Below are 144,179 nucleotides of genomic sequence, written 5' to 3'. Positions count from 1 at the left end.
ACTTAAGACAACAATGAAAGTTGACTTGTGGTAAACTACTACAAAATATATAACTTAGCACAACAATGAAAGTTGAATGGTGGTAAACTGCTACAAAATATATAACTTAAGACAACAATGAAAGTTGACTTGTGGTAAACTACTACAAAATATATAACTTAACACAACAATGAAAGTTGAATGGTGGTAAACTGCTACAAAATGTATAAAATAAGACAACAATGAAAGTTGAATGGTTAGTAGACCGCTATACATTGTTTATTTGTAACTTACGAAAATAATTATTAGTGGCAAACTAACTACTTACTAGAACAATGTAGTTTTACAGGAGGCAGACAAAGTTCTTTAGCAATATCTGTATTCTTTATCCCCTTTGCTTCATCAACCTGCAATAAAATTGATTGAGTTTGTTCACTTGTAACTTGGAAGAGTCATACAAATCATCTGTATGATTATCAGTTTATTTTTAGCCGTTTTGTCCTTTATGTCTACAAAGTTCAAAGTTCTTGTTTTACATTAACAAGAAGTAGTGTGCAACTGCTAAGTGATTGATGGGAAATGATGGATTCTTAATGCTCATGTCGCCTCGTCTCTTATTTTACTTTCCTATCTTTACTATGCTTCATTCAGCGAAAGACTGTCAAGTATCATTGGACTTTTTTGACGATTGTGTTTTCTTCAAATAATCCAACAGGTTAAATCTACTGAACCATTAAATAATCTGAATTGTAATGTACTTCTTAAGTTCATAAAAATAGTTAATTTGAAATTGATCAAATGTTTTTCAATGTCTGTGAAATAATCGCCTCTTCTCTTTTGACTACAGTACTTATGAATCAAGAAAACTACCAATTTGTATTATGTAAGACATACAAATGTGAATGCTCATATTCAGAAATTTGTGTTTGTATTCAGAATGGCACATTTTGAGTATCTTTATTCAGGTGTTAAAACAACAAAAAAGAAAAACAAACATGTACATGTACAATACAATTTAGATCTTCAGCTAATATATAAAGTTAACATTGTTAGTAAACTTGTACTTAGACTTACTGATTTGCCTTTGATCCATTCTGTTGCTAGGGAACTTGAAGCAATGGCTGATCCACAACCAAAAGTTTTGAATTTAGCATCAACAATTTTCCCATTGTCATCAACTTTTATCTGCAATATAGAATTTGAAATTGTAAATATTATCCAAACATACAAGTAGTTCTTTTAAGAAAATACTGTAAGATGTACATTGTAAAAGCAAAAACAATCTCTAATGATTATCATCATGAGCATTGTAATTTAACACATGTTGCAGGGTAAATTTAGTTTTATGAGAACTACATGTATATCGGAACTCTTTCAGAATAACAACAAGAACAAGAGCTGTTCAATATAACACAGTTAACAAAATAATTGTACAGTATAGGTGATACAGATGACAACACCAAAGGTAACCAGATGCTCCACAGGGCGCAGCTTTATATGACCGCAGAGGTTGAACCCTGAACGATTGGGGCAAGTATGGACACAACATTCAAGCTGGATTCAGCTCTAAATTTGGATTGTGATTAAATAGTTGACACAGCATAGGTTTCTGACACAGAATGAATGTGGTCTAATGAACTTAAAAAAGTTTTTTTGCCTTTGAGCAATTCACTATGCTGTTGAATATTAATCCTCTCAAAAAAATGTTTGAAGAAATTTTCTTTTTATTTAAGAAATCTGAAATGAAAAAAATTGAACCCCCCCAATTTTTTTTTCACATCCCCCTTTCCCTTATTCCAAAACTGATCTCAATTCAAATTTCTAATGGAGTTTGCAACAATAACTACTCATTTAAATACATATCAAAATGTAAACAAGAGTGCACACGCTGAAATGTCTCGCCTTCTATACTAATCATTGATATTATGTTGATAGTCCTAAGTATAAAGCTAAGTTTTATTACAACTGTCACATAAACTTAACATTAACCAAGATAACTAAACAAAGACCAATGAACCTTGAAAATGAGGTCAAGGTCAGATGAACCATGCCAGGCAGACAAGAACAGCTAACAATGCTACTATACAACATATATAGTTGACCCATTACTGATAGTTTAAGAAAAATAGACCAAAACACAAAAACTTAACACTGTGCAATGAACCGTGAAAATGAGGTCACGGTAAAAAAAACCTTGCACGACTGACATAAAGATCATAAAATAATTCCATACACCAAATATAGTTGACCTATGGCATATAGTATAATTAGATGAAAAGACCAAAACTCAAAATCTTAACTTTGACCACTGAACCATGAAAATGAGGTCACGGTCACATGACATCTGCCCGCTAGACATGTATAGCTTACAATCATTCCATACAACAAATATAGTAGACCTATTGCATATAGTATGAGAAAAACAGACCAAAACACAAAAATTTAACTATAACCACTGAACCATGAAAATGAGGTCAAGGTCAGATGACACCTGCCAGTTGGACATGTACACCTTACAGTCCTTCCATAGACTGAATATGCTAGCCCTATTGCTTATAGTATCTGAGATATGAACTTGACCACCAAAACTTAACCTTGTTCACTGATCCATGAAATGAGGTCGAGGTCAAGTGAAAACTGTCTGACAGACATGAGGACCTTGCAAGGTACGCACATATCAAATATAGTTATCCTATTACTTATAATAAGAGAGAATTCAACATTACAAAAAATTTGAACTTTTTTTTCAAGTAGTCACTGAACTATGAAAATGAGGTCAAGGTTATTGGACATGTGACTGACAGAAACTTCGTAACATGAAGCATCTATATACAAAGTATGAAGCATCCAGGTCTTCCACCTTCTAAAATATAAAGCTTTTAAGAAGTGAGCTAACACCGCCGCCGCCGTAGCCGCCGCCGCCGTAGCCGCCGCCGGATCACTATCCCTATGTCGAGCTTTCTGCAACAAAAGTTGCAGGATCGACAAAAAGTGCTTGTTATCACTGAATGGTAAAGATTGTTTTAATTTATCAGTTGGTAGTAAAAGTGAATATATACATTGTATATTGTATAAAACAATGATTTAAGTTGATTCAACTACTATTCTGGACAAAGAAAGATAACTCCAATTGAAAATTTTGGACCCTTTGACCTTAATGTAGACCAATTTGAAAACGGGACCAAAAATTAAGAATCTACATACACAGTTACATTTGGCATATATCAAAGAACCCCAATTATTCATTTTTTGATGAAATCAAACAAAATTTAATTTTGGACCCCGATTTGGACCAACTTGAAAACTGGGTCAATAATCAAAAATCTAAGTACATTTTATAGATTCAGCATATCAAAGAACCCCAATTATTCAATTTTTGTTAAAATCAAACTTAGTTTAATTTTGGACCCTTTGGGCCCCTTATTCCTAAACTGTTTGGACCAAAACTTCCAAAATCAATCCCAACCTTCCTTTTGTGGTCATAAACCTTGTGTTTAAATTTCATTGATTTCTATTCACTTATACTAAAGTTAGTGTGCGAAAACCAAGAAAAATTCTTATTTGGCCCCTAATTCCTAAACTGTTAGAACCAAAACTCCCAAAATCAATCCCAACCTTTCTTTTGTGGTCATAAACCTTGTGTCAAAATTTCATAGATTTCGATTAACTTAAACTTAAGTTATAGTGCGAAAACCAAGAAAATGCTTATTTGGGCCCTTTTTGGCTCCTAATTTCTTAAATGTTGGGACCAAAACTTCCAAAATCAATCCCAACCTTTCTTTTGTGGTCATAAACCTTGTGTTAAAATTTCATAGATTTCTATTCACTTTTACTAAAGTTAGAGTGCGAAAACTAAAAGTATTCGGACGACGACGACGCCAACGTGATACCAATATACATGTACGACCAAAAAATTTTCAACTTTTGCGGTCGTATAAAAACTAGATGTTTCAAGATCAGCTGATATAACCAAAAGCATTTCAAATGGTAATTAAGGGTACCCTCCCAACCCCATCCCACACCAAAAAATAAATAAAGGGGGAATGTGACCATGGGACACAAATGGAAGATGATCCCCACTTGCATATTATGTTATATAGGGACATAACTCAAGAACAGTAAAAATGAAGCTACCCAAGTACAACTTGAGTTATGAGGTAGTAAGCAATCTGTACATAATAAGTTTCATAACACTTGCTTGAGTCAAACTAAAGTTAGGAATAAATATAAAATCCTTTTCGAAAGAAAAACTATATAAAAGCTTAGTTTGGACATTTTTATAGTAATTCAAAATAAAACATTTTACCTTTAGTATGGTAATGGCTATAATATAACTATACAGCTTGATAGACAAATTTAGTAATAACATCATTAAAGTGGAGTTAAAGTCTTATAGGATTGTAAGTATATTTTATTTTATCACCTTGTACTTTCACATTTTGACTGAACAATTTGTTCAATATTCTGACCAGTTGAACAATTTGATTTTATAAAACAAATTGCGATTTGGTCAAAATTTTGAATGAGTTGCAATTGGTGGATAGCAACACTAACAGTCAAGTCACTGTAGTATGATTGTTTTTAGTTAAGATTTTTAATAGAGTAGAAATCGTTTTTTATTAATTGCACTTATATTTTTGGAAGTTTTATTTTTATCGTTAACTTTCAATAGAATTATGTTGAAATAAAACTACATTGTCCTCTGCTAAGATTAGTTAAAGATAACAGTATTTTCCAAAGAATTTATTACAGTGTAGAAAGTTAATTGTTAATCTTAACAGGATTCCTAAATTTTATGACACCTTCAGTGGGTCAGTCTTAGTCATTTAGAGCTCAAATAATAGTCGTCTGCAAATGCAGCTGTGGCGATTTAATTACTTTGTTTTGATCATCTCTGGGAATCAGGTTTAAGTAGTGTAAAATTGTATGTCAAATGGTCAGACTTAAACAGATCATGTCTTTATCATGTGATAAGTTAACACGAAACAATGTTGTGAAATTGTAATATGAAATGATTTTAAATATTGGATTAAAAAGCAGTTATTAACAAACATTCGAGTTAGTTATATGTAATGGATATAATAATTCTATTTGTTTGACCCTTTCACCGATGAGTCCTGGTTTACCGAGATTCACGCTTCAGACAGCTGACGATGAGTCCTGTTTTACCGGGATCGGAATACCTCTTTTATTTATATTTCCCGCTCAAAACAGTGCAAACACGAGTTATCTTTCTTTGTTGAATACCCTGATGAAAGTGTAAACATGGCGCTTCCGTTTGTTGAAAACCGTGTCAAAATCAATGGAAATTTACAAGAATTAAAAATTTAGGAACATTTTTGTAAAAAGAATATGGAAGAATTGAAGCCAAACTAGTAAACTGAAAATGTCGTTTTATGTACACAACACTTGGAATGGACATCGTTGAGTGTAAGGAATTTGTACAGCCTCATTTCATTTTTCAAAATTTTGCCGTTTTGGGTTAAAAATAATGATTTTGGGTCAAAGAATAGATCTTTCAGAATTTCAACTAGATCATGCCGAAAATTTGAAAATTTTATGAAGAAAAAAATATCAAACATGAACAAAACTGTGAACATGGTGTTAGTGAATGAAATAAAGACACAAATAACTACAGACTAGTTTTTATTGACATTTATTATGAAGATCTCCCTCTTGAGTAATAGTAGCCAGGGAAGCCATCGTCTCAGACAGAGTAGCTTCTGTCTGGGCAGCTATCGGTGAAAGGGTTAACATTATTGTCGAACTCCCAAATCGTCAAACTTTATATGAACAATTTATTCCACTTTCAAATCGTCTCCCCAACAATTGATGATGATGGTGGTTACCATTACAGTCTGGAAACTGTATATATATAATGTATAATGTTATCATACCTGTAATTTCATGACGTCACCACAAGCAGGAGCACCAACCAATCCCGTTCCCACATCTTTGTCGTTTTTATTCATAGATCCAACATTTCTGGGATTCTCATAATGATCAATTACCTGTTATTCAAATAAAAATAATAAAAGTTGAATAATTTTTTGTTTGAGTATTTGAATAGAATATGCGATTCATTCTATTTGTCATGTTTTACTACAATAATTTAATTTGAATAGAATATGTGATTCATTCTATCTGTCATGTTTTACTACAATAATTTAATTTGACTGAAAATCATCAAGGGAGACAACTTTTTAACTCTTTGGCAACAACTCAAATTTCTGTCTGCAAAATCATGAAAATGTCATGTCAGAAATAAAGGCAGAATTTATTTGTAACTGTTTATATGGTTCACAAAAAAATGCCTATTCCAAAACAACTAATCTGATATCATAATCGAATAAATGAGTGTATAATAATGTAAACTTTCGATGAAGGACTTGGCATTGCATAACTTTTATGTAAAACTAAGACAACATCTACAATTTGTACAAGCAATCTTTATTGACAAATAAACGTGTTCAGATACATTTAAATATATATTCTTACATTTTTGTGATAAAGTGCAACTAACGACGTAGTTCGACTTTCTGTTACTGATCGAAGAAGTTGTCCTCCAACTCGAAATAAAGCCATGATGTTGTTTTGCATGTGGTCTGATCACTACTTCCACGTGACATCATCCGCCAATATAGTTTTTATATTTTAACATCTATAGATAAAATTTGATTGTCCATTAACATTCATTAATAACCGTATAACTTTCAAACACTATTTAAATTGTTTGATGTCCGCTTATAATTACATTTGTAGCTGTTTAATCAGGTATAATTATGCGTAGTAATATAGATATCTACTTTCACTTCTGAATTCTGACCTGAAATTGAAAGTAGGTGACATTGCTTTCAGATGACAAACATTGTAATAAATGTAAAATACAATGTTTCTTCGTCTTTTACAATCGAAGTAGATACTGACTGGAATGTATGGAAAGTGAAAAGAGAAATTTCCAAAAGAATTAAACTACCACCTGAAGAAATACAGTTGATATTTACAGGCTGTGTATTGAAAAATGATGCTATTTTAAAGGTGATAAAGGTTTATGATCACTACAAACTTTTTTTGGTATCAAGTACCCCACCCTTTTCATATATTTTGTTTATCAAAAATATGTACCTTGTCATATATGAGGGGGGATAGGAGAGGTCTTGATCCCGAAATCCCGGACTTGAAAAAACGAAATCCCGAGGTCCTTTCGGGATCTGGGAATTTAAATAAAGCAAATCCCGACATCACGAAATCCGAAAAAAAGATTCACGGATCCCAAAAGGGTCAATCCCGAAATCCCGAGCTTAAAAACACCCGATCCCGGAGTCCCGATAAAGGTCCTATCCCCCCTCATATATATCAATTAACAAAAAACAGACCTATAGATATATTTGAATATTTTTCATTTTCTGGTACATTAGTATATAGATTCTTATTTTACTTTCACTTTCTCTTTCTATTTATATCTATAACGTCGTCATAACAACCTCTATTGTTCAGCGAACCACACAACCGCCAAATTTGTACTTCACTGTTTGATTTCATGTATAATATTGTCCTGAAGACACCACCCTTGTTGGCGAAACATGTCGACCATAATAAACTCTTACCATGCCGTAATTGATCGGTGTTGTTGTCTTTGTTATTGTTTTATGTTTAATATTAATTAAAAACTGATAAAAGTTACAATGCCGTTCCCTCTTACAATGGAATTTCTGTAAATAATTGTTTAATGTTTTATGTATACAAACCCTTGAATGTTAATTACAGAGGCGGATTTAGGGGGGGGGGGGGCCCTTTTTGGGAAAAAATTTGGTTGCTTATATAGGGAATCACTGAAGAGTGACTGGAGCGGGCCCCCTCTTAGGTCAGTCAGTGGGCCCCCACATATGAAAATTTCTGGATCCGCCACTGAATTAGGTGCAAATGTCAAAATGGTCGGATTTATTGCATCTATCACTGGCATCAGTGGAAAAACCACATCAGAATAAGTAGAGTTTAATTGGTTTGACAAATAAGTGATGCATTTACAACTGTGGTTTAACGCATCAAAAATAAATACGAACATCTGATTAGTTTTAGATACTTATGATATAATCAAGCAAGTGATAATATCAACCTATTGATATATTTAATTCTGAATTTCTTACCCTTTTCATATATCATAGAGCATGAAAAAGTGACCTATTGCAGCGGCTCATCCCTACCACTAATTATATAGTAAGTGACACCCCCCGAGCTTTTTTTTTAAAAGGAATTTGATGAAAATAAAACCAAGTTTTTTGTAGAAAATCCACAGAATTTTTTGTTATAAGATTTTTAAAACACATTACTCTCTGGTTTTTCTATGATGTGCTAGTATTTATTATTTACAAAAAGTCCTGAACAACAAGGCCGTAACTAGGCATTTTATTTTAGTGAGGCAAAATAATTGAGCGGAGCGAAGCGAGGCGAAAATTTTTTTTTGAGGGTATGAAATGAATGGTGTAAAATCCTGCATTCTAGGCATTTTTAGAGAGTTTGATAATGTTTTGAATTTGAACACTTTATATAAATTTTTCATATTTTAAGACTTTTACTAACACCAACAACTTTATTTAAATTTATATGTAAGATAATCATCCAAATATCACTGATTTGAGTCTGCTGCCAGAACATAGAACAAACATCGATTCAGTAGAGTTTGCCAAATTTTTCTATTGCCGGTTCAGTCAAATCGTTTCAGAATCATAATTTGGTCTACTGGTATCCTTATCGCGATGAACATGGAGCATGGCAAGACCGCACAATCTCTCGCCACTCATGCATGCTCTTTTCCAAGTTTTCAGTCGTTTCAGGGCAGTCTGTGTTTCTAAAGGTAGCACATTGTCATCAACACAATGATCAATGTCTTCTTCCAATTCCTTCTCCATCAGCAATTCGGTAGCAGCATCGGTAGTAACAGTTTTGTTTGCAAAAGGGAATTAAGCTTTCCTGTAAGAACCATCATACAGTCGCAGTTTCAAAATATTCAACTCGCTTTTATGCTGACAAAGAGTAGACAAACTAGGGATAGAATGAGATAAGATACAGGTATATGATTCTATCTATAGAGTAAGTATATCTGGTATGGGTACAGGGGAAATTGGACTGGAGTTTTTGACGTTTACATGTAGGTCTGTAATTTCCAATTATTTCTGGAAATAGTTGGTGGTATTTTAGTTCCAGAATCTATAAATTTAGGGGTTAGGGTCTGGGGTGTCCGATTCCGAAACCCAGAATATAAAGAAACGAAATACCGTAGTCCCGAATAAGTAAAGACAAAATCCTGTGTTAAAGGTTCTACCATTCGATCCTCAATAATATCAAATTGGAATATGGGATATTCTTTCAATTTTTAAGGTTAAAGAAACATGGATAACAAGAATGTGTCCAAAGTACACGGATGCCCCACTCGCACTATCATTTTCCATGTTTTATGGACTTTGAAATTGGGTAAATATCTAATTTGGCATTAAAATTAGAAAGATTAAATTATAGGGAACATGTGTACTAAGTTTCAAGTTGATTGGACTTCAATTTCATCAAAAACTACCTTGACCAAAAACTTTAACCTGAAGCGGGACGAACGAACGAACGGACGGACGGACGGACGAACGAACGAACGGAGCCACAGACCAGAAAACATAATGCCCCTCTACTATCGTAGGTGGGGCATAAAAACTAATCCATGGATGTTTCATATTATTTATATTTTATTTATTTGTAAAGAGAAAGATTAAAGTTCGTGAAATGAATACACAGACAGGACTGCTCCCTTGCGATGCCCAGTACTTGATTTGTCAAAGTTGGTGAAACGGAGAAATGAATACGCAGACAGGACTGCCCCTTTCCGAAGACCAGTACTTCATTTGTTAGTCTAGTTATCGTTTTTGGATTGCACTAATGAAGTTATATGCAATACTCAGACTCTGTTCACCAAAAAAACTAGTTTACTAGAATTATTCCTTATTTACCTTCAGTGTCGCTTTTCCTTTTTCTGCAAGAGCCTGTTTTTAACTAGAGATCCATTATGATTATCGTTACTAGGTTAATGTAATCGAGAAACATCACCCGTTGAGATGCTGAGTTATATCCAGGAAGAATAGTTTAAAAGGAATGATGACAAGTTATAGAAATCAAGGTTGAGACAGAACAACAAACGACTATTATATTTATATATTATATATGTATAAAAAAAAATCAGTGTCATTTTAGTGAGGCAATTGCCTCACTTGCCTCAAGGGTAGTTACGGCCTTGAACAACCTTTAAATTCTAAAACACCTGGTGCTGAGTCACTAAAGTCGAGCGCACCCTAGAAGGTGTACTTGAATTGGTCTGTATTTATATTTGATTTAACCAATATCTTAATTTATAAAACTAGGTTTTCCAAAAAAACAATAATCCCATTCTCTGTCACCTGTTGGACAAATGTTAAAACATTGCATAGAAAACTTAATCCATGCATTTTGCCATACTAGGATTCAAAATCAAATGATCATGCAATGCTCACAGAACTATTGTTAAAATGCATGTATAAATACCAGAGGGATTTTACTCTATAGCTTGGGATTCAGAGGCAATGATTGAACAGATTGAACCAAAGAATATATTTTTCCCCTCAACCAGTTAGGCTCCTTTATATACCAACAGCACCATAGCCTCGTCAATAGTATAGACGATCTTTTTTTAGCTGGATCAGTTAAAGAGTTATTAATTGTATTCATATCTTGATGTGGTGCTATAGTATATCCATGAAATCTTTCTACCATGCTCAACTCAAAATCACAATAACTATCTTGAATTAACAGATTTAAGGGAATAATCTCTTCTTGATTTTTCTAGTATAGAATATTTATATCTGTTGAATTCAAGTAAGTTAAGTTATAATGTACTATATACATATACATGTATAGATTAATCTTTTGATAAATACATAAATGCATAGAAATTTATTCAGTACAACCAAATCTGCTACCTCAGAATATTATGACATCAAATTTCAAATCAGTAGATAACTTAAAAAAATAAGTGAACTGAAATTAATAGGGTTATTAAAATTTTATTTTTGAATATCAAATTTTTCTTTGTGTAATTCTTTACAAAATGGATAACAATGATTTATTAATAGTAAAGCCACACCAATTTGATTTATAGTTCTTTGGACAAAAGCTAAAAAAAAATATGAGGCGAGTGAGTGAAATTTTTTTTTATTGTAACAAATTCTTGAAAATGAGTTTTCTTGAGGCGGGTGCTCTACAAGTGGAGCGAGCGGTATAATTTTTTTTTTAATTGTGCAAATTAGAAATTTATGTACATGTTAGAACTGGGTAACTTCAAAGAAAAAGAAAGAGAAGCATGCTCTTATGCACATAATTTGATATATTTGTGCCTGTAGTACAATCTATACCATTCCCAACTTTCTGGTTCGCTAAAATTTTGACTATTTTTTGTCAAATCAGCTTTAACTGCATGATTTTTTATTTAAATTCACACATGTGTATATCTTAAGGAGGCAAATCAGACAATGTTTAGCAAGAGGAATTATGTTAGTTAAGTAAATATATTGTATGGAATAAAATAAATTAAGATATGTGTATATATTAAAAAAAATTGCCCTTGAAAAATATTAAATATCTTTGATATTATGGATGTATGGTTTTCATATATGGTAGTGACTGTTTATTGGCTGCTCAATGGCATCTAGTTGGAACTATTTATCCATAATAGGATCAACATAATGAGTGATGTGAATATTTCAAAAACATCTTGAGTAAAATAGTTATATTTCTATGCATGTCAATGAAACATTCCCTTAAAATATTTTTTTTTTATTGAAAAGTCAGTTTCTCCAAAACAGGAGCGGGAAAATCCAAAGAACTATTAATCAAATTGGGGTGCCTTAACTGTAATATTTTATTTTTGTTTGTTGAGTTCATGAATGATGATGTTTTCTTTGAGTGTCAGTATTATCAGCAAATTAGGATTTTGAATCCCCTGAGTCCCTGACTAAACTTTAGAGTGTATATGAAAAATCAAAATAACTTTTTCAGACGACAGCAGCAATGCTCACCACTATAAACATAGATATTTAGACGCAGATTATGAGAATATTTACACAACACAGCTATTGACATGACTGAGACCAAATATTATTCTTGGAGTCAAAACTTGTATTGTTTCATTTCAGGATGTATCTATCTATAATTGTACAGTAATCCATGCTTTTCAACAAAAACCCCTTGATGTGACAGCAAAGTGTACTACAGTTGACAGTCAGGGTTTAAAATGTGGAAAAGTTAATAGTAAGTATTTATAGTGCACAGCTAACAGTAAAGCAAAATTACTGTAATCTTTTTTTCATGTAATAATGAAAATGTGACAATAATGTTATACTGTTGTATATATCAAAGTCAGGGGACTGTGGCCTTGACTTTGACCCTAGCAAGTGAAATGTTCAGTGCTTGACTCACAGAAAAATAAAGCAGTTACAGCCCTTAGTATTAAACTTTATAGCTTAACCTTGTAATAACTATATTAAGGTTATCAGGTTAACTGCACATTGATATTATAAAATATCAGCGTTGAGTCATAATGTGAATAGAACTGAAAGTGAGTGCAGTGAAGGAGCAAAATGCTTTACATTGTGTCAAATGGCTGAAAGATATATAATTTATTTGAACGATATCTATATGCAGAAAACTTATAATCTGTGTGTCAAACATTTTCTGGTCTTTTTCCTCACTTCTGAGATATATTCTTGGTTATCCTAGCAAAGTAACTTTGATAAGTTTAGCTGTCACATTTTGATGGGGCTAATAACTCCTCACAAACTGTGACATCACTGAAGGTTCTGCTCACTTCTCATAGCTGTGATGTAAAAATTACAGAACGACTTAGCAAGGAGTAGTTAGTGCAGAGAAATACAATAAATGGACTAGTCAATTAACTGAAAAGGAACAGCAATAAACTTAAATTAGTCATCTGCTTCTGACATGCTTATTACTTATGTGATTATAAACATGTAAATTTGTTGTTGATGTAGTCAGGTACAAAAAATGTTTTTTTATGTTTTACAGAAGATGTTCACCATTTCTTTGTATATTGTAAGGAACAGTGCCAAAGTCTGTGTCCAGGAAAGTTGAGAGTGAAATGTGGCAACTGCTATGAAGGTCATATTGTGTTACAAAGGGTAAGTCTTACGTTCAGTCTTACTTTAAGATGAAAGATCGTTCTGTTTATTGGGTGTTTATCCCCCTGTTCATTCGAATTTCTATAATGAAGCTAGAAGTTTAGATACTTCAAAGTACATACTGATTCAGCTTAAGATAGTAATATTTACAAAGTATAAAAAAGTATGCTAACAAACAAGTTTGAATTTAAATTCAAGACAAAACAATTTGCAGTAAGGAGAAGTGCCATGAAGGTGTAATACTTCACATCCGGTTGTATACGAAAATAGGTCGAAAAAAAATATTCTCTTGACAGTTGTTGGTAATTAATCCTACATTTTATTGCAGTAAAACATTTCTGTTTTATAAACATATGTCTTGGGTATTTCAAATCACTTTTATTTTTTTTATTTGGGGTTTCTAATATTTTCTATAGAATATTTGGTAAACTTGAGGTTACAATTGGTTCCTAAACCTTGTACACAGGTTAGATAAGGGGAGAAATTTGATTGGTTAACTTCCAGTGATGGTTATTTTATTGTATGCAATGAAATGTTATCATGGTTATGTGAAATTTTGTCTATAGTACTGGACATGATAGAACTTTACTCATGCCATGTATTTCTTTATTTGAAACAAAGATAACTTCTGCACATTTTTGGGAAAAGCGCAAATTTAACAAAGACTAAAAGGGGAAAATCAATAGCAAATTTAACAAAGACTAAAAGGGGAAAATCAATAATAACACCTGAAGAAAAATTGAGAACAAAAAATGGATCTCATTTTCAAGATATTTGATTTTAAAAAAAATGGCAAAAAAGGCTAAACCTTATATTTAGCTTTGGCATTATTTGGGTCTCAAGTCATAAAGAAGATGAATATAAAATCTGCTTCTATTTTTGTAATGACCTTTTTATGAGCTGTTGAAATATTCTGTGAAAAGAAAAGTGGGTGATATCAGGCAAAAGATTTTAACCCTATAGGAAAAAAAACCAAGCAGTCTAAACATCAGACAAAATTTTTAAAGATTTAAACCTGACCTTACTACATCCTTAAGCTATCTTCTTGTTTGCAATTTTCCTCAAAGGTATTAACATAAATTTATGTATTATTAGGAACCAGAAAACTTTGATGATGTGATGAAGTCTGGTACGATACAATGTGAATGTAAGAGTGAAGGTTGTCAGGGGAATCTACAAACTGCTGTAAGTTTAAACATGCATGTTTTTTTTTTAATCGAATAAAACTTCTTCAACAGAAAACAAACACATATATATGTATAATATGATAAATGCAATGTAAAGTATGAATTTTGAACAGTCTCAACATTGCAAATTTAAATCCTTCTAAATAATACATTTTGTACTGCAATCTTCACTGGTGTTAAACTGATAACCGTAACTGGAATTATGAAGATCTCAATATGGCGACGGCAGAAATAGGTAAAATCTTTTCAGTCATTTTTAGCTCACCTGAAGGGCCAAGTGAGCTTTTCTCATCACTTTGCGTCCGTCGTCCGTCGTCGTTAACTTTTACAAAAGTCTTCTCCTCTGAAACTACTGGGCCAAATTAAACCAAACTTGGCCACAATCATCATTAGGGTATCTAGTATAAAAAATGTGTCTGGTGACCCGGTCAACCATCCAAGATAGCTGCCATGGCTAAAAATAGAACATAGGGGTAAAATGCAGTTTTTGGCTTATAACTCAAAAAACAAAGCATTTAAAGCAGAACTGACATGGTGGTAAAATTGTTTATCAGGTCAAGATCTATCTGCCCTGAAATTTTCAGATGAATCGGACAACCCATTGCTGCCCCTGAATTGGTAATTTTAAAGAAATTTTGCTGTTTTTGGTTATTATCTTGAATATTATTATAGATAGAGATAAACTGTGAACAGCAATAATGTTCAGCAAAGTAAGAATACAAATAAGTCAACATGACTGAAATGGTCAATTGACCCCTTTAGGAGTTATTGCCATTTATAGTCAATTTTTAACCATTTTTCGTAAATCTTAGTCATCTTTTAGAAAAATCTTCTCCTCTGAAACTACTGGGCCAAATTAAACCAAACATGGCCACAATCATTATTGGGGTATCTAGTTTTCAAAATGTGTCTGGTGACCCGGTCAACCAACCAAAATGGCCGCCATGGCTAAAAATAGAACATAGGGGTAAAATGCAGTTTTTGGCTTATAACTCAAAAAACAAAGCATTTAAAGCAGAACTGACATGGTGGTAAAATTGTTTATCAGGTCAAGATCTATCTGCCCTGAAATTTTCAGATGAATCGGACAACCTGCTGTTGGGTTGCTGCCCCTGAATTGGTAATTTTAAGGAAATTTTACTGTTTTTGGTTATTATCTTGAATATTATTATAGATAGATATAAACTGTAAACAGCAATAATGTTCAGCAAAGTAAGATTTACAAATAAGTCAACATGACTGAAATGGTCAATTGACCCCTTTAGGAGTTATTGCCATTTATAGTCAATTTTTAACCATTTTTCGTAAATCTTAGTCATCTTTTAGAAAAATCTTCTCCTCTGAAACTACTGGGCCAAATTAAACCAAACATGGCCACAATCATTATTGGGGTATCTAGTTTTCAAAATGTGTCTGGTGACCCGGTCAACCAACCAAAATGGCCGCCATGGCTAAAAATAGAACATAGGGGTAAAATGCCGTTTTTGGCTTATAACTCAAAAACCAAAGCATTTAGAGCAAATCTGTCATGGGTGTAAAATTGTTCATCAGGTCAAAATCTATCTGCCCTGAAATTTTCAGATGAATCGGACAACCTGCTGTTGGGTTGCTGCCCCTGAATTGGTAATTTTAAAGAAATTTTACTGTTTTTGGTTATTATCTTGAATATTATTATAGATAGATATAAACTGTAAACAGCAATAATGTTCAGCAAAGTAAGATTTACAAATAAGTCAACAAGACCGAAATGGTCAGTTGACCCCTTTAGGAGTTATTGTCCTTTATAGTCAATTTTTAACCATTTTTCGTAAATCTTAGTAATCTTTTACAAAAATCTTCTCCTCTGAAACTACTGGGCCAAATTAATCCAGACTTGGCCACAATCATCATTGGGGTATGTAGTTTAAAAAATGTGTCCAGTGACCCGGCCAACTAACCAAGATGGCTGCCACGCCTAAAAATAGAACATAGGGGTAAAATGCAATTTTTGGCTTATAACTCTAAAACCAAAGCATTTAGAGCAAATCTGACATGGGTAAAAAATTTTATCAGGTCAACATCTATCTGCCCTGAAATTTTCAAATGAATCAGACAACATGTTGTTGGGTTGCTGCCCCTGAATTGGTAATTTTAAGGAAATTTTGCTGTTTTTGGTTATTATCTTGAATATTATTATAGATAGCGATAAACTGTAAACAGCAATAATGTACAGCAAAGTTGTTTTTGACATGTTCCTTGTATAAATGGTTAATGTATATTCATATTGAAATATCAAAATCATATTTGAATGAACTATTTTATTTACTCTATAAAATTGAGAATGGAAATGGGGAATGTGTCAAAGAGACAACCCGACCAAATAAAAAACAACAGCAGAGGGTCACCAACAGGTCTTCAATGTAGCGAGAAATTCCTGCACCCGGAGGCGTCCTTCAGCTGGCCCCTAAAAACAAATATATACTAGTCCAGTGATAATGAACGCCATACAAATTTCCAAATTGTACACAAGAAACTAAAATTAAAATATACAAGACTAACAAAGGCCAGAGGCTCCTGACTTGGGACAGGCGCAAAAATGCGGCGAGGTTAAACATGTTTGTGAGATCTCAACCCTCCCCCTATACCTCTAACCAATGTAGAAAAGTAAACGCGTAACAATACGCACATTAAAATTCAGTTCAAGAGAAGTCCGAGTCTGATGTCAGAAGATGTAACCAAAAAAAAAAAAAAAAATGACAATAATACATAAATAACAACCGACTACTAGCAGTTAACTGACATGCCAGCTCCAGACTTCAATTAAACTGACTGAAAGATTATGATTTCATCATATGAACATCAGGCACAATCCTTCCCGTTAGGGGTTTAGTATCATACCATCATAACATAAATGAGAAGAACATAACCTGTGTCATGCCAACAACTGTTTTTAGAATAAATGTGTTTAGTTCCGATGCAAAGACCTTATCAGTGACTCAATATTAACGCCAAAATATGCAATCTTTAATGACTTGACAACTGTATCGTAATTATATCCCTTCTTAATAAGTCTATTCAAAGGTTTTGTAAGTTTCTGAGGTGAATACTGACACCTTTGTGCTTTATAAAGAATATTTCCATAAAAAATTGGATGTGCAATACCTGAACGTATTAGAAGTCTGCATGTTGAGCTATATTTACGAATGATGTATTTATACCGATGATAAAATTTAGTAAATGTTTTGACTAGTTTGTGATATCGAAAACCCTGGTGTAATAATTTTTCAGTAATACATAAATTTCTCTCGTTAAAATCTAAAACATTGTTACATACACAAGTGTATTTTTCATCTCATCCAGTATTCCATTTTCTTTATCTGAAATAGTTTATAACATTTTTCTAATTTTATGAACATGATGAAAGTTTTTGAATATTTGTTCATGCTTTTGACTATATAACTAGATTTTCTCTCTTTATCAATATTCTGTTAAATTTCCCATGATATATATATCCCTAAAAACAGGTACAGAATTTTGCAATATTTGATTATTTCCATTATCACATTTAAAATGAGTATCTCACTTTACAAATATTTTGGATAAGTTTATTCATACATGTATATTTTCACCAAATCACTTGATTTTATTATATCCACAGTATTGAGTTTTTATTTCAATTACATGTATATATTCCTATTAAACAATATTAGATCCAGAACTTTATAATGATTATTTCCAATTTCACATTCATATTATCCGAATTTTCTTCAGTAAACACAGCATTTTTTCCACAAAAATCCTCTTATAATAAATTTCAAAGAAAGCACTGCAAATATCATAATCCAAAATGAAAATCTTGAAAGGACATTATAAAGAAATGCACAACATATAATCCATCTGAAAATTGAAACTGAAATCACCTGGATAGCTCTTTCGTGTGTCACTGACAAATGGACAATACTATGTATGAGGGTTACAAATTTAAAGAATCATTTATTTTCATACATATTAATATGCAGTTAACAAAATATTTTACTGATTAAGATTTTATGGTAAATTTTAGAAATATTATCAATACTGGGGATTTTAAACAATGAAAACTGAAAAAAAATTCGACCCTTTCAATTTTTTGATAGAATAATCCTAGGTCAAGAAAAATTTCAGGAAAAAAGCATGCTGAAATTTTGGGTTAGGTGAATAAATTTTTTTACAGGTAGCATCAAGGTAGATTTTAGTCTTACAAAACCAACTGATCAATTTAAATGTCCCTATTGTATTGTCAATGTTTAAATCTGGTTGAACAATAGCTACAGGTAAACGGTAACACCCATAGTCAACTCACTGTAACTACATGACAGGTATATAGTCTTGCGAAGCATTTGAAGGCTTAAAAAAACACAAATATATATTATATATAACATGTATGTGTATTGATAAATTACCTGGGAAGGCAAAATGTGCAAAGACTTTACTGTGCCTAACCGATCACCTTTGGGGTATTATAATACCTACAGTGTTACCTGGATAAAAAATTGTCAACACAATTTGTCCATTTAAACTGTACAATAGGTTTTGTGAGAGATTATCAATAGGTGGTCATTTAACTACCTGTAGATTTTACCTGGTTGTTTTTTGCCCTAAATTTTTTTTTCATTGACAGAGTTTTGTGTTAAATTTACATAACCCAAAGTTATGTAATGATGTTATAAATCTGCTGGAAACAAAATTATCACAATTGAATACTGAATAAGTTTAATGACTTTAATTTAAAACAACAGTTTTGAACCTCTATCTTTGTTACTGTGGGTATCCAATCACCTTTGTGGTAGTGAATTACCTATTGCCTGACCAGTTAAAAAAATTGCCAATACAATTTGTCCATTTAAATTGTACAATAGGTATTGTGAGAGCTATTATCAACAGGTGGTCATTTAACTACCTGTAGATTTACCTGGTTTGTTTTTAACAGAGCTAATTTAAATGAATGATAGCTAGCTTGCTTTCCTCGTGTCCAATGTCCTGAATGGACTATTCTATTTAGGTATGGGACATTTTACATTTGATACACTATTTGTTCTTTCTAACAAAGATAATTATTGTAAATTTTTTTTTTTGCTAACAATCACAAATAAATCATTGCTGGTAAATCCCACTTTTATAATGAAGAATAAAGCACTGAAATTTCTATTCACTAAGCCATTTGTACTTTTTTGATATATTGAAAATAAATTTTTCACAGTAATTCCGATTGAAGAAGATCCTGAATATTAAATGAAACTTTGATACACTATTTGTTCTTTCTAACAAAGATAATTATTGTAAATTTTTTTTTTTGATAACAATCACAAATAAATCATTGCTGGTAAATCCCACTTTCATAATGAAGAATAAAGCACTGAAATTTCTATTCACTAAGCCATTTGTACTTTTTTGATATATTGAAAATAAATTTTTCACAGTAATTCCGATTGAAGAAGATCCTGAATATTAAATGAAACTTAGCATTACTACTATTCCATTTCAGGAATCGTAATATAACATGAAAATATATCCCATTATAAAACACCAAGCCACACATAATTCATCTTGTAGAATTATTCACAATTAGATGGGCTATCCAAAAAAATCCATTTCACAAACACTCTAATTCCATATCAGGAATCAGAAACTTAAAATATATCCCACATTAAAACACCATGAAGCAAACATATATCTCCTTTTTTTATAAACTAAATTCACTGATTGAATTTCCATCTTCACTGTAAAGAGACACAAAAAGAAATGGCCTAAAATGCCCCATCTCTAAATAGAATAGTCTATTCAGGACATTGGTCATGATACATGAGGAAAGCAAGCTATCTATCAGTCATTTAAATTTTACCTTTTAGTGATTTTTTTTTACTGGGTAGTTAAATGACCACCTGTTGATGACCTCTCACAATACCTATCATACAATTTAAATGGACAAATTGTGTTGACAATTTTTTATACTGGTCAGGCAATAGGTATTTAAATACCACAAAGGGGATTGTGGAATGACAGTAATACAAGAGAAATATGCCAATATGTTCAGTTCCATAAATTCTGTTATTGGGTAACTATTTCAATGATGCATTATGCCACATCTCCTTTTATTCATAGTTTATCATAAAAAAGATAATGACTTAATTTCTCATCCAGGGATATAACTCCATTGTAAATTAAAGTAACCAGTATATTGTGCACAATGTTTCTATATAAGATTTTTTTTTATTAGTTATGCATATTTGCAGTTACTTAACATGAACAGGTTATAAATCCATGAATATGTATTTGTGGTCACAAATTCTAAACCAGTGAGGCTAAGTATATCCACAATGATGAAAAATGTTTTCAGAAATTGTTCTATTGATGTTGTTAACATACAACAGAGTTACAAATAGCCAGTTCCATATGCTCTTCATAATAATGGTTTTCCCTTTTTATGCCATCTTTTATAAGTTTTAATGAGGGGGGGGGGGGGGGGGCAAGGGGTTTAACTGTTATGCTGTTATGGGGCAATTTAATTCTTTGTTATCGGTTATTTTGAAAATATATTTGCTGTTAGCTGTTATTGTCTTATTCTTTGTTAGCTGTTATTGGGCTTTTAGTTTTTTTGTTATCTGTTATTGTGATAATGTGTTTGCTGTTAACTGTTATTGAAAATTGGAATGTTAGCATTTTTTTTGACAGTCAATATTTAATATAAATTGAAGATCATTGGCCATTGGGGTCTACCACTACTAATATGTTTGTCCCGTATTCAGAGAAGGATTCCATTAACATATACCCATCACAGAAGTGAGGTCCAGGACAATTCAAGTATATCTTATGATTATCCTTTGTAATAAATTCCATTTTTTTTTATGAATGTGTATTTAGAATTTTTTGTATGAGAATAATGTTCCTTGTTTTCCGTACGAACATATTAAATTAAAACAATTCTTAATATGACAAAAAACATATGGCCAGGAATATCTGACAAGGATCCCAATTAAGGACTAGGTCCTAACAACCACTTAACCTTTTATATAATATGGTACATAGACTCAGCTCTGTAATTCTTTTCAAAGCAGAACCAAATGCATTGTACAATGAAAGTTCCAACCATGTACTTGGGTCTGAAGCTGCACATAACTCATTACAAACAAAGATTTATTTCGTTTCAAGCCATTGTTTCCCTACTAAACTATGTATTCTACTTACTAGTACACTTGGTACAATCAAAAACCTCAGCTGATAAAAAAATTGTTCAAATAAGGCCTTTGAAAATAGTGGAATAAATTGCTTTTAGAGTGTCAAAATTCGTTCGAAGTACTTGATAAATTGCATGCTTAAATGGTGCTTTTGATTTTATTAACCTATACACCTCTTTGCCTCATAGTTTTATTAAGAAAAATTCACACACCTCATTAAATGGTCATTTAGAAAAAGTCAGAATATCAAACTCTTTTAGGTCACTTTTTTTTATTAGCAACAAAGGGAGCTTTAGTCAATATATATAAACAATACACCAACGTTTCATGAAAACTGATGAACACATTTTTGTGTTAATGTCTGAAAACTGGAAAATCACCCCTTTTTAGTTAATAAAACCCGTTAACTCGGAAACGTAAAATCGAAAATTTATAAAAATTGAAAGTAACCTCATGTTAATAGATATAAACAATTCACCAAAATTCCTTGCTTTGTGAAAGCATTTTGAGATATTATCAGAAAAATGAAAAAAAAAACACCAATTTTATTGAATAAAAACCCATTACCCAGAAACTTAAAATCTAAAATTTATAAAAAAAAAAAAAATGGGAGCTCACGTCAATAGATATAAACAATTTCCCAAAGTTTAATGCAAATGGTTAAAGAGTTTTTGAGTTAATGTCCGACATGTTGACAACAGACGGACAACAGTATACCATAATACGTTCCGTAAACGAGCGTATAAAAATATTATAATATATTGAGTAGTAATTTAAACACATTCTAGAAACATAAATTAATACTAAAAACATAGTCATAAAAAATGGAATTTAATGCATTACAAAGGATTATATCCGTAATAAGAAATACTGATTTGTCAAAGACCGAATTATTTTAATATTTCATTTACTGTTATCTGTTTTTGTCCATTTTAATTCCTTGTTATCTGTTATGAGCCAAATCAATTTGCTGTTTTGCTGTTATTGGGAACCCCCTTGCCCCCCCTCTTTAATTAATGTCACAGTAACATTTTAGGTAACAGGTGATTTAAATCATAATTACACTTTATGTAAGAATCCTGGGTTTTGATTGGTTGATAGCCAGTGTATTTTTCACCAATTCACTGTTATCAAACGAATATCGTTCATTTTTTAACTCCGCCGGGGTATTTGCCAAAAGGATTTGCCTTTTTTACCCTCTCTGCCGTGGTATTTGCCAAAAAATACTCTATCCGACTGGACGCTTGTAACGTCACGATCATCAATGCGTTTTAGAACATTAAAATTCGGTGTAATTAAACAGATATATCATGTTCTTGAGGGGTATTTGCGAAAAAAGACAAGTCTTGAGAATGAATTTCTTAGACTAAATAACATATGATTTTTACTGTACGATAATAGCATTGAATTAACGTAAATTTCATATTTCTCGAATTGATGCTAAGCGGGCTGATATGAAAAGTTTATCACATGCTTCGATTGTTATCACATGCCTTTCCGTAACGTTATCGCATGGCATTCCGGTGATACTCAGCAAATTCCGGAAAATACACCTCAATGCTACGTTTTCAGTGAAAAACATTACGAAGTAGTATACAAAACAATTTTTTGGATACTGGAAAGTATTATTGAGTAAAATAATAAAAAAACAAAAACAAATATTAATTATTAAAATTAATTTTTAAACGTTTCAAACATAATTTAGAAAGTTACTTTAACAGTTGACTTTTCCAAACAGTGTTCATATTATGTATATTATTGAAATATTTATTTTGTTGATTCGTCCATATTAAAATATTCTTCTTCTCTGTTGAGGCATATGATAGAAAGATATCATATCGAATGTACTAAATCTGGGGTCTGACGTTCGTGAACTTTTCAATCTTTGAACTTCTATTTTGGAACCACGTAAAGGGATCAATATATGAATCTGTTATTCTTCTCCATTGTTGAAGCATATGATAAAAAGATCATTACATGTCATTTTTCATATCGCATGTATTATCAGCCCTCGGTCAATATCAGCCCTCATGCCATGCGGCTCTTGGGCTGATTTTGAACCTAGGGCTGATAACACATGCGATATGAAAAATGCCATGTAATAATCTGATATTATCATTCAATGGTTGACTGACCACCTGTAAATTTAAAACAAAACTGTCAATGAAAAAAAAATTTAGGGCAAAAAACAACCAGGTAAAATCTACAGGTAGTTAAATGACCACCTATTGATAATCTCTCACAAAACCTATTGTACAGTTTAAATGGACAAATTGTGTTGACAATTTTTTATCCAGGTAACACTGTAGGTATTATAATACCCCAAAGGTGATCGGTTAGTCACAGTAATAGATTATCAAACAAATAGTTTGTGCTTCAAGAAAATGCATGACAATTAGGAAGGCTAATTTTTGTTTTCATTTGATAGAAAAATACTAAGTATATGGTAATTATGCAAGTACAAAAATGTTCCTTGTTACCTTCAATATTTTTTCTTAACAATAATTTCCATGCATATGGATGCAGCATTCTTTTCATATACCAAGTATATGAATGAGTTTGTTTCTGATATGGCGGAATATGCGCTATGATTTCTCAAAGTTGCAGTCATTCTTTGAATTGATCTATCTTGTAAGAAAATTTAAGGCCACACCAATTTGATGTCTTGATCTTCGAACTATATAGAAAGACAAATCCATATTTGCCAATTAACTCCACGTTAACATGTGCTTAACTTCATAACACACGCAGCATCCCAATCTTTCTCTACTATAAATATTATCATTAAATTGTTGTTGTTAAAATTTATAGTTATTTTCTGAGATATTGAAACGTCAGTGACTGTCATGAATAGCTAAGCATTTTATAGTATTTATGGGCTGTACAACTGTTTACACATTTAAAATGGTGTGACATTTGTTTCCAAGTCCCTATTCAAATAAAATGCCAAACGATATCAATTTTTAGTTCTAAACATTTATTTTTATTTTAAAAGTTTCTCTCATTCCCATATTTTGTATCATCCTGGAGTTTTCTGTATTTTAACATAGTTCCCCATTTTCAAATTTCTTGAAGCTTGTCCCCTCCCCCTCTTCCCATTCCAATTTTGTGATATACTAGTATGTAGTTGTTTACATAAGAACTATTAATCATATATCAAATGAACAAAAAGAAATGTCATAAGCTTTTAGAACATTTCCATGATTAATTCATCACCATATTTTCATCATATGCTATTTAAGATAGACAGTTTTAGTGTCAATATCAATCAAACACTATCCAGTTACGATAATCTTTTTACAATTATAATCTCAAAATTTTTCAACGGCAATTTTCTAAGCGGTTAGACATTTACAGTGCACTGTTATGATTCAAATATGATATAATGGTATTGGAAAACCTTGCAGCTGAATAACCATTGACAAAAACATGTTACATTTGAGAAAAATGACTGAAAAGATTTTACCTATTTCTGCCATTGCCAAATTGGGAATGTCGTATTTCCAGTTACGGTTAGCAGTTTAACACCAGTGAATCTTAGTGATGGTAGGTAAAAGTAATTCAAATCCACTATGCATGATTATATGACATGAGATCCATATTACCGCCACCATCGACTTTTTGATCATTTGATCATATAGTCTTTAACTTCAATGTGTGTGTAATGTGAATAAAAGGAGATATGGTCAATGTAACAGCAACCCAAATACCAAAATATTTAGAGTGTAACATAAATCTTCAACAATATACAGGTTTCTATACAATATATATCTAGCTCATGTTTCTAAAGACCATTTATTGACAGGAAGTAAATCAAAAAATATTGTTCATATTTTATGGCTAATTTATTGGAATTTTACTTGTAGCAATTCTACTTTAAATGTGCCAGTCATTCATCAGAGTTTGACACAGCTCCAGTTTTGAGACACATCAGACCTAATAAGAAGAATATAGAGTGTTTAACATGTTCTACAGTAAGGTAAGGACAGTTTAGAGACACATCAGACCTAATATGAAGAATATAGAGTGTTTAACATGTTCTACAGTAAGGTAAGGACAGTTTAGAGACACATCAGACCTAATAAGAAGAATATAGAGTGTTTAACATGTTCTACAGTAAGGTAAGGACAGTTTTGAGACACATCAGACCTAATATGAAGAATATAGAGTGTTTATCAAGTTCTTCAGTAAGGTAAGGACAGTTTTTAAACACATCAGACCTAATACCAAGAATATAGAGTGTTTAACATGTTCTACAGTAAGGTAAGGACAGTTAAGAGACACATCAGACCTAATATGAAGAATATAGAGTGTTTAACATGTTATACAGTAAGGTAAGGACAGTTTTGAGACACATCAGACCTAATATGAAGAATATAGAGTGTTTATCATGTTCTACAGTAAGGTAAGGACAGTTTTTAAACACATCAGACCTAATATGAAGAATATAGAGTGTTTAACATGTTATACAGTAAGGTAAGGACAGTTTTGAGACACATCAGACCTAATATGAAGAATATAGAGTGTTTATCATGTTCTACAGTAAGGTAAGGACAGTTTTGAGACACATCAGACCTAATATGAAGAATACAGAGTGTTTAACATGTTCTACAGTAAGGTAAGGACAGTTTTGAGACACATCAGACCTAATATGAAGAATATAGAGTGTTTATCAAGTTCTACAGTAAGGTAAGGACAGTTTTTAAACACATCAGACCTAATACCAAAAATATAGAGTGTTTAACATGTTCTACAGTAAGGTAAGGACAGTTTTGAGACACATCAGACCTAATATGAAGAATATAGAGTGTTTAACATGTTATACAGTAAGGTAAGGACAGTTTTGAGACACATCAGACATAATACAAAGAATATAGAGTGTTTAACATGTTTTACAGTAAGGTAAGGACAGTTTTGAGACACATCAGACCTAATATGAAGAATAAAGAGTGTTTATCAAGTTCTTCAGTAAAGTGAGGACAGTTTTTAAACACATCAGACCTAATACCAAAAATATAGAGTGTTTAACATGTTCTACAGTAAGGTAAGGACAGTTTTGAGACACATCAGACCTAATATGAAGAATATAGAGTGTTTAACATGTTCTACAGTAAGGTAAGGACAGTTTTGAGACACATCAGACATAATACAAAGAATATAGAGTGTTTAACATGTTTTACAGTAAGGTAAGGACAGTTTTGAGACACATCAGACCTAATATGAAGAATATAGAGTGTTTATCACGTTCTACAGTAAGGTAAGGACAGTTTTAAAACACATCAGACCTAATACCAAAAATATAGAGTGTTTAACATGTTCTACAGTAAGGTAAGGACAGTTAAGAGACACATCAGACCTAATATGTAGAATATAGAGTGTTTAACATGTTCTACAGTAAGGTAAGGACAGTTTTGAGACACATCAGACCTAATATGAAGAATATAGAGTGTTTATCATGTTCTACAGTAAGGTAAGGACAGTTTTTAAACACATCAGACCTAATACCAAGAATATAGAGTGTTTAACATGTTCTACAGTAAGGTAAGGACAGTTTAGAGACACATCAGACCTAATATGAAGAATATTGAGTGTTTAACATGTTATACAGTAAAGTAAGGACAGTTTTGAGACACATCAGACCTAATATGAAGAATATAGAGTGTTTAACATGTTCTACAGTAAGGTAAGAACAGTTTTGAGACACATCAGACCTAATATGAAGAATATAGAGTGTTTAACATGTTCTACAGTAAGGTAAGGACAGTTTAGAGACACATCAGACCTAATATGAAGAATATAGAGTGTTTAACATCTTCGACAGTAAGGTAAGGACAGTTTTGAGACACATCAGACCTAATATGAAGAATATAGAGTGTTTAACATGTTATACAGTAAGTAAGGACAGTTTTGAGACACATCAGACCTAATATGAAGAATATAGAGTGTTTATCATGTTCTACGGTAAGGTAAGGACAGTTTTTAAACACATCAGACCTAATACCAAGAATATAGAGTGTTTAACATGTTCTACAGTAAGGTAAGGACAGTTTTGAGACACATCAGACCTAATTTGAAGAATACAGAGTGTTTAACATGTTCTACAGTAAGGTAAGGACAGTTTTGAGACACATCAGACCTAATATGAAGAATATAGAGTGTTTAACATGTTCTACAGTAAGGTAAGGACAGTTTAGAGACACATCAGACCTAATATGAAGAATGTAGAATGTTTAACATCTTCGACAGTAAGGTAAGGACAGTTTTGAGACACATCAGACCTAATATGAAGAATATAGAGTGTTTAACATGTTATACAGTAAAGTAAGGACAGTTTTGAGACACATCAGACCTAATATGAAGAATATAGAGTGTTTATCATGTTCTACGGTAAGGTAAGGACAGTTTTTAAACACATCAGACCTAATACCAAGAATATAGAGTGTTTAACATGTTCTACAGTAAGGTAAGGACAGTTTTGAGACACATCAGACCTATTACATAGAATATAGTGTTTAACATGTTCTACAGTAAGGTAAGGACAGTTTTGAGACACATCAGACCTAATATGAAGAATATAGAGTGTTTAACATGTTCTACAGTAAGGTAAGGACAGTTTTGAGACACATTAGACTTAAAAGGAAACTTTGCAAAAAAATCAAAAATTGATATTATGTCCATTCTGTATAAAAATGCTCAAATTCATAGATATGACAAGTCAATGCACTAGCTATTATTGTCTTTATACTGCAATCTAGAAAAAAAACATTTTCAAATAATTCTTATATCATTTGCATTTCTATAAATACTTGAATTGGATTGGTCAATTGGGAATTTTTCTCTTGGTTTACACTTCGATAAACCATGTTTCCGAAACTACTTTTGTAATCTATTCATGCGCGATACATGCACATTCTTGCAGGGATACTGTGATTTTCATCAAATTGAGACTATAAAACAATTGCATAACAGTTGTTTCTATTCAAATGCATATTTAACAAAAAGAAGAAACAAAATAAATGCACAAAAGCTTCGAAAATGTATAAAAATAAAATTTGAATGAAATTCCGCGAAATTTCATGAAAGGATTTGGCGAATTTACCTCATGGAAAAACACGACGTCATACGAATGCAAATATTCAAGGGAGAGATTATTTCGTTACGTGTACGCTTCAAATTCTGATATTATTTAATTAAAATGAAGTCTTTGAGGTAGGTGCTATTTCATTTTAGATTCTGTTGCATTTATCGGACATTTATGGTTTTTAGAAAGTCAAAATGGCGGCCACTGCTTAGTTACGACATGCCATTGTGCTTTTGATGGTAAATATAGCAGCCATCAATCAAATAATGTGAATTAATAATTGCGTATGTTTGGATGCAGAATTATAAGAATTAAACACATTTTTTCTAGAGGTTATTGATGTGTAAACCGGGTCTCTTACTCACAAACTTGACATAAAAGTCCTTCGGACTTTTATTCAGTTTGTGAGTTAATCGCCCCTGTTTACACATCAATAACCTCTAGAAAAAATGTGTTTAATCCTATATTGTTTAAAATGTAAGTGTTATTTATTTGATTTAAATTTTGGGGAAAATACCCCTTTAAAAAGCCTATGCTGTGTCAAATATTTAATCCCAATCCAAATTCAGAGCTGTATCAAGCTTGAATGTTGTGTTACTTGCTTTTCCTCCATTTTGGGCCGAATCCTTATATCGTTGATATGGCAAGTCAATGCACTAGCTATTATTGTCTTTATACTGCAATCTAGAAAATAACATTTACAATTGTTTAAAATGTAAATGTTATTTATTTGATTTCCATTTTCGGAAAAATCCCCCTTTAAAAGGGTTCATACCAGTATGAGGTGGAGAAATATACAACACAATGAAATGTACATTACCTGTTGAACCCAGCAATCGATGATGAAATTCGCTTGAGTATGGACAAATATATCAACAATAAGCATGAAAGATAATAATTTATAGGTTTCAAACAAAAAAAATTAACAAGTGAAATATGTTTTTCCAAAAATTGTAAAAGAAATAAGTTTGAGTCGTTCCACGCTTTGTTGTATACATTTGAAACAAGAACAGGTTGAAGAGGACGTATGAATAATTAAATATAGTTTCGGCAACCTCTATTTAGATATGCATGAAGAAAATTGACATCGGGTCAGTGACTGTATATGACATAGAAATATAGTCAACACATTTTGACTGCTTAAATAGAATGAGTGCAGTATAAATTGTATTTTTGTAGCTGTATAATAATGTATTTAGTGATATGTTTTTCATTTCAGTTCTCCTTTATTGGTTTTCCCTGTGACAAGAGTCGTGTGAAGTGATTATTTTTTGTAGCTCTATGATAATGTATGATATGTTTTTTATTTTAGTTCTCCTTTATTGGTGTTTCCCTGTGACAAGAGTCATGTGATGTGTATAGAATGTTTTAGGTCTTATGGTATTGTCAGATTGAATGACAGAATGTTTATAGAAGATGTAAACCATGGATATAGTCTCCCTTGTCCTGGTAAGTCATTGTTATATATAGTAGACATGAACCATGGATATAGTCTCCCTTGTCCTGGTACACCATTGTTATATATAGTAGACATAGCCATGGATATAGTCTCCCATGTCCTGGTACGCCATTGTTATATATAGTAGACATTAACCATGGATATAGTCTCCCTTGTCCTGGTAAGTCATTGTTATATATAGTAGACATGAACCATGGATATAGTCTCCCTTGTCCTGGTACGCCATTGTTATATATAGTAGACATTAGCCATGGATATAGTCTCCCTTGTCCTGGTAAGTCATTGTTATATATAGTAGACATGAACCATGGATATCGTCTCCCTTGTCCTGGTACGCCATTGTTATATATAGTAGACATTAGCCATGGATATAGGCTCCCTTGTCCTGGTACGCCATTGTTATATATAGTAGACATTAACCATGGATATAGTCTCCCTTGTCCTGGTACGCCATTGTTATATATAGTAGACATTAACCATGGATATAGTCTCCCTTGTCCTGGTATGCCATTGTTATATATAGTAGACATTAGCCATGGATATAGTCTCCCTTGTCCTGGTACGCCATTGTTATATTTAGTAGACATTAACCATGGATATAGTCTCCCTTGTCCTGGTACGCCATTGTTATATATAGTAGACATTAACCATGGATATCGTCTCCCTTGTCCTGGTACGCCATTGTTATATATAGTAGACATTAACCATGGATATAGTCTCCCTTGTCCTGGTACGCCATTGTTATATATAGTAGACATGAACCATGGATATAGTCTCCCTTGTCCTGGTATGCCATTGTTATATATAGTAGACATTAACCATGGATATAGTCTCCCTTGTCCTGGTACGCCATTGTTATATATAGTAGACATTAACCATGGATATAGTCTCCCTTGTCCTGGTATGCCATTGTTATATATAGTAGACATTAGCCATGGATATAGTCTCCCTTGTCCTGGTACGCCATTGTTATATATAGTAGACATTAACCATGGATATAGTCTCCCTTGTCCTGGTATGCCATTGTTATATATAGTAGACATTAGCCATGGATATAGTCTCCCTTGTCCTGGTACGCCATTGTTATATTTAGTAGACATTAACCATGGATATAGTCTCCCTTGTCCTGGTACGCCATTGTTATATATAGTAGACATTAACCATGGATATAGTCTCCCTTGTCCTGGTACGCCATTGTTATATATAGTAGACATTAACCATGGATATAGTCTCCCTTGTCCTGGTACGCCATTGTTATATATAGTAGACATTAACCATGGATATCGTCTCCCTTGTCCTGGTACGCCATTGTTATATATAGTAGACATTAACCATGGATATAGTCTCCCTTGTCCTGGTACGCCATTGTTATATATAGTAGACATTAACCATGGATATAGTCTCCCTTGTCCTGGTACGCCATTGTTACATATAGTAGACATTAGCCATGGATATAGTCTCCCTTGTCCTGGTACACCATTGTTATATATAGTAGACATTAACCATGGATATAGTCTTTCTTGTCCTAGTACACCATTGTTATATATAGTAGACATTAACCATGGATATAGTCTCCCTTGTCCTGGTACACCATTGTTATATATAGTAGACATTAACCATGGATATAGTCTCCCTTGTCCTGGTACACCATTGTTATATATAGTAGACATTAATAGCCATGGATATAGTCTCCCTTGTCCTGGTAAGTCATTGTTATATATAGTAGACATTAACCATGGATATAGTCTCCCTTGTCCTGGTACGTCATTGTTATATATAGTAGACATGAACCATGGATATAGTCTCCCTTGACCTGGTAAGTCATTGTTATATATAGTAGATATTAGCCATGGATATCGTCTCCCTTGTCCTGGTACGCCATTGTTATATATAGTAGACATGAACCATGGATATAGTCTCCCTTATCCTGGTACGCCATTGTTATATATAGTAGACATTAACCATGGATATAGTCTCCCTTCTCCTGGTACGCCATTGTTATATATAGTAGACATGAACCATGGATATAGTCTCCCTTGTCCTGGTACGCCATTGTTATATATAGTAGACATGAACCATGGATATAGTCTCCCTTGTCCTGGTACACCATTGTTATATATAGTAGACATAGCCATGGATATAGTCTCCCATGTCCTGGTACGCCATTGTTATATATAGTAGACATTAACCATGGATATAGTCTCCCTTGTCCTGGTAAGTCATTGTTATATATAGTAGACATGAACCATGGATATAGTCTCCCTTGTCCTGGTATGCCATTGTTATATATAGTAGACATTAACCATGGATATAGTCTCCCTTCTCCTGGTACGCCATTGTTATATATAGTAGACATTAACCATGGATATAGTCTCCCTTATACTGGTACGCCATTGTTATATATAGTAGACATTAACCATGGATATAGTCTCCCTTGTCCTGGTACGCCATTGTTATATATAGTAGACATTAACCATGGATATAGTCTCCCTTGTCCTGGTACGCCATTGTTATATATAGTAGACATTAACCATGGATATAGTCTCCCTTGTCCTGGTACGCCATTGTTATATATAGTAGACATTAACCATGGATATAGTCTCCCTTGTCCTGGTAAGTCATTGTTATATATAGTAGACATGAACCATGGATATAGTCTCCCTTGTCCTGGTATGCCATTGTTATATATAGTAGACATTAACCATGGATATAGTCTCCCTTGTCCTGGTACGCCATTGTTATATATAGTAGACATTAACCATGGATATAGTCTCCCTTGTCCTGGTACGCCATTGTTATATATAGTAGACATTAACCATGGATATAGTCTCCCATGTCCTGGTACGCCATTGTTATATATAGTAGACATTAACCATGGATATAGTCTCCCTTGTCCTGGTACGCCATTGTTACATATAGTAGACATTAGCCATGGATATAGTCTCCCTTGTCCTGGTAAGTCATTGTTATATATAGTAGACATTAACCATGGATATAGTCTCCCTTGTCCTGGTACGCCATTGTTATATATAGTAGACATTAACCATGGATATAGTCTCCCTTGTCCTGGTACGCCATTGTTATATATAGTAGACATTAACCATGGATATAGTCTCCCATGTCCTGGTAAGTCATTGTTATATATAGTAGACATTAACCATGGATATAGTCTCCCTTGTCCTGGTACGCCATTGTTATATATAGTAGACATTAACCATGGATATAGTCTCCCTTGTCCTGGTACGCCATTGTTATATATAGTAGACATTAACCATGGATATAGTCTCCCTTGTCCTGGTACGCCATTGTTACATATAGTAGACATTAGCCATGGATATAGTCTCCCTTGTCCTGGTACACCATTGTTATATATAGTAGACATTAACCATGGATATAGTCTTTCTTGTCCTAGTACACCATTGTTATATATAGTAGACATTAACCATGGATATAGTCTCCCTTGTCCTGGTACACCATTGTTATATATAGTAGACATTAACCATGGATATAGTCTCCCTTGTCCTGGTACACCATTGTTATATATAGTAGACATTAATAGCCATGGATATAGTCTCCCTTGTCCTGGTAAGTCATTGTTATATATAGTAGACATTAACCATGGATATAGTCTCCCTTGTCCTGGTACGTCATTGTTATATATAGTAGACATGAACCATGGATATAGTCTCCCTTGACCTGGTAAGTCATTGTTATATATAGTAGATATTAGCCATGGATATCGTCTCCCTTGTCTTGGTACGCCATTGTTATATATAGTAGACATGAACCATGGATATAGTCTCCCTTATCCTGGTACGCCATTGTTATATATAGTAGACATTAACCATGGATATAGTCTCCCTTGTCCTGGTACGTCATTGTTACATATATTAGACATTAACCATGGATATAGTCTCTTTTGTCCTGGTACGCCATTGTTATATATAGTAGACATTAACCAATTACCATGGATATAGTCTCCCTTGTCTTGGTACGCCATTGTTATATATAGTAGACATTAACCATGGATATAGTCTCCCTTGTCCTGGTACGTCATTGTTACATATAGTAGACATTAACCATGGATATAGTCTCTTTTGTCCTGGTACGCCATTGTTATATATAGTAGACATTAACCATGGATATAGTCTCCCTTATCCTGGTACGCCATTGTTATATATAGTAGACATTAGCCATGGATATAGTCTCCCTTGTCCTGGTACGCCATTGTTATATTTAGTAGACATTAACCATGGATATAGTCTCCCTTGTCCTGGTACGCCATTGTTATATATAGTAGACATTAACCATGGATATAGTCTCCCTTGTCCTGGTACGCCATTGTTATATATAGTAGACATTAACCATGGATATAGTCTCCCTTGTCCTGGTACGCCATTGTTATATATAGTAGACATTAACCATGGATATAGTCTCCCTTCTCCTGGTACGCCATTGTTATATATAGTAGACATTAGCCATGGATATAGTCTCCCTTGTCCTGGTACGCCATTGTTATATTTAGTAGACATTAACCATGGATATAGTCTCCCTTGTCCTGGTACGCCATTGTTATATATAGTAGACATTAACCATGGATATAGTCTCCCTTATACTGGTACGCCATTGTTATATATAGTAGACATTAACCATGGATATAGTCTCCCTTGTCCTGGTAAGTCATTGTTATATATAGTAGACATTAACCATGGATATAGTCTCCCTTGTCCTGGTACGTCATTGTTATATATAGTAGACATTAACCATGGATATAGTCTCCCTTGTCCTGGTAAGTCATTGTTATATATAGTAGACATTAACCATGGATATAGTCTCCCTTCTCCTGGTACGCCATTGTTATATATAGTAGACATTAGCCATGGATATAGGCTCCCTTGTCCTGGTACGCCATTGTTATATATAGTAGATATTAGCCATGGATATCGTCTCCCATGTCCTGGTATGCCATTGTTATATATAGTAGACATTAACCATGGATATAGTCTCCCTTGTCCTGGTACGCCATTGTTATATATAGTAGACATTAACCATGGATATAGTCTCCCTTGACCTGGTAAGTCATTGTTATATATATAGTAGACATTAACCATGGATATAGTCTCCCTTGTCCTGGTAAGTCATTGTTATATATAGTAGATATTAACCATGGATATAGTCTCCCTTGTCCTGGTACGTCATTGTTATATATAGTAGACATGAACCATGGATATAGTCTCCCTTGACCTGGTAAGTCATTGTTATATATAGTAGATATTAGCCATGGATATCGTCTCCCTTGTCCTGGTACGCCATTGTTATATATAGTAGACATGAACCATGGATATAGTCTCCCTTATCCTGGTACGCCATTGTTATATATAGTAGACATTAACCATGGATATAGTCTCCCTTGTCCTGGTACGTCATTGTTACATATATTAGACATTAACCATGGATATAGTCTCTTTTGTCCTGGTACGCCATTGTTATATATAGTAGACATTAGCCATGGATATAGTCTCCCTTTTCCTGGTACGTCATTGTTATATATATTAGATATTAGCCATGGATATCATCTCCCTTGTCCTGGTACGCCATTGTTATATATAGTAGACATTAACCATGGATATAGTCTCCCTTGTCCTGGTACGTCATTGTTACATATAGTAGACATTAACCATAGATATAGTCTCTTTTGTCCTGGTACGCCATTGTTATATATAGTAGACATTAACCATGGATATAGTCTCCCTTATCCTGGTACGCCATTGTTATATATAGTAGACATTAGCCATGGATATAGTCTCCCTTGTCCTGGTATGCCATTGTTATATTTAGTAGACATTAACCATGGATATAGTCTCCCTTGTCCTGGTACGCCATTGTTATATATAGTAGACATTAACCATGGATATAGTCTCCCTTGTCCTGGTACGCCATTGTTATATATAGTAGACATTAACCATGGATATAGTCTCCCTTGTCCTGGTACGTCATTGTTATATATAGTAGACATTAACCATGGATATAGTCTCCCTTATACTGGTACGCCATTGTTATATATAGTAGACATTAACCATGGATATAGTCTCCCTTGTCCTGGTACACCATTGTTATATATAGTAGACATTAGCCATGGATATAGGCTCCCTTGTCCTGGTACGCCATTGTTATATATAGTAGACATTAACCATGGATATAGTCTCCCTTGTCCTGGTACGTCATTGTTATATATAGTAGACATTAACCATGGATATAGTCTCCCTTGTCCTGGTAAGTCATTGTTATATATAGTAGACATTAACCATGGATATAGTCTCCCTTCTCCTGGTACGCCATTGTTATATATAGTAGACATTAGCCATGGATATAGGCTCCCTTGTCCTGGTACGTCATTGTTATATATAGTAGATATTAGCCATGGATATCGTCTCCCAATGTCCTGGTATGCCATTGTTATATATAGTAGACATTAACCATGGATATAGTCTCCCTTCTCCTGGTACGCCATTGTTATATATAGTAGACATTAGCCATGGATATAGTCTCCCTTGTCCTGGTACGCCATTGTTATATATAGTAGATATTAACCATGGATATAGATTCCATTGTCCTGGTAAGTCATTGTTATATATATAGTAGACATAGCCATGGATATAGTCTCCCATGTCCTGGTACACCATTGTTATATATAGTAGACATTAACCATGGATATAGATTCCATTGTCCTGGTAAGTCATTGTTATATATAGTAGACATTAACCATGGATATAGTCTCCCTTCTCCTGGTACGCCATTGTTATATATAGTAGACATTAGCCATGGATATAGTCTCCCTTGTCCTGGTACGTCATTGTTATATATAGTAGACATTAACCATGGATATAGATTCCATGTCCTGGTACGCCATTGTTATATATAGTAGACATTAACCATGGATATAGGCTCCCTTGTCCTGGTACGCCATTGTTATATATAGTAGACATTAACCATGGATATAGTCTCCCTGCTCCTGGTACGCCATTGTTATTTATAGTAGACATTAGCCATGGATATAGTCTCCCTTGTCCTGGTAAGTCATTGTTATATATAGTAGACATTAACCATGGATATAGTCTCCCTTCTCCTGGTACGCCATTGTTATATATAGTAGACATTAGCCATGGATATAGTCTCCCTTGTCCTGGTACGTCATTGTTATATATAGTAGACATTAACCATGGATATAGTCTCCCATGTCCTGGTACGCCATTGTTACATATAGTAGACATTAGCCATGGATATAGTCTCCCATGTCCTGGTACGCCATTGTTATATATAGTAGACATTAACCATGGATATAGTCTCCCTTGTCCTGGTAAGTCATTGTTATATATAGTAGACATGAACCATGGATATAGTCTCCCATGTCCTGGTACGCCATTGTTACATATAGTAGACATTAGCCATGGATATAGTCTCCCTTGACCTGGTAAGCCATTGTTATATATAGTAGACATTAGCCATGGATATAGTCTCCCTTGTCCTGGTAAGTCATTGTTATATATATAGTAGACATAGCCATGGATATAGTCTCCCATGTCCTGGTACACCATTGTTATATATAGTAGACATTAACCATGGATATAGATTCCATTGTCCTGGTAAGTCATTGTTATATATAGTAGACATTAACCATGGATATTGTCTCCCTTCTCCTGGTACGCCATTGTTATATATAGTAGACATTAGCCATGGATATAGTCTCCCTTGTCCTGGTACGTCATTGTTATATATAGTAGACATTAACCATGGATATAGTCTCCCATGTCCTGGTACGCCATTGTTATATATAGTAGACATTAACCATGGATATAGTCTCCCTTGTCCTGGTACGCCATTGTTATATATAGTAGACATTAACCATGGATATAGATTCCATTGTCCTGGTAAGTCATTGTTATATATAGTAGACATTAACCATGGATATAGTCTCCCTTGTCCTGGTACGTCATTGTTATATATAGTAGACATTAACCATGGATATAGTCTCCCATGTCCTGGTACGCCATTGTTATATATAGTAGACATTAACCATGGATATAGTCTCCCATGTCCTGGTACGCCATTGTTATATATAGTAGACATTAACCATGGATATAGTCTCCCATGTCCTGGTACGCCATTGTTATATATAGTAGACATTAACCATGGATATAGATTCCATTGTCCTGGTAAGTCATTGTTATATATAGTAGACATTAACCATGGATATTGTCTCCCTTCTCCTGGTACGCCATTGTTATATATAGTAGACATTAGCCATGGATATAGTCTCCCTTGTCCTGGTACGTCATTGTTATATATAGTAGACATTAACCATGGATATAGTCTCCCATGTCCTGGTACGCCATTGTTATATATAGTAGACATTAACCATGGATATAGTCTCCCTTGTCCTGGTACGCCATTGTTATATATAGTAGACATTAACCATGGATATAGATTCCATTGTCCTGGTAAGTCATTGTTATATATAGTAGACATTAACCATGGATATAGTCTCCCTTGTCCTGGTACGTCATTGTTATATATAGTAGACATTAACCATGGATATAGTCTCCCATGTCCTGGTACGCCATTGTTATATATAGTAGACATTAACCATGGATATAGATTCCATTGTCCTGGTAAGTCATTGTTATATATAGTAGACATTAACCATGGATATAGTCTCCCATGTCCTGGTACGCCATTGTTATATATAGTAGACATTAACCATGGATATAGTCTCCCTTGTCCTGGTAAGTCATTGTTATATATACAGATTTGAATGTCATACAAAAGAAGTTATTGAAGGGGTTTCTTTCTGCATTTTATAGATAACCTTTTTCTTCTAAACCACCTTCTGTATCAACTATTAGAATCAAACTTGCAATGAAGAATTTTTAAAAACTGCAAATAAAAAAAAATGACTAGTTGATCTGATATTACTTAGATTTCACCTGGAAAAAAGATATATAGAATTAAGAAAAGTTCCTATCTTAAGAAGATTACATGTAACACTGCTGGAATTACATGAACTGTTTTCTAGAAAACAAATGCTGAAAAAAAAGGTCTTCTGGGCTCATCAATTTTGCTGAGCAATGATGCTTCTTGGTAACAGCCATTATATTGGAAATGTACTGTAACACCAAAGTAGAATGAAAATTTAAAAACAAAATCCTGACATTCAGAAGAAGTTTGTTTTGTACTAATGGACAAAGAGCTGCAAGGACTAAATGGACCAAAAGCTTTTTGCAGTGGGTTATAAAGAAATAAATTTTTTACTGTCTTTGATTGTACATTTATTAAGTTTGAATAGTAATGAATTTAAATGTTGATTTTAGTTGGATGTGAAAACTCTCTCTTACAAGATGCTCATCACTTTTACCTTCTTGGAGAAGAACAGGTTAGTATTCTTTAAGGAATTACTGTCAACACATTGATTTTTAATTTTTTATATTACTTTTTTGTCACATCTTTCTGCAGTCATATTATGCTAGGCCAGCTATTACAAATACAGTTTCAAGGAAGCTCGCTTGTCATGTTTTGGAATTTTGGTCAGATTTTCTAAATTCTCTGGTTTTATCCATTTGAATGCATTAACAAATTTTCCCAGGTGACCACCATTTTTCTTTTTATAATTCTTTTACATGTATAATAATAAACTGTCTATTAAAGTCATATAAAATTTTACAAGACTTTAATTATTTTTTAATAGTTTTTGAGGACTTAAACTTGTCAATGATAAAGCTATTAAAAGTCAAGAGAGAACATTTTCCCGCCAAAATTTCAATTGCTAATATCCAGAAAACAAGCACGGTAACCTATATATTTGTTTTGCTCTTTTGATTCCTTTATTAATCCCCTATCAATATATGATAGTGTTTTGAAAAGTGAATTATTTTGAAACTGAGAAGCTAACTCCTTTCAGATAGAAAATTGTCAACCATATTTGCAGGTACACAATGATGAGAAAAACAACAATAGCAAAATATACATAAAGTTGATTAAAACATACTCTGTTGAGTAGGCAGACAAAAAATGATTTATTCAATTGATGATTCATGTTTGGATGTTGGGTTTAGGTATAGTATGTCTGTTCACTCTGTTGATAAGAAAATGTGTCCAAGTCTGTACATTGTTTGGATGTTGTTTTTATTTAGTGTGACTTTTTGTAAGAAAAATTTGACCAAGGTTAAAGTTTAAAAAAGATATCTGTGAAAGCTAAATTTACATACAATGTTTATTCAGCTCAGAGTAGCTGACTTAAATATTTCAGCTTAAAAGGACATGTCTTACAGAACCAGATCAAAATGAAATTTTTGTAATAGATCAGCACAAGGCCGTAACTAGGCATTTTATTTTAGTGAGGCAAAATAATTGAGCGGAGCGAAGCGAGGCGAAAATTTTTTTTTGAGGGTATGAAATGAATGGTGTAAAATCCTGCATTCTAGGCATTTTTAGAGAGTTTGATAATGTTTTGAATTTGAACACTTTTTATATAAATTTTTCATTTTTTAAGACTTTTACTAACACCAACAACTTTATTTAAATTTATATGTAAGATAATCATCCAAATATCACTGATTTGAGTCTGCTGCCAGAACATAGAACAAACATCGATTCAGTAGAGTTTGCCAAATTTTTCTATTGCCGGTTCAGTCAAATCGTTTCAGAATCATAATTTGGTCTACTGGTATCCTTATCCCGATGAACATGGAGCATGGCAAGACCGCACAATCTCTCGCCACTCATGCATGCTCTTTTCCAAGTTTTCAGTCGTTTCAGGGCAGTCTGTGTTTCTAAAGGTAGCACATTGTCATCAACACAATGATCAATGTCTTCTTCCAATTCCTTCTCCATCAGCAATTCGGTAGCAGCATCGGTAGTAACAGTTTTGTTTGCAAAAGGGAATTAAGCTTTCCTGTAAGAACCATCATACAGTCGCAGTTTCAAAATATTCAACTCGCTTTTATGCTGACAAAGAGTAGACAAACTAGGGATAGAATGAGATAAAATACAGGTATATGATTCTATCTATAGAGTAAGTATATCTGGTATGGGTACAGGGGAAATTGGACTGGAGTTTTTGACGTTTACATGTAGGTCTGTAATTTCCAATTATTTCTGGAAATAGTTGGTGGTATTTTAGTTCCAGAATCTATAAATTTAGGGGTTAGGGTCTGGGGTGTCCGATTCCGAAACCCCGAATATAAAGAAACGAAATACCGTAGTCCCGAATAAGTAAAGACAAAATCCTGTGTTAAAGTCTACCATTCGATCCTCAATAATATCAAATTGGAATATGGGATATTCTTTCAATTTTTAAGGTTAAAGAAACATGGATAACAAGAATGTGTCCAAAGTACACGGATGCCCCACTCGCACTATCATTTTCCATGTTTTATGGACTTTGAAATTGGGTAAATATCTAATTTGGCATTAAAATTAGAAAGATTAAATTATAGGGAACATGTGTACTAAGTTTCAAGTTGATTGGACTTCAATTTCATCAAAAACTACCTTGACCAAAAACTTTAACCTGAAGCGGGACGAACGAACGAACGAACGAACGAACGAACGAACGGACGGACGGACGGACGGACGAACGAACGGAGCCACAGACCAGAAAACATAATGCCCCTCTACTATCGTAGGTGGGGCATAAAAACTAATCCATGGATGTTTCATATTATTTATATTTTATTTATTTGTAAAGAGAAAGATTAAAGTTCGTGAAATGAATACACAGACAGGACTGCTCCCTTGCGATGCCCAGTACTTGATTTGTCAAAGTTGGTGAAACGGAGAAATGAATACGCAGACTGGACTGCCCCTTTCCGAAGACCAGTACTTCATTTGTTAGTCTAGTTATCTTTTTTGGATTGCACTAATGAAGTTATATGCAATACTCAGACTCTGTTCACCAAAAAAACTAGTTTACTAGAATTATTCCTTATTTACCTTCAGTGTCGCTTTTCCTTTTTCTGCAAGAGCCTGTTTTTAACTAGAGATCCATTATGATTATCGTTACTAGGTTAATGTAATCGAGAAACATCACCCGTTGAGATGCTGAGTTATATCCAGGAAGAATAGTTTAAAAGGAATGATGACAAGTTATAGAAATCAAGGTTGAGACAGAACAACAAACGACTATTATATTTATATATTATATATGTATAAAAAAAAATCAGTGTCGAAATTTTAGTGAGGCAATTGCCTCACTTGCCTCAAGGGTAGTTACGGCCTTGTCAGCATCTGAAATCATATTTCTTTCTATTTTTTAGTATGATAAGATAAGATAAGATATTTTTATTTTCCAATTATGGGCCCCAAAGGGCATAAACATTACAACATCAATAATTTTTTCATAATACAATACAAACAATGAGATAAAAAAAAAAAAAAGTTAAACGAGAACTATTTAAGTTCTTAAAGAATACGTAGATAAAGAATCTATAGTATGTTGGTTTTTTTTAATACTAATGCATTTTATTACAAGTGTGGTTGATATAGATAACAAACAAGCAGCCCAAAAAGAAAAAAAAAGAAAAATAGATATCCACATATGTATAGTACACAAAAAGTTGGATCAATTACTGTGCCTAACCGATCACCTTTGGGGTATTATAATACCTACAGTGTTACCTGGATAAAAAATTGTCAACACAATTTGTCCATTTAAACTGTACAATAGGTTTTGTGAGAGATTATCAATAGGTAGTCATTTAACTACCTGAAAAAAAAATTTAGGGCAAAAAACAACCAGGTAAAATCTACAGGTAGTTAAATGACCACCTATTGATAATCTCTCACAAAACCTATTGTACAGTTTAAATGGACAAATTGTGTTGACAATTTTTTATCCAGGTAACACTGTAGGTATTATAATACCCCAAAGGTGATCGGTTAGGCACAGTAAATATATAATAATTAGCCAAAAAGAAAGTAGAAATTAAACATGTCCATGACTCATCCTGTGTCAGCAGCAAATAGGAAAGCATTATGGTTTCCTAAAGGCAGCTGACACCAGGGGACGATACCTTATGGGCCATAGGCATGTAAAATGTGTGTAAATGTCTCTTTCCTACCTGTATCAAAAGCAAACAAGGAAGCATCATAGGTAACTTGAATGCAGTTGATACCAGGGGACGATGCCTCAAGGATATAAGAGAACATTTGAATAAATAATATATTTTAACAATTAGTATGAAAGATACAAAAGATTTGGTACAGAGGAATATGTCCTGCAGAATAATGGTGTTTTATGTCCTTTCCCTGGATGTGGGGCTGGGATATTGATAGAAGATTCATGTAAACAAGTTGTTTGTCACAATTGTAGGGTAAGATTTTAGTTTATTTAGTCAAATCTTTGACATAGTGGTACATTTATTTCTAAGCTGAACTGTCTCAAAATGATCAAGTTGGTATCCATTGTCTTTTGAAACCTATTTTAGAATGAGTTTTGCTCATTGTTGAATGCTGTACAGTGACATATAGTTGCTAACCTTATTTGGTCTCTGGTGGAGAGTTGTTTCATTGGCAATCCTACCACATAATCTTATTTTTATATAGTCTTTTATTCACTCACATTTTATGACCAATAATTTTTACATACCCATTTGAATGAACATTAAAATCTTATAATATTTGTTTGGTTGCTTTAGCAGATAAGATGAGATGTGATGAATATACTTTTACAGTCTATAATACTCTTACTTGGATTCCATACACAACGAAATTTGTAAAACTTGCAAGTTGAGAAACATACACAAAATATAGATGGTTTTATAAAAAATTGTTTTCGTGTTAAACTTTGGTTTGTGCATTTGTTCATCTTCTCTTTTATCTTATGATGATTTTGATCATTTTAATTCAGTTTGAGTTTTGTAGACAGTGTCTTAACAGTTACCATGGAAGTTCAGAATGTAGACAGCAACTGTTGGAGGATAACACACAAGTATGCTTTTACATTAGTTAATAGAAATAAAAGTCATCACCTAAAAAGTACATTTACTGTGGATTCATTATTTTTTGTTGGATACCAATTTTTGTGGGTTTTGTTGTTACATGTGAAACACAAATTCAAATGTTCAACGAAATTACAAATTATGTATGAGGTTTGTATGTATAGAGAAAGGCAACACAACGAAATTACAAATTATGTATGAGGTTTGTATGTATAGAGAAAGGCAACACAACGAAATTACAAATTATGTATGAGGTTTGTATGTATAGAGAAAGGCAACACAACGAAATTACAAATTATGTATGAGGTTTGTATGTATAGAGAAAGGCAACACAACGAAATTACAAATTATGTATGAGGTTTGTATGTATAGAGAAAGGCAACACAACGAAATTACAAATTATGTATGAGGTTTGTATGTATAGAGAAAGGCAACACAACCAAATCAAATATCCACGAAAATGCAAGTTTTCCTCGAACTTTGAAAATTGATAAATGAATTCACAGTACATGTATAATGTTTCATGAGGTTCCAGTTATTCTGAGAATCTGTTGTTCACTGAATTCACTGAAGAGGTTATGCAACTTTAAACAAGGTTCCTTCACAGGCATTTCATCCATTTACACAAATAAAACTAAAGAGTCACTTAGCAATGTTTGCACCCTTTCTTTATCTTTAGTATATAACTTTCTGATTAGCAATCAGGACTTAGGTAACTTATACACAAAATTCTGTTTTTATTATAAAAAGTGACTATCACAGATTATTTTGAAATAAAAGATGGAAATTCTGTCTTTTGCAACATTAGAAATGGTTTGATTGATTATCAGTTAGAAAAGAAAGGGTTTTAGGATAAATAAACTACGCCAACGATTTCATAAAATGTAAAGTGTTAATGTGTAAAAGAAGAAGCATAGTTTTACTGTTCTTCATCTTGAAATTCCAAATAAGCTCAAACAATACATATAGTCAGACAATTTATATCTTTGACTTACATTGAACTCTTTCATTTTCCTTAATATATGCTATATAGAAATAAGAAGATGTGGTATGAGTGCCAATGAGACAACTTTCCATTGAAATCACAATGTAAGTATAGGTTAATTACAGCCTTCAACACAGACCCTTGGCTCACACAGAACAGCAAGCTATAAAGGGCTCCAAAATGACCAGTGTAAAATCATTCAAACCAATGGTCTCATCCATATAAAAAACAAGAAATGAAAATTGCTTCTTAACCACATCAACAAACGACAACCTCTGAATATCAGGCTCCTGACTTAGGACAGGTACAAACAAATGCAGCAGGTTTAAACTAGTTTGTTGACGTTGAAACATTCCTCTTAACCTGAGACAATGGTGTAATGGCACAAAACAAGAACAAACATCAGTAAAACAAATATGGTTAACAACAAAAAATTATAACCGCTCAATTACAGGCTCCTGAATTGGGACAGACACATATAGAATGTGTGTGTGTGTGGGTGGGGGTTATACATGTTTATATAAAAAAAAAATGCACAGAGAATTGATAATAGAGATTTATATTCATTCTTGATTTATATCAGGACTATAAAGTTGATGAAGAGCGAGAGTTAAGAGCCAGATGGGATCAAGAATCGCTTGCTACAATTGAGGAAATCTCAAAACCTTGTCCAGGGTGTTGTACTAAAACAGAGAGAGATGGTAAATACATCAGTCATTAGTGGCAGGTTTGGTATATTGTAAAATTTGTAAAATTTATCCTCATGTGAATGTTACCAATTGTACCAGTGTTAGTGGATCATTCATAGACATTTTCCCACTTTTTGATTTCAATTATATATATATTCCCAGATACATAATGTTTCTTTTTAATATTAAGTAAAGAAAAGAATGTCTATCTCTGATAAATTTAAATTATTGCAAACTTAATGAAAGTTTACCACAGAGTCGTCTGCTCTTGACCAAGGTATTTAAACTTTTGTATGTTTACCTAATCCTTGTTAATTGTCATTTCTTTACTTTCAGGTGGATGTATGCACATGCACTGTTCGCGTTGTCAGATGGATTGGTGTTGGCTGTGTGATAGAGAATGGAACAGAGAATGTCAGGGGAACCACTGGTTTGGCTGATTATCATCGTGTTAAAAAATACTATATCATACAAAGGCATTCAATTATCTATATATGGAATATTAGACTTTTTTATTAGGTGCATATCCGTGCAATTTGCATGTCATGCCAAATTTAGAAGGCTTTTGCATTTTATGGTCTATGCAAACAGCTGTCTGTTTGTCTGTCCAATGATTCATCCTGTATCATGCTTACTTAAAGGTTTAGGTTTTTGGTAATTTTATAGAATGTATCCCAAATTAGGGTACAGATCCCAAACATGGAATTGTGATTGTGCAAGAGGGACTGATTTTTTTGTTGAAAATGATTAAGATATTTTATGAAAGTTGAAAGTTATCTGGTATCATTTCAAAAAAAAGTATAATCATATGCATGCCTTTTTTCTTTTTAATAATCCTTCTTAAAAATGTCTTAGCATAATGATTTTTTTAATTTTTTCACTATCAATGACCTTGTATCAAACACATTTTTAAGAATGATACATTTAGATGGTATTTATTGTATTGGTAGGCTAGAGTGTTTCTTCCTTCATTCTTTGATTGGGTTGTCCATACTAAACTGTGATTAGAGTACCAGTACTGTGATAAAGTAAGTTCAAAATGTCAAAAATTATCATATGAGACTAATCTTTGCTTTAAAGAATACTGCTCGTGTATTTCAGTAAACAACTAGCTAACTGAACCGCCTTTTCTAATGAAATAAATTACTGGATGACTGTATTGTTGCATCTAGATTTCATGACTAATTTGTGGTGTAGAATCAGACTTGCCTTCAAAAGGATTTTTTTTGCGGGATTTGCATTTTGTGCATTTAGGACATTGTATATTTTTATGTAGTGTTTTTTCGACTTCTGTTTGTCCATTCATTTTTTTCTGCTTTGATTGTGAAATTGATTGTCCTTCTCAAACTTACAATTTAGGTCCCCTTGGTGACTTCTTATACTTGTGCTTTTTTACTGGAAACTTTTGTTTGTTAAATTTATGTGTGTTATAATAAAGTTTAGTTCTTTAAACGAAAGTTTTTTAATGTATGTTTTATATAATTTGCTGTGTGTAAACTCAAAACATTTTGATGTTAATTTTTCAATGAGGTCAAATTATTTACTGTGAAAGTAAAAGTGAAATTCGAAAAGTGATCATCAGCAATATTTCTTTGCATTTTGTGCATTTAGGACATTGTATGTTTTTATGTAGTGTTTTTTCGACTTCTGTTTGTCCATTCATTTTTTTCTGCTTTGATTGTGAAATTGATTGTCCTTCTCAAACTTACAATTTAGGTCCCCTTGGTGACTTCTTATACTTGTGCTTTTTTACTGGAAACTTTTGTTTGTTAAATTTATGTGTGTTATAATAAAGTTAAGTTCTTTAAACGAAAGTTTTTTAATGTATGTTTTATATAATTTGCTGTGTGTAAACTCAAAACATATTGATGTTAATTTTTCAATGAGGTCAAATTATTTACTGTGAAAGTAAAAGTGAAATTCGAAAAGTGATCATCAGCAATATTTCTTTGCTTGTCTTGACAACATAGAACTAAATTGGCTGCTAGAAGCAAATTTTTATTTCAGTTTTTCACTTTCATTATTGATTGAACAAAAACAATATCATATTTTTTATATTTCGTAGCTTAGTTATCACTTTTGATATGATAATGTGAATGTGAAGTTGTTACTTGTATTTTTTTTAACCATTGACCAAAAAATGGATATGATATGCTATAATTTGATAGTTTTGTTTACACTTTTAGTTTTTACATTTTATTTGAAATAAGATATAACTCTTGATATCATACTTCAGACAATAAATTTCTCTTTGTTATAACATTCATTCAACAAGCTTTAACATGTTAGTGCATAAAATGCTCAAAATCATCAGATTTTACTAGGAAGAATTTTTAAAGGGGGCTGGGATTGGGACTTGTTCAAAGTAAGTGTTAATTAAGAAATAATTCATGGAAGCCATAGATTGTTGGAAATTTACACATGGCCTGGGCCGTGATATTCGAATTTTATCCTGAGCGTTAGCGAGGGATAAAATTAACGAATATCACAGCCCAAGCCATGTGTAAATTTCCAACAATCTATGGCTTCCATGAATTATTTCGATTCTAATAGGACAAATACGGTCATTAAAAAACTGAAGCGATGGTAGGTATGCTGTGTGTGTGGCTGTTCTTTTTTTACTCCCGGTTCGATAAAGCTCAAATATTCATAAAATTTGTAGCTTGCATGGATTGTTTAGTGAATAACCGCTAGAAAAAAAAATCTGTTTAATTCTTTAAATTCACAAACCCAACATTTGCCATTTTTAATTTACATGTTTTTCTCGTAAGCTACCGTCAAATCTAAAGTTGACATTTTGTAACTAAGGAGCCGCCATGTTGACTTGCTGAAATCAGTAAATATGCGAAAAATGCAATAGAATAGAAAATAAAACAAAACCTACCTTACAAATCAATTTTAATACAATATTATACAAATTTCGATGGTTCACTTTTCAGAAAACGTTCAACTGTAGTGTTTTCATTTGTATGACGTCATGTTTTGAAATGACTTAAATGCGTCAAAAACATTAAAAGACTTTCGCGGAATTTTATTTTATTTTTATTTTGTTGATTTCTCCGAGCTCTTGTGCATTACTTCTTTTTATTATGTATCCGAATTAGAATAAGTTATTTTTCTTTTTTAACTGCAATTTAAAAAAAAAAAAAATCGGCAAATGGTTTACAAATAGGTTCCAATACATGTGGATTTACGTGGGAAGTATATTGTAACAGCCATTATTATGTATATATCTGAGTCTGCCCTAAGTATAGATATATGGAGATTTTTATCACGGTGTTGTTTACAAAGCGAAAGAAGCACGTCATATTAGAATCTTTTATAGATCCCCCTGAATCCACCTGTGGAGGTCAACATTTGTCTGCAAAACTTCAATTTAAGTGGTTATTTGCATGGTTGTTAAACTTTTGTTTTTGCATTTTATATGATATATTTTGTTATGCAAATTTTCATTGTATTGTTGTTAATATACATTTTCTTAACTCATCTAGATGTTGCTTGGTAAATTAAGAATTTGCCACAGTTAAATCTATGATTTACATCTATAAAGAATGAAATGCGTATGTTCACTCCTAATTGTCTTTTACTGTGCCTAACCGATCACCTTTGGGGTATTATAATACCTACAGTGTTACCTGGATAAAAAATTGTCAACACAATTTGTCCATTTAAACTGTACAATAGGTTTTGTGAGAGATTATCAATAGGTGGTCATTTAACTACCTGTAGATTTTACCTGGTTGTTTTTTGCCCTAAATTTTTTTTTCAGGTAGTTAAATGACTACCTATTGATAATCTCTCACAAAACCTATTGTACAGTTTAAATGGACAAATTGTGTTGACAATTTTTTATCCAGGTAACACTGTAGGTATTATAATACCCCAAAGGTGATCGGTTAGGCACAGTAATTTGACTTATCTATTCTCTATATATTTTGAATTGTTATTTTTACATAACATTGACTATTATTTATGAATTTTTGTGTTAGACGTGTAATAATGGTAATGTTTTATATTGTATAGTAAACAGAAAAGAATTTGTATAAAGTTTTCTTAATAAAGAAATAGTTTGTTGAACGCATCATTAATTCAGGTACCAAAGATCACAATAACAAGAAGAAAAAAAACATCAACAAAATGCATACATATGGTCCGAGAACACAATTATTTCGTAGGCATTTCTTTTAGAACATAAATGAAAATAAAAAAAATCCCACCTGCGCTTTCTCAAAGAAATTTTTACAGTGTGTTGTACTACTTTTGGGACAAATTATATCAAAATTATAGAAAACTTCATCGGCTCTAACTCAAAATATGGACAATTCTATGTTTAGGGCGTCTTGAAATCTTTTGACAGCTTCCGAAGTGCTAATTTTTAACTTTTTTCAGCTGGACCAAGTCACTACTTTCCTTTAAAATTCTGGACCCAAATTTTTTTACAGTGTAATTTCACCCCCCTACTTGCAATTTGAGGCATTAAACATGGTGAAATAAATTTGGAAGGGGTATAAAAATTAATGGCAAGTAACCCACTGTCAACACTAGGGACTATATTTGTGAACAACGAAAATCAAGGGACGACAATTGTGGTCTCGGACCATATACATATATTGCATACATTATATATGTTACAGGCATTTTGTAAAATGACTGAATTTTCAGGCAATTTAGAAAATGCCTAACCTCGACAGGCATTATACAAAATGACTAAAAATACCTAGTCATTTTGTAAAATGACTGAAATTTTGATGCGATATTCCACAAATTGTCTGTTGAGTTTCAGGCATTTTGTAGAAGGAAGATATCAATGAGATGCATATGACAAAGTTGACAAAAACACAATATCTTACAAAGATAATAAATAATGGTTTGGCAGAACTAATTTATTCTCCAAAAACCAGATTGGAAGTTTTTTTTTATGCCATATGATATGTTCTTTTTAGGGAAACTACGTTAAGTACGTACTCACTCTGTATATCAAAAACCAACAGTGAATTTATAATTATTTTGTCAATATGGCAAACAGACAAATTGTTCTGTCAATAGAAGAGAATTTACAATCACATTTTTAGAAAATATAGATTCAAAACAGTAAAGTGAAACATATGAAATAGAGAAATGTTCGTTTTGCTGGATTTCAATCTAATTAAAATTAAATCTCTCACTCGCTCATTTTTTAATGCTTGGTCGCAGCGACCAAGCATTAAAAAATGAGCGAGTGAGAGATTTAATTTTAATTAGATTGGCTGGATTTTTATTCATTTTTTTGCTTTCAGTTGCAAATATGTCATACATTTTCTTCAGAACAACCTTTAGAGTTCTCAAAAGAGTTGTCCGATCGTCTGAAAATGTCAGGGCTGATAGATATTAACCTGAAGAACTTTTGAACCCCCATGTCAGATTTGATCTAAATGTATTAGATTTAGAGATATAACAAACCAAAAACTGTATTTTACCCCTATGTTCCATTTATAGCCATGTTGGCCATATTGTTTGGCAATCAGGGATTAAACAAGACACTCTAATGATCAATTGTTGCCAAGTTTGGTTAAATTTAACCTAGTAGTTCCATAGGATAACATGTTTTTTAAAAGTTAACAGACAAAGACGGAAGCCAGCCGCCGAGATGAGAAAAGCTCACTTGACTCCCTTGGCTAGGAGAGCTAAAAATCGACAAAGAAAAGAAAACTAACAGTGCTTTCACAAGAGAAGCGTTTCCTGCTAAGATACTATGATTTTTTTTTAGAACATATGAAAAAAAAGATATGCATCTGAGATGTGTGTGCTTATTGCAAAACCTTATGTTGCCTAACGTTAAGTACTTTATCAGTAAAGAACAGTAAAGGTAATGAAAGACCTAAACGTGTGATGATCCAGATTTCTCCAAATGTGGTCTGAGTGCTTAATAAGATTTTACGCCAAACAATATATTTGCAAACAGTTAGGACAAATATTATGTAGGTCTGTCGTGCAAACATTTTTAGAAATTTAAAAAAAAAAATGTCAGGTTCTGTGCTTGTGTGAATTGTAATTATTCAGTAAAATGTATTCTTGATTATTTAAGCTCTTCTTTTTTAATTCAGTAATTATCACAAATAAAACAGCTCTGGTTTTCAAAGCTTTCAAATGTTTTTCTTAAGATTTTATTCTATAAAATAATTTCAGGCATTTTGTAAAATGCCTTTCAATTTTTCTAGGCATTTTGTAAAATGCCTAGAAAATTTAGTCATTATGGACAATGACTGAATCTTGCAGGCATTTTGGAAAATGTCTAAAGTTTTCAGGCATTTTACAAAATGCCTAAATTTAGCAAATGCCTGTAAATATATAAAGGGACAATCAAACTTGAAGGTCAAATATAATCTGACAGTGCCATGGCTAAAAAGAGAAAAGACAACAGGAAAACAACAGAACACAAAACACCTTATAGAAAACTATAGACTGAGCAACATGAACCCAACCAAAAACTGTTTTTTCAAAGTTGGACAAATTACTTCACTTTGGCTATAGTTTGTGCAAAATAAGTCATCAAAACTTGAAAATAAGTATAACAATTTTAACATTATATGACATTTAAGGATAAGAAAAACATATATAAATGTAGCATTATAAATCATCTGCAACTCAAATATTAAGCTTTTTATGGTGACAATTTGAATGAGCCATCAATAACGACATTCCTGTTAGCCATTTAAATCATAACAGTTATATCCCTTTGCATTTTCTTTAGATTTTGTCGAGTCTGACTTTTGTCACAGAATGCTCGACATAGTAGTGATCTGGCGCCAGAGGTGTAAGCTAACTTCTTAAAAGCTTCATGATTTAGAAGGTTGAAGACCTGCACGCTTGATACTTTATATATAGATGCCTCATGTTACAAAGTTTACGTCTATCACATGTTCATTGTCCTTGACCTCATTTTCATGGTTCAGTGACTACTTGAAAAAAAGTTACGATTTTTTGTAATGTTAATTTTTCTCTTATTATGAGTAATAGGATAACTATATTTGGTATGTGTGTACCTTGCAAGGTCCTCATGTCCGTCTCACAGTGTTTACTTGACCTTGACCTCATTTCATGGATCAGTGAACAAGGTTAAGTTTTGGTGGTCAAGTCCATATCTCGGATTCTATAAGCAATAGGTCTAGTATATTCGGTGTATGGAAGGACTGTAAGGTGTATATATCTAACTTGTAGGTGTCATTTGACCTTGACCTCATTTTCGTGGTTCAGTGGTTATAGTTAAGTTTTTGTGTTTGGTCTGTTTTCTTATACTGTATGCCCTAGGTCTACTATATTTGGTGTATGAAATGATTGTTAGGTGAACGTCTTGCTGGCAGGTGTCATCTGACCTTGACCTCATTTTTATAGTTCAGTGGTCAAATTTAGGATTTTGAGTTTGGTTTTTTTAGCTCACCTGGCCCGAAGGGCCAAGTGAGCTTTTCTCACCACTTGGCGTCCGTCGTCCGTCGTCGTCGTCCGGCGTCGTCGTCGTTAACAATTTACATTTTGAACTTCTTCTAGAGAACCACTGAATGGAATGGAACCAAACATGGCATGAATGTTCCTTATGAGGTGCTGACCAAGTGTTGTTACTTTGTAGCCGATCCATCATCCAAGATGGCCGCCAGCGGGGGACTTAGTTTAACATAGGACGCTATGGGAAATGCATACAAATGACTTCTTTTAGAGAACCACTGAATGGAATGAAACCAAACATGGCATGAATGTTCCTTATGAGGTGCTGACCAAGTGTTGTTACTTTGTTGCCGATCCATCATCCAAGATGGCCGCCAGCCGGGGACTTAGTTTAACATAGGACCCTATGGGAAATGCATACAAATGACTTCTTTTAGAGAACCACTGAATGGAATAAAACCAAACATAGCATGAATTATCCTTATGGGGTGCTGACCAAGTGTTGTTACTTTGTAGCCGATCCATCATCCAAGATGGCCGCCAGCAGGGACTTAGTTTAACATAGGACCCTATGGGAAATGCATACAAATGACTTCTTCTAGAGAACCACTAAATGGAATGAAACCAAACATTGCATGAATGTTCCTTATGGAGTGCTGACCAATTGTTGTTACTTTGTAGCCAATCCATTATCCAAGATGGCCGCCAGCGGGGACTTAGTTTAACATAGGACCCTATTGGAAATGCATACAAATGACTTCTTCTAGTGAACCACTGAATGGAATGAAACCAAACATGGCATGAATGTTCCTTATGTGGTGCTGACCAAGTGTTGTTACTTTGTAGCCGATCCATCATCCAAGATGGCCGCCAGCGTGGGACTTAGTTTAACATAGGACCCTATGGGAAATGCATACAAATGACTTCTTTTAGAGAACCACTGAATGGAATGAAATCAAACATGGCATGAATGTTCCTAATGTGGTGCTGACCAAGTGTTGTTACTTTGCAGCCGATCCATTATCCAAGATTGCCGCCAGCGGGGGACTTAGTTTAACATAGGACCCTATGGGAAATGCATACAAATGACTTCTTTTAGAGAACCACTGAATGGAATAAAACCAAACATTGCATGAATGTTCCTTATGAGGTGCTGACCAAGTGTTGTTACTTTGTAACCGATCCATCATCCAAGATGGCCGCCAGCAGGGGACTTAGTTTAACATAGGACCCTATGGGAAATGCATACAAATGACTTCTTTTAGAGAACCACTGAATGGAATGAAACCGAATGTTCCTTATGAGGTGCTGACCAAGTGTTGTTACTTTGTAGCTGATCCGTCATCCAAGATGGCCGCCAGTGGGGGACTTTTGAATGAAATTAAACATGTACCTTTCCTTATAAATGAGGTTGTGTTGTCACTTTTAGCCAAATTTTATATTTTTTTTATATGATTTCAAAAACCCAAGTAGAATCAGGTGAGCGATACAGGCTCTTGAGAGCCTCTAGTTTCTAACCTATATAACTATATTTGGTGTATGGAAATATTTTATGGTGTACATGTCAGTCTCACAGGTTTTATTTGACCGTGAACTCATTTTCAGGGTTCATTGTTCAGTGTTAAGCTTTTTTTTGTTTTGGTCTGTTTTTCTCTTAACTTTAAGTAATAGGTCAACTATATTTGTAGTATGGAAGAATTGTAAGCTGTACATGTCTGCCTGACATGGTTCATCTGAACTTTCATGGTTCATTGGTTTATGTTTAGTTTTTTGGTGAAGTCTGTTTCTTAGAAACGATAAGCAATAGGTCAACTATTTTAGTATATTGAATGATTGTAAGGTGTACATATATTTCCTGTCTGGTTTATACAACCTTGATCTCATTTTCTTCTTGGGTCCTGTTACTGTGCTTATCCAGTGACCTTTGGGGTATCACAATAGCAATGGCCAAAACAGTTTACCAAATGGCAGTTAGATTTCTTCTCCAACTAACTGATCATCTGGTAAAATATTTTAGCAGATTGCTCAAGTGAAATGTTGTTAGTATGAAGTGAGTGCTGTAAAATCAAAAGTATACTTACCATCCAGATCCAGTTAGTTGATATCTTTGTCATTTGTTTCAAACACAAAAATGACTTACTATAATATGAGTCACTGAATAAGAAGGTCTAATTTTGACATGGAAACTTCTATCATAAATAGATTTTATAAATAAATAGTTGAAAACATTGTTTTGTAAGTCTATAATTAATAGCTCCGTTTTCCAACAACAAGTTAGTGCATAATTGTAATTTGGATTTTTTTTTCTAAAGCAATTACTTATCTGCTACCATTAAAGGGAAATAATTTACATTACTGAAAATCAGCAAAATGTTGTCACAATTTTTGTCTAACAAATATCAACTTTCCTCATTTAATTTGTTTGTACAATACTTTTATGATTATTAAACTTTTATCCTCTGTTTTGAAAAGAAACAATGAAATTTATTTTTAAGATGATTAAAATTTTGAAAAAAATTGTAGGCAAAATCAGAAGCTAGGTATCATTGATTAATTTTTTATTGTACAATAATTCAATAAAAATTATTTCCCTTTAATGCCAGTAGATCAGTAATTTGTATAGAAAATATTATACGAATCATAATTACACAATAACTTTGTCTTAGAAGACAAAGCTATAAAATATACATCTACAAAACAACGGTTTGAACTATTTATTTATAAAATCTATTTATGATAGAAGTTTCCATGTCAAAATTAGACCTTCTTATTCAGTGACTCATACTATAGTAAGTCATTTTTGTGATTAAAACAAATGACAAAGATATCAACTAACTGGATCTGGATGGTAAGTATTACTTTGATTTCACAGCACTCACTTCATACTAACAACATTTCACTTGAGCAATCTGCTAAAACATTTTACCAGTTGATCAGTTAGTCGGAGAAGAAATCTAACTGCAATTTGGTAAACTGTTTTGGCCATTGCTATTGTGATACCCCAAAGGTCACTGGATAAGCACTGTAAGTAAAATTGTTTATGTGATAGTTGTAGTAAAGCTTTATATTTAGGACTATTCACATAATATCAATGATAAGTGAAGGAGGCTAGACATTTCAGCGTGTGCACTCTTGTCTTTAAAGAAGAACTACCGTTTATCAAGTTTTCTTAGACAGATATTTTCTATTTTTCTTGTATATTATTACACATATATTCCTATTAAATGCTAAAACTAGCATGGCGTTTTGGCAGCTGAAATTGCCTGACAAAATACAGAATACTCTGTTTGAAACTTTATTATATTGTTGGATAGTTGTCTCGTTCAAAATCATACCACATTGTCATATTTTACACCAATGGTGTTGTTCAATGATCAGCCTTGGAAAGCCACATACAAACAAGAACAGGAGCAGTAAAATAAAAACAATTTTCAAATTCTTTATTGACTAGATAATAACTTTTTGTGCAATTTGGCAATATTATAATATATAAAGTTGGTCAAGGAAAAAATGTCCAGGTTGCACTACTAATTGTTTGTCATTTGAAAAGCCATATAAATAGCAATGTTATTTGAGATTATTAGGGGAATTTGTTTTGATGTGCTTGTACGTAAATTTCAGATCAAGAGGCTCAAAAATGAATGTTGAAGGAGGAATGAATTATCATACTATTAACATAATTCACACCTCATGCAACCTGGACAAAAATGCATAATTAAAACTTAAACTGGTATGTCCTCTTTCAAAACCAAATGTGTAAACACCATGAGTATTGACTTAGGTAATGACAATGGAACTATCATGAGAGATTATAGGAGATTATAGGAGATGCTATTTTTATTCAGAATATTTAAATTTTTTAACATTACTGATGCACAGCAAGTATTTTTAAAGATAAATAAATAGTATGTTCTACGTAAATATAGCAACAATAAGTTGGTTTTAAAGTTTTCCAAGAAATTTCAAAATGTCATCATAATACTCGACTATATAAAATTCCCTACTCATATCCAGCTGTTTTAGCACCTTATGGTCAGTTAGGATTTCCTTAAGCAATATGAATACAAATGAGTTGCACATTTTAAAAAGTGTGGAAGTGCTCCTATCTTTATGTTGTATTTAGTCTCTTAACTTCATATCAATTAGCTTTACAGCATATGCATCCAATTCTTAATTCACATTATTGCGAACCCTATCATAGTTTTCCACAGATTCACCCGCAAGTTACCTGTCGATTTAAACTTTTGTAAGTTCTATTGTCCAATCTAACAAATACAATAGCTATTGTTCTCTGTTTAGTTTATGCAATGGGACCTTTAAATTTCTTGCAAGAGAAATCTATCGCTCACTGATTAATTTACCTGAACAAAAAATTGAACTGTCAATGATGGAAATACATGTACAAATAAGTAATTATAAAACTCCATGTGATGTTGTATTTTTTCAATCAAAAACACATTTTCAATTTTTTTGATATAAACACTAATTTAAAAATTAAAAGTTGATTTCTGATCAAATTTCAACATTTTACCTATTAAAATTTGCTTTTTTTTAGTCTGTTCACATATAAAAAATTGAAATGATAATGTTTAAATAAAGGTCTTCATTAATGTACCTTGAGCAAAAACTTTAACCTGAAGCGGGACAGACGGACAAACGAACAAACAAATGGACGCACAGACCAGAAAACATAATGCCCCTCTACTATTGTAGTTGGGGCATAAAAATGCAATACAGTATTTATAATTCAGACCTCCATGAGGTCAAGGTTAGGTAAGAATTATACCAGGTATTTATAAGTCCTCCTAATGAAAATTATCAATGCTCTGATAAAATCTACAGAAAATGATGCAGTCTTTCTGAGATCATTTGAAACTAGGACATTTCTCCTTGTATCAAAATTCCAAAAATTACGGGACTTGATTTTATAAATAATTCATATATATGTATATGTAAATGTATAAAGAAGAATTTGATTGCTATCAGATAAAAGAGTTCTGTTTCTTTAACAACTTGTACACAGTGTATATAAAATATAATGTGATATTATGATCTAACACAAAAATGAAATATTACAATGTATTCCCTGAGATTCACATCACAACCTATTCAATGGAATGAAATGAAATGACACTAAATGAAAGGATAATATGTTAATTTGCAAAGCATTTGTGGGACTATAATGAAAAGTTATCCATCAATATTTTGTCTATAAAATCATATTAAACTCATTCACTACTTGCATACAAACATTTTGGCATAGGTATTGTGTCTTTCTCCCTAAATCAATCTCTACTTTCACTCAAATTCATAAAAATAAAAAAATAAAAATAAAAAGGTATTGCTTGCTGTTCGGTGTGAGCCTAGGCTCTGTGTTGAAGACCTTACCTTGACCTATAACGGTTTACTTTAATAAATTATGACTTGAATAGAGAGTTGTCTCATTGGCACTCATACCACATCTTCCTATATCTAATGACAAATATAAACTTTCATACAAATGTATCGATAATATCAGCTAATTAGAAGTAGATTGTCGCATTAAGAATATTAATGATTAATTAGAATATTAAAATGCAAGGATTTGTGAGTGCAATTAATATTAAACATGTACCAGTGATACTATATATCAATATTACTTTCTATTGTATGGCATACTTTTTTTAATGACCAAAAAGGTCACATGATATGGGTTTAACATGTATTTTTTTTTTTTTTTTGCTGAAAATTTGAATGTACCCCTGTTCTAAAAAATCATCTTTCACCTTGGACAGTTGCACAAATTTTGACCCATGACTTAAATTATCTCTTCTAAAGAGTTTCCAAATAAACAAAGACAATCAGTATGCTTTAATGTTTTTGTGTAGTCAAGTTGTCAAAGCCGTAATTTTATTAATAGGGTGCTAAATGTGTCACCGCAAACACCAACCACAATAAGCATTGATAAGGGTGACATACTTTGATATAGGAATCATAAAATGTATTGAACAATAAAAATCCAGCCCTATTTTTTTGTGTAAAATTAAACCGCATTGTTAGGGTTAGGTATGTAATACTTATTGATCCCAAGACATTCTGTCTAGCTTAAAAACGCAATGAGTAAAATCAATTAAATAAAATGCATGTTGCAATTTGACATCAAAATTTCACTGCTGGTAAATCATTTGGACTATAGAATTATAGCTTTTGTTTAAACGCTACCAGTAATAATCATCTTGATATGAAACAAACAATTCAACAATAAAAGCATTAACTCGAGATAAAAAAAATTAAAACATAACAAATGTAACATACAAAAATTATTTCCAGAAATCTGGCCTATTTCAACACAGTATCAGTTAACATTATTAAATCTTCTAAATGTAACAATAAAATTCACAGTGAATATTTCATGGAATATGTAGTACTGTTTTAAATAGAGATTAATACATGGCCTTTTCCATTTCAGCCTGGGTATCATCCCGAGACCCCCATATCAGCCCGAGACAGAGTCGAGGTGCTGATATGGGTCGAGGGATGATACCCAGGCTGATGTGGAAAAGGCCATGTATTAATCACTTTATCATATATTTCCGACAATAGTTTTATAAAATTGAGATGGAAATGGGGAATGTCAAAGAGACAACAACCCGACCATAGAAAAAACAACAGCAGAAGGTCACTAACAGGTCTTCAATGTAGCGAGACATTCCCGCACCCGGAGGCGTCCTTCAGCTGGCCCCTAAACAAATAAATACTAGTTCAGTGATAATGAACGCCATACTAATTTCCGAATTGTACACAAGAAACTAAAATTAAAAAAATACAAGACTAACAAAGGCTCCTGACTTGGGACAGGCGCAAAAATGTATGTAAGGCAAATAAACAAATGTAATAACTAAAACAGTCAAAAACTTTATAAAGAAAATAAATTATGAATCAAATATACTATAATTGTCCAACAACAGCATCATTACCTAATAAAATTGAGAATGGAAATGGGGAATGTGTCAAAGAGACAACAACCCGACCAAATAAAAAACAACAGCAGAGGGTCACCAACAGGTCTTCAATGTAGCGAGAAATTCCCGCACCCGGAGGCGTCCTTCAGCTGGCCCCTTATATATGTATGGTAACATTTCCTATAGATGCATTTTGAAACATTGAAAATTTTGAAAAGTTTTATGATCATTACTAATCCATGTTTGTTGTACTATAAAATGATTCATAATTGTCAATGGCATTTGTTAGCAAGTACTAAACCTATCCCCATAAAAGTTCCCGTAAATTTTGACGTCGTCATAAAAAAACATCTGACGTCACAATGGAAAAGTAAACAACCGATACCGGAAACACAGGAAGTAACTTGCACGAGAGGCACTCTTATGGGTTTTGTGCACGAGATGCACATGATATGGGTTATCAGCCCGGGTGGGCTATTATGGCTTGTGTACTTCCGCTCATTACACATATGCAAAAGCTATCATATCAATGCTAAGTATATGATAATAAAATTTTAATTCCAATCTGCAGAACTACATATGAATTATTCAGTCATAAATTCTGTTCACTTACAAGTGCCGAACTAGTATTATTTTTTTTCTTCTATTCATTATTAAGGCAAACATAGGCAAGTTTTTTTCTATGTTACTGACATGAAAATGAAAATGACCTTTGATTTATTCCTGGAAAAATGATATTACTTTATCTTGCAAACTGGCTTTCATATATTAGTTAACAAGTCCAGAATAATAAAATTCAAAATAAAATAAGTACTACAGATTTTATCAAGTTAGTTCATTGACTTCAAAATTATGTAATATTTAAAGATAAAATGCACAGCAATTTTTTTGCTGATAACCTTCATACTAATCTTTGAAGGCTTTTTTTTGTAAGCCTCCATTATCCAGAGAAAAATACTTAAACAATATACTCCAGACTAGTCCAAATAATTATGACGTCTGGGGCGCCGTCCCAGAAAAAAAAAATTAGCCTTGCCAGACGTCATAATTATTTGGACTAACTTCATGCTAAAATGTGTACAATAAGTCATTGATTGACCCTCAGGAAACGTTTCTTCTCCAGATGATTTCTATAATTTATAACTATAAATAGAAAATCATTTTTGTTCTCATTTTTTTCTTGATATAACATTTAGTGACAATTACATATTCCATACATATTCATGAGTTGTGTAAAATCATAGCAGTAACAATATCCTCCACATTCTCTGGTTTACCTAGATCTTCATCGGGAACAATCATTTTCAACAATTTATGAACATTAACCTGTAAATTAAGAAGTCTTTGTCTTGTTTTAGTGTCCTCTGTTTTATCTGTCTGAGTATTTTGATTTTGAGTATTATTTACTACTTTAGACGGTTCTTGTTTAGGTTCTATCTTTATTTTAGATATGTCAGGTTTAATGTCTTCCCTTCTAGAGATCTTCGGTGCTGATGGTCCGTCCTCTTCATCAGAATCTACTGTCAGATCTACCACTTTGTTACAATTGTTTGTTCCTGATGTACTTGGTTCTTCAACAGGTATAATGTCTACAATATCTCCTTCTTCTGTCTTTATCTGAATTGTCCCACTACAAAAGACAACAAAATTATAACTTTTATAACATTTCTAGTTAATTAATGGGGCATACAAAACGGTAATTCTGAATTGATGTTTTAATCTAGACTTTACATGTTTCACTGACAAAACATTTTTTAATCTATGACGTGTAGCCTTCAGCAGGATCTTCAATCTAATGAGTTAATGTAGGACACAGATCCCAAAATGCATAATTTTCAAGTGATCATTGCGGTTTTCCATAATAATTATGGAAAACAACAATGAACCTCTTCCTGTGCCTGAAGGAGATCTAAAGATTTGTTCACCCAAGAAAAATTATATTTGATTTGGCTATCAAAATCAGCATGCAGTGGCATGAAATGATTTGTCTTAATTTTCAACTGTATACATTAGTCATCTTCAGCACGTTCAGTGACGTATAGATCTTCTTAGAAAACAAATTGTAAGGGTTCCACGGAACCCAGTGTCTCGCCTACGGAAGTCGTAAGGGGACAAACAAAAAATTTAGAAAATATTTTTTTAATTCGAGATCCCATAAGAAATAAGAAATATTTATTCATTCAGTTAATGTTCACTTGTGTTAATATGTCTTTTGATTGAGTTAAGCCATTTCAATTGATATTATATAGTCTATATTGTTGATGTGGTTCATAAGTGTTTCTCGATTTTTATTTTTTATATAGATTAGACTGTTAGTTTTCCCGTTTGTATGTTTTTTCACTAGTCATTTTTCAGGCCCTTTATAGCTTGCTGTTCCATGTGAACCAAGGCTCCGTGTTTGAGATCTTACTTTGACCTATAATGGTTCTTCTTTTACAAATTGTGACTTGGATGGTGAGTTGCCTCATTGGCACTCATACCACATCTTCTTTATATATCTATAAAAAAACAAATCAGTGGCATTAAAATTGAGAATCAAATTTTAAGGCAAATGTTAACCATTTAGAGCCAGAAATGCAACATTAAACATAAGAATCTCCCCCCCAAACTGTATTTGGTCTACTTATAATCAGCCTCCAATCAAACACATGTATATTTACTATCTAAATATATCATATAAAGGATTACCTTGTTGATGTTACATCTCTAGTATCTTCCTCTATCTTCAAAACAATATTTTTTAAAGTAATTTACAAGTCTGCAATCTTAACTAAATAGTTAATCAGAATATTATACATTTATTTCCTGTGCCTGAGGGAGATCTAAAGATTTGTTCACCCAAGAAAAATTATATTTGATTTGGCTATCAAAATCAGCATGCAGTGGCATGAAATGATTTGTCTTACTTTTCAATTGTATACATTAGTCATCTTCAGCACGTTCAGTGACGAATAGATCTTCTTAGAAAACAAATTGTAAGGGTTCCACGGAACCCAGTGTATCGCCTACGGAAGTCGTAAGGGGACAAACAAAAAATTTAGAAATTATTTTTTTAATTCGAGATCACGATTAAACATTACCCTTTACTGAGATCTCGACAAAAAATATATCATTATCTCGATAAAACGAAATTGTCATTGCGACACAATGGACATGTTACATCTATAAATATGGAATGAAGAATAGCAAAGAAAATGTGAAAATAAAAAAAGGTAACGTTGAGTATTTTAATATTTATATATATATGTTTTGGTATTCAGGTCGACCATACATTGAACCAAGGAATTTCTAAATTGTTAAATATAGTAAGGAAAATCCACAAGTTTATTCTCCGAAACTAAATAAATGAATTAATTAAGTTAAACATTTTAAAGAGCGCTTTGAATTTTATTTTCTGATATTAGTTTGAATATTTGTTAGATAACATCAAAATGACATATTCAGAAATACAATTTCGTTTTATCGAGATAACGATTCATTCTTATCAAGATCTTGATATATTAAACCAAGATAACTATTTAAGGTGGTACCAAACACTTTCACTAAAATTAATTTGGCTCGTTTAATTTTCATAAAATTTTGAAAATGATTTACTTTACCCATTAACAAAAACATAAAAATTTCAAAAATTTTGAACCAACCGTTTTGTCAGAAAAATTACACAGGTTATATAGCAGTTTGACAAACACAAACTTTGATCAGTGAGAAGCTTAATATTCCCTTTACAACAGAACGTAATTAAAACGTTTAGCTGACTTTACAGAGTTATCTCCCTGTAGTGTTAGGTACCACCTTAATAATCCAAGATCTGGTTTTAATAAATCAAGATAGCAATATAATAATCTGAAATCTCGATTTAATAAATTGAGATAACGATATAATAATCCAAGATCTTGATATAACAGTTTCGTTTTATCGAGATAAAGGTATATTATCGAGATAATGATATAATTAATCGAGATAACGATATAATAAATCGAGATAACGAAATAATAATTCGAGATCTCGATTAAACAATTTCGGTTTATCAAGATAACAATATATTTTTTATCAAGATCTTGGTAAAACGATTATGTTTTATCGTGATCTCGAATTCAAAAAAATATTTTCTAATTGTTTGTGAGTCCCCTTACGGCTTCCCTACTCGCCTACTTTTGCTGTTAATCACACACTTAACAAAAATGATGAAAAAAATCAATAAAAATGTTCCTCTCGATACAATCTTTTCATTGTCAGAAGCTTCTGTCCAAGTTTGGTAAAAATCCAGGATAGTTTAAGAATCTTAAAAATGTTTTAAAACTTTAACTGCAGACTGTATGTAATGTTAACTGGAAGAAAAATTAAGTAAAATACGGGAAAAATAGATTTTCTTTTACAAAATTTACTGTTTTATTAATAAGAATCAGATATCATTTTAAATAAAACATCATATATTCAGTAAAATATGTGTGAAATAACAATATGCTATTGATAAGTTTTCAGGGGAGATAACCTAAAATATTATTCTTTTGATTAAAGACTTTTTGAAAGAAAAGTTATTATCTCCCCCATGGAAACTTCCTACAAACATATATTGCAATTTTACACATATTTTACTGAATATGAAATGTTTTAATTCACATAATGTTTGATTCTTATAAATATAGAATACTTTTAGAAAGAAAAACTATATGAAAGCTTAGTTTGGACAATTTAATAGCAATTCAAAATAAACATTTCCCCTTCAGCATGGAAATAAATATAATATAACTATACAAACTGATAAACTAATTTTGTCACAGCATCATTAAAGTGGAGTTAAAGTCTTATAGGATTGTAAGTATGTTTTATTTTATCACCTTGCACTTTCATGACTTGGCTGTGGTTTTCTACAGCAGTTGGTTCAAATTTCTGACCAGTTGAACAATTTGATTTTATAAAACAAATTGCAATTTGGTCAAAATTTTGAATGAGTTGCAATTGGTGGAGAGCAACACTAACAGTCAAGTCACTGTAAAGTAAAATATGGAAAAAATGGATTTGTCATTTTACAAAATTTACTTCTGGATACTATCTTATGATCATAAACAAGCTTCTGTCCAAGTTTGGTACAAACCAAGGATAGTTTAAAAAAGTTATTAAAATTTTAAAAACTACAACCACAGAGGGATGTAATGTTTTCCCGCAGAAAAACTAAGTGCATTATAAGTAAAATACGGAAAAAATGGAATTTTATTTTCACAAAATTTACTTCTGGATACTATCTTATGATCATAAATAAGCTTCTGTACAAGTTAAGTAGAAATCCAGGATAGTTTAAGAAAGTTATTAAAATTTTAAAAACTTTAACCACAGAGTGTATGTAATGTTTTCCCACAGAAAAACTAAGTCCATTTATAAGTAAAATACGGAAAAAATGGAATTTTATTTTCACAAAATTTACTTCTGGATACTATCTAATGATCATAAACAAGCTTCTGTCCAAGTTTGGTAGAAATCCAGTATGGTTTAAGAAAGTTATTAAAATTTCAAAAACTTTAACCACAGAGTAAATATTTGTGGACGCCGCAGCCACGACGGAATGTAGGATCGCTTAGTCTCGCTTTTTCAACTAAAGTCGAAGGCTCGAGAAAAATGAAAACCATAACAATGAATCTTACAAGTTGTATAGAATTACCACATATTTCAGGTAGATGTCTCCTATTTCTAAATCATTTCACTGTCAGTCATTAAGAATCTGAGATCTTAACTGTTAAACTTACAAATAATGCATGCAAAACAGATGGTAAAGGAAACTAATCAATACCTGTTTATTGACACTTGAAATTAAATTATCTAAATTCAAATGTCGTGCCTTTTTCTGATATTCACGACAAATTCTTTCACTCATAGTTTTTTGTCTTTTAAGTTCACTTATTTCTTTTTCTTTGTTCTGCTTCTCCTTCATTAGTTTGTCCAGATCTTTCTTCATCCTTCTGATTTGAACTGGAGTCATGGAGTTTGGATTCACAGATGAAGAACCTGCTGTGCTAGATACCTACAAATAATCAATCCTTTTATTATTCCCCCTATTTATCCTTTGTACAATATATATAGCTCTTGCAAGCTTAGGAAAATTCTACTTGCACATTATTCCTAAATATTCCTGCAATCACTATAATTTTCCAACAAAAATTAAATGAATGAAAATATATAGTTACAACTGCATGTTTTTTTTAATTCAAATTTGGAACTATTACCATTTCAATACGTTCAATATGAAATGTTTAACAATCAAGAACAGATGAAAATCTAAAAAGGATTTCTCTGAGAAAAATTAAGAACTTGACAGTATTAGTTTTAGAGAATAAAAAAAAGGGCAATGATGAATGCCAAACTTTACAAATATGATAGGTTTTTTTCTTACAAGGATCTCGCAGATCTGATTGAATTGATGACAACTTTCATTTCTTTAGGTTATATATGTTGGATGTGAAAAAGGATTGTAAGTTCCTTTCATGAGAGATAACTTAAAAATCAAATATGTGTTTACAGACCAATTTGAGGGTGGAATACAGATTTGGGGGCTAAATTTGAGATGGAGTATATTTGGTGATAGCCATGTATAGATCTTGGTTAACTGATTGAGAATGTCAGTCATAGTAAATACCTCTCCTACAGCAGTTTTCTTCGTCATTTCTTGTTCCTTTCTGGCAAGTTCTTTTTCCTTTGCTGCTAATAACATTTCTCGAGTTCTATTTTGTTCTGCCTGTAAAATCAACATTTTTTTTGTAAGAAAATCCAAGTAAATAATTGAATGATACAAAAACTCATAAAACACCTATTTCCATGTACAATAAAGTTATAAAAGAATGGTTATTTCTTCAATTGCAAGACATAATATTTCTGGGATGGGTAGAAAAATTGCACCTAAAAGTATTCAAATAAATGAAGATTTTTATTTCTAACTATTATTTTTTTTGAGATTATAAATTGTTTTGACCTGTAATAACTGTTGAACAGCCAATCCCCTATACATGTCCGATTGTATGGTACACAACAGAATTAAGAATAATTTACTTTGCTAATAATACTTACAGCCATAAATTTTATTTTTATTTTCCTTTCTTGTCTGAAATAAAGAAAAATACATATCATGATGAGAAATAAATAAACATATGAAAATCAACATTGTTATTTTGTAATTCCTGTTTTCCTTTTTATATATATAACACTTGAAGCAAAATTGAGTGACACTAGCTTTTTAAATTGACATCAAAAATGTGCCAGGTTTTAACATGTTTTGTGATAAAAACAGTTGTTCTTATTTCCCCCCAAAGTATCAAAGTTATTCACAAAAGTTTATTACCTAAAAATTACCAACCACTTTCAAGTAAAAGTTCAAGAGAAATAGTACCATCAAAATCAAAAAACTTTACAGTGTTATAACTTCTGTATTTTAAATGTTTTCTTGTAAGTAGCTTCTGACAGTGTTATAACTTACTGTTGTATTTTAAATGTTTTCTTGTAAGTAGCTTCTGACAGTGTTATAACTTACTGTTGTATTTTAAATGTTTTCTTGTAAGTAGCTCCTGACAGTGTTATAACTTACTGTTGTATTTTAAATGTTTTCTTGTAAGTAGCTCCTGATAGTGTTATAACTTACTGTTGTATTTTAAATGTTTTCTTGTATAAAGTAGCTCCTGACAGTGTTATAACTTACTGTTGTATTTTAAATGTTTTCTTGTAAGTAGCTCCTGACAGTGTTATAACTTACTGCTGTGTTTTAAATGTTTTCTTGTATAAAGTAGCTCCTGACAGTGTTATAACTTACTGTTGTTTTTTAAATGTTTTCTTGTAAGTAGCTCCTGACAGTGTTATAACTTACTGTTGTTTTTTAAATGTTTTCTTGTAAGTAGCTTCTGACAGTGTTATAACTTACTGTTGTATTTTAAATGTTTTCTTGTAAGTAGCTTCTGACAGTGTTATAACTTACTGTTGTATTTTAAATGTTTTCTTGTAAGTAGCTCCTGACAGTGTTATAACTTACTGTTGTATTTTAAATGTTTTCTTGTAAGTAGCTTCTGACAGTGTTATAACTTACTGTTGTATTTTAAATGTTTTCTTGTATAAAGTAGCTCCTGACAGTGTTATAACTTACTGTTGTATTTTAAATGTTTTCTTGTAAGTAGCTTCTGACAGTGTAATGACTTACTGTTGTATTTTAAATGTTTTCTTGTAAGTAGCTTCTGACAGTGTTATAACTTACTTTTGTATATTAAATGTTTTCTTGTAAGTAGCTTCTGACAGTGTAATAACTTACTGTTGTATTTTAAATGTTTTCTTGTAAGTAGCTCCTGACAGTGTTATAACTTACTTTTGTATATTAAATGTTTTCTTGTAAGTAGCTTCTGACAGTGTAATAACTTACTGTTGTATTTTAAATGTTTTCTTGTAAGTAGCTTCTGACAGTGTTATAACTTACTTTTGTATATTAAATGTTTTCTTGTAAGTAGCTTCTGACAGTGTAATAACTTACTGTTGTATTTTAAATGTTTTCTTGTAAGTAGCTCCTGACAGTGTTATAACTTACTGTTGTATTTTAAATGTTTTCTTGTAAGTAGCTTCTGACAGTGTTATAACTTACTTTTGTATATTAAATGTTTTCTTGTAAGTAGCTTCTGACAGTGTAATGACTTACTGTTGTATTTTAAATGTTTTCTTGTAAGTAGCTTCTGACAGTGTTATAACTTACTTTTGTATATTAAATGTTTTCTTGTAAGTAGCTTCTGACAGTGTAATAACTTACTGTTGTATTTTAAATGTTTTCTTGTAAGTAGCTCCTGACAGTGTTATAACTTATTGTTGTATTTTAAATGTTTTCTTGTAAGTAGCTTCTGACAGTGTTATAACTTACTGTTGTATTTTAAATGTTTTCTTGTATAAAGTAGCTCCTGACAGTGTTATAACTTACTGTTGTATTTTAAATGTTTTCTTGTAAGTAGCTTCTGACAGTGTAATGACTTACTGTTGTATTTTAAATGTTTTCTTGTAAGTAGCTCCTGACAGTGTTATAACTAACTGTTGTTTTTTAAATGTTTCTTATCAGTAGCTTCTGACAGTGTTATAACTTACTGTTGTATTTTAAATGTTTTCTTGTATAAAGTAGCTCCTGACAGTGTTATAACTTACTGTTGTATTTTAAATGTTTTCTTGTAAGTAGCTTCTGACAGTGTAATGACTTACTGTTGTATTTTAAATGTTTTCTTGTAAGTAGCTTCTGACAGTGTTATAACTTACTGTTGTATATTAAATGTTTTCTTGTAAGTAGCTTCTGACAGTGTTATAACTTACTGTTGTATTCTAAATGTTTTCTTGTATAAAGTAGCTCCTGACAGTGTTATAACTTACTGTTGTATTTTAAATGTTTTCTTGTAAGTAGCTTCTGACAGTGTAATGACTTACTGTTGTATTTTAAATGTTTTCTTGTAAGTAGCTCCTGACAGTGTTATAACTAACTGTTGTTTTTTAAATGTTTCTTATCAGTAGCTCCTGACAGTGTTATAACTTACTGTTGTTTTTTTAAATGTTTTCTTGTAAGTAGCTCCTGACAGTGTTATAACTTACTGTTGTTTTTTAAATGTTTTCTTGTAAGTAGCTTCTGACAGTGTAATTACTTACTGTTGTATTTTAAATGTTTTCTTGTAAGTAGCTTCTGACAGTGTAATAACTTACTGTTGTATTTTAAATGTTTTCTTGTAAGTAGCTCCTGACAGTGTTATAACTTACTGTTGTTTTTTAAATGTTTTCTTGTAAGTAGCTTCTAACAGTGTTATAACTTACTGTTGTTTTTTAAATGTTTTCTTGTACATAGCTTCTGACAGTGTTATAACTTACTGTTGTATTCTAAATGTTTTCTTGTAAGTAGCTTCTGACAGTGTTATAACTTACTGTTGTTTTTTAAAGGTTTTCTTGTAAGTAGCTCCCGACAGTGCCTCTTCCTCATCTTCAGGCTCTTCAGGTATTTCACATCGACTTAAAAACATTACAATAATTATAGATTATTTTCAATATAGATTTGTTGCATTCTTATTTATTGGCTATATTTTATTCTTTCAAGGAATTATTGCGAACCCTATCATACTTTTCCACAGATTCAACTGCAAGTTACCTGTAGATTTAAACTATTTTAAGTTCTATTGTCCCATCTTACAAATACAATAGCTATTGTTCTCTGTGTAGTTTATTCACTAGGTAACTTGCAGGTGAATCTGTGGAAAAGTATGATTGGCAGTGTTCTCCCCAGGCCGATATGACGCTGCGGTGCCGCAGCGCCTTCACAATATTTTCGAAGATCCTGCAGCGTCTTAATTGTCCGCTGTCCCTTAATACTTGATCCCGCAGCGTGTTAATTTTCACATTTTCATTATAAATGTTGGTTAAAATTGTCAAGTTGCTGATCACCGCTGAGAGGTCGATCAGTGTTACGCAATAACTGATAATTAGTTTTACCTAAGCCACGCTTATCTCAGCCTTATCGGACTATGTTATCATGTAATAGCTTACATGATCATCAAGAAGATAGATATTTGTAGAAGAAAATTTAAAAAGATAAAAACTTCAGTGCAGAAATTGAAGAAATAGATCGCAAATACATTGTATTTACGCATTGTGTGTGTGATCACTTGACCATTTAAATAACGAATTGTTTCATTGGTCGAGAAGAAGAATCTATTTTAACACGACCAATGAACGTGATGAATACACGTGATAAATTTGAATACACATTGCTAAAGATATTTACGATGAAAATTATGAATGAGAGTATTTTGTAATTGAAAAAAATAGAATAAACTTTGATTAAAGATAAAGAGAAGTGATTTATTTTAATATAAAGTGAAAAAAATGTTACTTGCAGGGTAAATTGTCTCAAACTGTCGTGTTTTCAGAAATAAAATGATCATTGAACATCGATCGTAAAATTCCGTTCGTCGGGAAATATGTGACAATCAACACGGGTACGGAATTGCTGCAGCTTCTATATAATGTCACTAGTTGATAATTTCAATGATCTTAACTTTAAAAAAGTTGCAAAGTTTCGTTTATATCTAGAGTGGGGTGCTCATTTTCGCCGGGGACACAATTTCGCCGTTTAAGGATTTTGAGGTGTAAAAACTTCAAAGGATGGCTGAAATGGAAGAAATGTACCAGTAAATTATATTTTTATAACAAATATAATATTTTTTTAAACTGAGACAAAATTGCGGCTCCTACCGAAAATGACCGAAAAACGGACAACGATTTTCGGACAATTTCCTGAATAAAAAACACGATTTCAAAGAAGTATTTCTAAGTAAATATTTGACTGAATGCCCTAATTTTGAATTCTTTATACCTTTGAAATGTCTGCTATTCATCTATAATGCAATTGATTTGATAAAAATTGTTAAAAGCTGCGGTTATTTTAAATATTTAAATAGATGTGTAAAAACGGCGAATATGTGTCCCCCATTGACAAAACATCCGGAAATTTCAAACACCCTTTAATCTAACTTTTCAGATGATTTTTTTAAACCAAATCGGTTTTCAAGCTTAAGTATATTTTGCATTTGAATTAATCTTCATATAGAAATATCAGTATACTTCAAAAACATTTAGACCTGAACATAAACTGTAGAAAACATGGAAAGATGTGGCGAAAATGAGCACCCCACTCTACCTGCCAGAGATATGTTTTAACAATAATACACACGGAATCGTAATGTAAAACTACGAAAACTTAATTGTCAGCTGTTCATTTACATATTTTTGTTTTAAAAAGTTGTATACCAAATATGATAAAATATCTTAACCATATTCCATTTTATTAATTCTGAATGAACATGTTCTCTGCAAATAACAAAAGGGTGACTTCTAAGCAAAAGGCAGATGATGGAAGTAGAAGTTTTTTTTCAGCCTCTTTGCCTAATGACTGCTAATGAAAAGGGGAATACACCTTCCTCTTCACTGTCAGTATAAGCAGATGTCATTGCTTCTCCTAATCCCAACCTAGCTAAAGTTTTAGCAAGTGATAACAGCAAGCACCATGTTTCTGGTTTCAATGACAAGTGGCTGACTGAGTTTTCATGGCTTACAAATGTTAAAGGGGGTATAAGCAAAAGTAATTGTGAGAGGGGGTTTTCAACCATAAAGAGGATAAAGACAAAATTGAGGAACAGACTGTGCAACAAAATGACACTATCTTGAAACATTATCCCTAGAAGGAGCAGAGAGTACAGAGATGAATATTTATATTTTGACTTATAAATAACTTTTGTGTTTAAAATCAATTTATTTCATATATATATACATGTATATATTCTTGTAATTCATTATTAAATACTCTGCATTATCAAACACATAACACAAAGCATTATAATTCATATTGCATGTCATGGATTAATGACTGATTGCTTCAGATCACAAAAGTTCACTCTAAAAAAAGAGTTACGCGCCCTTGAATTTTGCGCCTTAAAAAAATCCTGGGGAGAACACTGATTGGGTTCACAATAAATGTAACTATTTGACTGACCTCATAAAATCGTTTTATTCAGAATCAAACTGATATTCTCAATCATTGTCAGACTTTCTTTGATCACCTTTTGAATTATATCATTATACATTGGTCCCTGCACAAAGGCATTCGATTGCTTATCCAACGAATATATGTATCCAGCTTTGTACTCAAACAGTGAGTCAGACTTGAATATGATAGGCTTAGAAGACCTGTTACCACAAACAATATGCTCTAACTGCTAACTGTAAGTCAGAAAAGGGGAACAATATAGTATAATTTTATTTATTTTTGTTTTGATGAGACTTTGATCAAACCCTTTACTCCCAAAACTGCACACAAGCACTCTACGACAAGTTCACTAGGGTGGTTTCTTATGATAAATAATATAAATTAAACTATAAGTAGGGATATCGAATAATTCTCATGTTTGAAATTTGTGAGTAAACTGTAATGTTATTTCATATAAAATTAAAATGTGCACATACTTGAACTGAGCATCTGCATTCATATGACAGAACCATTTATCTGGGAGATCCTCAGATGTCATTCCTGTGGTCAATCTTCTCCACCGTAAACAATTATCACACTGAGCCCATGTCCAATCAGGAACCGTTTGTCTGCAAAATAGTGTCATCATATATATTCATGCTTTTTATTTGTTTTAAATTGTGTCTCTTCAAAATACTTAACAGACTTGGGGTATACCATTCAATATTTGGGAGTTAAAATGAATGAACTGTTCATATATGCTTGACAAATAAACTTCTATTAAATTGTTTGTTTCATTATGCTCAACCTTTTAAAGAATGAAAAGCTGTAGCTTGGTTCCTGTATGAGCAAATACATGCATCCTTCAAAACAAAACAATTTCTAACTGGATGTAACATTCTATAAACTGTGTGTCTAAGCATGTTTAATAAATTGCTTTCTTGCGCACAGCTGGATACAACCGCAGAGGTCCAACACTGAACAGTCGGGGCAAAAATGGACACAATATTCGCACTTGATACAGGTCTGAATTTGGATTGTAATTAAATATTGAAGGTAAATCTAGAAAAGCACTTCAGAAGCATCAAATTTATAATGTAGTGTTTTCATTTTTTATGGAATACACACATTCATTTTCTACTGTATCATTCAATGTGATTGGTAGAAGTAATTGTATAATACATACTGATTTTGTGGTAAATAATTGTATAATACATACTGATTTTGTGGTGCAGTCTTCTCATTCCCTCCTCTTTTTTCATTCCAGTAATCATTTAATTTTTGAGCAGCATTCGTCATAAATGCACTGAAAAAAAATAATAAAAAAGATAAGGAAACCATATGATCTTCCTCAAAATTTTCATGGTCAAAAATATTCTGTACTTTCAAAAAATACATTTCCAATTTTCACAAGCTTTGATTTTGCATCTAAACTCTGGCGTAAATACCTCTGCAAATTTCCTCTTGCCACACTGCTTCCCTTGAATCTATGTTTTATGAAATTATATTCTAGCTGAATAAGTGAAATAACTTTGAGGACCACAATAGCTTATTCACAATCATTTGATTAGAATTAGCTATTTACACATTATATTTGGTAATTTTAAACAATTTTTAAAGTACATGTGTTACAACTCAACCATAAAGTGTGCTATAAAAGGTCCTAGGATGGCAAAATGTCAATCAACAAGTCAGTTGAAAGATATATCATTTTGAACCTTTCATTGTACAAGTTCTGGTTAGGTTCTTTTTTTTTTAAATATGCATTCGTTAGTTAGTCACCAATTGTCAAATAGACAATAAATCAAACAGAATCAAACAGATCTTACACAAATTTTCTACTTGTTGCATATTTGCCACTGGACATTAAGCACTCAATAATCAATCAATCTACACATTGCATGCTTAAACAATAAATTTGAAGTTACCTGTACTTATCATCTCTTTGGAAATCTTGTTTGTTATGTATTGGAGTAAGAAAATAGGAATCAACTACACCAACAACTCCAATTCCAAGTTCATTTGGCTGAAACAGAAAGGTTAATTAATAAAGTACAGAAAAATTATATCACATATTACTATAAAATGTATTCTGAATTTAAAAAACAATACTGGGTTAGGTATTACAAAATAAGTGTTACATGTGCCATGACAATTCCTAGTATCAATGATTCATGAAAATGAGGTTAAGACCAATTGAACCTATTTGTACATCTTACATGATTACATTGACCTTAAAGTTGACCTTTTACTAGTACTCAGTGTTAGTGAGAAACTGACCTACAAACAGAACATTATCATTGAAAACATAAGAAGATAAAGACAAATACAGTTGAGTAATAATCGTAATTGACAAACCAGTCTAATCTAAGAAAACTAACCAATGAATTCAGTAGTCATGGAAACATTATAATCAAAGTCAAGGACAACTGACATAAGCTAAACAAAATTATGTGTCAAAAGGACACTATGTCCTGCTCACACTAACTTATCTCTCTGTTTAGTGCACTGTTAATTCCATCTTAAAATCTTTTTTTGGCATTTCATATAAATAGTTCTTCTCACAATAAATAAAGTTTCAGAATGATGAAACCAGTTTCATGGTAAATTACTTAACAAAAACTTTATCCTGGAATGTAATAACTTCAAAAATTTTGATGGAAATATGTTTTTTCAGTATATAAATATTTACCTGTTTTTGGTATCCAATTTTCTCATAAGCTCTTATCAATCTATTTTTATGGTACATCATAATACCATAATCATCACTGTTTTTACTTGATGTAAATCCAAACCTGATAGGTATTGGTCTCTCCTGTATTTTGTTAAAGTCAAACTATTATATGGAACCAGTTAAACAATGTGAGTTACCCTATATTAATTTATTTTCAATTGGTATTAATGTTCATGGTTGTTGAAAATTTGCTATAAAAAGGGTGCTTTATTTACAGGTTTCTTCATATGCTTCTATTTGTTACAACAAATATTGTTTTGCTATGTGTTAAAACATAGTATTGAAAGTTATTTATCTCAATAGCAATCAAAATTTCTAGATCCTACTCTTTTACCAATTGTACTATTCATTGAAGTTTAATCTGAAGAATATATGCCAATCAATTACAAATGAAACTTGTTCAATCTTGTACAGAAAACCAGGGCTTAAAAGTTTTAATGAACTTTGAACTTTCTACATTATATTTCAACATGTTAAAGCAATTTGATAAATCACTCATGGCATAGTCTTCCACCTTTAACCTAATCATTGAATCTAGTTAAAATAAACTAGTGATGGAGTGCACAACTTGAGACAATAAACTCTCAACTGCATATTTAAGATATATACAATGTATTCAAATTAACATGATTATTTAGTTTTCTAATCATTTCAAGGACATTTATCAGCTTATTTAAATAATATATTAAATAAAACTGACTGATAAGTGAACATTTTGTTGAAAACTAAAATTACAAATCAATGGTGTACAATGCTGAACCAACAACCCACAACAACTTCTGGACCATTATCATATCTAATAACAATTATGTGGAAGGATACAGCCCATGTTGGTCTGTAGGTATCTATTTCTGTCTGGGATAAACTTTTCTGTATAAGTTTGGTCTTCACCTTCTTCCCACGAAGAACAATTTTCATTTTTGGTTTTAGGTAAAGTATGCTGCAGTAATCCTGTAAAAATAAAAATAAAACATATATATAAACTGATTCAACGCTGCAGGTTTTATCTATCAACTAGTGATGGAGTTCACAAAATACTATCAGACTTTTGAAGTTAACTGAATAAAAAACAACAAAAACAAAATACAAAACTCTCCTTTCAAAACAAATTTTAAAATTCTGTTTCCACAACAACTCTTACATTGTCTTAGGAAACGAAGATAACAAAATATTGATGGGTTTAATTAAAAAATTTGCAGCTGCTATCAGATACTAGTTAATGACAAAGTACGAACATGTTTGCCTTTGCTTTAAATACTGTAAACTGATTTCTCTAAAAAGTTTGTGATATTCTTTTTTGTATTGGAAAAAAATGCCACTGACTTAGAACAAGTATTATCATAATTCCAAGACCTAAATGAGCACACAACATCAAAATCATAAATACCCTGAGTGAAACTTTGTATCGTGGTTTGGATTCTGCTTGTATTCTGTTAATGGTAGAATAATCTTTAACATGGGTATCTGGATTTCTGATGTCTAAAGGGTCACTGTCAAAATCTAACTCTAAATTGCCATTTCCTATCCTAAAATTAATTCAATTAATGTTTTAAAAATTTTGTGGAAAAGAATTATAGTACATGTACAATAAAGTACAATACATTTGGTATTTCTAAGTTTTATTCTTTTTGTTGAATATCATCTATTTGTCTTGTTTTCATATAAAACTGTATCTGACTATGGTGAACTATCACTTTCTGCAGTACTTTGATTTTGAATGCTAATCTAGGAGTAAATACTAGCATATTCATCTTCCAACAGATTATTAACTAACAAGAGGCTGCCGAAATGACAGCAACAACTTTACAATTAAGAAGTTAAGAACAACATATTAAGATTTGAAAAGCATTGATTGAACAGCTCTCATCTTCATACACTGCAACTACTAAAGTGACATTTTTACATTAATATTGAACTTGACCTCTATTTTGTCATCTATAACAGCATATCTAATTCGTTTTTACAGGAATGGTTGAAAGATTCATATTTAACGTAACAATTGGGAGTCACACCATATATCCCCAAATTTAACGTAACAATTGGGAGTCACACCATATATCCCCAAATTAAATTGAAATCAATAACCATTTTTTTGGAGCGATACAGCAATACACACATGGTTCAAACTATAAAACAAGTTTATTTTGTCAAACTACAATAGTTTTGATATGGAAGACTAATAGTATTGTCCTGACAGATAAATAGTATAATATAACACTTTGAAGTAAACAAAATTCATGTAACCACAGCAATAATCACTTACCTGGCTAAGTTGTATATAATTATTTTTGTGCCCGTCTTGAGTTTCTCCATAGAATCCAGTTCATTGAGTAGATCTTTCTCTGTCTTAAGAATGGAATGCTGAAGTATTGATTGTAGATTACTCTTCACATCTCCTGTGTTACTTCTCATCTGTACAATGTTAAGGATGTACTTAGGTGAGGTTTTGGTATTTCTGTCATATGTTCGGACTCCTTGGTGTTTTTCCATACAATAGAATATTATATATTATATATTCATTTCCATGCTGAAGGGGAACTGTTTATTTTGAATTGCTATTAAATTGTCCAAACTAAGCTTTCATATAGTTTTTCTTTCTAAAAGTATTCTATATTTATAAGAATCAGACATTATGTGAATTAAAACATTTCATATTCAGTAAAATATGTGTAAAATTGCAATATATGTTTGTAGGAAGTTCCCATGGGGGAGATAATAACTTTTCTTTCAAAAAGTCTTTATTCAAAAGAATAATATTTTAGGTTATCTCCCCTGAAAACTTATCAATAGCATATTGTTATTTCACACATATTTTACTGAATATATGATGTTTTATTTAAAATGATATCTGATTCTTATAAATATTGAATACTTTTAGAAAGAACAGCAGATTCATATCAGTAGATAACATAATGAACGTCCATTTTGATTGTACAGTGTAAATTATTTAATCAAATATATATAACCAACCATCCATAAAAAAAAAAGGAGAAAATGCTAGACTTGAAAAAAGGAAAATGTTCTTTTCTTTGCAATAAAAGGATATTATCTGGCAATGACCATGAGACTATTGGAACCAGAACTGTCTCTGCTTTGATGTTCTTCAAGTAAGTCTGTGACAGCATACCAACACTCATGTAGTTAGCCTGACGTGTAAAAACCAGGGCATCATTCCCTAACTTCATGGAACCAGATTTAAATCCATTACCATAATGTCCAATTGGTTGATGACTTCCAACTGCTTCTTTTTCACAATAACCAAAACTAAAAAATACAGATATTGCAATCATGCCAAATGTCATTAGGTATTAATGCTAGAGAGCTACATTGAAGTCATTATTTATTTTATTGTACTGTAACTTAGCTTCTCCTTTAACATGTAAGCTGCTGATGGATGCTTACACTGATTTATGATTTACCAAATTAAATTGTCTGGATTGAAGGAAATTGCAAGGTAAACATTGACCCATGTAAAATGTAAATCATAGTGATCACACTAATCAACCTGAGATAACACAAAGGTGTTAATTAGGCCATAAACATAAACAATGCTATAAATGTATCTTGAATTGTAAATCACTTCTTATCAAAAGCTAGCCCAGCATGTACAAGAATTATGAAGATATAAAATGAATACTTTAGCATAGCATATCAATACCGGAAATCTGACTTTCATCGATCAAAAATATTTTTTTATGAGAATTAAAAGATAAAAAGATGTACAGTTTAGGTTTTTAAAGATTTAATTGGTGTAATCCTGTCTGCAGTTGTAGTTCATAGTGTGTTTGCACTGTGACTACTTTTATAGTATTCTCAGATTTCGCGACATTCCAATATATTCTCCGCATCATATCAGTAGTCAAACCTACATGGGGATCTTTCTGTGTCTCAATTTAAACAACGGTTGTTTTATTTCATTGGACACTTAAATCCACGAAACCCACGAAAATTGATATCCCACAAATAAAAGTACTTTCATAGTATTTCACAATTATGGGTTGTTTGCCTGTGATAAAGCTATCACATGTGTATTACATCTTTGTTGACTTGGATGGAGAGTTGGTCTTATTGGAACTCATACCACATCATCTTTTATCTACATACAGTCACCACAAAATAATTCTTCTGCTAGTAGTTATTTCAAATGATGAAAGGAAGTTCAAGTGAATGAAAACTAATTTCCATTATTACTGGCACATGCCTATATATAGCTATTGTTCAAGACTTCCATCTAAATAATGTCTTTTGGTTATTTTTGTCAAACAATGGGTTTCTGTCTCATTGACATGATCTCCTTCCATTCATACTTACTACAAGTCCATTCATACTTACTACAAGTCCATTCATACTTACTACAAGTCCATTCATACTTACTACAAGTTTTAAATATTGTAAATCATTGACAAATGCGTAAATTTGAACAATGAATGAAAAAACATTAACATGTTTAGGAATTAATTGTTAAATACTACCATTACATTTAGTTACTGTTTTACTTGGCTCAAGGTTCTGTTGAAATTATGCTTTCATATCATGGCAAACCCGACTCCTACTATAAAAATGGCAAACAAACCTCAGCATTTTATGTAGCTTGTTTGGATCCATCCCATATCCATTATCAACAAATGTTAAACAAATAGTATTATTAATAGATCTTTTATCAATCCATATCTCAGAGGCATTCACATCAGGATCATAAGCATTGTCTACAATAATAATAAAAACATTTTAAAAGTTATACTGAGTTGTGTAACTATCAGTGTTCTCGGATCTCCCAGTATTTTCATATGGCACAATAGGATTGAAATATATGGCACCACACTTACAATACATTCCATAAATGTATAAAACCTTGTCAGATGGTGCTATAAGGCCTTGGGTAGGACACAGATTATGTTGTGACTGTGAGTAAAAAGAGCTGTATCTTGATAATATTCTAATGATACCAGTACAGTTAACTCTATTTAATTGCACAATTATGTTATTACATTTTAGGGACTGCAAAAAAATTATTGGTCTACATGTTTTTGTGACTAAGGCACCAACATCAGCATACAGATTATACATTGACATATGCATTAGTATAAAATACTAAAAGCAAGGTCATAGTATAGTAGTTGTTAAGAAAGAGGAAGTGAAAGTGTAAATTGAAAAAATATCAATTTTGTCATATGAAAATGAAAGTAAAATAAAATTGTTCCTGTATTGAGTCTTTGTTATTAAATAACTGTTGTAAATTGAATTCTACATTTTATGTGTTTCATTATAACGACCCTGCATACCTGAGGTATAATAATAAATATCCACTTGCGACGCTCGACTCTACCTTATCTACAGATATTCAAAAGTGGGGCAAGTTGGCTGACCTATATTCAACACTTGCTTCAGAAAAAGTTGAAATCTATTGGGGTACTTTATATCATCATCTTGCAAGTTTTCTTCCTTTTTATGTTTTATTCATTCTGAATCTGATTGGCTATACATTTTAAGAAATTGTCAGATGTAACACAAATTCCATGACAGTAAATTCTGACCCATATATCCACTCGCGACTCTTAAGTGACTCTACAGTATTTACAGATATTCACAAGTGGGGCAAGTTGGCTGACCTATATTGCATCCTTTTCAAAAGTGTATGGACAGACTATGCAAACTAAATAAAGACTGTTTCTGATAATTGGAGTAAGTTGTCATGACTAAATTCATGTGGTTTTTCTAATTTTCATATTAAAAAGTGGGGCAAGTTGGTAGACCTTTATTCAGCAGGATTTTAACCCTTTTGATAAGTTTTCATAAGTGTAAAGAGTTGTTAGACCTGTGTTCAATGGGATTTTACCCCTATTTTATAAGTGGGGATAGTTGGTAAACAAGAGTGGGGCGAATTGCCAGTATAGGTTCTATTTTTTCTTTTCTTTATAATATCCAGGTGTGTTGATAAGTCGTTATCCTAAGGCTATTTTTTTCTTATTTTTTCTGTAGACTTATCTTTCGTTTTTTTATTACCATGCATTGTCAAGCTTGGTAACTCTCAATTGTTTCTTAGTAACTCAATGTACGATGCTGTTCCCATACTGAACCTTCTGACCTTGTTTGTTTACAATCAAATTTCAATGACGTCAAAATCATGTGATGTCAATTCGTTCTACCCAATCAAATTGCTTTACTGTCAATTAGGGAATTTTTCAGTATACAGCAATTACGTTATTTCTTTGTGGGATATTGTTTTAAAATAGTTTGCAATAACTTTGGGTTTTATTCAACAGGAAACCTCATTTTTTGCCATCCCTTTCGACAGAAATGGAATTTTGTATGAATATTTACCTACAGTCATGATGGTCAGAATATGGATCTTTTTATAATGAATGAAAAAAAAAAGTCCATGAAAAATAAATGTAAATTGTTTTTTATTAACCTACTCTATATTCCTGTACAAAATTATGGCATGAACATCGTTTTTTCATATAGTTTTCCTCTCATTTTGGTTGGGCTTTTTTCGCGGGAAAATCACGAAAGACATAAGGAGCATGTCATTTTAAAATTCCTAAAATACGATTTGCTTGACCTGTATTGCCTGCCACAAGATTGATGACGCTGAATGAAATGTACACAAAGCAATGGAGGTCAGAAGTGGGATTTGGTGAAGTTCTAGAATGTTTTTTTATAGACATGCAGAAGTCGGGATACACCTTATCGCTATTTGTCCGCCATTACTGGATATCACACAGGTTCCCGTAAAATTTTGACGTCACAATACAAAATATCTGACGCCACAATGGAAAAGTGATTGTTGTATGCGTCAAAAGTTCAAACGGACGGGTCAGCCGGGATTAGCGATAAGGTGTATTGAAACAGGCATTAGAAAATTGGCATTTTTTAGCAATAATTGAAAACAACAATGAAAACTTACCATAAGAAATATTTTTTTATTCAACAGTGCAGAAAAACGTATTCTGCACGGTTTTTATACGACGGAAGTAGCATAGTGACGTCACTGCGTAGTTTCCCCATGTGTTAAGTTCAAACACAAATACTTAACGAACTGACAAGATGAACGATTTAAGACTACGGTAGGATACTTTCCCCCCAGTATTCTCTATTCATAAATGAAATTTTTCTCGTCGAAAATGATGCATATAATTTGTGAAAAAAAATCTCACTTAAATAAAAAATTCATTTATTTAAAATGACAGAGCCAGGACTTTATTAATTTTCATTTTCAAACTTTGTAAGGATGCTCACCAAGAAGTTCTGCAACTGCACTGAAAGCGAAAGTATGACTGGTACTGTTTCCGTGTAGGTATGCAGGAGACACCTGGACAAATAAAAGAGCAATGAATATTCAGAATGTTCAATGTTTTATTTTGTTCCCATTACGACTGACTTGAATTGCAATTTCAATGTATTTATTACCTTAGAAGTTTGGACTCCCCTGTATAATGCCATTTTTATGACAATGTGATTGGTCGGGTATGAAAAAAAGTCTATCAATTTCGATGTTTCAATCGTTATTTATCTATAACTGATTAACTCGCTATATAACTGCATTATTTCTTTCGTTATTTTGTTGCAATGAATCCCAATTGATGTCAATAAACTTCTCATGTGGATGATAATAATTTGTGTTGCTGTACATAAATCTTCGGAATCGAGCAAAAAATATTTCCTCAGTTCTCACTGGAAAACCCCCTGTCATATTTTGACCACCAGATGGCAGTACACAAATGCTGTTTGTTTACATGTGGGATTTGACATGTGGATATCAAAATAATGGGTAGAACTCTGAGACATAGAAAACGAATCGGGAAAAGATTGGCACGCTCTGCTTTGAGTGATGAACTTAAAGACCTTTTTAAATGGTTGAAAATGAAAGTTATAAATCATAACTTAAGACCCACTATGTTTCATGGTAAAATATAATTTTTTATGATTTTGTATCTTGATCTGAAGTTATAATTTAACATGCTACCATGCATAATACATGTACACAACAAGGACACACATTTTACAAGGACGTATAATCTAACATACGTCCTTGCATTTTATGATCATTTGAATAATTTAGGGATTTGTCAGTGGCGGATCCAGAACTTTTCCTAAGGGGGAGCCCTCTGACTGACCTAAGGGGGGGCCCTCTCCAGTCATGCTTCAGTGATTACCTATATAATCAACCAAATTTTTCCCACGAAAGGGGGGGCCCGGGCCCCCTGGATCCGCCTATGTTTGTATCTCTTAGTCTTAAAAGAGACAATAATTCAAAGTTTTATTGCCATATATACTTTACAGTTTGTGACATATATAACATCTAAATATACAATGTTTATGAATTTGGTATTATATATATGTTTGTATGTTTTGTATTGTCTTCAGGTATCAATCATGTAATTTTGGATTTCAAACAAATAAAAATTACTTACTTACTTTAATACTTACTTACTTATAACAACAACCAAAAACAAATGAAGACAATAACTAAGTAACTCAATATAATCAAGGATTTGTATAGTTAGACTATATTATACAAATCCTTGATATAATATATATGAAAATTATACAAATTCAGGTAAATATTAGAGGGTCCCCTAGCTGTCCTCAGTTCCATAACACAGTATTATATATGTCTCTAGCTGGTCTAAATTGCTATATATTATTACATCTCTACAAATCCTGGAATTGACATATAATAATATATATGATCTAACATAATACAAGTGTGGCAACTAGACTTAATATAAGTTATGGTAGATATAGGCAAGGATTTGTATAGTAAGACCTTCTTACTATACAAATCCTTGATAAAGGTGTTAATTTATTTGTAATGGAGTCCAGCATGTACATGTAGTACTGATGTACATGCATGTGTTTTACTTCCTTAAATCTCCTCTGTTGTTTATATATGTTTGTGTGCACATTCTGCAAAGTTTGATGTATGGAAATAAATGTGAAGAAAACCAAGATTATTATATTCAATAGGAGTGGTAGACTCCTTAATGAAGATTTCAATGTAGGAAATAATTCTATTGAATGTGTTAAACAATACAAATATCTTGGCATAGTCATTCAAAATACTGGAAACTTTAATGAAACCAGGAAACAGTTATTCCAAAAAGGTCAAAAGGCCAGTTTTAAACTTTATAAAGATTTGAAATCATCAAACTCTCCTATTAAAACTTTTTTGCATTTATTTGATCACTGTATACAGCCAATTGTAACTTATGGTTGTGAAAATTGGGGTGTTATACACATTACTCCTAAAAGGAAAAATTTATCCCTTTATGACATATTTAAAGATTGGGAGTTTGAGAAGCTAAATTAAAAATTTTGTAAGTATATTATTGGTTTTACAAAGATGTGCACAAATGTAGCAGTCCTGTCGGAATTGGGTAGATATCCTCTTTATATAAATTTGCTAACACATATGTTTATGTATTGGCATAGACTAGAGAATTCTCCATCTGATTTATTGAAAAGTGCTTATGCTGAGTTAAAAATGATTGAGAGTAAAGCTCAAACTAGCTCCAATAATTCATGGCTCTCTAATATCATTTTCTATAGTGAAAAATTGGGTATTGACCTAAATATATGTATAAATTTAGGCAAAAATTAATTAAAAATTTACTGAAAAAACAGCTCAAATTAAATTTTCAAAATGATTGGGAGAAAGTGCGAGATTTTTATTTACAGAATCAAGGCAAATTGGACACTTATTTTTCATTCAAAAGGTCATTTGACTACGAAAATTATTTAGATTTAAAGCAACCACAAAAACCTTTGTTAACAAAATACAGACTCAGCAATCACTGTTTTAAGAATAGAAACTGGCAGACATGAATGAATTACCAATGTATGTGGTAATTAAATATGAAATATTACCTGACATGAGAGGATATGTTTATATTGTAATTTAAATTGTATTGAAAATGAAATGCACTTTCTTCTGGAATGCCCTCTTTACAATAACCTCAGAAGAGATGTGACTGATTATATTAAAAAAATACCCCAGTTTAGATAATTCAAACAGAAAAGATCTTTTTTCATGGATCATGATTAATGAAGATAGCAGATTTTTATCTATTTTATGTGCATACCTCGATAAAGGCCTGCAACTTAGAAAATCAGAAAATTAGTTAACTTAAAAACTCTAAAAGATATCAAAATGATCTCCCCTTGACCACTGATTCTTTCCTCATGCATTTGAATTATTATTTTATGTTTCTTTAATCACTCTGTAATGTTTATGTCATGTTGTAATTAATGTTATGCTCTTAATGGGCCCTTTAATTTGGAAAATAAAAAATATTGTATTGTATTGTATAAAATCTTCATTAATTGTACGTGGTATTCAACTATAGATTGAAAATTGGTGGCAACTTTAAGAAGGTGAGAAGAATTATCACATCATCCATAAAAACTTTAAATGATTACCATAAATTTGTTTCTTTGATTTCTTTAATTAATGGCAGACTATGTACATGCATTTAAATTCATATGGCTTATACATTAAAAAAAAAAAAGAGACAAAGTTGACATTTCTTAAAATATTTATACCTACATGTACATGTAAGCTAGGTTCTTATTGAACAAATTTAACCACTAATTGCAACACAAATGTTTCCAATTAGGAACTCTAGTGTAATAATCACTCGTTCTTCATCTGTGCTGTAAATGTTTGGAATTTTATTCAGAGTCAGTTGAATGTATATATGTTAGCAGACATTTTTAATGTGGAACATACTTTGATATAAAATTGTTGGTCTTAAAAGAAAGGGTAACCATGCATGTCCCAATTTAACACCAAAACTGTATTAAAACATTTAACAGGCTATTATTTGAACTTGGAATTATTTTTAATTATGGAATTTGCTTGATTTCTGGTTATTGAAATTTTTAATAAATTCCATGTTTATTCTGTACTGAAATGTTCTGTGCTGTGCACAACACTTTCTATTACAAAGAAAATAGTATATTTTCAATAGAATGTACTGTACCACGCACAACACTATCTAACCAAAATTCATTGTATGGAAAGTGTTATTAACCGCTGAAAAGATTATAATACCAAATGAACATGGAATTTATTAAAAATTTTAAACGCAAGAAATTATGCAAATTCCATAATTAAAAATAATTCCAAGTTCAAATAATAGCCTGTTATTTGTAAAATGGATACATTCTTCCTATTTGGGATTATTAATTGTTTTAAAATTTGAGAAAAAAATCAATGATCAAAATACTAATGAAAAGAAGATGAACTTAAAAAATGGACAGGAAGAATTATTCTTGAACAGATGAATTACCTTATGATATCCCACCAGAGACACTATTTGAAAAGTTATCTTGAAATTGTATGTTCACGCATTCTGATATTTATTATAGTAGATCTATTATGGATAATAAATCTTTATTTAACATGTTTAATGAGTTCAAATACACTTAGTTGCAACAAAGTCATGATATAAAACAGTGTTTTGATTACCAAATGGATTATATCCCCTCTCCCTGTGATAAAGACAATATTTTTCATTTGTGATGTGTGTAGAAAGTTTGCACATGCTCAGATTTCTCTCTCATATTGTTACAATAATGACATTCATATAACATCCAGTATTTTCATTCAGTCTCATGATGTTACTAAATTGTTATCAGTATATTTGAATTATTTGTCCAAATATTGTATTAAAAACAAATATGTTGCTCTGTAGTTGTCTAAAAGCATGTTATTGCTGGACATTACAATGAGATTGATGAGTAAATTATGACTAGAACTATCATAGTTATGTCTTTTATTTCAGACACTGGTAGAGGATTAATGACAAAGAGGCCTATTTATCCAGGGGACATTATCATTGCTATTCCAAAACCATTCCTTATTACCATGGATACAGTTTTGAAAAGTGAAGTTGGGTCTTTATTAAAAAGGTATGTAGTTTATTGCATCACATGTCCATTTAAACTTTTGGCAGTTCTATTGTCCTATTGAACAAATGCAACAGGTATTGTTCTCTGTGTTGTTTATTCAACAGGACCTTTAAATTTCTTCTGAGAGAAATCTATCACTCATTGATTTATCTACCTGAGTAAAAATAAATATCTGCTAAATAGATAGAAATCACAATAGGAGATGCAAGTATAAGAATGTAAGACTGAAACATAATGATGTAACAACTACAAAAGATATTTAAGAAATAATTGATGCAAGATATACTTTATTGTAGTTTTAACATGGGTAGGCATCAATTATTTTTGCCCCGAGCGATAGTGAGGGCTAAAAAAACACGAATATAATGCCTACCCATGTTAAAACTACAATAAAGTATAGCTTGCATCAATTATTTCGATTCTGATTAGGACAATTAAGGTAATTTTTAGGTTCGATGTCTATAAGTGTAGAGCGTTTGTGTAGGCTCTTCCATTAACCACCCTTTTTTGTTTGTAAACAAGCAATCGACTGGGAACGTGAATTTCTGAGGGAGGAGTTTTAAACAGCCAGCATGAATGGTTGTTGTATCTAGGTCAAATATGTCAATTTCGAATTACAACACATTAGTCATGATAAATGAATTAGTAACAACATGTGCATCATTTAAGAGTTTGGAAGTGTTTAAAGTTAATGAAATATTTTAAATGCATGCCAATTTGATAAAATTCATTATTCTGCAGTAGTCATTATACGCATGTGCAAACAAATTTTATTGGATTTAGAGCATGGGTTTATTTAAGAATTGAATGCTCTTTTTTGTAAATTTATTGGGTTGTAAAAGCATTGACCGAAGTACATTTTGTATGAAGCGCGGAAGCGCTCATACTAAAAATGTGCGCACGGTTAACGCTTTTACAACCCTATAAAGTTACAAAAAAAAGCATTCAATACTTATAATTACATTTTTACCTATCACTATTTTCATAAGTGGGGGCCCACTGACTGCGCTAAGAGGGGGCCCGCTCAAGACACGCTTCAGTGATTCCCTATATAAGCAACCAATTTTTTTCCCAAAAAGGGGGGCCCCCCCTCTAAATCCGCCTCTGCCTATAGGATCATGAAAACATTTACCTGCACACTTTATTGTGGGACCTCGTGTCAACATGAATGAAAAGTTGCATTGTGTGATGCAATTGATTAAGGAATATCACAAGATTGCTAGTTAGCCAATCAGAATAACGTATTATAATGAAACATACATCTAATGTAATTATTCACAAAGCGAAAGAAGCACGTCATATTAGAATTAAATGTACATATACACATATGGTCTGCTAAAAAACGACATATATCTTGTCAAGCTTCAAGTTGTTTCAAGTCTAGTCAAGTTGTAATAGTTTGTAAGATTTTTAAGAGCCAATCAAAGAATTGCAATTGCAATTAAATTTCTGTTTACAAAACACTAGAATATATACATGATGAAAGTCAACCACATACATGTACATATATATATAGAGCCCAGGTGGTCGTGTGGTCTAGCGGGACGGCTGCAGTGCAGGCGATTTGGTGTCTTGATATCACAGTAGCATGGGTTTGAATCCTGGCGAGGGAAGAATAAAAAATTTGGGAAAGCAAATTTACAGATCTAACATTGTTGGGTTGATGTTTAGACGAGTTGTATATATATATAACTCGTCTAAACATCAACCCAACAAAGTTATATATATATATACGAGTCTAAATTGAAAACTATACGTTCAAACCTATGATTGTGTTGGATAAAAACCTTAAATTTTATACGTGTGCATGTAAAACAAATTTCTTTGTAGAAGGGTCTAAATACAGCACAAACAACATTTTCCAAAAGACCAAAAAAGTGAAAAAGTATATATAACAGGCTATTATTTGAACTTGGAATTATTTTTAATTATGGAATTTGCTTGATTTCTGGTTTATATTGAAATTTTTAATAAATTCCATGTTTATTCTGTACTGAAATGTTCTGTACTGCGCACAACACTTTCTATTACAAAGAAAATAGTATATTTTCAATAGAATGTACTGTGCTGCGCACAACACTATCTAACCAAAATACATTGTATGGAAAGTGTTATTAACCGCTGAAAAGATTATAATACAAAATAAACATTGAATTTATTAAAAATTTTAAACACAAGAAATTATGCAAATTCCATAATTAAAAATAATTCCAAGTTCAAATAATAGCCTGTTATATTTAAACAAAACGCAAAACACAGATGTTCTTTAACCCTGCTGACTGCCATTGGCGATTGCCAAATAAAATTGATCACAAGATGTAACAAAATGGATCTTAATATAAATTATATATATACTAAACAGAAAACAATTATCTTGTGGCCACGATGTTATGCCACAAACATAAGGTGTCAATATATTTTTTTTGTACACCAGATCCGGATTTCGTCAATAAATGTCTCTTCATTGATGTTAGGGATCGAAATGGTATTTGGAAGGCCATATAAAATGTACCCTCATTTTTAGATAGACTCTTGAATTTTAAGAGTCAATATAGGATGAACGAATCATATAAACCCGAGGGAAAATATGATACAAGCCCAAACGAAAAAATATAAACAAGTCTAAATGGAAAACTATGTTCAAGCCTATGATTGCGTTGGATAAAAACCGGCAATTTTTATACGTGTGCATGTAAAACAAATTTCGTTGTAGAAGGATCTAAATACAGCATAAACATTTTCCAAAAGACCAAAAAAGTGAAAAAGTATATATTTAAACAAAACGCATTTGACTAACAGGTCGAACAACTGATGTTCTTTAACCCTGCCTGACTGCCATTTATATATATCAACCCTCCCTCTCAATACTTGTGCACTTTGAAATTGGTATCATACATTTGTTTTACATCTGTGTTAAAGTAAATCAGTAACAAAAACAAACAACAAGGAACAACACATAGAGCAGATAGCCTGATATGGAGCAGGTACAACATTTGGTTGGTTTCAACCCCTTTTACTTCACACATAACCTTCTGTTTAACATATCAAGACCATTTGTTGTAAAAGTAAAAGCACAGTCCATCTATCAACAGAATAAACACCAACTTAAAACATTAAACAAGGAAAAAGACATGCTGATTGATTATGCCTTTGAAGAATGTTGATTGTTGTAGTTTTAACATCACTAAGAATTTCTTTTCTTTTAATCAATTGAAAGATTATTTTCTTTTAAATCACTTATGTATTTTGTTCTGGTCACTCAGTAGGATTTACCTGTATCATTTTGTTTCAGATCCCATTTGAAGTTAAATCTACAACAAGCAATGACAATTTTTCTTATCATTGAAAGTGAAAAACAGGAAGAATCAGTTTGGTGGCCGTACTTAAAAGTATTACCAGAGACATTTGACACTCCTGCATTTTGGAAACCTAGTGATCTTTGTCTGTTTTCTAAAAATTTATACAAAAAGATATTTGCTGCATTGAAAGATTTACAGACATTTTATGATGAAATCATTTTATTTTTATCCAGCTGTAAAGAAATCAAAATAACTTTTAATGAATTTAGATGGGCATGGTACTGTATAAACTCCAGATCAATATATTATGACTGTGACAGTTCTCCATACATCGCTGATACAAATAAAAACATTGCGCTTGCACCTTTCTTAGATTTATTAAACCACTCAACAACAGCAGAGGTAAGGGTATCAAACAAGATAAAGCTAATGAAGTCATGATCAGCAGAGGTAAGGGTATCAAACAAGATAAAGCTAATGAAGTCATGATCAGCGGAGGTAAGGGTACCAAACAAGATAAAGCTAATGAAGTCATGATCAGCGGAGGTAAGGGTATCAAACAAGATAAAGCTAATGAAGTCATGATCAGCAGAGGTAAGGGTATCAAACAAGATAAAGCTAATGAAGTCATGATCAGCGGAGGTAAGGGTACCAAACAAGATCAAGCTAATGAAGTCATGATCAGCAGAGGTAAGGGTATCAAACAAGATAAAGCTAATGAAGTCATGATCAGCGGAGGTAAGGGTATCAAACAAGATAAAGCTAATGAAGTCATGATCAGCGGAGGTAAGGGTATCAAACAAGATAAAGCTAATGAAGTCATGATCAGCAGAGGTAAGGGTATCAAACAAGATAAAGCTAATGAAGTCATGATCAGCGGAGGTAAGGGTATCAAACAAGATAAAGCTAATGAAGTCATGATCAGCAGAGGTAAGGGTATCAAACAAGATCAAGCTAATGAAGTCATGATCAGCGGAGGTAAGGGTACCAAACAAGATCAAGCTAATGAAGTCATGATCAGCAGAGGTAAGGGTATCAAACAAGATAAAGCTAATGAAGTCATGATCAGCAGAGGTAAGGGTACCAAACAAGATAAAGCTAATGAAGTCATGATCAGCAGAGGTAAGGGTATCAAACAAGATAAAGCTAATGAAGTCATGATCAGCAGAGGTTAGGGTATCAAACAAGATAAAGCTAATGAAGTCATGATCAGCGGAGGTAAGGGTACCAAACAAGATAAAGCTAATGAAGTCATGATCAGCAGAGGTAAGGGTATCAAGCAAGATAAAGCTAATGAAGTCATGATCAGCAGAGGTAAGGGTATCAAACAAGATAAAGCTAATGAAGTCATGATCAGCAGAGGTAAGGGTATCAAACAAGATAAAGCTAATGAAGTCATGATCAGCAGAGGTAAGGGTATCAAGCAAGATAAAGCTAATGAAGTCATGATCAGCGGAGGTAAGGGTACCAAACAAGATCAAGCTAATGAAGTCATGATCAGCAGAGGTAAGGGTATCAAACAAGATAAAGCTAATGAAGTCATGATCAGCGGAGGTAAGGATATCAAACAAGATAAAGCTAATGAAGTCATGATCAGCAGAGGTAAGGGTATCAAACAAGATCAAGCTAATGAAGTCATGATCAGCGGAGGTAAGGGTATCAAACAAGATAAAGCTAATGAAGTCATGATCAGCAGAGGTAAGGGTATCAAACAAGATAAAGCTAATGAAGTCATGATCAGCGGAGGTAAGGGTACCAAACAAGATCAAGCTAATGAAGTCATGATCAGCAGAGGTAAGGGTATCAAACAAGATAAAGCTAATGAAGTCATGATCAGCAGAGGTAAGGGTAGCAAACAAGATAAAGCTAATGAAGTCATGATCAGCAGAGGTAAGGGTATCAAACAAGATAAAGCTAATGAAGTCATGATCAGCAGAGGTTAGGGTATCAAACAAGATAAAGCTAATGAAGTCATGATCAGTGGAGGTAAGGGTACCAAACAAGATAAAGCTAATGAAGTCATGATCAGCAGAGGTAAGGGTATCAAACAAGATAAAGCTAATGAAGTCATGATCAGCAGAGGTAAGGGTATCAAACAAGATAAAGCTAATGAAGTCATGATCAGCAGAGGTAAGGGTATCAAACAAGATAAAGCTAATGAAGTCATGATCAGCAGAGGTAAGGGTATCAAACAAGATAAAGCTAATGAAGTCATGATCAGCGGAGGTAAGGGTATCAAACAAGATAAAGCTAATGAAGTCATGATCAGCAGAGGTAAGGATATCAAACAAGATAAAGCTAATGAAGTCATGATCAGCAGAGGTAAGGGTATCAAACAAGATCAAGCTAATGACGTCATGATCAGCAGAGGTAAGGGTATCAAACAAGATAAAGCTAATGAAGTCATGATCAGCAGAGGTAAGGGTTTCAAACAAGATCAAGCTAATGAAGTCATGATCAGCAGAGGTGAGGGTATCAAACAAGATAAAGCTAATGAAGTCATGATCAGCGGAGGTAAGGGTATCAAACAAGATAAAGCTAATGAAGTCATGATCAGCAGAGGTAAGGGTATCAAACAAGATAAAGCTAATGAAGTCAGCAGACAATATAACCTACATTTGGATCATTTTACATTATTACTGCTAGTAATTAAAATATACATTCTTAGTTTCATGGTTTCACAAATGTTTATTTTTTTCTAGAATAACTTTAAAGGTTGCAAAAGGAATTAACAAAATAGGCAAAATGTGTAAATTCAAATGAGCTAGAAAACCAGAAGGGGCAGAAAAAATAAAAAAAATAAAGGAATGCTTTTGTTAGAACTGGTGGTTTGTGAAAATATAATGAAAGATGTTCTGCACTACAATATATGCTAATTTCATTGCAGATTCAAAGTATATGAATGGTCCAGCCTGTCAAGGGCAAGCATCAATACATGAACATTCACATTATAATAAAAACAAACTGGATACACATCATACATGCGTAATGTTTCATTTAGTTTTTATTGTTTGGAATTTTGGTCTATAGATCTTATCACAGTTGGTCACAATTGAAATAGGAAGATGTGGTCTTGGTACATGTATGAGTGCCAATGAGGCAACTCTCCATCCAAGTCACAATTATAAAAGTAAACCATTATAGGTCAATGTATGGTCTTTGTAATACATCACATTTTACCTTCTGTGATATCCATATATAGGAATGAGAAGTTAAGAGCTGATAAATTAGCTTTACATTAAAGAATTGAAAACTATGTAACGTTATATCCATTTCATTTGTCATGCTGTGAATTTAATGATGGTGAAATAATGCACATGAAAAGTGATTTTTTTTTGTGCCGATTCTATCAATTTTGTATGTAACCAGTAGAGAAGATTTGATCATTAGATAAAACAATAATTGTGTATAGCATTCTAATTCGTATTTCCTAATAATTTCTTTCAAATGTTTCAGGTTGAAGCTGCATTTAATAAGAATAATAACTGTTTTGAAATAAAAACCTATAATTCATTTAGAAAATATGATCAAGTATTTATATCGTATGGAGCACATAGTAATACACATCTTTTAATGGAGTATGGATTCATTCTTCCTGATAATCCACATGATGTTTATGAATTAGATTATGGTGAGTAACTCTGATACTTTTCTTCTGGACATTCATTTTAATTTTTTGGCTACCATTTTTAACGCAAACCACAAATATGTTCAGCAAACTATATTATAATTGTTCCATAGGCTTAAACAATGTATGCAGAATTTTATGAAAATTTACAAAACCTGCTTTAACAGAAAAAAAAATCTCAATCATAGAGTGATCATTAAACATTTGAAGACATTATCATTAATTCTATAATTTAATTAACTCATGAGTAAAAGGTCAAGGCTACAGCATTTTGTTGCAAAAGCCAGACAGCAATCCTATATTCATTCGTCATCATCGACATTTGAGTTCAGTCTTTGTCTGTCTGTCTATCTGTACCACCTAGTCCTTCTTTATCCTTTGTTTGATACACTTTTGATTTGTAGAATAAAGATTATGGTATGCAAACATGAGCATGTGAAGGAATTTTTATGCTGTTTAGTTTATCCAGAAAATTTCCCTTTGCACCTTAGAAATTTTGACCATCTTTAAAACTAACCTAACCATTGCAGGTCTTCCTACGCGTATGATTGGCTCTACACTAAACTTGGTAAATTGTTTGATCCTAATACACAATTGTTAGTAGGATGCACCAGTCCATTGAGTTTTCCAAGAGAGTATTGGTATGTGTATTTCTTCACCAATTTTTCACTATCTTGTGTTCAGGTAGAGTAATTTTCACAATAGTTTAGATATGACTTTCTTTAATTTCACATTTCAGATGAAATAGTAAGAGTAGCACAGAATTTAAATTTACAGTATATTGATAGAAAGAAAAGAATTATAGAAGAGAATAACATTAACAGGTTTGTATTGTTTCCCAACTTCTGATTGCCTGAATAGGGCCATATGATCAATATCCATCACCTGGTGTGTCTGTTTTGCCATCAATTTTCAACTATTGTTATCTTGAAACACACATATTTTTTTCTCTCTAAAACCACAGGACTATTTTCCCCTAATCTTGTGCTGAATTATCCTTAAAGTATACACTTTGTCTTTGTTTCAGCCAATTAACCAAAATGTCCACCATAGCTTAACATAGATCATAAAGGTAAAATGCCAATAATTGTTTTATTTGTCTATCATCTCAAAAACTTATATTGTATTAGATAGATAAAATCTGACTTACACAAATATGCTCAGAATGTCAAGAAGATGTACAATGTATCAGCTTTCCTTTTTAACCGGATTTTTGTGACAAAAATGTCGGTTATTGATTTGGGGATGTACGGCGGGCGGGCGGCCGGGAGGGCGGCCGGGCGGCAATCAAATGTTGTCCGTGCATTAACTCATGAACCGTTCAACCAAAGCTTTTAAAATTTTAATATGTTATTACTGACAACTATACGAAGGTCAAGTTCAATAATGGCGATTTTGACTTTTACCGTTCATGAGTTATGGTTCTTGAAAGATTGAAAAATGGAGTTGTCCGTGCATTTACACATGAACTGTTCTACCAAAGCTTCCCAAATTTTAATATGTTGTTACTAATGACAGAATGGAGGTCAAGTTCAATAATGACGAATTTGACTTTTACCGTTCAGGAGTTATGGTTCTTGAAAGATTGAAAAATGGAGTTTCCAGTCGTGTCCGTGCATTTATGCATGAACTGTTCTACCAAAGCTTCCGAAATTTTAATATGCTGTTACTGATGACAAAATGGAGGTCAAGTTCAATAATGACGATTTTGACTTTTACTGTTCAGGAGTTATGGTTCTTGAAAGATTGAAAAATGGTGTTTCCCGTCGTGTCCGTGCATTTTCTCATGAACCATTCAACCAAAGCTTTTGAAATTTTAATATGTTGTTACTGATGACAAAATAGAGGTCAAGTTTAATAATGACGATTTTGACTTTTACCGTTCAGGAGTTATGGTTCTTGAAAGATCGTAAAATGGTGTTTCCATTCACGTTGTTGCATTTACTCATGAACCATTCAATCTAAGCTTTTCAAATTTTAATATGTTGATACTGATGACAAAATGGAGGTCAAATTTGATATTGACGATTTTCACTTTCACCATTCATCAGTAATGGTTCTTGTGATATTGCCAGGACACAAATAAATGTTAATAAATCCGGTTTGCTGTCGTTGTGACAGCCTCTTGTCTTCCAAAGTGGTCCGATGACTTTTTTATAGGAGTTTTTGCAATTACTTTGAAAATTATATTATAAAATAGTCACCAAAAATGAGGATCTACCATTGACCCTTATTAGCTATTGGGTTAAGGATTATGTACCCTTGTGTTGATTCAATGTTAAACATATGGAAATTTTATAGAAAATCCACAGCCTTCATTCATCCTTGTAATCTCATATTTGGCAATTTAATGACTGATAGATATAGGATTGTTGCATGCAGTGCTAGCATTGATTTCCCTAAAACAAGTTTATTAATGTAGTTATTGGTTAAAACAAATACAAATATGGACCAAATCAAGTACACCTTTTAGGGTGTGCTCGACTTTAGTGACTCAGCACGAGGTGTTTTGGAATTTACAGGTTGTTTAGAACTTTTTGTAAAAAATAAACACTAGCACATCATAGAAAAGCAAGTGAGTAATCTATGTTTCAAAATTTATAACAAAAATATCAGTATTAAAGGCTGTGGATTTTCTATTAAAATCTTGGTATATTTGCCACAAAAGTCTCTTTTTCTTTTAAATGCAATGAAACAGTAAATAGTAGTGCTTTGCATCAAGTTTCCCTTTGGTATATGCACAAAATGGCATATCCCTCTTATTTATTATATCTGTAGTTTTGATATAATTGAAGTTTGAAAAGTTTGCAAAAAAATGGCTACAGAAGGGGTCATAAGGCAGCAACCATTTGATTTTCTGGGGGGGGGGGCTATGGTTTTTTTTGGAAAAAAAAGTTTGTTTCCAGGTTTTGGTGAAAAAAATAATTTGTTTTGGACCCTGAGAAAAAAAAATTGTTTGTTTCACCCTCAGCTCCCACTATATGTAATGCTAAAATTGAAAGAAAAAAATTGTTTTCGGTTTGTCGTTAAAAAAAAAGATTGTTCTTCGCCAAAGGCGAAAAAAAAAGTTTGCACAGAAAAAAAAACCATAGCCCCCCCCAGAAAATCAAATGGTTGTTGCCTAAACCTTAAAGGCTTATATACATGTAAACCCAACCACATTCTGTGTGTGCATTTTCAAGTGAGGAGCCTCTAATTCAGTGCTTTTTGTTTGTTGCTGTATATTTTATTTTTTGTTTAGTCTTACAGTGCTTATCCAGTCACCTTTGGGGTATCACAATAGCAATGGCTCAAACAGTTTACCAAATTGCAGTTAGATTTCTTCTCCAACTAACTGATCAACTGGTAAAATGTTTTAGCAGATTGCTCAAGTGAAATGTTGTTAGTATGAAGTGAGTGCTGTAAAATCAAAAGTGTAATACTTACCATCCAGGTCCAGTTAGTTGATATCTTTGTCATTAGTTTCAAACACAAAAATGACTTACTATAATATGAGTCACTGAATAAGAAGGTCTAATTTTGACATGGAAACTTCTATCATAAATAGATTTTATAAATAAATAGTTGAAAACATTGTTTTGTAAGTCTATAATTTATAGCTCCGTTTTCCAACAACAAGTTAGTGCGTAATTGTAATTTGGATTTTTTTTTCTAAAGCAATTACTTATCTGCTACCATTAAAGGGAAATAATTTACATTACTGAAAATCAGCAAAATGTTGTCACAATTTTTGTCTGACAAATATCAACTTTCCTCATTTAATTTGTTTGTAACATTACTTTTATGATTATTAAACTTTTATCCTCTGTTTTGAAAAGAAACAATGAAATTTATTTTTAAGATGATTAAAATTTTTAAAAAAATTGTAGGCAAAATCAGAAGCCAGGTATCATTGATTAATTTTTTAGTGTACAATAACTCAATAAAAATTATTTCCCTTTAATGCCAGCAGATCAGTAATTTGTATAGAAAATATTATACAAATCATAATTACACAATAACTTTGTCTTAGAAGACAAAGCTATAAAATATACATCTACAAAACAATGGTTTGAACTATTTATTTATAAAATCTATTTATGATAGAAGTTTTCATGTCAAAATTAGACCTTCTTATTCAGTGACTCATACTATAGTAAGTCATTTTTGTGTTTGAAACAAATGACAAAGATATCAACTAACTGGATCTGGATGGTAAGTATTACTTTTGATTTCACAGCACTCACTTCATACTAACAACATTTCACTTGAGCAATCTGCTAAAACATTTTACCAGTTGATCAGTTAGTTGGAGAAGAAATCTAACTGCAATTTGGTAAACTGTTTTGGCCATTGCTATTGTGATACCCCAAAGGTCACTGGATAAGCACTGTAAATTAGTTTTTTTCATCATGATTTATAGCTGACTAAGCAGTATGTTTTTTTTTTATTGTTAAAGACTTATGGTGGCCTATAATATCATGAATCCCCATTTGATCAACTCTGCTGGATAGTTGTCTCAATGGCAATCATACCATATCTCCTCATTTTATATTATAACACAAATTGTCAATCAACTCCCAAAAGGGACAATATATTCCCACATGTTTGGCATTTTTTGGCAATATCGTTAAATCCCGATTATTAGTTTTAGATTAACACATGATTAAGTGGGCACGCCAGTATAAATCATTTATTTGTTTAAATATATGTTTTTCACAATTTATTTCTATAAATGAACTTTATCATATACTTATAATAGGAAAATTGAGAAGAACTAAATTACAGAAATCACTTAAATTTTACAATTGTTTAGTTTAAATACAGTCTATTTAGAAAAAAAATAAAAAAAATACAGGTCACCGATGAGTTAAAAAAAGATATTTCAGTTTTAATGCAAAAAAATGTAATTTTTGCACCAAAGGGAGATAATTTGGACTCCAATGATATAAACATTTTAAAAGTCATCTGGGATCAAATCAAATCGATTTTTTTGGGTTGATTTTGTTCCATATCATAAAAAAACAACTAGTAATGTATAAATAAACTTTGTAATGAAAAAAAATGTTTGGTACCCTGAAGCCTCCTTTTATTGCGAACCCTATCATAGTTTTCCATAGATTCACCTGCAAGTTACCTGTCCATTTAAACTTTTGTAAGATCTATTGTTCCATCTAACAAATACAACAGGTATTGTTCTCTGTGTAGTTTATTTGATGGGACCTTTAAATTTCTTCCAAGAGAAATCTATCACTCATTGATTAATTTACCTGAACAAAAAATTGAACTGTCAATGATAAAAATACATGTACAAATAATAAATAAGAACTCCTGCAAAACTGCATGTGGCATTGTATTTATTCAATATCAATAATACATTTTTAATAGTTTCAATATAAACACTGATTCAAAAATTAAAAGTTGATTTCTGATCTAACTTTTGTATAATTAACCTTATAACCTATAGGAGGGTTAGCTTGTCTATAAAGGGGGATTAGTTTGTTCATACTTCAGTATTTATGATAGTAAAATGAATCTCAGCCAAGTGTGCATTGCTATTATTTAGTTAAGTTAGCTTGCAAAATAAATTTTAAAGTCATTTTTCAAGATTTCAAAATTAAAGCGGTTTTTTAATCAAATTAATCATGTAATTCTTAAAATATTTTTTTATCTAAATTGATGTACTGTGTAAATAATGTATCCAATGCAAAATTTGCACCTTTTATGAATCAAAAGAACTACATAATACATGAACAGTTAGACTCAACAATAACCAGGGGAGATAATTTTAATGAATATATCCACAGTGTTTAAAAATGTTCTCAGATTTTTCAAGCGTTATTCCATCTATAACTGCATCACATATTGCAGCTCTTGTATGGTCAAAAGTAAAATAACAGTGATTTTATAAAATAAGAGTACAAATAAATCATTGTACAAATGTTATTTTTTGGTCTTCCCTTACATAAAAACAGCAAGAAAATTATTAATCTATTCAGATACATAGCTGAGAAATCAACATAAAAGGAATAAGTTGAGATGAATAACTATTTGTGAAAATAAGTTGGTTTACAGAATTTGAAAAATAAACAAAAAACACACATTCATACACCTTGGGCATTTATTATATTGATTTCTGTCCTTATTAATACACTATTGACATCCTTTCATGAAAACATAACAAAGCACAGGCACTTGTTTCTGTCAATATGGGGTTTACTATCCATACCCAGTACAAAAAAACTTGTTTCTGTCAATATGGGGTTTACTATCCATACCCAGTACAAAAAAAAACTTTTTTTGTACTGGGTATGGATAGTAAACCCCATATTGACAGAAACAAGTGCCTGTGTAACAAAGCCTCAGTTTTGAATGAAGAATAAAAAACAACAACCAGGGTATATTGAACAATTACAAGTGTATTTTCATTCATTTGGAAGAATTTTTTTTTACTCAGGTAAATTAATCAATGAGTGATAGATTTCTCTTGGAAGAAATTTAAAGGTCCCAGTGAATAAACTACACAGAGAACATTTATACCTGTTGTATTTGTTAGATGGGACAATAGAACTTACAAAAGTTTAAATGGACAGGTAACTTGCAGGTGAATCTATGGAAAACTATGATAGGTTTCGCAATAAGTAACTTATGTTTTGCGACTAAAATGAAGTTTGAGGAGGTAAAATAATATAAAGATATTGTTTCTTCAAAATAGGTAAACAGAGAATTAAACTTTTCATTCTTTGCCTTATTCTGTTTGCAGCTTTTATTGTAAGTTATGTACTCTTGATAGAACATTGCAGGTACATGTATGGAGTTTCTTTCATCATCTTGTGATGCAATATAAATTTGGCCAACATTTTACACTCTCATTTTTTGTGTTTTTTTACACACAGGAAATTAGTTTGTAGTAAGGAGGGTGTGTCATGGAGTATGCATGCTGTGATGAAGATACTAGCAATGGATTTTACTGAATTGTAAGTTTATTTACATTTATAAATTGAAGTTGTTAAAGTCATATGAAATTAGTGACTGGTTATCCAATTCTTGAACCAATGCATGTATATATCATAAACTTAGTCCTCTGTGCACAATTTTATTATTTTTTACGCAAATTTATTGTATAATCGCCATTTTTTTCTTTCTCTCTGTCTGTCATGATTTAACAAATATAGCTGCTCATTAAATGCCGTGTTTTGAAACCGAAGTTTACCGATTGTCACCTTATAGTAAACTATCAACAAAAAGCATTGGTATTGAGTATGTGTTTAACATGTACAATCAGATTATTGTTTATTTTTAATGACAGATCCATGCGAGGTGGGTCACACTAAGGTCACTATGCATACGGAAAATATGTTGGCGAATTGCTTCCTGCAAGCAAGCAATTAGAAATAAGTAAACTTCTTCTATATGTGGACAAATAAAAGAATATTCCTTAGAAAAAAGTATATGTACATATATTGATAATGAAAGCTATCCATTTAGTTATAAAAAACATATGCATAATTTTTTTTTAATTTGAGGTTTCATATGACTTTAATTATTGCCATTCTTAAAACATTTGCATATACTTTTAGTAGTATATTTTTTTTATATTCCAATTCTTCCATTAGATTTATATTTTACATGTACTATTATTAATAATAATCCTTTTTATTATTAGTAAAGCCATATTATAGAGAAAATAAATATTGATAAAAAAAATGGAGACTATCTGTAAAACCTGATGGCATTTATGCCATAATGACCAAAGGATTGCTTCTTTTATTTATTTAACAAATTTGAGAAGCAATATTGAGTATTGTTCAAATGCATTTGTAATCTTAAGTCAAATAATTAATAAATAAACAAAAGAATTGTTTATGTTAAAGATGTTTTTGATGACAAAAGATTGAATAGTTCTGTGTACATGTTTAAAACAATTCAAACATTTTCTTTGTTGTTTTCAGAAAAAGTTGGAAATTAATATTTAAAGATGATCAAATATCGGTAACAAACCAGAAAGCAGTTGAACAGATGGGTCATATTCTTCTTCAACAAGAATTGCTTGAACTTAGAAGTGTCTTTGTCAAGGTATGAAACAAATCATTCATGCAAACAGAAATTATAAATGTTGTTGTTATTAGACTGAAGATGTTTTCACAGTGTCAACCCATTATATTGAAGAATAAGACAGTATGAGCTAAACAAAATTTAAGAATGATGTCTGTGTAAGGGGCGGTAGGAGGGGGTCTCATCCCATATTCACTGACTAAAACATAAAGTATTCTTTCCCGCATATTGAAAAAGTCCAGGTGTAAATCCTGAAATTCCAGCGAAATTTATCCCTACATCCCTCAAAAGGTCTGTTCTCCCTCTGTTGTCCTTTTGTTGTCCCCCGTTTAAAGCATTGTGATGGACATGGAAATACCTGGCATCCATCCATTTGTGTGTTCCTCAGGTCTTGTTAGAGCTCTCACAGATACAATTGTTGCCAGATTTTTACAAAAAAACATATTTTAGGTCATTATATTATAGGTGAATATCGGTAATATCTCAAACAAGTTCTAAAATGGTGGCAGATCGACTTTATTAAAGAGTTATGCCCCTTTAAAATATTAAATTTATTAGAAATGGCCTCGTGAGCCCTTCTACAGGTACAATTCTTGCCAGATTTTTATAAAACTTATACTATAGGTTAATATCAACAATATCTCAAACAAGTTCTAAATGGTGGACAAACAATTTTAAAAAAAAGAGTCCCTTGGAAATCCCTCAATTTTACTATTTCTAAGTTCAAATTAGTTTCTAAAAATGAATAGAAAAACCTGAACTCAGCACTTCAGACCAATGTGGTCTTGTAAAATATCAAAAAATATCTTTTAACCTGCTATTTAAAAACTGCAAAGAAACGGATTTATAACGAATTAAATGAAACTTTTCCACAGATTCACCTATTGTTCAATCGATTTAAATTTTTGTTATTTCTAATGTCCCATTCAATAAATACAATATCTATTGTTTTCTGTGAAGTTGCATAACTATCAGTTCATATCAGTTTGACAACTATATATTTTGAGTCAGGATCTTAGACTGACCTAAGGCCACGGTCCCCTGTGCAACACATAGTTTTTGTTTCTAATTTTGGCACTGTTTCCATTAAAATCCATGATTTCTTTAAGTGACACTTGCAGATCATTTTTAGTAGTAGTGTGAACCTTGACTATAAGGTATGGGCTTCGTTCATTGTTGAAGGCCGTGTGGTGACCTATAGTTGTTAATTTCTGTGTTATTTTGGTCTCTTGTGGAGAGCTGTCTCATAGGCAATCATACCACATCTTTTTTATACTTTTTTGTTTTATCATCTTCAATTTTTGAACAAGTTTTGGATTTTCTAATGTTTTGTCAACAAGCCTCACTGGAGATATTTTTTGTTGAGATGGACATCTGGTTCAGTACAGTTAGTTCTGTTAATAATATCATCAGTTATAATGCCAAGTTTCAGATCAATGTTTTTCTCAACTGACAAAATGTCTTCTGTATTTCATTAAAAGATTTCCATTATAATGATGAAACCTTATCCCAAACTCAGTAATGAGTAGCAGTTCTTGCACTTATTGTATCAGTTAAAGGTTTGATAATGGTTTAGGGATGATGCTGAAACAGCAATAATATTACACGATTTTATAATAATTGTGATTGTTTACTTTGTAGTTTCCGTCAAAGGACAAAAGCAGACTGACCCCACATCAAAATCTTGCCCTGGATTTGCTGAAAATTGAAGAAAATATTTTACAACAGTCAATAAAGTTATAACAATAATTTGTCTTATTTGATGTTGTGAATGAGTTGTCTCGGGAAATGCTGCGGAACCTTGAGATATTGATGTTACTTAACTGTCGTCTTCAGTGGCTGTATTCATCATGATTCATCAATGATCTAATGTTATATGAAATACAGTGCTACTTTTTGAATGGATGATGGCATCTGTCAATTGCAATGTTGATGGCTGTAGTCATTGGCAACAATGCTTGACAGTTGACATTACTTTCTAAGAGTAACACAAAATAGTTGTAGCTTTACCAGTAACAAATGAGATTCATTTCACTCTTGAATACTTGCATATATATATATATATATATCTTATCTAAAACTATACATCCTGGATTAATGAGAGGGTTAAATGCTCACACAAATATTTAACCCTGACACATTCTATTATACATGTGCCTGTCCAAAGTCAGTAGCTTTGAACTACTAGTAAGTGGTTGGCATTGGTCATTGGTCACATTTGTTTTTCATTTATTGTTTTTCAGTTTTTAGCTCACCTGGCCCGAAGGGCCAAGTGAGCTTTTCCCATCACTTTGCGTCCGTCGTCCGTCGTCCTTTGTCGTCCGTCGTCGTTAACTTTTACAAAAATCTTCTCCTCTGAAACTACTGGGCCAAATTAAACCAAACCTGGCCACAATCATTATTGGGGTATCTAGTTTAAAAAATGTGTCCGGTGACCCTGCCAACCAACCAAGATGGCCACCATGGCTAAAAATAGAACATAGGGGTAAAATGCAGTTTTTGGCTTATAATTCAAAAACCAAAGCATTTAGAGCAAATCTGACTGGTAATATTGTTCATCAGGTCAAGATCTATCTGCCCTGAAATTTTCAGATGAATTGGACATTTCGTTATTGGGTTGCTGCCCCTGAAATGGTAATTTTAAGGAAATTTTGCTGTTTTTGGTTATTATCTTGAATATTATTATAGATAGAGATAAACTGTAAACAGCAATAATGTTCAGCAAAGTAAGATCTACAAATAAGTCAACATAACCAAAATGGTCAGTTGACCACTTTAGGAGTTATTGCCCTTTATAGTCAATTTTTAACCATTTTTCGTAAATCTTAGTCATCTTTTAGAAAAATCTTCTCCTCTGAAACTACTGGGCCAAATTTAACCAAACTTAGCCATAATCATTATTGGGGTATCTTGTTAAAAAAATGTGTCCGGTAACTCGGCCAACAAACCAAGATGGCCGCCATGGCTAAAAATAGAACATGGGGGTAAAATGCAGTTTTTGGCTTATAACTCAAAAACAAAAGCATTAAGAGCAAATCTGACAGGAAATAAAATTGTTGATCAGGTAGATAGAGATAATTGTAAGCAGCAAGAATGTTTAGTTAAGTAAGATCTACAAACACATCACCATCACCAAAACACAATTTTGTCATGAATCCATCTGTGTCCATTGTTTAATATTCACATAGACCAAGGTGAGCGACACAGGCTCTTTAGAGCCTCTAGTTTTTTTTTATAGCAAACTATAAGGCAAAATATTTGCTCATTGTTGAAAGCTATACAGTTGCCTATGGTTGCTTACATCCAAGCCATTTGAACTCTGGCGGATATTTGTCTCATTGACAATAGTAAAACATATCCTTATATCTATAATTAGAAGCTTATATTAGTATCTTTTTTCTGTATGGGTCAGATTGACCAGGTCTTGAGTTGTAGAGGTTTGTGGTGGAACTGCAGTAATTACATACATGCATGCCTGTTATTTAATACGTCATTAGATGTTTGAAGAATTCTTTTTAAATAATCCATGACTATTGTGTTTGTATGTGGGGTCCATTTCAAATAAGTTTGCAGACTGATTCTAATGTACTTTTGAGAAGAACCATAATAGAAATAAAATATTGCCGTAGGCGGATCCAGGGGGGGGGGGGAAATTTGGTTGATTATATAGGGAATCATTGTTGAAGCACGACGAGCGCCCCCCCTTTTTAGGTCAGTCAGTGCCCCCCCCCCCCCTTAGGAAAAGTTCTGGATCTGCCACTGATGGCACAATCAATGACAAGTAAGTCCCCTTTTCATGACGTCACAATAGGAAATTCAGAAGAAATCCAGAAAATTTTAACATCATAATTAAATTTCGACCAATCATTTGGTGAGAACAGATATTTCACTAGTGATGAGACATATGTTTCTCACACTGCTCAGGAAATGTGAAAATAAGCTTAACAATCACAGAAGTGCATTTTCAACATTGAAGACAATAAAATAATTCATGACCTCTTTTGTGTTGATTTTGAAATGCTGATTAAAAAATGTTCTTTCTGTCCAATATATTTTTTGCACCATAAACATAAAGTTAGATGAAACCTGCAAGACATTATCATCTAAACTTAACATATCAATGTTCTATGAAAATGAGTTCACAGTCAGATGAATCCTTCCAGAAAGACATGTACACCTTACAATATTTACAAATAAAATGTTAGAAAAAAATCCATTGAAAATTGACCAAACCACAGATTTTTTTAAACAATGTCCAATGAACCATAAAATTGAAGTCAAGGTCAAATGAAATCAGTTGGGGCATGATTTGTATATTCCGAAGGCATACTGAATGTTTTACGGAGGGGACCAACCTAGTACACATCACAATCATTCCATACACCAAGTTATAAGATATCGTATAAAGATAATTATATAATTTATCTTATAAATTAAATAAGATATCTTATAAATTAAATAAGATAACTTATAAACTATATGAGATATCTTATTACTACATGTAAATATTAAAGATATCTTATAAACTATATGAGATATCTTATTACTACATGTATATATTAAAGATATCTTATAAACTATATGAGATATCTTATTACTACATGTATATATTAAAGATATCTTATAAACTATATGATATATTTTATAAAGTATATAATATATCTTATAAACTATATGATATATCTTATAAAGTATATAATATATCTTATAAACTTAAGGAGATATCTTATAAAGTATAAAATTAACTATATATGATATCTTATAACCTATATAAGATATCTTCTTTATTATATAAGATAGAGTATATATTATATGAGATAGTTTATATATCTTATATAATATATAGGTATCTTATAAAATTTTTATTATAAGATTTCTCATAAACTTTATAAGATATCTTATTGCTAACATTAGATATATTTTAAGTATAATTTTCTTTATAAATATCCTATTATATTATGTAAGATATGTTCTAAAGTTTATAAGAACATCTTAAACTGAATCTAATATTTCATGCACATTTAGTGTAAACAATATTTTATTCAGAAACAGATAAATAAATGCGTACATAAATACAAATTCAATGCAATGGATTGGAAAACAAGTGACAAGTCACTTATACAAATTCCTCACCTTGAATGCACATTTAAGATTTGTACACTTTGAAGCCCAATGTTTATATGAAAACATAACAAACCATCAAAGAAAGAAAGACATTGTCAAAATAAAAAATCCATTATACACTACACAGAAAACTAAAGATAAAGCAACACGAACCCTGAAAAAAAACTATTAATTGAACTCATGTGCTCCGGATAGGTAAGCAGTTCCTTTCATCCGTTGTGTTGCTTATGATGTTAAATTGCAAGGTTATATTTTCGTAAATGTTTTTGGTCCACTTGAGCTGAGAAAAATAATACAGTTTTGAGAAAATTGTTTTCTTTTATATCATGCATTAACTGGCAATTAAAAAAACAACTACAGTTCAGTTCCTGAATTTTCGTGAGGTGCAGGTAATTTTAGTTCGCTAGGATCTACACCCCATATGTCTCTGGCATACTCTACGATGGTCCTATCACTGGAGAATTTTCCTGAAGCAGCTATATTGAGCAGACATTTGCGGGCCCACTCTAATGGCTGTAGATAGAGGTCGTTTACACGCTGTTGACATTCTATGTAAGACTGGTAGTCTTTCAGCAGACAAAACCTGAAAAATAAATAGAAGGATGTCTGTCAACAGTATTTGATAGTATTTCATATTGATGCAAAAAGTGCACTAAGTCCGAAATAATTTGGAACGCTCGTAGAAAAACGCAAGTGCTTTTTTGGTGTAGAAAATTTTGAATCGGTTGTCTCTATGCAACACAGGATGAATAATGATGGGGAAAGAAAATATGTACAAGAATACAGTATACTACAATTTTACTATTGATATCATGAGTTGTTGTTTCACTGCCAACCATATCGTATTTTGCTTTTACTAAAAAAAATAAAAAATTCGACAAGTGGTTTTTTTGTTTAAGTTTATATTCGACGTAATGTCAACTTGAAATATTGCATATCCCATTTGGATGTGACCCCTTCCACACTTTTGAAATTGATCTTGTAAGGTAACATCAGCTATTGGTTTTTTTTGTAAATATGCATTGCTACATGTACATGAAAACAATATTTGGCATATAAGGAGTAAATACCGTTCCATAAATCGTATGATCTTGACTTCGTTCACATTCTCTTATATAGTGAAGGTTATTTTCCCGATTGCTACCACAGTATGTGTGAAAGTGCACGTAGTACCACTGCACTCAAAGAAACAACTGATTTGTTTTAATGCATATTTGATTCAATGTTAAACGGAATTTAGTCAGATATTATGCTCACAGGCTATCCGAATAATTTAGTCGTTTAATAACGATACTTTACGAGGCTCGCGCGAGTCGGAAATATCAAAAAAGGGGGGTTATAGTTAAAAGAAAATAACAAAGTTTTACGGGTCTGCAATTTCATGGAAACATGTAGGTTCAATTCTATGTACAAGAAACATCATTTCGATTTTAACTTTAGTCTATGCATTTCAACGCAAATCATTAAACATCATTAAAAATCTTATTTATACCTGTCGTCAAACACCAAGCTGTTATAAAGATCTCTAAACAAGCCAGTGTCCTCTGGAGAAAAAGTGCCATCGTTGATTTGATCAAGAGCTTCTTTGAGCTCAGTATTTTTGTCATAATACATTTTAGAGTAGTATCCTTCCTTCTTTATATTTTCCACTTCATCCACTGTCATCCCGAAAAGAAAGAAATTATCTTCTCCAACTTCTTCTCTCATTTCTACGTTTGCCCCATCAAGAGTTCCAATAGTCATGGCACCATTTAACATGAATTTCATATTTCCTGTGCCAGAAGCTTCAGTTCCAGCTGTTGAAATCTGCTCACTAAGGTCTGCAGCGGGTACGATCTTTTCAGCAAGTGAGACACGGTAGTTTTCAAGGAACACAACCTGCAACCACCCACTCGTTTGTGGATCATTATTGACTACATTTGCAATATTGTTGACTAGTTTGATTATTAATTTAGCAACATGATAGCCTGGGGCAGCTTTCCCTCCAATCATGACAGTTCTTGGGACAAAACCCTCGGTCTTCTTGCGCTTCAATCTGTTGTACATAGTTATTATATGAAGACAATTTAACAGCTGGCGCTTGTACTCATGAATTCTTTTTACTTGAATATCGAACATGGTAGACACGTTTACCACAATATTACAGGTTGCTTTCAGATAAGTTGCCAGCTTTGTTTTATTGTATAATTTAATTGTCATAAGATCATTTAGAATTTTTTCATCGTTGCAATACTTTTTTAATTGCTGTAGTTTGTCTAAGTTTGTGGTCCAGTCACTGTCTAACTTCGTAGATAACAACTCTGAGAGTCCAGGGTTACACATCAGAAGCCAGCGACGAGGAGTTATTCCATTCGTTTTATTCTGAAATCGTTCTGGAAACATCTCATAAAAATCACGAAAAACATTGGTTTTCAGAAGTTCAGAATGGATGCGAGCAACACCGTTTGTTGCGTGCGTTCCAACAATAGATAAAAACGCCATATTGATTCTTTTCTCACCGTTTTCTTCGACCATAGACATTCTCCTAACCCTATCTATATCACCAGGCCAACGGAGTTTAACTTGTTCTAAGAAAAGATGGTTAATAGCAAAAATAATCTGCAAATGACGTGGAAGTAATTTCTCTATTAAGGCCACCGACCAACGTTCAAGGGCTTCTGGAAGGAGGGTATGGTTTGTGTAAGCACATGTTTTCACAACGATATCCCAAGCTTTGTTCCATGCAAGACATTCTTCATCAACAAGAAGCCGCATTAGTTCTGGAATAACCAACGATGGGTGTGTATCGTTCAACTGGATAGCGGCTTTATCTGGAAAACATTCAAAGTCATTTTTTTCTCGCCCCGCTTTTGAATGTTTGTACCGTCGAATAATATCCTGCAAGGATGCTGAGACCAGGAAATATTCTTGTTTCAACCTTAATTCTTTCCCTTCAAATATATTGTCATTTGGATACAAAACTTTACTTATGTTCTCGGCCAAATTTCTATCACAAACCGCTTGCATATACTCGCCACTGTTGAAAAATTGCAGATTGAAGCTGTTTGGAGCTTTTGCGGACCAAAGACGCATTGTGTTGACAGTATTGTTATTAAAACCTGGAATAGGTGTGTCGTAAGCCATGGCATATACAAGCTGTGTATCAACCCATTTGCTGCCTTTGTCTGATTGTTGAACACGCCCGTAGAATTTGACTGGAAGTAAATATTCTGGCCTTGCACGTTCCCACGGATTTCCAAACTTTAACCATTCATCTGGCTCTTCTGTTTGCCATCCATTGTTTATCTTTTGTTCAAAGATGCCATAATCATAACGGATTCCATAACCATATGCTGCTATTCCTAGTGTAGAGAGAGAATCCATAAAACAAGCAGCCAATCGTCCAAGTCCACCATTTCCTAATCCAGCATCTCCTTCAACTTCCTCTAGTTCTTCTATATCTAACCCAAGCTGATACATTGCTTCATCACATGCGTTTTCTAGGCCTAGATTGACCATTGTATTATTTAACGTTCTGCCCATGTAAAACTCCATTGATAAATAATATACTCGCTTTGGGTCCTCTCGATAGTAATGCTGGTGTGTTCTTATCCATCTGCCGACCAAGTGATCTCGAACAACATGTGCTAAAGCTTCGTAATAGTCCCATGATGTGGCCACATCGCGATCTTTAACCAAAGTATAATGCAGATGTCTATTGAAAGAATTTTTAATGTTACAAACATTTTCAACTGGTGCAATCCCTCTAATACTTATTTGTTTTCGTCGCTCATGATCCTGAGCGGGTTTCTTGGCCGCCATTTCGGTGATACTAGAAGATGGGGACCATTGGCAACGTTTAAAGTTATCTATGACGCTACGCTATCTAGATCACAGGCAATTCTGTATAATTTCCATATTGAACGTATTCTTATAGTTAAAGCAAATCCTGCATTTAAATATGGTCGTAAGTCAAGGGCTTCGTCTACAAGATGAGTTATTTATTTAAACACCCCGCACAGTCAGTCGGTGAAACTGAGACAAATTTCTAAACACATCGATGTGTACCATCTAAAATGTACTTTATAGGTGAAATTTAAAAAATCTTGAAAATTGAAACTATATGTCAGAAGATAATAAGTTAAGGAACAAAATAATCTAAACACATTGATCGGTTAGGTCAGGTTAATATGCAGCTCATTTTTGCGACAGTTTAAATTTTAAAAATGGCGGGAATTGGCTGACTCGGACTTTTATCTTACTATTTGCATTGGTATTATCTATACTAAAAACGAGAAGACCTCATTTTGTGTGTTATGTCGCTTCTCTTCCTTCCGCAATAAATTAATCATCATGCCTCTGTGTCCTAAAGGTATCATGTATTGTCGCACTTGTCATCCATTCTTATGATTATTCAGTTTGGGTTATTTTGGGAGAAAAACGAAAAAAACTGCGTCCGGATATTTTTCCGTCACTGGACGAAATTATAAGTCAGACTAGACATCCGGTTAGCGTTTTTTCTGTACTTTGTATATACCAAAGACTATGAATAACGTGTAATTGCTATTTGCTATCATTTTCAAATTTACTATCCACGACACTCACTGAGGTTAGTAGTAGAGAGGGTCGATAGTAAAAAGCAAATACATTTTATTTATTGTAATGTATGTTCATAATATACAGATAAACGCTAACATTATTGAAATCAATAGAAAAAAATATAGGAGTTTGGGAGGAATCTATATTATTAAACGAGAAGACCTCATTTTGTGTGTCGCTTCTCTCCCTTCCACAATCAATTAATCATCATGCCTCTGTGTCCTATAGGTACCATGTATTGTCGCATTAATATTTGTCATCCATTCTTATGATTATACAGTTTAGGTTATTTTGGGTTATTTTGGTAGAAAAACGAGAAAAACTGCGTCCGGATATTTTCCATCATTGGACGAAATTATAAGTCAGACTAGACATCCGATTTGCGTTTTTTCTGTACTTTGTATAAACCAAAGACTATGAATAACGTGTATTTGCTATTCGCTATCATTTTCAAATTTACTATCCACGACAGTCACTAAGTTTAGTAAATAGAGAGGGTCTATATAATATGTAAATGACCGCCGTGTATCGGTTAGTACATTGAGAGTTGATAGTAAAAAGCAAATACACTTTATTTATAGTAATGTATGTTCATAATATACAGATAAACGCTAACATTATTGAAATCAAAAGAAAAAAAATATAGGAGTTTTGGAGCTGGGCTAGAAAAAAACAATTGTCCTGTCCCCAAGAACCTATAACTTTTATCATCTTTCCTGAAATACTCCAGTCAATATTTTTTTTACACTTTACATACCGTTTCAACCACGCTCTGGATGCCCGCGATTTCGCGGGTGTGTTCTAGCATTTATCATCCTTGCTTAAAGTATTTCAGTTTGGGTTATTTTGGGAGGAAAACGAAAATATAGGCCTCCATATATTGTTTCCGACTTCGGACTTACTTTTTGCGTTTTTCTGTATACTATAATTATGATCATACATATACTATAGATAAAGTGTATTTGCTATATATATATATTATCAATTCCAATAGTTTTCTATCCACGGCGGTCACGGAAATGTTTCTGAATACTACATACATATATACAATGAATAAAGTGTATAAATTTTCTATAATTTACTATAAATTCCAATAGTTTACTGGGGTGACTTTTAATATATCAGTGACCGTTTTGTATAGTTATTATAGTATATATATTATATATATATATAAACGAGTCTAAATTGAAAACTACGTTCAAACCTATGATTGCGTTGGATAAAAACCACAATTTTTATACGTGTGCATGTAAAACAAATTTCGTGGAGAAGGGTCTAAAAACAGCACAAACAACATTTTCCAAAAGACCAAAAAAGTGAAAAAGTATATTTAAACAAAACGCATTTGACTAACAGGTCGAACAACATTACTGATGTTCTTTAACCCTGCTGACTGCCATTGGCGATTGCCAAATAAAATTGATCATCACAAGATGTAACAAAATGGATCTTAATATAAATTTAATACTAAACAGAAACAAATTAACTTGTGGCCACGATGTTATGCCACAAACATACGGTGTCAATATTTTTTTAGTACACCAGATCCGGATATATATATATGTATGTTCATAGTATACAGAAAAACAGAAAGAATAAAAATCGGTATTTGGAATAAAAGGGGGAGGACAAAAAAATGTGCCAAGTCCCCAAGTACCTTTGACTTTTGATACCTCTCCTGGAATTCTCAAGTTATATTTTTTTTTACTTTTTTACAGTTTACATACGCTCTATTTCCCCGCGATTTCGCTGGTGTGTTCTAGTTTGGATTAAATCAAAAGAAAATTAATCTGGAATCTGCTCAAAGTTTGGTAAATTACCTTTTATGAGCTATTGAAGTCTTATATGAAAAGGACAATTGGTGTTATGGGGCAAAATATTTTACCTTGTATGGTAGGGAAAAAACCCCAGAGGAGTCCGAACATTTGACCAACTTCCTAAATCTCACCTAAGTATATCATTAAAAGACTTGAATATATTTTAGAATATTTTACAGGTCTATATCATCTCATGTAATTTCATCATGTCTGTGAATAAAAGTTTTGTGTAGATCTATATCTCCCATAATTTAATTGTTGCCAATAATCATGTATAAGTATCACTTTTCAAACATTAATGTTTTATTTTATTTTTTATTTGAATGAAGGCATTTCACATTTACAATAAAACCGTAGGTTTTTGAAAATGTTTATTACATTTTAAATTGTGTGATATCTATAACTACAACATGTACCCGCATTTAAATACACCAATAAAACATTTACATGTGTTCATTTATCTTTTGAATCGTTTAATAAAAATCCTTTAAGTTTCCTGTCAACCAAATATTGACACTCAATTTACATTTGTACGTTTTCTTTGATATCAACAACCCGTGTATTGAATGTAGTTTACATATCTCTTTTAACAAAACAGTAAGATTGATAGCTGCATTCTCAATGGATTTTAAAATTCTGACATATCTAATCTACCGTCAATAGACTTCAGGTAGCTTGTAGAAATTGGATAAAATCTTTTTTAATATTATTAACTGGGATGTAAGGTGACATCAGAAAACTTTCACACGAAATAAGGTACGTATAAATTGTATATCTTCTAAATAATCCACAAAATAAAGGAAGCTGCTTATTACTTGAAGGCCTCAATCGGCGACCCACAAACCCCTGCATCGTTTGTTCCCGATGCCTAGTTACGGACCTCGCAGAAAATGAACTGAAACTTGTGTTTGATAATAAAGTATAGAGAATAATTGCTGCTAAGTTGTACACTATTTACTCAGGTAACGTCGTCGTTTCATACTAGTGCTTACTGAAAAAGTACAGAATTACATACTCATTTAAAAGGTGGAAATATGATAAGAAGAAGAAATCTACGGAAGCCCTGGAGTGCCATGCAAAAAATAAATTTCAACTTGTGCGCACAAGTTGTGTAACTTGTGCACACAAGATAGTAACTTGTGCGCGCAAGATGGTAACTTGTGCGCACAAGTTGAATTTTTTTTATTGTATGGCACTCCAGGGCTTCCGTAGAAATCGAAGGCCAATGTTATATTATAACAATATTGTGACTGGATGGTTTGATTGATATATACTGGATATGTAACGAAAAATGATTGTATACAGTTACCCAATGCACACAAGTGGATATGTAAACGATTCTAAAGAAGAAAAGCACTCCTATCCCGGTCTCCTTAAAAAAGAAATGAAATCACGATGCTTTTTCTGAAAAATGACATGTAACTATTGTCTTCATAGAAAGTTGCTATTGATCGTTTAGTTTCAGAACAACGGATATTTATGGAAATCAGAGTACGATTTCAAGTGCATGCATGCAGCGGAAATCCAGGTAAAATACGTCAACTGCAACAAATAAGCCATATTGACGAAAGTTAAACTGAAAACAAATCTGCATTCATTTTAAAGGGGACATTGATCGAACAAATTGATTAGCCCAATTTACACAACTTATTGGAAAAACTAATTGAGTGTCTCCATCGTTCCAAATAATCCTTCATATTAAGGCTGGAATGTCTTTAATAATAAGGTAAGAACTTGTGGTCACTTCATTTAATGATGTAATGTTATTAAAGTGAGTCCTTAAAGGCTTGTAAATATCATCTGTTTATATGGAAAGTGAGAAAGGAGGGTTTTGAGTTTCGCACGTATGTTTTCACTCTCAGAAAACAAATCGGAAAGCAACTTGGTATGGACTTCGAATAAAAGCAAGTCTTCAACCTATATATATACTTTATAGAAAAGATTTGTATTTAGATATATCCATAAAATAATTAAATAATCAGAACTATATGTTACTGTTGTAGACAATACTATTTGCAATATTGCAATTTTGGAGTATTACATCTTCTTGTAAAATTTTGTATAAACAGGAACTGTTTGCGTCTTTAAAACAATGCATTATTTTACGTCCAATAGCACCTAGGTTTGGAACGTCTTTTATTTTTTCTTAATTGCCTCGGAGTTATCACAATCGTGTATGTTGTATTTCATGATATGGTGAGAATTTGAAAACCGCTATAATTCTTTACAGTTGAGATTTTCTTTTCTGACATGTTTACCATTTCGTTATGCACTAGACAACACTGAATTTAGAATTGAATGAAAGTTGAAATACAATTATGTATTTGTAAAGAATTTTAGTACTGCTATCAAAAGGCGTTCATCTAAATATATAATAATATTTCTCCAGTTAAAAGTCAGCGAACAAAGAAAATTCTGCTCAATGCTAAAAATAATTAATCAGTTATGATATTATCCTATCACATTGTTGTGGAAATTTAATGTTTGCTGTTTGATTTCAGAGGTCATCACTTAGATTATGTGTCAATTCTCATATAGTATTTTTAAACAAAAGTTATTTTTTTGGCTCACTCGCAGTGTCAAAGCTATACTATATTGACGCGGCTCATTTATGTGCACAATTCAAGTTACACCGGAAAAAATAAACGAGAGAGATAGAAGTGAAAGTTGTCACGTGAGGACAGTATTCTTAAATAAATCCTGGGTGCGGGAGTTTCTCGCTGCACTGAAGACCCAGTGGTGGCCTTCGGCTGTTGTTTGCTCTGTGGTCGGGTTGTTGTCTCTTTATTCACTATTGTTACTGCCTGTTGTCAATATGTATTGTAACTGTTGATAACATTTTACGCGTGGTTCAACTCCCAGAAAAAAAGTCAATTCCAAAGTCTTATTAGGGCTTTTGAAACTGCATACAACTATCTGTATGATGAAATAGCCGAATAGGACATAACATTGCCGTCATTATCTAGTAAAAAACTGGTCATCTTTATTATAGTATGAATTAAACTTTTAAATAAAAAATCATTAATAATGTCTAAAAATAGCAACAATCAACATTCAATCTATTTAAACGTGGATCAGTTTGTGAAAATAAACTGATACAGTTACTGAATTAAACTAACAGATAGAAAACTCAGGGTCAAAATTCATAGAACAGAAAAGGGGCAGTGGCAAATATTTCATGTATATTTTGAACACCGAGAGCATTACCCCGGCACCCTTTGCCAAAAAAAACCTTTCTTTTTTCTTATTTGTGCCTTTGGACTTTATGTTTTGAATTGTAGTTTCACTTTCCATATTCGGTATCAAATCTAAGCTCCACGTGGTAAAAATCACATGGTGCAGGAATATAGTGTCTTGGAGTTGGGCTATTTCTTTCTTTTCGGGAAGGGACTCCAAGCAAACAACATGCATGTGTATAACGGCACTGTAGATTTTCGTATTAAATAAAGAAAGTTGCCGGTCCGGTACATGAATAGATTGGTTAGAAAGCAAGTTTTTTTATTTTAATTAGATTGGAAAGCTTAATTCGAGGGTTAAACATATTATTTTTTTTATTTAATTAAAAAAGAGAAAAACAAGTTGCTTTCTTTAAAAAAAAGAAAAGCAATACATGAACCTAAGACCGCTGACTGCCGGGTCACCAAAAGATTGTTGCTGAATTTGTGTTTACTTTTGAATTGAAATAATTGACTGTGAATAGAAGAAGCCAGTTGAACGTATTTATTTACAGCTTCTATTTGAATACTCATTTTAAAGCTCGACTATATATTACTTGGGAATGTACTTATTTTTTCCGATTATAACCCATTGGCAAATCCTAATTTCTACTAACCGCGGATGACTAATGCTAATTTCACAAACCTAGCGCAATATAAATTTATGCATTCAGTTTGCTTTATGATCTGGAATTCTGGATGCATTTATTTTATCTATTACATCTTTATATTTTGTTTCCTAAATGAATGCCTTTATATTCTCAACTCGTATTTGAAGCTGTCTTTACTCATGGTATAGATGTTGTATGTGGTTAAACCTGTGGCATGCAATTGATTGGGACCTCTTATGAAGAGACTTATTTTGGTCTCATGAAACATATCAAATTTTAAGGATTTCCTGATTTTCTTAAATCAATTCAAACATTATACAGAGAAACTTAGTTTTGCCAAAGAATTTCTTAATTCAGAAGTTTATGAATACCTGTACACACTTTCAAAATAACCAATTTATGTTACAGTAAATAGGTGAAATTAGGAATTACACGTAATTACTAAACACTTCAGTAAATACCTGTAATTACTAGCCAATTTAGTAATTACATGTATTTACTAGTTGTTTCAGTGATTACTGGTAATCACTGATTTTTTTTGGTCATTTTTACAGCTATTTACTAACTTGATGTTTTTGTTTTAAAATTAAAAACATAATTCAAGATACCAAATAAGAAAGTAAAGGGGTAGGGATTTTAAGGGCGCTAACTAAAGGATGCAGGAATATAATGCACATCCAAAGTGCATACTCTTTAGTGTTTGTGAATTGAAACTGGAAAATGGTTGTTTTATAGGTTTTGAAACTCCGTAAATATATGTATGCAAGTCAATGATATCTATCCAAAATCAAACTAAAATCTCTATCATGCACTATGGTTCAAAACTTTAAAAAAAACTTTCTCCAAATATCCTGGATTTCTACCAAACTTGGACAGAAGCTAAATGTCTATGATCAATAAATAATATCCAAAAGTAAAGTTTGAAAAAAAAATCCTTTTTTTCGTATATTACTTATAAATGGACTATTTTGTTCCCAGTTAACATTACATACACTCTGTAGTTAAAGTTTTCAAAACATTAGATTTTATAAACCATCCTGGATTTTTACCCAATTTTGACTGAAGCTTCTTACAGTACTAGTCAAAAGATAGTATTTAGAGGAAAATTTTAATATTTTTTCCTCATTTTTGTTGAGCTTGCGATTAACAGCAAAAGTAGCCGAGACTATTTGTTCTGCAAAACCCTTACAATTTTAATAGCTTAATACATCGATAACCCATCTCCAGCTAGGGGTTGATTTGAAGGTCACATGAATACGTATTCAATGAGGTCCAAATATTAACTTGCAAGTGCACAACTCATCAACTTTTTTGTTTTTTTGTTTAATCATTTATAAAAATGATATAGTAAAATTATAATTCACTGTTAGCAGCCATTCTGGTTTTATTTTGTTAAATTAGCTGAGAAACAAGGTTGATGAGTTGTGCACTTGCAAGTGAATATTTGGACCTCATTGAATACGTATTCATGTGACCTTCAAATTAACCCCTAGCTGGAGATGGGTTATCGATGTATTAAGCTATTAAAATTGTAAGGGTTTTGCAGAACAAATAGTCTTATCGGCTACTTTTGCTGTTAATCGCAAGCTCAACAAAAATGAGGAAAAAATATTAAAATTTTCCTCTAGATACTATCTTTTGACTAGTACTGTAAGAAGCTTCAGTCAAAATTGGGTAAAAATCCAGGATGGTTTATAAAATCTAATGTTTTAAAAACTTTAACTACAGAGTGTATGTAATGTTAACTGGGAAAAAACTAGTCCCTTTATAAGTAATATACGAAAAAAAGGATTTTTTTTTCAAACTTTACTTTTGGATATTATTTTATGATCATAGACATTTAGCTTCTGTCCAAGTTTGGTAGAAATCCAGGATATTTAGAGAAAGTTTTTTTAAAGTTTTGAACCATAGTGCATGATAGAGATTTTAGTTTGATTTTGGATAGATATCATTGTCTTGCATACATATATTTACGGAGTTTCAAAACCTATAAAACAACCATTTTCCAGTTTCAATTCACAAACACTAAAGAGTATGCACTTTGGATGTGCATTATATTCCTGCATCCTTTAGTTAGCGCCCTTAAAATCCCTACCCCTTTACTTTCTTATTTGGTATCTTGAATTATGTTTTTAATTTTAAAACAAAAACATGAAGTTAGTAAATAGCTGTAAAAATGACCAAAAAAAATCAGTGATTACCAGTAATCACTGAAACAACTAGTAAATACATGTAATTACTAAATTGGCTAGTAATTACAGGTATTTACTGAAGTGTTTAGTAATTACGTGTAATTCCTAATTTCACCTATTTACTGTAACATATATATATATATATATATATATATATATATATATATGTTACAGTAAATAGGTGAAATTAGGAATATATATATAAATGTCTAAGAATATAACTTAAACACACTAATTAATACATTACTCGTGTCTGGCGTTTTTTTTTTTTTATATCTACATACCTTTTTACATAAATTGGTTATTTTGAAAGTGTGTACAGGTATTCATAAACTTCTGAATTAAGAAATTCTTTGGCAAAACTAAGTTTCTCTGTATAATGTTTGAATTGATTTAAGAAAATCAGGAAATCCTTAAAATTTGATATGTTTCATGAGACAAAATAAGTCTCTTCATAAGAGGTCCCAATCAATTGCATGCCACAGGTTTAACCGCATACAACATCTATACCATGAGTAAAGACAGCTTCAAATACGAGTTGAGAATATAAAGGCATTCATTTAGGAAACAAAATATAAAGATGTGATAGATAAAATAAATGCATCCAGAATTCCAGATCATAAAGCAAACTGAATGCATAAATTTATATTGCGCTAGGTTTGTGAAATTAGCATTAGTCATCCGGTTAGTAGAAATTAGGATTTGCCAATGGGTTATAATCGGAAAAAATAAGTACATTCCCAAGTAATATATAGTCGAGCTTTAAAATGAGTATTCAAATAGAAGCTGTAAATAAATACGTTCAACTGGCTTCTTCTATTCACAGTCAATTATTTCAATTCAAAAGTAAACACAAATTCAGCAACAATCTTTTGGTGACCCGGCAGTCAGCGGTCTTAGGTTCATGTATTGCTTTTCTTTTTTTTTAAAGAAAGCAACTTGTTTTTCTCTTTTTTAATTAAAAAAAAAATATGTTTAACCCTCGAATTAAGCTTTCCAATCTAATTAAAATTAAAAAACTTGCTTTCTAACCAATCTATTCATGTACCGGACCGGCAACTTTCTTTATTTAATACGAAAATCTACAGTGCCGTTATACACATGCATGTTGTTTGCTTGGAGTCCCTTCCCGAAAAGAAAGAAATAGCCCAACTCCAAGACACTATATTCCTGCACCATGTGATTTTTACCACGTGGAGCTTAGATTTGAATAAATACCGAATATGGAAAGTGAAACTACAATTCAAAACATAAAGTCCAAAGGCACAAATAAGAAAAAAGAAAGGTTTTTTTTTTTGGCAAAGGGTGCCGGGGTAATGCTCTCGGTGTTCAAAATATACATGAAATATTTGAAATAAAAAATCATTAATAATGTCTAAAAATAGCAACAATCAACATTCAATCTATTTAAACGTGGATCAGTTTGTGAAAATAAACTGATACAGTTACTGAATTAAACTAACAGATAGAAAACTCAGGGTCAAAATTCATAGAACAGAAAAGGGGCAGTGGATATATGTTTATATTTGTTTTACAGATGCTATTCCACATAAACGTTAAAACGATATGAGTATGAAACAGAAGTATACCAATATGATGTCCAAAAGATTTCATACTCGACCACTCGGACATATTGTACCAGAAAGCAGGGTTGAACTTCAAGTGGAGAAGGCTCTTTTTAAAACTAACATGCGTTTGCTCTCTGACATGATCACCACTGAAAGATATCCCAAGTCCTTATATAGTCCCTATTATCAACAGGAACAGACACATAATTTACAAAAGCGTCTTTTTCAGACGAGAAGTGAAAGACTTCGCAAAGTAAACGATGCTGAGTACCAGGCTAAATACACAACAACAATTCAAGACAGGGTTGTAAGTGCCGATCAAACAAGGCTCGATACATTACGATTGCTTCAATATCAAACACCCATTTGTGACAGGCATTATAGACATGATCGAATGACAAATAATAATGCGCACTGTGATGTGTTAGGTCCATATTATTGTACAGACTGTATTCAGTTAAAAAAGAGAAAAACAAGCGCAAAAACTCATCAGAACAATTTTCCAAACATTGAAGTGCATCCAAGAAGTCTTGTAGCTCCAGACAAAATTGACAGAGTTCTTATGTCAAGAGAAAAACTATTACTGAACGGTTATATGTCTCCTGTTATGAAACCCGAAATCCAAGCGACTTACGATGAAAATGTTTATCTTCCAGTTTATACCGAAAACGAGATACACGAAAGACTTCGCAATTCGCTTAGAGATAAAAGTTCATGCAGTTCACCTCGGAGTCCAAGGTCACCTTTGACAACATACCGAAGTTCAGTACCAAAAGTACTGTCTGCATCATCTAGTACTTTACCTTTGGAGATGAAAGTATCTGTGACGTTTGCACCAAATAAATGGTAACTATAGGTGACATTTTTAAATTAAAAAACATTAAGGAAATAGGTGCATACATTTGTGAACTCGTTGATTTAAATTGAATCCTAAAAGTACTAGACAGAGTAAGTGCATCTCATGCAATTTAGTCCCTCCTATCGTGTATCTACACATAACCAAACGTTTGACATTTGGTAACTGAAACATATGCAATATCTCATTGCATTGTTATAAATGTGGCATTGTAAAGAGAAATAGAATAGATTGTTGATGTTAATGTCACTTTCAACGCACTAATGAAATAGCCAGTTTTTATTGGTGGAGGAAGCCGGAATACAAGGAGAAAACCACCGCCCTTCGCCTTCCGCAGAAGAACTTTAATATGAAATAAAAAGTTGTATTGATAGAGACATCAGGGCCGTAACTACCTATGAGGCAGGGGAGGCAGTTGCTGCCCTGAATTTTCTACACCAAATTTTTTTTGAAGTAATAAAATGAAATATTGACAATATATACACAAAGAACTTGAATTTATATTATAAACAACACTAGTTTACAGTTTTAACATTGTTATCATGATACGTGATATGTCTGTCATTTTCCGGATTTTTGATCGAAAGTGAACCGTTTCAGTATTTATTTTATTTATTTTTTTCGTGTGGCCGTCCGTCTGTTATTCAGTATTCGTACGAGAACATATATATGAAACTTTGCTTTCGACGATTTTGAATAAAACATAACTATTCACATTTATTTAGGGGCTCATCCCGATCGTACGAGAACATTATGGCCAATGCCTCCCATTTGTTGTAGCAGGGACTTTCTATACTTAGTATATGCTAGCATAGAAAGTACCTGGTTGTAGTTATTTTAAAACATGTCTGTTCAGCTTTCAACAATATTGAAATTCAAGGTCCTCGATAAAAAAAAAATCTTGCGTTCATTAATCTTGCTTTACAAGTCACGGTCAGGAAATCGAAGGAAAACGGGTTATTTTTAGCCATTTTACTAAGAGAGAAAAACCTTCAAGACGGAGCCTTGGCTCACCCCGAACAGCAATCTCAGCTTGTTTTTGGATAAAAATTGCTTCCAGGTTCAAGCAAAACTGAAGTTTCTTAAAGTAAGGAAATCGAAGTGAAACGGGTCATTTTTAACCATTGACTGAGAGAGAAAAAAATCGGCGGGGGGCTACCCCCCCCCCCCCTAATCTAGGGGGCCTCAATCGGCGGCCCCCAAACCCCTGCCTCCCCTGAATTCGAACCCCAGTTACGGCCCTGGACATCTTTATCATTTGTATAGTTTAACAGTTTAACCTAAGGCAAGACAGAGAACTTATTAGAAAGGGGATTGTATTAAGATATCTCTTAACAGTACATCACGAACGCCACTTTCTTAGTCTGTAAATAGATAGTCTCACAATTTAAAAAAAAAGAGGTACTGATACATATTTTATAAAAACAATTTGATCATGTTATTTATTGCTTATAGAATACATATTCAGCATGAATCATAGAATTTATATAACTCTGTATCATAAATTAAGTTGACTTGATATACAAATATTGTTACGGATTAAATGTTGAAACCAATGTCAGCAAAGAAAGACACGGCCGACACTGGGCTAACCGAGAGATTGGTCGGTTAATCTATATTGAGTATGCGGCTATATCGGCGGTTGGTCTGTTAATCGGGTTGGCTAAAGTCTGTTTATCAGGTGTTATCGAGAAAATCATTGAAAGTTCAGCATGTTTCATTGTATAACTTTTTAAATATATTTTCATCATAAAAAGTATTCATGTCTAACAAAATAGTTCAATGTACTGAATTCAGTGGTGAAGTTATTATTTTTCTAGCTTCGATGTACGATCTATAAAATGAAAAGGCGGGTTACTCATCAATAAATTTATACACATTTTACACACATAAAATGTACACAAAATGACCCATTTGTTAGATTAACTTGCATTCAATATTTTGAACATCGAAAAAAGAAAGGCATTATGTTTGTTAACCATATTGATATCATTGTGTGAAAAATCCACACGAAAATCTGTATTTTGGTGACATAAATCAATCTTTATTTAAAACCTGGTCTGTTAATGGGTCGGATGTATAAAACCCGGTCTGCTAAGAGTTATGAATGGCAATACAAGTATAATTTTATTGCTGTATGGGGTGTTATCGGATCAAATGAGAAGGCTCAGGACGAGCGGCTTAAATATACGAAAACAACACATGAGCAATGAAACATAACATATATACGGAAACAACACATGAAATTGAAAATTGATAAAAATAGTTTCAAAAAGTGTAATATTAAAGTAATATTAATTTCATCCAAGAATGATCGCATATATCATGTTGATTCTGTTTAATTGTCATGAATGACAAATTTGTCATCTACATTGGTAACCAGTATATAAATCAGAGATAAACGTCGTAATGTAACTAAACATCAGTAAGTAAAATATATTGGGATGACAAAATATGAAAAATAAAGAAAGAATAATGAGTAAGATAAATAAAATGTAGAAAAAAATGACATAACAATTTAAAGAATACAGAAATAAACAATACCCCGAATCCGGACCCTCATGGTATACACGAGAATCTGGATGGAAACGCAGAATATAGAATAATATAAAAGGACAGTAGAGAGTGATACATTGCTAAAAACGAGAGAGAAAAATACTTGTTTAAGAATACACACATGAAACACCGGTGGCTGTTGAAACAGTAACGGATTGCGATGTACTTATATTGGTGACAAATTCTAGAAGTTTACATGCGGACAACTATGGTGGCAGATTAATGTTATTTTGCGTTTTAAATAGCGCTTTAGCGTTTTAGCGCTGTAGCGTTTTCACCTTACATATTCTATAGGGCGAAAATTGCGAAGTCAAAAACGCGAAAACGCGAAACCAATTTCTCGTTTCCGACTTCGCGTTTTCGCGTTTTTGACGTCGCGATTGCGCCTTTTCGCGTTTTCGCCCTATAGAATATGAAAGGAGAAATCGCGAAATGGACTTCACCTGCCACCATAGACAACTGTAGTTCTCCTCTGAACTTATGTAGAAAGGAACTAAACGGAATAAAATTAATTAAAACTTAAAATAACTGAATGTAGCTTCATTCGCTCCTTTTCGTTTACTTCTTTAGAGTGATTTGTAAACAACATATGATTAAGTAATAGAAGAAAAGAACCAATTGGATGATGCTGACGAATTAGGGTTTAACGTCCAGTGACAAATATCATGTTCATATGTGAACGAGAACACGTTATATGTACCCTGTGTTGTATTAGAAAGACACTTTCGGAAGTGAGAACGTGCTACTTCGAACAGACACAAAAATTAAGGCTGATTGAAAACGTCAATAAAAAATTCATGCATATTCCAGAGGCCAATCCATATCACGCTATATTGGAGTGACACATCTTTCAATAAAATGCAAAGAAAGTCAAAATAAAAATGCTCTTTCTAGGATACTGTGGCACCGTATTGTCATTTTTGTTTACTCAGGAACATCTCATTGTTAAATTTTTCAAGGGGAAAATATAAAGGTAGCAACATTATTGTGGTGGCTAAATAACTCTTAACTGACACAATTTCAATTGTCCAACCCATTAACAGACTTTATTCCCATAATTTTCACTAAAACGTGGTATTATCCACGTTATTTTACAATTATGAAATATTTACTAATGTCAATTTATTTTTTAGAACGACAGTACTATTTTTTGTCCTTTAAATGATATCTAAATTTGTTTGTTTCGCCTTTTATTAAAAACATTGCTATTCGTATAAGCATAAATACTACATATAGCGCGACGCCTTTTAGTTTTACTGAAAGCTGCGCAGACTAAGAAATGTTTTTACAAGTGCAAAATGTTCTATGATAGATATCATTTTGTCAGACACTTTTCTTTTTTTTATTTGGTTCTTATAACATGCCAAAAAATCTGTATATTTAATAGAGTTTAACATTAAATTAAGCGTTTTACTCTTAACAGACGTATAACCAACCCGATTAACAGACCAATCGCCCATATAGCCGCATACTCAATATATAGATTAACCGACCAATCTCTCGGTTAGCCGAGTGTCGGCCTTGAAAGAGGTTACAATTAAAACTGTATTACCATAAAGCATTGTGGTATTGACGGATGATAACTAAAGAAGAAATCTGGTTATATAGGATTGCCAATATCTTGATTTTACAATAAATTAATGACAAAGAGAGCATGGTGTTTGTTTTTCATATCGCAGTCCATATAAAGCCTCGACCTATAAACGAATCCTCAACTTTATCACATCTGATTTATATGGAATGCATTACATATGAAAAACGATCTATCTATGTTTATCCAATGATTGTACTAACAGTAACTGGTTCTGGAGCTTTGTATTCATAATAACAGTAATGAAGTTCATGGTTCCTGTTACAGTTTGGATCATAGGGATGAGCGCCAGAGCATTTGTCTTTGTTGAAGAGATTTTCTGTGTCTATGGAGAAGACTTCCTCTTTCACGGACATTCCGAAAACTTCCTGGCAGGTACTGGTGTATCTCATTAGATAAAATGGTCGATCGATTGGAAGTAAAATTTTTCTCTTGGAAAAACCATCGCTTCTGCAAAAAAAAAAACGTTAAAGGAGGATGGTACAAAAAGTGATCTTATATTATTACGCGTCACATTTATTTAGACATCAAAATTCTAATAAAACATTTCCACAAATCTCTAATATACAGAAAAATATTGTTTGACAAGAGTTTTAGTCTGCCTAACACGCCAGGTCTTGGGTACAATCTCAAATAAATTGCTAAAATCTAGAAACCAAAATGTTAAGTTCAGATCAATCATCTGTCATGTGTTTAAAATACTTATAAAATGCTCTTTTGGGACTCTTTTGAAAAAAAATATGTACAGGGAAACACAAAATTTGAAAAATTTCATTGGATATATAAAATAAATAAGGATATGTGGCAGGAATGACAATGCTGCATGCGAATAAGACAACCGTACACTTCATGAAAATGATGCAGATGTAATTAAGCAACTATATCAAGCAGTATTTATGTATGCTTTGTGTCCCATTCCACAATCTACCACTTGTTTAAGTTTAATCATATTTGTTTTTTTTACTGATAACGACCTGTATATTTAAGTTCCACCTCTTCTTTTCTTCAATTTATTTAAGTTTTGTTATAGTTTCAAAAATAAAGGTAAGTTTTATCCGGAAACCTCTTGTTTCGGACGGACGATTATAACTATAAGTTCCAAGCATTTATTCAGGGGTCATAAAAAGAACCTCTTTATGATATACACAGAGGAATGTCTATTGTCCTTCCCTATTATACGCCTATATCGCCCTGCTCTGTCGCTCATAATTCTCGTATCAAGGCTTCAAAACGAGAATAGGCATTATCAGCGACGTCACAATATATAAGGAGGTTATCAGCGACGTCACAATATATAAGGAGGTTATCAGCGACGTCACAATGCGAGAGGAGACGTTATCAAGCTTGCTTTCGTCTAGGTTGGTCCCCTCCGTAAAACTTTCAGTATGCCTTCGGAATATACAAATATTATTGTCAAGAATTTCAATAACGGCCGGGAAACAGACTAGCTTTCGTCAAGCGTAAAACTGCCTTAGGAAGATGAAAAAGGCCAGTAATAGATCGATAAAAAGATAATCGGGTTTTCTTCGTATAGATATCGTAAAATATCAGCCGCTCGACATAATGTTAAACTTTTTAACTCGACAAAAAGGTTCACTTTGTGGCTCGTGGCTGATATTTAACGATATCAGTGTGTAGAAAACCCGATAATCTATCTTTACTCCTAAATAACGCTTGTAGAGTGATTATTAAAATCGAATAGCAGTTGTGATGTTCTTTACTTAGTTTAACCAGTTGATTTTCAGAATTAAAATAAAAGACTGAAAGATTTATTATTGAAAACCTGATATCCTGCTTGAAAATTGTCCCTTATGTTTCAAAGAAATCATTATAATTTACAAGTACAAATAAACAAATAAAGCAAAAATCATTTAGTGTCTTGTTATTTGTACGATAGATTGCAGGACACATCCACCTATGAGTACTGTAATAATTACCTGCAGCAGAAGTCAAGCCGTGTATTACTATGAGTACTGTAATAATTACCTGCAGCAGAAGTCAAGCCGTGTATTATACTATGAGTACTGTAATAATTACCTGCAGCAGAAGTCAAGCCGTGTATTACTATCGTACTCGCCGTCTGGTAAGGTTCCACTATGTCCGTTGGCATTACTGGAGTCTTCATCATCCCAGTAGACTGAACCACCTGTGAATCCTGTCAATAGATCAGTAAAATGCCTTTCTTAAAAAGGTGTAACAACAAGTGATAATAAACAGCATCCTAAATCCATGTTTAGTATTGCAATATTGTGTTACCAAATTTGCAGTTCTGTAAATATCGTTAGTTTTCGTTTGATTTTTATAATTTATTATCTGAGTTCTATATCTGCAATTCTGAATTCATTGAAAAATATAATCTGAGACATCAGAGTTCTATGTTTGAATTTATTACTTGTATTACGGGTTTTTTTTTCATCGCCTGCTATCACATTTAGAAAAAGTACCCAGTTACTTTAAAATCGAGGCTTGTAAAGAACAGTTCAATAGCTATATACTTGTAGGACAACCGCCTTTCTTGAGGACACAATAGTTTCCACTTGGCCAATCTCTCTCATAGTTTGAATTCTCATTAGCCGTTTTCATACAAAAATAAAAGACTGGCTTGTTCTTTTCCATGGTACCTGTAAAAAGTTTAAAAGTAAACAGATTTTTCACGAATCCCCAGTAATAAACACATTTTCAAAATAAAACAATATGAATGGCAAGTCTCTATATAGTGATCTTTTATTTTTTAATAGTTTTTGTTTGTTTGTCCTTTGTTTTTGTTTTTATAGCTATAGGTCTATTTGTACCATCATACATTGTTTAAACAAAAAAGTAAGGTGATTTTATATGGAGAAATAATCTAACTCACACAAAAACAAACAAACATACATGCATCTCTAGTGGTAAACATACAATTTTCAATTACCTGGTCCGAGAACACAATTATTTCGTAGTGCATTTCTTTTAGAACATAAATGAAAATTAAAAAAATCCCACCTGCGCTTTCTCAAAGAAACTTTTACAGTGTGTTGTACTACTTTTGGGACAAATTATATCAAAATTATAGAAAACTTCATCGGCTCTAACTCAAAATATGGACAATTTTATGTTTAGGGCGTCTTGAAATCTTTTGACAGCTTCCGAAGTGCTAATTTTCAACCTTTTTTAGCTGGACCAAATCACTACTTTCCTTTAAAATTCTGGACCCAAATTTTTTTACAGTGTAATTTCAACCCCCTACTTGCAATTTGAGGCATTAAACATGGAGAAATAAATTTGGAAGGGGTATACAAATTAATGGCAAGTAACCCACTGTCAACACTAGGGACTATATTCGACAATTGTGGTCTCGGACCACCTGCAAGGGACAAGCATGAGCCTTTCAAAAAGGGCTAGTCGACTCTTAGCTGATGAAAATGGAAAGTGCTCTCGCTTTGCAGATTAATTCATTTACTAGAATAGCCACTTGCATCTATCAACAAATTTTACCACACACGTGAGGTCACACGTTATGAAATAGTAATGTATCGTTTAACGTTGTTGTTTACGAAACTCCAGAAGATTCGACTACTTATTGATAAAAGTTACCTGTGTACCAATATCATGAATATGCATGATTAATGACAAGGCAAAATCTAATTGCTAAAATAGAGAGGACAAATCCGATATTCTACGGGATTGAAGGACATTTACTAGGTTTGGATTTTCCTAACCAATCAATAAACTTTGATTATTCACGTCTCGTAATATCTTCCAATCGGGTAGCAAGAAAAATTTACGCACTGACTGTCCATCGTTCAATTCTAAATATCGACTCCTAGGAGCCGATAATGATTGAGAATACTGAAGTTTGAAATAGACTGCTTTCTACTGAAGAGGCATGTTTATATGTTGCATGGTGATATAGTTTTGTTAATACTACTCCTTCATTCTGTCTATCAGTGGTAAATAAGATAAATGTATAAAAAGGTAAACCGTTTGTTCTTTTTCAAAACTTTGGTCATAAAATTAAATATTGTACCAGCTAAGTGTATATCTGAGGTCCAATAATTAGTATTGCTATCATCCTCTGCATCTTGTCTCCGCCATCCCTCTGCAAATCTACTAGGAGTAATAGGACAACCAGTCCTTGCTTTATAGAAACCGTATGTACCATGAGGCCAAGTGATCGGAAGTTTCATATCCGGATCTAAAACATAATCATAGTAATCAGTAAATTATTGCGTTTCAAAAAATATAATTTCATTATAGTTTAGGTAGCAATACACAGTTAGGAGTTAAAATGAAATTCAAAACAGTGTGGCTGTGGCCATTGATTGACACATTAAATTCATCCATTGACTGGGACAATTTACGTGAACGTTTGTCTGTAACGATTGATCTGTTCACGACGTACCTACGATAGACATTTAAACTGTGGGGTCACCAAAGGTTTCTTAACGCCTTTAATTATAAAATAATTCGAAAAATTAATCAGGAACCTTTATGTTTTGATTTATATAATTGATATAAATCAAAACATCGTGTTATTTCTGATTAATTTTTCGACTTACTTTGTTGTCGAACCTTTGGAACCTTTGGTGACCTTATAGTTTAAGTGTCTTTAAAAAGTACATAGTGAGCAGTGGTCGTTACATACAAACGTTCACCTAAATTGTCCCAGTCAATGGGTGAATTTAATGTGTCAATCAATGGCCACTGCCACACTGTTTTGAATTTCATTCTAAGTTTCGCATTTTGGCCCCTGTGGATTTTTCAAATAGGTAAGTTATTGTGTAATAAAATTCATTTTTAGACAGCTGAGTGCTAATTTAGCCTTCAAAGATGGTTTATAAGAGCATCAAGATTATTTTTTACATGTTTTATGGGCTGTTTTCTGTTTGACTATCCGTATTTTCATAGCTAGACCGGCCATCGGTCCAGAAATTAATGTAATGTTTACAAACACTTTTTTTCTACACGAAGTTTTTGACGCAACAGCAATTTTACAAAAAAATGAGACGAAAGACATGATTTTCATTGGATTTGCTGAATGATATATGTACACAGTTTCAGAAAAGGTATTACTTCAAGCGATTGAAATTCTACTTTTAGCCAAATTTTGGGGAATTATTTGACATCTTTTCCCCCCTTTTTGCAATATTTTATAACAAATAAATGCAGATTGTTGCCATGGATACACCCAAAAGAAATTATATTTTACCATTTTATATACTGGATATAAAATCTATGGAAGACTCTGATTACAAACATATGCCCATATATGACACAAACAGTAAGCTTGGTATTGCAAGAAAGCAATGAAAAGGGGATGGTAAAATTTATAAGGGCAAATTTTAATATTTTTTCCTAACTGTTTATTGCTACCTTAGTCATTTTATAATTCTTTCTTCTAATTTGCCAATCGTCATGAACATGCATGAAATATTTGCCACAGGACGTTAAGCAATTAACAATCTAATTTGCCAGCAACACTCGTATTATGATAATGATGGTATTGATATCAATTGGAATACAAAAAAATGTTCTTTGCATTCTATTGTTTGAATTTGAGTTATATACTGTGTAATTCATTCAATATATTTGTTTTACACACGACAGTACTGTACGTCGAATTCTTTTTTTTTTTTTGGCAAAGGGAAACAACTCCTAGAAACTTTATTCCTGTCTTTACAAATTAAGCTACTGGAATAATCATGTAGTATTGTGCTGGATCCGACTTTTTTTTTGCTGTTTTTTTTTTTCTTTTCATTACGGATTTATGGTAAAAACGTCATTACAATTTGTTTACGCATTTTAAATATACACTTTAACCATATTTAAACTCTTTCTATAATGTTTGAATAATCACTGGTACAATTTGTTATATCGATAGGGGTTGTTCCAGTTCCATTTTAATGCTTTCAATAATTTGGAAATATAGTCTGGGAAAATGGACCATTTTTGCTTTAGTCGCAAGTCAGGAGCTTCCAGGCCTTGTCAATCTTTTTTTTTTTTTTTTTTATTTCTTAATCATTTTTTTTTCGAAGTTTAGATTGACGTCCCTTTTCGCTGAACTAGTACAAATTTTTGCTTGAGTATTAACTAATTCATTTACAAATTTATTTATTTTTTTAAAAAAGAAATAAAGTATAGAGCCAGCTATTTCAAACCTCTTGGTTCAGATAGGATTCCTTTAGCTGCAGCATACTCAGCTAAAGCCATTATAGTATTGTTTTGTCTGGCCGGTAAATAAAAGGTAACTCCTTCATCACAGATACCCTTATTAAGGAATACGGATGCGTTGTTGAAATAATTTTCATGTATAAACGTAGCTATGGTGGCCAGTTTATAAGCTACTGGTTGTGGAGAAGAGGTTGTTCCAATAGACAAGGAAGCGTCTTTTTGTCCGCCATGCATTTTATGGTAATCATTGTGGTGAAAATTTGAGACGTTTAGGTAAACTACAGAACCATATCCCATGTAATCCTCTACAGAAACGGAACCAAATTTAATGTCTTGCTGAAAAAAAAAATAAGCATAAAACTAGGTATCGCCGCTTTGAAATTTGTTTTCTAGAATACAATTTTCTAACAAAAGTATTTATTCTTAGTCCCCCCTTTATGTTTGGATGAGATCACTTTTGTGTTTGCAACGGCTTTTCTGGTTGAAGGGACCCTTTTAATATTTGTGGTTCAATCTCAGCTTTCCGGCTTTGTCATGAAATAGGCCTTTAGTATCCATCATTCACTTATTTGACTTTCAAAAGAGCTTTTTCTTTTTAAATCATTTGGCCCATGTGAATCGACATTACCGTGATTGGGGCTGATGCAGCGTTAACCCAACAACAAACACTCAATATAGAACAACGTAGGTTATACAAATTCGTGAACAACTAATTTATTGTTTTTATCCTGCAATCAGCCTTCTATTGTACAAATAACTGTACATACAAATATATTTTGCTATACTTGTACATGTAGAAGTATAGTCTCTTGTTAGCCCGCTTCCATCTTGAGCACGGGGTAATGGGGATTTTTCTTTTTGTGAACCAGTTCATTTTGGGTGGCCTCATTGCGGTCCGCGTTTAAACTGTCGATTTCTTTGAAACATTAGAGATACTAGAACACACCCGTGATATCACGGGTCCGTAACTGAATTAAGGTATATAACTATGCGCAAGCCTTATTTTAGTATTAGTATTGTCATCTGATAAAGTCATGCCGATTATAAGATACACAGTTTTTCTCTGCTTTCAAGTCTTTCTGTTTGAACCCGTCGAACTGAAACAATAATATTAATTATTTGGAAAACAAAAGGTCCTGGAATGGAGTATTCTTTAATCAACAGCATTGTCCTATATAAGTTCTAAAGTTGAATTCTTTGCTTCGCTGTTTTACGTCATGCCCACTAACAAATTGAAAACTACCTATACGCCTTATTTTTAGTCCAGATTTTTAGTATTCGTATTGTTATCTTAGAAAATCTTACTGATTAAAATACTACAATAGGTAACAATTTGACAATTTAGTAGTGTCAACCCTGTGGTTATGACCCGTGTATATAGCATATTAATCCTGAATATAACGTTTGATGGTGCGCCTGTCAGATGCGGAACGTACAGATAAGGTAATAGGTAACAGGTGAATATACTATTGGTATCGGTAGCGGACTCGACCCGGAACTTCTTAATTATTGGCAATATTAATTACGTGGAAAACAAAAGGGCCTGGAGTGGTGTAATTTTTAATCTACACCTTTGTACTATATTAGTTATATATAAAGTTGAATTCTGTGATTTGTCGTTTTTACGTGATGACGGCTGACATATTGGACCTCGTAATTTTAGTATTATAGATGATTTCGACATTCGACAACGAAAGATTCGAGTGTTGGGTGTAAATTTCAGGATAAAATCAATATATGTACATTGTCGGAAAATATAAAATGTATTTGTACTCGCTACGAAACAGGAGAAAAGCTCGGCGGAGCCTCGCTTTACGTCCTGTTTCTAAAGCTCATACAAATAAATTTTATCATGATTTTCCGACAATGTACATATATAATATATTTATTTGACGTTTACCTACCGACAAAAGAAAATCTGCAAGCTGGGAATCCGTTTGCTCATATCTTGTCACTATTTTTGTTCCAGTTTCAACTCCAACAATTACGTGCTGTAATACATATTTTGAAACTTATTTGCATGTTTGCTATAGCTTGTATATGCAGAGTATTTTCATATGATCAATTGTGCTTTCCATTACTATTATCAACTAACATTTACAAACTCTGCTTAATTTGATTATAAGACAGTAAAGATAAGATTAACATTGATATCTTTCAGTTGAAGTTTTAACTTTTATGCCTTTTTGAAATCGAAATTTGATAGTAACATTCACTTTAAACTGAAATATTTTATCTTCAAGATAGAAAATCACAAATCTATTACTTTCATACTTTACGAATTGAAACTTTTAAAATCTACTTATTGAATCTCAATATTTTGACTTAAAAAAAAAATCAAAGTCAGGTCAACAAAATTTTAAAAGTAATTATTACGAGTTAATAAAACGTAGAAATTTTAAGATTTTAGATGACAAATTATTGACTCTGAATAAAAATTAATCCCAATTTTATTTTTATTTTCCCCATAGATTTGACTTCTATTCCTCTCTGCTGCATTTGTTTTAAACATATCGTAATAATTTAACTTCAATAACTTCAATACTTTGAATTTTTAAACAAATATTATATGAAACTCACAGTTCCCCATATATCTAGAAACTGTCGATAGGCGTCTCTGTCATAAGTGACAGGAAGGTTGCACACAGCACTCGCAAACTCGTCACTGATGTCATGGAGACTACTGTAAAGTGGTGGCATAACATACCTAGTCCGGCCTCCGTTACAAACACTGATGGTGTCTCGAATCACATTATGGTTTAAAGACGTTCTATGATCAACGTCCTTAAAAACTACAATATTTGTTATAAAGGTATGATTTTGTTTGTCTATATAAACTATAGAAACACAGCCGAATAAAGGAGATACAGTGTACAGCATTGAATAGTAAAAAGAAACCATTTGCCGTATAGCTCCATGCTGTATTTTTACGAACCAACGCAAAGTGACATAATTTTTATTTTAGCTATCAATTTAATAGAACCTATCATCAACACTGCGCTAAGACAACAATATTATTATCTTGTATCATGCAAGAAACAACCATACACGCACTGGATTATCCCATTTTAATCATGAAAAAAATATCAAAAAAAAGTCGTACGCCCTCAGGCAAAATCGGACTTATTTCAAGTATAAACATATTTATGTTGACCAGACTTGTTAGAAGTTAGAAACGTGTACTATTGTTGAGATCGACTTGAATGGTCAACATTACTTATAAAAGAAAGATATTAGAGATCCAACATGAAAATTGCAGATATTGACTGTACTGGTCAACATTACTGTTAGAGGTAAGTTGCTATTGTGATAAAAAAAAATTAACGTTTCCAGACTGATATTGACCGGACTGGTCAACATTACTATTACTATAAGAACTTGATCCATTGCAGAAATTGAAAGTTAAACATCATAGAGACAAAAATCAATGCTATGAATAAAAGAAAAGAAAGAAAATTATAATTGAACACAAAATGTAATAACATAAATTCTTTAAAGATTCAAAGGTCAAACGTAACTAGTAGCAGTTGAAGAGTATATAAGACATGGATTTCGAATTGCTGGGAAGCGTCAAACTATTAGGTACAGAAACTGTAACCGCCGGAAGTTGCTCTAGACAACTTACCTGTACTACCCGTGAATGCAAATGGTTTAATACTGCTGTCTCCTTCTCCTATAATAAAAAATATAAAGTTTCAATATTTCCGCGAAAACTGGAGATACCGCGAGCAAAGCTTACAAAATGAAAGAAATATCCTTAACAATTGCAAAAGATTGTAACAAAGTCGTTGATTTGAAAAATGAACCATTTAATCGTGAAGGTTAAATAATGTATGAAATATAGTGATCATTCGAACTTTCGTGCAGACAAATTGTCTAAACCAACTTGGCGCAACCATTCTTATTTTGCAGTTCTGCATGTCATTTGAGCTATATATATTAAATCAACATCTTTTTTTTTTTAAATATTGTGATCTTTCTTTCTTTCTTTCTTTTGTTATTCAAGTTATTTCCTGTTCACTATCATTGAAATATTTAAATTACAACATTTTTTTTAATTCTGTCAATGTTATTACATACCAAACGTCACTATATCTCCTAAAAGATATTTTTGATAAGACTTTGCGCCATAGAAAATTGAAGTTGCATTATTTGGGGTAACACACGTTCTTCCTCCATCATTGACTATAAGCTTCGATGCAGTGTCTGGTGTAATACGTAATATATGTCTGGTTGTCTTTATTCCAGGATCAACTCCAACTTGGGACAAATCTCCACCATCCGGGTTACCAAGCAGAATGTTGTATCCAAGGCCAATAAAATGGCTATCACTCACAGAACACTCCACATGGTTAACAGTGACAACAAAAACTAATACCAGCAGAAGTGTTAGAAATCGATGCTTTGAATGGGAAAAAGACATTCTTTTATATAATGTCTCGGATTATTGATTGCAAAAAAACAAGTGCATCACAAGTATATAATAAAATTAACCATGAACAAATTTTAGAACAGATAAATTATCAGGGGGATGCCAAATTGAATGAAGGTCTAATAATTAATATCGCAATTTTGATTTCGCTTATCTAGATGTTTTGGGTTAAGAAGATTATTTCGTATGAAGCAAGAATCTTGAAATCTGATTGGTAGATTAACCACGTATAAACAACAACCGAACTCAGTTCACCCTTGGATGAAATTTTGCCAATATTCCCCATTTATAATATTTTATCTCAGTATCTCCCACCATAAATTTTTTTTTAAAACTTTGCCTAGCAATATCGAATGGTCAATTTTGTTGTATACAAGTTCGTTATCTTTGTGCACTCAGAGGTGTACGAAATTTTACAGCGATACCGCTGAAGTGAAATGCATACACTTTATGGCTTCGCTTCAGGGTGTGAATTTTCTACACCAGTATATTTCTGTAAACCATGATTACACCAAGACTTAGTCACTAATTATTTTTAACGCAACGTAATTGCAATTTGTAGTTAGAAAAGACTATTTATCCATTTTTTTCATTCTCGAAATAAGATAAGAACGTATTTATCATTGTTTGTATATCAGTTTTCATTTTTATTGATATTTCATGATTTGACTATTATTCATCTTAAACACGCATGCTATATTCTCGGAGTTAGAAATTCAGTCATTGTCATTAGTATTTTGAGGAAATTGTGTGTTCTTACTTACCATTTAGTTGTATGTAGTTATTCAGATGACGAATATTTGAATGTTTGAGAAAGTCTGTTATCTTGTTTACGAAAGTGACATCTGTTTGGTTTCTTTAACATGTTAAAGGGGTTACGAGGTTTGTCTGCACCTAAAACTCTTTCTACTTCCTGATTTGTTTATCGTGTAAATTAGCATGGTTAAGTCAACTATTTAGATCACGATCATATCTAGCCATATCACTTCACAATAGAAGTATGTATGGAATATAGACTTTTTCAAATTCATATATATATATAACATTGTAAAAGATGTGGTATGAGTGCCAATGAGACACCAGGTTCCTGACTTAGGACAGGTGCAAACGATCTATAGCTTACATGCATTACATTTGAGATAATTTATTCTGGATTTTCTTTTAACTTCTGGTGTTCTTAAATTGGTAGGTGAGCAATCAAAAATGACAAGACACTATTGCATTTTTTCCTTAGATCAACAAATAGTATCAGAAGAAAAGATAAAAATATTTTTAAAAATTTGTCCATATTTTACTGATCAGATTGACTGGCGGTGTTCGAATTTTCATATCAAAGTTTGATTGCGCGATATTGAAGTCTGAATCTGTGATAGCATATACATAGTAGAAATTTAAAAAAAAATAGATGTAAAGAAGGCGCGTCAATAATGACATACGACGTCTACCGACAAGGTTCCTGTCTGTTACATGCACGAGAAAATGACCTGCGACATCTACCGACAGGGTAACTGTCTGCTACATGCACGAGAAAATGACGTACGACATCTCTCGACAAGGTTACTGTCTGTTACATGCACGAGAAAATGACCTACGACATCTACCGACAAGGTTACTGTTTGTTACATGCACGACAAAATGACTTACGATATTTGCCGAAAAGCCGGTAACCGTCTGTAACATGCACGAGAAAATGACCTACGACATCTACCGACAAGGTTACTGTCTGATACATGGACGAGAAAATGAATATCGACATCTACCGACAAGGTTCCTGTCTGTTACATGCACGAGAAAATGACTACGACATCTGTCGACAAGCTTCCTGTCTGTTACACGCAAGACTAAATGACGTACGACATCTACCGACAAGTTTTCTGTCTATTACACGCATGAGTAAATGACTTACGACATCTAGTGACATAGCTTCCTGTCTGTTACATGCACGAGAAAATGACCCTACGACATCTACCGACAAGGTGCCTGTCTGTTACATGCAGGAGTAAATGACTTACGACAACTACCGACAGGGTTACTGTCTGCTACATGCATGAGTAAATGACTTACGACATCTACCAACAAGTTTCCTGTCTATTTCATGTATGATAAAATGACATACGACATCTACCGACAAGTTTCCTTTCTGTTACATGCACGACAAAATTACGACATCTACTGATAAGGTCCATGTCTGATATACATGCACGAGAAAATGACTTACGACATCTACCGACAAGGTTCCTGTCTTTTATATGCACGACAAAATGACTTACGACAGCTGCCGAGAAGGTTCCTGTCGTCACGGTCACATGCGCCCTGATGATATTGCCGTCCAAATCTTTCGGTTAACACAGTTTCTAAGTGATGAATTTGAAAACGCTTCACACAGTATAGCTGACTTGTATATAAACCCTGAAATCCGGCAAATTTCAGAAATCCTTATGTAGTTCCTGATAAATATTCATGACACGGACGTACTGACGTATGGATGGACTGATGAATGGGTGGACTGACAGACGGACGAACAGAGGTAAAGCAGTATACCCACACTTTTTATCAAAGCAGGGGTATAAAAACAATATTTTCTTAATTTTGCTCATGATACTGTTCCCTAAAAAAGCGTCTGTCCAAGTTTTGTAAATTTCGATTTTTTTTACAGGTATGTGATTTTGCATTTTGCATTTTTACATGTAACCATGAAATGAACCTAAAATTTTGACACCGACACCGGCGGAATAGAAGGTCGCTTTATATTCTCGACAGAAGTTTCGAACATGTTGGTAGATATAAAAGAACGTTTTCCTTCAAAAAAACATAAAAAAAAACGACAGAAATCCATGACGACTGACAAGTAACCTCAAACAAAATAATATTCATAAGAACCATGACCAGTAAAGGGTCAAAGTAATAAAAGGATACCAATAAGTGCAGTAGAAAGAGGACCATATATAACCAAACCCAATTCATGTAGAAACACACACAAGTACTGAAAATCCAGCCATGAATTTATAATATTTCAAATTTATATAATATATTTAACAAATACATTTATTCATTGACGAATCAAAAATTACAGAAAAAATATTTTTTCTTGTTACTGTCGCTGTTTGAATCTTTTCTTGATATAGTAAAAAGAAAGTTAACTTAAATTATTAGTTATAGTTATCACTGTCTGTTTTCACAAATATCCAACGCATTGTATGTTTGTAAATGAATGCATGGATCAACCTCTAAATGCTGATGAATTGAATCCGTAGAAATTGACTCGTTTTGAATATTTTCCGTTGTCTCTAAGATCTGGTAGCGGTTCCTCGTGGGAGCTGTGATATCTGAAAAATATCAAACAGTCAGTATGTTATGATTTTAATTGTCTTTCTTGGGTTCGATATGCATATGATTAGGTTGCTATATATATAAGTCTATGTTACAATGATGTATAGCGAGAAGATCAAGATAAAAAAAAACAACAGACTAACTATTGAACATATACATATGCAATCAAATTTTTCATATAACATCTCAGATTGAGTGGAGCTATACTGTTTACTCCTGTCTGTTTGTTCGTCCGTCCCATACATTCAGCTGCGGGTATATAATGGTCAAAGGCAATTGATTTAAGTAATGATCATCGGAAGACTGATATTCCCCATACCCCTAAAGTGGTTTACATATGATTTTATGTAGGAATAAAGGTACCTTTGTTGAGTTCCAGCCTTGCCTGACAGCTTTAGTTTGTATAACACTGACGAGTTTTCCCACTCCCCAACACAAGGTTCTGGTATCTCCCGAACAACAGATTCGCTGACTGTCTCTTGGTGTGTTTTGTCGTATTCACATATATTCATTTCTGTTTTCACCGAGTCCATAAATACTCCAATTTTATCTGGAACTGTGGGTCTATGAAATATTCTTTGTGGATGCAGAACTTCCTTTTTATCTGCTATCTCTTGCAATTTGAGTAACGGCAAATAATCTTCTTGCAAATGGTCGTCTGGTTGGTGAAGAGAAGATGGTAGTCTATAGTTGTATATAGAAGACAATACAAAAGGAAAATTCTGATTGAAGTCATCAACTCGAAAACATGAATGTCTGACTTCATTATCATTAATTTCTAGATGGTCATCTTTCGTCGGATCCTCGTGTTGGGTTGTTTTAGAACACTGGGTCCGGTTAATGTTGAATAACTGTATTTCTGTGTTTTCTTTACTGGCTTGATATTTGCCAGGAAGGAGAATTTGGTACCGAGATTTTTCATACAGTTTACCTCTTGTTGTTTCAAGCGAGTTTCTTGTTGCTTCTGACAACCTGTGCTCACCTGTCAAATTCAAATAAATCGAAAAAATTATCAATTAAACACATTAAATTTTCCATCTTAGTAGTATCATTTAAGTCAGACTGGTAGTCTACTCCCTCTACCATAACAAATAGGGTGAATTGTATTGCTAAATATGTTGCTGTATACAAAGTAAGACCCCTTTTTGGCCCCAAAATATATCAGTTTTACAAAATTGTGAACATGTAATCTTTTAGCAAATTACTGGAAAGAAGAATGCTTTTGCTTCATAAACATGGGCTATTTTCGACAAAACAATGCACATATATCGGGTACTAGCATCATTAAGTCATGCTAAATTACTGAAATCTTCACAATTTAAGCATTTTAGTTAAATTTTAGACGGTTTCCGTCTTAAATGAAAGTGGCCGCATTCGTGTTCATTCATACTATTGAAATACAAGTTGTATTTGATGATAATACATAATATATATAAAAGTTAAGGATGAACACGATTGCAGCCACTTTCAATTTTGCCAAAAACCAACTGAAAAGTGACGTTTTTTTGCATATTTGATAGATTTTTCATATTTAAGCTTGAATCGGTGCGTTTTTAATGACTTAATTAGTTTAATAGTACTGCAACTGACATTGAAAAAGACGCTTAGTTAACGAGTTTAATGGTCCGGAATAACACACGGCTGCAAATTGTTTTAAATGATAGAATAATATCTATATTCTAATTTCCGTCGGGTCGTAAAAAGTTTCTATGGTCACATTTTTGTATTTTATCCCTTTAATGGGGTACCCCTCCATTTACGGTTTTGGGTAGTTACCTTAAAATCCAAAAATATATTTTTTGGTTAAATTTCCCGCTATTTTCGTAAATATTTTCTATGCACATATCATCAAGGATCATCGGAATGATGAAGACATAAATATACCATCTCCAAGTAAAACTTTCAAACTTAAAGTTGGCTGTTTTTTAGATAGAAATTTAACGCGTTTTTCTTTGAAAACGAGAAAAAATATGATTCAAAAACAGAATTTGACATTTGAGAAGACACAACATATTATTGCGATACTGCATGCAAATTTTGTTGGGCAAATTCCAAACAATTTTGTCAAAAACTCAAAAATAAAAACATCATTTGTACCTTTTTTAATTACGGAAATTTCCTATCCGTCAATCAGCTCCGCCATTTATTTTTTCATTCACAATCAATTTGATAGTTTCGATGTGATTATGTAGATTTTGTAGGAGAAGTTAATTTATTTTTGAGTGATTTGAATATATATAGTAGTTCTTTCGTGTATTTTCTGTAAATAAGTTATATTTTTGTTAATAAAATTTTGACTTTATATAAAAGTTAACCAAATCCTTCGGATAAGAGGTTTTTCCGGATAATGACTAGTTGACATTGTGTGAAAATACATTGTATGTCAATGTTTAACCTCAGAGCAATTAATATGCATGCAAGTGGTCGGGGGAAAAGTACTATTGAAGTTTCGCAGAGATTTGGTGTGTGACAAGGTAATGCTAAAACCAACTTCTCTTGATATTCTGCTTTCCGTGGGCGAATCATCAGTGATGTTATGAGACTTGCACCAGAAGGCAAAATTGGTGCGTCTTTAAATTAAATTGATTGATTGATTGTTGGTTGCTTAAAGTCCAGTGGCAAATATTACATGCATGTTCAGGACGAGAACAAGCTAACAAGAAAAACAATAGGTAGGTTTTGTCATAATAGAGGCCATTCGGGATGATGATCGGGAAAATTTAGACTGCCACTGGAAAATGATGGGATATTAGATTGGGACAGAAATTTTCCATTGCAACATGCCACCTACGGACCCCTTAAAGAGTTGGTGCAAAGGTTTTTAACGTGCAAAGAACGTGACACTCCCTTTACACGAGGCAGCGGATTTAACGTCCCCATTCTGACCGGACGTGACTGCGAACTTGATACATCCCGCACAGCCAAACGGACGCCCAACTTCGTTTTACTGCCGGTCGGGGGAAGACCAAGTGACCATATTTCGTTTCCCCAGTCACCCTTTGGGAACTTTAAATTAGAAACAACAGAAATCCATATATGTGATCAAACTGATCGACATGTAACCTCACAACCTGACACTTTTATACGATCTCGCGCTCAGTTTCTTCCTTGTAGTTTGGATATGAAAACAGGGGTTTTGTGTATAAGAAAAACCTTTAAAAAAAACCAGAAAACTACGCAAAACTGAGTCCTCTAAACGTGTTAACAGTCTTTTAAGTTGTGCTTATTAATGTGAGTAATCATTTATCCATGCATAACCAAGTACTTATTGAAGTCAACACCTGTGCAATTAAGTAAAACAGTCACTGAAAAAATAGAATTTGAACTTGCTGTCAGTTCATTAATAACGATTGTTAGTGATGTGATTTGTTTTTCCATAAGAAAAAGCCTTTCCCATGTAGCACATCCTCTATACATACCGATCAATTTTACCCAAGATTGTCTCTGATGCTTACCAAACTGCCAAACTCCAGAACTAACTAGATATTGTGACACCTTACAATTCGGACACAGTGGGGCCAAGGGATATGAATTATAGAGTTTAGCTCTGAACTCAATTTAGGGGATGCCATATCTGCTGCAGGAAAATTGAAGTCTATATTAAGATTTTCAGAATTACACCAAGGTGTGTCTGAAAATATCAAGGATACATTAAAAGAAGAATAATTACTTCATCCTGCCACCAGTGGTCTTATGAGCTATGTCCTCGTTTTGGTATTTCTATGGAAATGATACCCGCATAGCTTGTTAATAGATACAAATGTGTAGGAAGATGTGGTATGCATGAGTGCCAATGATACAACACACAATCCAAGTCACAATTTATAAAAGTAAACCATTATAGGTCACGGTCCGGTCTTCTTCTTCTTCTTCTTTAGGTTTCTAGCGATCCTTCAATTATTGAAGATTAT

General features: G+C 32.4%; 7 protein-coding genes across 9 annotated transcripts in view; 3 read left to right on the top strand and 4 right to left on the bottom strand.

The window, feature by feature from the left end:
* The first annotated feature begins 6,779 nt into the window (after positions 1–6,779).
* Positions 6,780–49,852, top strand: LOC139491676 (E3 ubiquitin-protein ligase parkin-like). 2 transcript variants are annotated; one of them, XM_071279483.1, is made up of 11 exons: positions 6,780–7,017; positions 12,186–12,300; positions 13,075–13,187; positions 14,283–14,372; positions 25,434–25,546; positions 29,961–30,097; positions 39,476–39,537; positions 43,340–43,474; positions 44,011–44,091; positions 45,670–45,787; positions 46,112–49,852. In XM_071279483.1, exons 1-11 carry the CDS (start codon positions 6,838–6,840, stop codon positions 46,213–46,215), a joined length of 1,248 nt encoding a protein of 415 aa, XP_071135584.1. In that variant the 5' UTR covers positions 6,780–6,837; the 3' UTR covers positions 46,216–49,852. The 2 variants fall into 2 exon arrangements, with proteins under 2 accessions (XP_071135584.1, XP_071135585.1); XM_071279484.1 differs by lacking the exon at positions 43,340–43,474 and having other exon boundaries at positions 46,112–48,933.
* A 6,767-nt stretch (positions 49,853–56,619) lies between these two features.
* LOC139492231 (MORC family CW-type zinc finger protein 3-like) lies at positions 56,620–82,893 on the bottom strand. The gene is made up of 18 exons (XM_071280415.1): positions 82,782–82,893; positions 82,611–82,683; positions 79,945–80,077; positions 78,418–78,635; positions 77,635–77,785; positions 76,759–76,897; positions 76,194–76,322; positions 75,330–75,452; positions 74,566–74,663; positions 73,857–73,943; positions 73,135–73,266; positions 70,045–70,128; positions 67,192–67,225; positions 66,764–66,862; positions 65,921–66,151; positions 62,824–62,858; positions 60,290–61,765; positions 56,620–60,150 (listed from the first exon to the last, which is right to left on the bottom strand). The coding sequence occupies exons 1-17, from the start codon at positions 82,812–82,814 to the stop codon at positions 61,357–61,359; spliced, it is 2,208 nt and encodes a 735-aa protein (XP_071136516.1). The 5' UTR covers positions 82,815–82,893; the 3' UTR covers positions 56,620–60,150; positions 60,290–61,356.
* A 170-nt stretch (positions 82,894–83,063) lies between these two features.
* On the top strand, positions 83,064–103,997 carry LOC139492232 (SET domain-containing protein 4-like). Its single transcript, XM_071280417.1, has 8 exons — positions 83,064–83,277; positions 87,161–87,287; positions 90,580–90,988; positions 94,043–94,217; positions 94,954–95,038; positions 101,090–101,170; positions 102,146–102,269; positions 103,890–103,997. The coding sequence occupies exons 1-8, from the start codon at positions 83,139–83,141 to the stop codon at positions 103,989–103,991; spliced, it is 1,242 nt and encodes a 413-aa protein (XP_071136518.1). The 5' UTR covers positions 83,064–83,138; the 3' UTR covers positions 103,992–103,997.
* A 3,673-nt stretch (positions 103,998–107,670) lies between these two features.
* Positions 107,671–111,208, bottom strand: LOC139491675 (glycogen phosphorylase, muscle form-like). The gene is made up of 2 exons (XM_071279482.1): positions 108,865–111,208; positions 107,671–107,955 (listed from the first exon to the last, which is right to left on the bottom strand). The coding sequence occupies exons 1-2, from the start codon at positions 111,171–111,173 to the stop codon at positions 107,727–107,729; spliced, it is 2,538 nt and encodes an 845-aa protein (XP_071135583.1). The 5' UTR covers positions 111,174–111,208; the 3' UTR covers positions 107,671–107,726.
* A 3,115-nt stretch (positions 111,209–114,323) lies between these two features.
* On the top strand, positions 114,324–126,418 carry LOC139492230 (uncharacterized). Its single transcript, XM_071280414.1, has 2 exons — positions 114,324–114,523; positions 121,323–126,418. Exon 2 carries the CDS (start codon positions 121,352–121,354, stop codon positions 122,201–122,203), a length of 852 nt encoding a protein of 283 aa, XP_071136515.1. The 5' UTR covers positions 114,324–114,523; positions 121,323–121,351; the 3' UTR covers positions 122,204–126,418.
* On the bottom strand, positions 123,638–137,798 carry LOC139492229 (uncharacterized). Its single transcript, XM_071280413.1, has 10 exons — positions 137,703–137,798; positions 136,587–136,908; positions 136,132–136,179; positions 135,087–135,298; positions 134,411–134,497; positions 132,494–132,842; positions 130,363–130,530; positions 128,852–128,977; positions 128,394–128,511; positions 123,638–126,806 (listed from the first exon to the last, which is right to left on the bottom strand). Exons 1-10 carry the CDS (start codon positions 137,703–137,705, stop codon positions 126,539–126,541), a joined length of 1,701 nt encoding a protein of 566 aa, XP_071136514.1. The 5' UTR covers positions 137,706–137,798; the 3' UTR covers positions 123,638–126,538.
* A 2,124-nt stretch (positions 137,799–139,922) lies between these two features.
* LOC139491674 (uncharacterized) overlaps positions 139,923–144,179 on the bottom strand; it is a 15,758-nt gene continuing 11,501 nt past the window's right edge. For both annotated transcript variants that reach the window (XM_071279480.1, XM_071279481.1), the window contains exons 6-7: positions 140,632–141,250; positions 139,923–140,264 (exon numbers count right to left, since the gene is read on the bottom strand). In XM_071279480.1, coding sequence (XP_071135581.1) covers positions 140,159–140,264; positions 140,632–141,250 — 725 coding nt within the window. In that variant the 3' untranslated portion in view covers positions 139,923–140,158. The remainder of the gene's footprint in view (positions 140,265–140,631; positions 141,251–144,179) is intronic.

This window comes from Mytilus edulis, chromosome 10 (genome assembly GCF_963676685.1).
Source record: "Mytilus edulis chromosome 10, xbMytEdul2.2, whole genome shotgun sequence".
Classification (NCBI taxonomy): domain Eukaryota; kingdom Metazoa; phylum Mollusca; class Bivalvia; order Mytilida; family Mytilidae; genus Mytilus; species Mytilus edulis.
This window is presented reverse-complemented; position numbering and strand designations above follow the sequence as displayed.

Bases quoted from the DNA above. Each gene is read 5' to 3' on its own strand.
- LOC139492231 (XM_071280415.1), bottom strand. From the start codon at position 82,814: ATGGCATTATACAGGGGAGTCCAAACTTCTAAG. The intron at 73,267-73,856 runs GTATGTATTATA...ACTATTTTGCAG, and splicing joins AAGACTGCACCACAAAATCA to ACAAACGGTTCCTGATTGGA. The intron at 62,859-65,920 runs GTATTGATTAGT...ATTGTTTTGAAG, and splicing joins TTTCAAGTGTCAATAAACAG to ATAGAGGAAGATACTAGAGA.
- LOC139492232 (XM_071280417.1), top strand. From the start codon at position 83,139: ATGGGTAGAACTCTGAGACATAGAAAACGAATCGGGAAAAGATTGGCA. The intron at 90,989-94,042 runs GTAAGGGTATCA...CAAATGTTTCAG, and splicing joins ACCACTCAACAACAGCAGAG to GTTGAAGCTGCATTTAATAA. The intron at 102,270-103,889 runs GTATGAAACAAA...TTTACTTTGTAG, and splicing joins TTAGAAGTGTCTTTGTCAAG to TTTCCGTCAAAGGACAAAAG.
- LOC139492229 (XM_071280413.1), bottom strand. The intron at 132,843-134,410 runs GTAGGTAAACGT...TTTTTTTTTCAG, and splicing joins TTGCAGATTTTCTTTTGTCG to CAAGACATTAAATTTGGTTC. The intron at 126,807-128,393 runs GTAATTATTACA...TTTTTTTTGCAG, and splicing joins CGGCTTGACTTCTGCTGCAG to AAGCGATGGTTTTTCCAAGA.
- LOC139491676 (XM_071279483.1), top strand. From the start codon at position 6,838: ATGACAAACATTGTAATAAATGTAAAATACAATGTTTCTTCGTCTTTT. The intron at 44,092-45,669 runs GTATGCTTTTAC...GATTTATATCAG, and splicing joins TGTTGGAGGATAACACACAA to GACTATAAAGTTGATGAAGA. The intron at 45,788-46,111 runs GTAAATACATCA...CTTTACTTTCAG, and splicing joins TACTAAAACAGAGAGAGATG to GTGGATGTATGCACATGCAC.
- LOC139492230 (XM_071280414.1), top strand. From the start codon at position 121,352: ATGAGTATGAAACAGAAGTATACCAATATGATGTCCAAAAGATTTCAT.
- LOC139491675 (XM_071279482.1), bottom strand. From the start codon at position 111,173: ATGGCGGCCAAGAAACCCGCTCAGGATCATGAGCGACGAAAACAAATA. The intron at 107,956-108,864 runs GTATAAATAAGA...TTTATTTTTCAG, and splicing joins AGCTTGGTGTTTGACGACAG to GTTTTGTCTGCTGAAAGACT.